The sequence below is a fragment of the Euprymna scolopes genome, chromosome 17 (assembly GCF_053919585.1).
Source record: "Euprymna scolopes isolate OS-2025 chromosome 17, ASM5391958v1, whole genome shotgun sequence".
Lineage (NCBI taxonomy): Eukaryota > Metazoa > Mollusca > Cephalopoda > Sepiida > Sepiolidae > Euprymna > Euprymna scolopes.
This window is the reverse complement of record NC_136498.1, coordinates 8,987,300-9,131,478: the sequence shown is the minus strand read 5'-3', so window position 1 is coordinate 9,131,478 and position 144,179 is coordinate 8,987,300.

Here is a 144,179-nt window from a genome sequence, read left to right as displayed (position 1 = left end):
GTAATATTCCATTGCAGATTAGGAGAAAATGTCAAGCCCAGAAACCTGTCAAAACAGTGAGCCTCCTCAAGACGAGGTCAATTCATTTTAATTGATGCCAGATGGGGATCAGAACGTTGATGATATAAAGATAGAAGGTTGGTTTTAAATGCATTAAAAGTAATCAACGACATAATTCCCAATTATACTTCCTGCCAAAGATTAGAGCAGAGAATCAGAGAGTACTTGGCCATTTACGACCTTTGATGTGTAGCCATAGATGGTATTGTCGTCAGCATAAAGGCCTACGAATGATCTTTGGGTGTGATTTTAGAGATCATTTATTTAGAGTTTCGCCCAGGATGGATCCCGGGGGGGACTCCAGCATTACTACTGTGGGATTTTAATTTCGGCCCATCAACCACTACTCTTCTGAACCTATCAGAGAGAAATTATTTAATAATTCTGAAGACATTTCCAGATATACAATGGCTGGAGATCTTGTGAAGTAGTCCTTTATGCCATACCTTATCAAAGGCCTTTGATATGTCAAGAGCAATTGCCATAAAAAAGGAAGCAATCATCGAGACATTCGCAAATCCCATGAGATATTACTGTTATTACATCTGCTGTAGATCTAGCAGAACAGAAACCAAATTGCATGTCACTGAGGAAATTATATTTGCTATCTAACACAGATTCCAGCAACTTACTCATGATGAAGAGGACACTTATTGGTCTGTACTGAGAGGGAAAATCTCGTGAAAATAAATAGCATGCGGGTTTCCAGGGTGTTGACAAGCAATTCTTCTTAAGACAACGCTTTAACAGCTTTGTAAGTATGGGAGCTAGTTCTGGTTTAAACTTTTGGAGCACTATGATAGGGATGCCGTCAGCACCTGTTTCTTTACTGGAATCAAGGTTTTTGGTTAGCCTGCCAAGATATTTTATGTTGCATAGCGTGTTTTCCTATACAAAAAGAAATACGGGGGGGGGTCGTGACGGCCTTGGTCGTATAATGAAGGGGTAGCTGCAAAGTTCTTAGCAAATACTTTAGCTTTGTCTGATGCTGACAAGATTACCTCAGGTCCATTGATGATGGTGTGGCTAGAGCACACGTTTCTGTTCAGGACCCTGTTTAATATTTCTCAAAGCTGGCGAAAACCAAGGCACTGATCAGCTACGTTGGGCCTTACGGACTGAGCATAAAATTCTCTCTCGTCTTTTATTACTATTTTACAGTGGTGTTCAGCAGTTTCGAAAGCGACTGTAGTCTCAGTGAATCTATTACGTTGAAAGCAAGGAAGAAAGTGATTTCTGTACGCAATAGCAGCAGCTCATTCTAAGAAAAACAAGTCGGCTGTTAGGTTTTTGATAGAATTTTTTGGAGGGTATGAAGCGGTTTGTATCTACAATTAACCATTCCGTCAGGTCTGATACCATAGAGGGCACATTCTTTTTAAACATGGTGCAGAGGTAGATCTGATATAAATGTACGGAAGCTATCCCAGTCAGCCGTAGAGCATCGATATACTGTACGATAGAGAGGTACATCTGAGGACTTATTACATTTCGTTTTTTATCTTATCTGATATAACAGAGTGGTCGGAAGATCCTAGCGGAGACAGCTCAGGAAAAGTTGTGAGAAAAAGGTCTAGGAGACTTGCATACTGACCGTCAGTGTCGGTAACATAGGTAGGTTCATGAACAATCTAAGCAATGGAGAAATCGTGAGAGAATCTCCCTTAATCATCTATCTTGTTTGAGTGAGTTACGCATTCCACATGGTGAACATATGGTTCTCTACAGAGATGAATGTTAACCGAAGGATAGTCAGGCACGACGTGGGCAATTTTCTCAGATATGTTCTTAAAGATAGTAACTAGGGTAAATTAGGGTCTTCTCTGGAGATGTCCCTACCACATAGAAAGCCACCTTTAATGGAAACACATATTCCATGCCCATTGCGATATTGAGGGTCAAAACTTAGTTTTGTATACTTCTTTTCTTAAATTTATCTGTTAAATCGTGGATTAAAAATTAATTTTATTAATTTTAATAAATACTTAATGAAACGTATTGTACATATCCTTTTTTAAAATTAATTTTTAACCTTATTCTTCTATTATCGTATTAAAGTTTTATGCTAAATCTCTAGTTTTCCACCTTCTTTTATAGTAAATAAAGCTTCGTTATTTTCATTTATCCTACAAAAAACAAAAAAAAACAACAACAAATGATTCAATTTCTACAGTCAAAGATTAATTACTCGTTATAAACTACATGATTCAATTTTCATTTTTTGTCATATTTTCTTCTTATAATTAGTTTAATAACTTTATCTTAATGATTTGTTGTATTTGTTAGTATGTAATTTCCATATTCACTTTAACGTCTTTAGATCTTGCTAGGTAATTTCTCAGTTAAATTATTACATATAAATTATATACATTTTAATTTATTATAATTAGTAAGCATATTTCTTGATTTCTTTTCTTGCAATATCCATAAACGGGATTCCATGTTTTAAAAAAAATATTTCAGCAATCATTATTTTTATAATTTCTACGTGTTTGATATATTTACTTCCGATTTATTTGTTTATATTCTTTTCTATTTTCTAATTTTTATTTCAATTATTATTAATTAAATCGCTACCAAATCAAGTAGACATAATAAGTGAACCTTACATTGTCCACTTTATATTAGTTTCACTTTCAATTTTACAATAATATTTTAAATTTATAAATACTTATCAATTTCCAATTTCTTCAATACTTATCTCAATATTCCATCTAGTGTTAGTATTCGAAAATTTTTATTTTAGTTTGTTACTGGTTTATTACTTCTAATTTTTTCTTACTGATTTGTTTCTTTGTAAAGATTGCATATTATACATACATTCATATATTCACCTGCTTGTTGTTCATCTACACACAACCCCCTCCCCCACACACGTATATATATACCTATATAGGTATATTTTTTCTAATTTTCCAATTTATTGAAATGTCTGGAGTATTCGTAAATATCCAACATCCTGTACTGAATTTATGTTTAATTTTACTTTTTTAGTTCAGTTTTCATTTACAAGATTAACATTCTATTAATTTATATTAATATTCCATCTAGTGTTAGTATTGGAAAATTTTAATTTTATTTTGTTAATGTTTTATTACTTCTGATTTTTTTTCTTACTGATTTGTTTCGTTGTAAAGATTGCATCTCATACATGCATTCATATATTCACCTGCTTGCTCATCTACGCACACACACACACACACACACACACACACACACACACACACACACACACACACATATATATATAGGTATATGTTTTTCTAATTTTTCCAATTTATTGAAATGTCCAGAGTATTCGTAAATATCCAACATCCTTTACTGTATTTATATTTAATTTTACTTATTTTTAGTTCAGTTTTCACTTTCTAGATTAACATTCTATTAATTTGTTGAATATATTTCCTTATATTATCGCTACTACACATACCCGTCCTCTGTTATATAGTATTTATAAATAATCCAAAGCTTATTTAAAAATTATTTTAGAATTTTTATCAATACGTGTGTGATATCAATGTAGCAGCTTATTTGAATTTGGAAATAACAGTTTTGTAATAAACACCATTCAATATGTGACAATATAAACATTCAAACAGCAATATTGAAGAACCTGATAATTGTCAATTGCATATTAATTATTTTTTGTAATGTGCCGAATCATGCTGGTATAGATGATATACATCGTTTAAGCATTTTAATTGTTAGCAGGTATGTTACATCTCAAGCTGGAGCGTGTTTAACTCGCGACGTCAATTTTTTAAATGTGTAAGGATACTACAGTATTCGACCTATATCTGTAAAAATTCATACTAGATCTATCTACACGGGCATTTGGTATTAGGGTTGGGCATTGATTGATTGATTTAGAATTTCTCAGTGATAAACATCTGAGGATTAAACATTTTCTAATAACCTTACTGAAACTACTGTAATCGTCTAAAAAGTAATCAGACCGGCTTGCCGTATTTACGTGTGTTGCCGACGATGTTTGAGAACACAAAATAGTTAACCATGCTAATACGAACCATGTCTAGGTGTGTATCTGCGTGATAATGCAGTCGTGAATAATAGTTTCAAACACTCTATGTATAATTTTCTTCGGTCTTTGTCCGAAACTCTTTGATTCTTTTAGCGATCTACTCGAAATGAACTCTTCTCAATATTTAGTTCTCCAAAACCTATTTACCCTTTATTGGAAATCCTAAATGTCCGACCTTCATCTAAGTCGCTCAGAGACGATCAGCATTGCTGAGTACATCCTTGTTTTTCTCATAGATTTTCGCATTACGGACATACAAAACTAACAACGAATTATTAAGTGGCCATAATTTTTGGCGAGTTCAATATATTCGTTGAACCTTCTTAACGTAAGCCACGCCCTCATAATATTTATGTTGTGTCGGTTGCGTCTGCGTGTGTGTGATAGTTTATAGTATAGTAGAACATAAACATTTTTACAAAAGGAGTCACCATTTATCAAGGCCCGAATGCTACTCTAGGATAAGGATTAGCGTGTGTCATTTGATCGGTAAGACACTATTGTTAGGATTGGTAATAGTGAAAATTACAGAAATTTTGATTATTTAAGAGAACAAATGTTTACATTGGAGTTGTAAGCTAGCATATTGTAGTTAATAGGTAATTAGTTCTACGGTATTATGTTCCACAAATAGCAGGTCTAAGAAAAAAATGTACTTATGGAATTTTCGTTTAGTTCCAGGTAGAGATAGAGCGTTATGAACATTGTTGGAAGTATTTATATATCGACAAGTATTGATGGACCCGTAACGTAAGTGAAGCACTTTTAAATATAATGATTCTGGCTTCAGAAAAAAAAAACAGAAACAATCTGTATTATTACCAGGTATATTATTCTATATTGTAAGTATTAGTATGTATTCAATATATAACATTAGAATTTGATAAATGAATATGATAAGGCATGTCCAAAAAAGTGTAATAAACAGCTAAATAAATTATCGAATCAGGAAATATGGTTGTAGAAGAATTCATAACTGAAAATCAAAGCTGATTACGTAACCGATTTTTCGAACTCTAATATTTGCCTGTTTAATTACACTAATTACGTAATGATGAAGTGATAAAATATATAAAAAAAACGTTTAAGACAAATAAAAATCAAGATATCTTTCGCAAATCAATAAAGACGCCATTAACTATCAAACACTGCGCAATTATTGCCGTAAAGACACAGAAAAATGCCTATATTGCGAAAAAGGTCAAATTCAAAGCTTACCGCTCTACGATACGCATCAGACTCAGCAAACGCGCACGAGGTTGAAAGTGTGATTATACGGTATATGCATACTTACACAGAACACAGTGCATGTACGACACACTGTTTTTTTTAGCGTGACGCACATGCGCATAGAAAAGCTGCTGGCGGTAGCAAAAAAAAAATCAGCAACACAGATGATCGTCACCAGAAAGTCGATCAATAAGCGCAATTGATTTTTTTAAAAAATCGATTGCTAAGTGTTAGTGATATTTTTATTTTATTTTCTCTTATAAAAGAGAGAAATATTCATTCACGCACAGGAGTTGAACAAAAATTTTCGGTTATTTTTTTTTTTTTTTTTTTGGTAGCGATTTATTGATATAATAAATAACATTACATATCCTGAAGTTATAAAATGTGTTTAGTAGCTGAGTGCCTCTTAGATACGTTCGCTTATTACTAAGCGAATAAGCATTTCCTGAAGATATGATTGCTTCAAACAAAATCAAGATAATAGCTCGATAATGTGGATTTTACTGAATCGAAATGAAATACTAGAAAAGTTGTCAGTCGCCATGAAACTGTAATTATCCACACTGTCAACGGATAGATTTATATCGTGAATTATACGAGGGGTATGCAATAAGTAATGCCCCTGACCCACTTCCAGTTGTCTGATCTAGCTGAAATGTTGCAGGTGCAATGATTTATATCTCTACGGGTTATGTGGCAAATTACAGCTCTGAACTAATTGTGGATTCTGTTTTACAGTTGTTTAAACTGAGTCAGGTGTGAAATGGAGCCTGTTGAATGTTAAGCAGTGATCCGGTTTTTGTATTTGAAAGGATGCAAACCACAGGAGACTTTTGATGAAATGAAAGAAACTTATAGTGATAATGGCCCATCACATGACCTTGTAAAACGCTTGCACTGTGAATGCAAACATGGCCGGAAGTCTGTGGAAACAGCTCCCAGACATGGTCGCCCCGCTTCTGCCATTGATGAGGCATGTGCCCCTCAAGTTGAGGCTGCGATTTTGGAAGACCAGCGCATTACTATTCGCCAAATAGCCCAAGATGTCAAGATTAGTACAGGGTCTCTGGAAACTATAATTCATGAACTTTTGTATATGCATAAAGTGTCTGCCAGATGGATTCCCAGGTTGCTCACACCATGCCAGAAGCGAGAACGCGTCGAGTGCTCGAAGATGAATTTGGACATGTGCCAAGAAGATGAGTCAAAGTTTTTCAAAAGACTGATTACACAGGATGAAACCTGGGTCCCTCACTATGATCCAGATACCAAAGCCCAGTCAATGCAGCGGTAGCACTTGGACCCAACCACCTCCAAAGAAGGCAAGGGTGCAGCCATCAGCTGGCAAGGTCATGCTCACAGTCTTCTGGGACCAGGACGGAGTAGTGATGACAGATTTCCTGGCAAAGGGTACCAAAATTACAGGAGCCTATTATGTTTAACTTTTCAGGAAATTTAGGGAAGCTATCAAAATCAAGAGGCAGGGCAAGATCAGCAAAGGTACCCTCCTCCTGCAGGAGAACGCCCCGGGCCACAACTCGCATGTCGCCAGATCAGAAGCACGGGCGTGTAGTTATGAAATCCTCCCCCATCCTCCCTACTCTCCTGACCATGCATCCTCTGACTTTCACCTCTTCCCAGCCATGAAGTTGTTTATGAAAGGAAAGCGTATCCCAGATGATGCAGACTTGATTTCTGAAGTCACGTCGTGGCTAGAGAACCAACCTGGGGTGTTCTACAAAAACGGTCTCCAGAGCTGCATCAAACGAAATGCATAACTCTGGGTGGTTCCTATGTAGAGAAAGACTAATAATTGTGCCACGTTTCGTTGCTATACTGCTATGGGAAGTGGGTCAGAGGCATTATTTATTACACGCCAATCGTAATCAGATTTTTCTTAAATACAATCACCAGTAGCAAATTATATCATGTCTGTATACTCTGTCTATAAAGTTGAATTTTTTCCCGCTTTGACATTGATAATAAAATCATATCTTTTTTATTTTAAATCATAAAAACAAATGTCATACTATACTCATTCATGGATATGCAAGCGAGGTCATGAAGGTTAACTAATTTGCGCATTCCTTTGAAACCCAGCGTTCATTAGTTTACTATTCATTTTTCATGGTTTATTATTAGATTATGAGTTTAATTTAACTATTATGCTTATTTTTTATGCATAGTTTTTACATTGTGCATAATTGCGTAGAATTTAGGATGAAAACGTTCTAGCACACCGATATATATATATATATGTATATATATATATACATATATATATATATATATATATATATATATATATATATATATATATATATATATACATATATATATACTAGCGAGAGGGTGCCCGACTTTTCCCGGCCGTAAAATACGCTTAAATGTCATATTTTAATATATTTTAATTTCATATATTTTATTACTAACAGACCGCCCGGCATTGTTCGGTCGTCAAATATGATTAAATATGATATTTTCAGTCACACATATTTCGTATTTATATTTATATTATATTGGACCCAATATATCGTAATGACTTAAAAAGTTTTTAAAAAATGACTTGTGTCACCACCGAGAATCAAAACCAAAACTTTTACCTTGCGATTTACTTTTTTCTTTCACGTTAATGCCTGACCTATGAAGACATGTTTGCTACAAGGGTAAGCATTTAAACATAAACTAATAGCTATTATGTTACGCATGCATATTTGTGATGCCGTCTTTCGACCTTCATCTGGAAAATTCAATTTTGCACCCATTTTGCACCCATTTTTCACGGCAAAAAGCGAAATATTAAGTTTTACATATACTATAAATATTAAGTTTTATATTTGCAGACAAAAACTCTGGTAGGAGTTTGGTAGGAGAACATTTTAAACAAATATGTATAGCATATATATATAGATGTAGAAAGAGGCTTCATTAATGTTATGGAGTTAAATGGTAATAAACGAAGGTACACAGGATTTTGAGTAGCCAAACATGTACTCACGTAAATTACAGGAAAATTGAGTTGATTATATCCATTCCTCAACGGTAGGACATTTGCACACGCCCAGCTTGGTCGCAGTACTCGATACCGAAAGTGACGTCACTTGAGGAAGTGACGTCATGAGATAGTCCATTAATCCCATGGAGGGGCGTCTCCAACAATTAACTGAGCTTTTTACGCAAATATTATGCAAGTATAAATCATGTAGAATATATGTATGAATATAATTACACGTAGTAGTTAACTAAAGATGAGCATCCTATAAGAAAACTGAAAAAAATAATAAGGAATTATTAAAAAAATTAGATCTTTTGCCGATAAATGCAATTCCACGACCCATAGATAACAAAGTTGTATTTTCTTTTTAAATAAATTAAAATATATCAATGCACAAAACAAATTTATATATATATATATATATATATATATATATATATATATATATATATATATATATATATATATATTACAATAGAAACATGCGAGCATAAAAAGTAATATGCTTAAGCTTAAACATGGAAAAGTACAGGACCAGTTGTTAAAACTAAAAAAGAAAAGGACAATATATTCTAATAAAAATATAAATTATGGCTTAAAATATGGCAGTATTAAGAATTGATTAGATAATGTTACAAATTTAATTTAAAAAAAATCTTAATGCTGCAATATTTTAAGTTGTAAATTTATCAAATTCTTTCTAGAACATCTTGTCCTTTTCTTTTTCAGTTTTAACAACTAGTCCTTTACTCTTCAATGTTTAAGCGTAAGCATATTACTTTTTATGTTCGCATTTTTTTTTTATTGTAGTCCAAAATTTTTCCAAATTTCTAATAAATTCACTTGTTCTTTGTTTAATTTCAGTCTTATTTTTGGCCACCATAAACGATATGTAATAGCAATGTACCGCACTCGTCTGCTTTAAAAAAGTTCCCCAATTATCCCTATCTCATGCTTTCATCGCCTCTGTTTCACTTACTTCTCTTTTTGCGACAGCAGTGACTTAGTAGCAACACTAGTCACTAAAGCAACGTGATTGCTATGGAAACTAGTCATAAAAAGCGTCGCTCACCTCCTTACGTTTCTTTACGATTTGGAACACTAGACAATTCATCATAACATTTGTTTTACTGAACGAAGATTGAAAGAAAAACACCAATATAGCTGTGAAGGCGATCTATAAACTTTAATAATTGTTTGAAATTTGGTCCAAACATGAGTGAGCGGTGAATCTTTAAAGCAGTTCTAAATGACTAAAATTGCCACTGAACCATATATTCAAACACAACCGTGTTTGAATGATATATATATATATATATATATATATATATATATATATATATATATATATATATATATAAGTGACATTTTCTCCGTGTTGGCAGAGCGTTTCTATCAAACACGTCTCTGAATATTTGTCCGACATATTTGAAACTTGAGATATAGGGTATTTCGACATTTTCGATTTGCCTTTGCCTGCAAAAATCGCTGCTAAAAGAGCAAAATTTGAAAAATATCCATGTACCTTGGCATGAGTAAATAGTTTATATTCTGTGTATGCTTACGATTATATATTTTTAGCTTGGAGTCGCTTAATTCTTAGGTTTTTTTATCCGCTTGGCAATCGCTCAGACGGTAAAGATAAATACTGAAGCGCTAAATAATGACTGTGGTCGGAGCGGTGACTGTTTTGGTTTCAGTTTCATCTGACGGCACCTTTTTAAGCGTATCTTCAGACTGGGCAACACCAGGCGACATGCTAGATTATATATAAAGTTATGCATAAAAGTTATGTTTATATAAATTTAAGTATAAAATTAAATAATATATACATTTAAGTATAAACGTTATGTGTATGAAAAAGTAGTGATAAAACTATATATATATATATATATATATATTGCCCAAAATGGTGCAGGATCCAATCCCATTGGGATACCTATTGTTTGGAGTAATATTTTACTTCCTATTTGAAAATAATATTCTTTAATAAGATGAATTATAAGTATTTTTAAAATACCTTTAGAAACACTAGTTTTGCTATTTTTATTTTTACACCAGAAAAGTTTAAAGTTTGAAAAGTCTATATATTTACCTTTGCCACGTTCAAAAGCTATATCCACAGTATCATTTAATTCTTTTATAAGTTTTTCGTGTAGAATTTTAGTATATAGCGTACTAAAATCATAAGTAGCTATAGATTTTGCTTTTCTTCTGGAATTTGTTTTATCTAATTTTCCTTTCACTGGCTGTGAATTATTTACTACACAAAATAGATTTATATTATAGAATTTTCTTTTCTGGTGGAAATTATTTATTCGATTTATAAGTAATTTAAATATTTTAGATATAGCTTTACTTAAAGGTTTAGTCAGACACGTCTTTGAACCTACAATAAACCTAGCGCTAACTGGATTTTTGTGCATTTTAGATATCCAATATTCACTAATAATACTATTATTCAGAATAAGCTATCTAAATTAATATTACTTACTTTATAGGTATCTGCAACGTTACCTGTAATTCCTACTTCTATCAATAAACGTTGTATATAATTATTTTAAGTTTCTCCAGTATTTTAATTTTCTCCAGTATTTCTGAAGTTTTTAGAAGAGGATTAGTTTTTTTAGGGTGTTTAAATTTTTTTATACGTTTAACCTTTTCATTTACGCATTCAAGTATATTATATTTCCATGCATCAAACGTAGACTGTGCTAATTTATATTTATTTACCATAGCCATAATTAAACCTTTTAGTGCTTTAGTTACTTCCTTAACGCATTTAGTGAAATTAAGGTATTTAGTTTCTCTATAATTCGAACTAAGGAGTTTTCTTAATTTAGATTTATTTTACTATCTTTAGATTTCTTGCAATTACATGTTTTATCTCATTATTACAGAAAGGAGAGGAATTATATTCACATTCTGGAATATTTATAACATTATCATTTATATTTATATGTGCTACCGTTTTTTATAATTGAGAAAAAAAACTATTGGGTTTTGAACTTTTGTCTGGAGCTCATTAGGTAGTAATTGTAGTTTTTTTTAGTCTACATATATATATATATATATATGTATATATATATATATATATATATATATATATATATATATATATATATATATATACTGATTCGAAGATTCATAAAAGCTGGGATATTGTTTGGCTATCTTCATGATTCAAGTTTCCATTATACTTCCGGTTGCCCTCCCCCGATCTTAAGAATTGCTTTTGTATATAATAACGCTGTAACTTTGAGAAAAAAAAAACATTATGGAAAAAAGATGTTTGCTTACTAATGCTCCCCAAAATGATTTCCTTTAACAAGAATCAAAGCGGATATATTGTATTTATTGACACACTAATACCCTAAAGAAAACTATGAACCCACAATGTATTCTCAGTTATTGGATGACATAGCAAATTTTATTCAATTCGTCATTTACGAGAGGCATTGTATTTCAGCATTTAAATATGCAATACAAACCATATGCAAATATATTAGTTCTGCTATGTTATTCTGTCACTGTTTTAGAGGACATGGTAACATAAATTTATTTGCAAATAATTTATAGCAGAACCCTGGGATGCAGTGGCCCTAGGATACGTTTTATTTTTCAGGTTACGATGTGAAATACGATGTTTTCCGACCCTTGGTTACGGTATTTGCTTCACCTTAATGTTTTATTTTTTACGTTATTTGATTATATACGTATGTATTATATGCTGTACTGTATTTTATTACTAATTTTTATACCGTATCCCGGGATTCTACTGTAGGTCAAAATGGATGAACTTGGATTTTGCGTGACAAACATAATTTCATATCAAATCCTTTTCTTTGCAAAATTTATGTGAAAGCTAATTACGTATTATTACATAGATTTTTTAGAAATTAAAAGAAATCCCTTTGCTTCTATATATAAAATATACTATGAATTATTCGGATTATTTGAACTACTGAGCTTATCTTGGACCCGTGACGTAATTGATAAAGTATTTCGAAAAATTCAGTTGTAAATAAAACTTTTTGGGAGCCTCAGGATGGGCGACAAAATGCAATTGCGAATCATTTAAGACTTCTACCAGTAATAGCTGATGAAACGAAAGCATGCTACCTACATGTTGATTAAAAAGAGTCCCATTCAAATTACGGTGTAGATTACCAAGTTGACCATATAGATACTCGAGTTTGACAGGAAAGTTTCCAAGTTCAACAAGATGCACATAAAAGTTGGAGATTACATCTACCGAAATATGAAAATAACATTCATAACGAGAATAATAGTCAGAAGAATGCAATTAATGCGTATTATAAATCCTAATCTAAAAATCATAAATCCTAATCTAAAAAATTCAGGCACAGAAAAATAAAGATTCACTATGATATTTTATACATCGCTGAGATAGTACAAACGTAAATCACACAAGGGACATAATCCTAATCCTAGAATGAGTGAAATAAATAATGTAAAACATGAATAAAACCATCTAAATTTATAAGCAAGTACATAAGAATGAACTCTCTTTTATTAAACTCACTATGTCTGTCTGTCTTTACTTTTTCAAACTGTATCTACTCCAAAACGGAAAGTCGCAGAGCGGCGTAGGGCAACTCACATAGTTGCATTTTTGCGTGCTATGTTCTAGGGGTAATTATCTGGTTAAAATAGTTGCTAAGTGATCTAAATTTAAAGAAATTACAACTTGGCGCCTTTGCGCATGCGTTAATTAACTTGGCAGCTTTAACCATAGAAATATATTTAGTTAAAGTACAGTTTGTTTCCCCTGTTGAAGCTATGGCTAGCTTGGACGGCTATTAATAGTGAGTTTGCGATTGCGATCTCAAGCTGTTCTTTTTCTTATTACATTCCTGGATTTTTCATGTGATAATGTAATAATTTAAAAAGAAAACAATGTATGTATGTATTAATTTAGAAAAACGTTGCCATTTCTCAGAAATGAAAGTATTTCGGTTTAAATTATAGGGAGGGAAGGACACACGGAAATGTTGGATTTAGAAGTGCTCTGGAACCTCTCTAAATTTGATGTGGGTGGTTTCAGTACTTTGGGGAGGGACGGAGGTAGAGTAGTGTACGTTTTGTTGCACAAGATAATCCTGCCGGACATTATCGTTTTTTTTTGCCACAAGATTACTCTTCTTTTGTCTTTTGTTATGTTTGAAAAGAACATCTACTCAGCGTTACCTGGGTTTCATAATAGTAATGCTAAAATATCATATTTGGAAAGTGGTACATATTAATAAAAGTGTGCTCAATATCATAGATAGAGGAAGTGTGGGAAAATATTTTTTTGTTATGTGTTCTACTATACGAAGCACACAATGTTACTCAGGAAAAAAACAGTAATAACAGAGTAACATATTGGGTCATTAGATTAGTCAACCCAAAGGGATCGATATCTTCGATAGAGAATGCATGTTTAATATCCGCGTTGCTCGTTATAGTGTTGCATACAAGAAAAACTACACGCTTATGCCCAAGATTTATGATAGTAATAAGACAGTATTACATGTTATAATTGATACACAGTGATTAAAGAATCTTGAATATCCTAGATAGAGCAAGTTGGCTTAAATACAACGTTGCTCAAGTGAAAAACTTTCTTTGCCATTTTTATATTGTTTATTAGACAAAATGCATAGTGTTGAAGAATAAATACTTCCCAACACCTTAGAAAATCTCATCAGTATGCCCTGTATTTAAGAATTCAGGTGATAACTCATTTCTATCTCAGTACAGACCTATAAGTCTCCTGTGCGTCATGAGTTAGCTACTGAAATCTGTGCTAAATAGAGAAGTAGTCAACTATCTCAGCAAAAAGATCTACAGCAGACGGGCTTACAGTTATATCTCATAGGATTAATGAACCTCTCGACGGAGGCTTTCTCTCTAAGACAATTTCTCTTGATATATCAAAGGCCTTTGATAGGGTATGGCATAAAGTTCTACTTCACAAGATCTCCAACTATGGTATAGCTGGAAATATCTTCTCAATTATTAAATCATTTCTCTCTGATAGGTTCCGAAGAGTAGTAGTTGATGAGCAGAAATCAGAAGCTCTCAATATTAATGTTGGAATCACTTACGGGTTCATCCTAGGCACAACTCTTTTCCTGATCTACATTAATGATCTTCCAAACAACATCCTTACATCATTCGTAGACCTTTATGCTGACGACACTACATCTATGGTTGCACATCAAAGACCGTAAACGACCAAGTTCTCTCTGACTCTCTCTCTCTCTCTCTCTCTCTCCTCTGTTCTTGAGCATGTGGTAACATGGGGAAAAAGTGGCTGGTTATTTTTAATGCATCTAAAACCAAGCTTCTGTCTTTATATTATCTACGTTCTGACACCCATCTGTCATCAATTGAAATGAATGGCTCTTGTCTTGGGGAGGCTTACTGTTTTGACAAGCTTCTGGGCTTGACCTTTACTCCCGATCTTGAATGGAACACGTATATCAAATCCATTGCCAAGGTCGCTTGAAAAATGGTGGGATTCTTCTACTGCTCCAGTAGATATCTCACTCCTGATGCAATTCTCTATCTATATAAAAGGCCGATGGAGTAGTGTTGCCACATCTGGGCAGGAACTGCTAGAAGCAGTTTATCCTGCTTTGTACAGAGTTCAGAATAGACTTCGTAGCTTAGTGGGGGATGCCCTTTTCTCTTCCCTGCAACCTCTTTTCTACAGAAGACACGTTGCGAGCCTGTCTCTGCTTTATCGATATTTTCATGGCAAGTGCTCATTTGAAATTCAATCTATGGTCCCTCCTCGCCAAACTTTCAAGAAAAATACTTGTCTAGCCAAAACCACTACCAACACGTTCCCACACTGTTTGACTGTGCCTAAACTTAAATGCAGATTCCATGAACAAAGCTTCTTTCTTAGAACTGCGCGCCTGTGGAACACGATTCCGATTGCCTGCTTTCTAGTTGAATACAATCTGATTGTCTTCAAATTAAACGTAAACAAGTTCTTTATGAACCATTCCCCTAAGTAATCCAACTGACAAAATTCACACTACTGATGTCTACTAAGCTATAATCGCAATGACTAATGTGCACCCATTAGGCCTTGTCCTCGAGTGACCTCCAGGCCTTGATAAGTGGTGATTCTTTTGTAAAAAAGTCAAAATCAAAATTATGCAATATCATATATGATACAGAGTAGAAATTAATCAATCTAAAGTGCTCAATATCCTGCATAAAAAATTATGTAAAAACGCCGCGTTGCTCGGGAAAAACAGCGTCACGGTGTTTTGCTATATCATTTTGTACAAAAAATATACTCAGCGTCGACTGGGACTCATAATAGTTATATTACAGTATTACACGTGTTAAGTGTAAATCTTTGTGTGTATGTGTTTGCGTGATGATCAGAAACTACACAAGATAAAGTCTAAGAAACTCCATAAAAAATTATTATAATTTATTTAGTTAGTTTTTTCGATTTTTATTTGCTTTTCTTATTCTCATTCAAATGTTTCAATAAAAATTTTCTAATATTCATTCATTTCTTGCAATTTTTTTCATTCATATTTTACATCTGTTTTTGTTTAATTTTCTTTCATCTAATTTTTTACATTCATATTTTACTCCTTTGTCTTTCAATCATTTCCCCTCGTTTGAGGAGGTCATGAGATCATTAACATCACTTTCATTGGAAGGGAGAGGAGCAGTGTACTGTTTTGTATTGAGATCACCCTCTCATCTATTTTCTCCTTCTTATTGTTAGTAAAGATAATACCCTATCTGTGCCCAAGAGACCATAATCCCAGGAAATACAACCAATTTTTTAGGAGAGGCGTAAAGGCGTTTAGAGTAGTTTTCGTTTTATTTTATATGAAACCAGCATCATGGGAATTATCTCCTTTTAATTTTTGTAGTAGTTAAATGTAATATCTTTTGGTCCCGGGGTTACCCTTCCTGGTCACAAATAAATTGTCATTATCAATATCATTTCTCTTTATACTTTCATCAGAACTGTACCTTTAGCAATGTTGTGACTCTTTTTACTAACATTACTAAATAATATTTAGTTTTGTTCTACTCGGTGTTATCAGGCAGCAATAAAACTTAAGACATCTTTATTAATGTCACTGTATTATATTTTGTAAGCAAGTGGGAATAACATGATTCCGTTGTACGCAATCAATAAATATGTATTATTATATACTCTTTTATCTATTTGGACTATTTTCATTATTAACATAATTTCTCCCCATGTTATTTTTACAGCGGACTGAGAGAACACAATTACCTTCATTCAAGAATGCCATTGTTTTGTTCTATTCGTAAGGTTCCAGAGAAAAAATAATATAGAGAAGAGGTAAAGATACAGAAACGTTCGAAAGATAGACATTTTAATATAAAGATGTTATACATAATTTTACTTCTATTTAATTTTATATGACCCTGAGCAAGGCCGGACCCACCTGTTGGTTCCGAATAAGAACATGTCCACTACTTGCAATAAAATAATTAATAAGTGTAATTAAGTACGATAGGTATAGAACTATCCAATAAACTTAAAACCAAATGAATTCAGGTAATTGTGGGGATTATTAATGTTAGTAAAAAGAGTCGTAACATCGCTAAAAAACAAAAATTCAAACCTACACTGACATGAGAGAGATCTGCAAAATACAGTTGTAAATGTGTTAACCTTTAACTGATTCTGTCATGCCCGAACATTTCGTTGGCTCTCCTTGATAGTCTTCTGTGTCTCCCCATTTCGCTCTCCCCACCCCCTCTTTCTTCACACCTTCTCTCTCTGTGAGTCATGTGATTCCATATCAATATGGAATAGATTTCCACCGCGTAAAGAATTCTTAACTCAGAAACATCAGGTTAACTTCAATGCATATCTCAGCGATATATGATGTTAGTTTGATCATGCTATTTCTTGTTATTCCAAACAAGCTAAACTTCATGCAATCGAACATTATCGATTAGATACTGATCTTCAGATTATGTAAAAATGTAGTTCTAAACTTATTCAAATATTCTACACGATCAAACTAATATCATATATGCACTTTTATATTTGTTGTAGCGTTGTTGTTTTTATAAGTAAAAATGGTTTCGTTCACCGATACTACCCCTATTTAAAATAGGATTTTTGTAACGAGAATTAATGTTATTGGGGGAGAGGAAGAAAAACAGGAGCATATCATTAGCAAGTGCTTAGCATCTGACTATAAAGATTGACTCGCACATTCGCTCGGATTAAGATCACAGAGATTTCAGCAGTAATGTCTCGCAGATTAAGAAGTACGAATAAATGGAATTAAGACAAGAAAATGCAGAAAAAGACGTAAAAGAAAAACAAAAGAAAAATGTTTAAAGAAAACGAAGGAAGTGTGAAAGTGTTGGCATAACCGCTGAAAAAAAGCCTCTTGCTGGAAAAAAAAGAGAGAACGGACAAGACTGTTCTTTTAAAGTGAACGCTATGAGCAAACGCACCTGCACGAAGAAAGAGACGCGATCGATATGTGTGTTGCATTCAGTTCGCTTTCCGATCGATCGCCTATCGTCCTCAAACGGTGCGGGATGTGTGCACACTTCAACGTTGCTGCTAGTACCACTTCTACATCTGCTGGGAAGGTGATGGCAGAGTCCGGGCGGATTCAACGTCTTCGTGTTGAAAGAAAACGAAAGTAAGTAGCCCTATCCCCGCTACGTTCGAATACTCTTTTTGTTCAAGGAAGTCCCACCAAACAAAACATGAAGGTATTTGATGTAAAGAGATAAAAATTACTACTTCAAGATCAAAAACTTGCCAACGATAAATGTTAGATGTAATAGATTCTCACCCAGAAAATTGTAATTGTTTTCATTTTTTTTGTCAGAAACATCGTATCAAATAATTTAGTGATAAGCGTTTGCCTACTATATACTTCTAGTAACCTATTGAAGAGTTTATGTCAGATTTAATACAAATTCGATTTATTGCACCCATTTCTACACTAATAATGTACAGAAATGTATGAAACAGAAATTTCATCTAGTCTATGTCGCAAAAAAGCAACGTTTACTATAGCTAATCTGATTAGAAATTACATAGGCAAAACTGATTCATTTGGGGGAAAGCAGATAAATGGATATAAATATCCATGAGTGAGAAACAACCATTTTGTCTCCAAAAAGATGCCTGCGTAGTGACTATTCGTCTATCGGAACGACGAACGGCATCTGATCATTCTAGGTATAATAAATGACACCAGCTGTGATTTTGGTTAAAGTCAAGTTGGTTTGCGCAGCACCAGCATTACTCTCTTATCTCAACCAGTCTGATCCACCAACTGGACAGGGTTAATACAGCTAGATATTTAGTAAGATGTAGAAAGTGTTGGAAATGTAGATGTCTTCTTACATGCAGCGCATGGTGTTCCTAACTGATTGTCATCTGGTACTGGCCAAACTAAACATTGCTGCGGTGATCTAACGAGAACCGGTGTGTCAACGTGATTATTCCGTATATTTCTTGCTGATAATAAGGATTTTGGGTGTCATGACTCAGCATTTCTGGAGATCTAGACAAATGAGAAACGCGCTGAGGTGTTTCTTTAACAAAGAATGCAACAAAAATCTGTGGTCGATGTTATGTCTGGAGTTCTGTTCACTTGATACGTTACAAATTGCTATCGACATTTTCCTCTTTTCTCTTATTTTCTTTTTCTCCTGGTGGCTTTATTAACCGAAAAAAATAAAACAAACCAGCAAACTAATCCATAATTTATTTATGGGATTGCAGTTAAGTAATCGAAAGTAGCTACCCCTCCCTTTCTCTACAAATAATCGAGTGATGAGTGTTTGGCTCAATCTATATTGCAGTATCTTATACAACCGCTAATTTACACACTAATACTTGAAAAGTTATAAACTAGCAATTTTATCATAACTATTCGGGAAAACAGCAGCTTGTATTCAATGAATAGCTTACAATGCATAGTAATTTTAGGAATTAAAATGGATTTATTTGGCGACAAGCAGATAAATCATCGCTAATACATACCAGTCAAGGTTCCTATCTTAATAATCACTCTAGCATCCCGGATGTCACATACCTCGAGTACAGAGGTATTTAACATCCCGTACCTAATTAGACTATGGTTACTATCTAGATTTAATATTGCCACAAGTAACTTTGGCAGTTATCACTCAAAAATTGGGCAGGTTTTGTAATCTACATTGTCCCTTGTAATTAAGACCTAATGCAAGTATCTGCCTAGAGCGTTGGTCACACTAGATGTCCACGGGGCTATCAGGTCGAACAAACTGCTTTCATACCCATCTTATCTATCTTAAGATCGAGAACGGCATTCCAGCCGCCCCAAACCTCGAGACACACATCAAACTGCCGAGCAAAGGAAATTCTCTCCCGAGAGGTATTGGAGCATAAATTGAGACGATGCGAAATACTCTATTGCTCAGGGAACATCGGCCACAATCTTACATCCTTAGCGTGTGTGTGAACAAGGTTTTTCGTTGTGGGTTGGGTGATCTAACTAACAAGGAAACTCTTTTAGCAACTGCTCCCAAACATTACAAAGATATCGAAATGCCTCGACAGCACCTGATGGTCGCTAATTGAATCATAGTGAAATTTCTGTAAGCCGCATCTGTGTTTTAAGTCTTGAGGTCCCTCAGCAGGCGAGCAGCTTTGTTTCAGCTCCTAGTGCCCATTGCTTTAGTCAGTGTCGATTACAGCCTTGAAGTCTTGAGAAGTAAGGATGTCGCAGAATTGGCTGATACTACGGGTAAACAGTTCGGACGTAAATCCTCTCGGGCAAAATCGTCCAACATCTATGGGGAATATTAACTTCAGTGCCCTATAGAAACAAGGGTGGACGTAAGTAAGGGCCCTCTTTTCGTATTTCACGTCCCACTATTTTGATGAAGTATGTTTTCAACCTACGAGACGTAGGTCCAGTATTGGTTTCGTTGCGGAATCTACGGTCTTTCACAAGAATTTCGTCTTCTCACATCTGTTTCATCGCAGTAAAAGTTGTAGCAAAGTAAGCGAAGAAGAACTAGGGGTATCGAAAAAAGTGAGTGAGGATTTTTATTTGGGGATCTAAGGGCTGAGCAATGATGTTGTACCCTGCTATTTCAAGTGTTTTCTGGTGAGAATTACGGACCGAATCTCTAATTTTTTTCGTGTTTCTTTCAGTAGTTTTCACTATCTTTCTCTCTCTCTCTCTCATACTACTCTGCTATTACTATCACTATCACTATCAGTATCACATTGAATAGTCCGTCGTCGTCGCTGCTTTTACCCTCACTGCTTGGTTTGATAAAGGGATCATTTGTTCTTTTTTAACTGCCACATTAGGCTGCGACTTCTTTGTTGGCATTTCAATAATGAACGGCGATGTTAGGTCTACTTTTAAGCCATCCCAGGTTCGCTTATCTTGAGGGGAAGATTTTCGGAACGAGGTTGAATAGTTTGCTTGGGTTTTTCGGTTTTTGATACCGTACTTCAGCCCTCTTTATTGGTTGTGCCTCCGCCCTTGGAGTTCTCAGCAAGTGGAGCTTTTGATACCGCTGCATCCGCCGAAGCAGCAGGAATATTTTCTGGTTGGTGATTAGGGTAATCTTTTGTTATATGCCCCTGCTACTGACAGTGTCAACAGTGAGGCTTCCTAACCTAGAGGATCAATAACAAAGTCCAGTTTCGCAGCAGTACAAAATGTTGTGTAATCCAACTCAGTCCAGACTCATTTTCAATTAATATTCTCTCATTATAAGATCCATGGAGCCACCGACCTGGACAATCACTTTGACGTCATAGTATTGCGCCATCACGGCTTCTAATTGTTTGGAATCGATAGAGCAGGGGACGCTGTGCATGGCAACGTTTGTCTTTCGCCTGCTTATATATTTTATTTTTAACTTAAGGTTCTTTCATTGTAAGTCGGACCTTGCCAATTTTACTGCATTTTCTTTATTCTGGAACCGCACGTCCCACATTTCGAAACTCGTCGTCCTGCAGATGAATAAGACAAGGATTTAAATTCCCCTAGGAGTTTCAACACAATTACTTTCGGGACCCCAGTTACTACCCTTTCATTTAAGTATATTGTCACCAGACACACAACTCTTGTCTGAGTCTCATTCATTGCTGCAATGACAGTTTTAAGCATGTTAATGCAGTATAAATGAATACAATGTATGCAATAATGTTAAACGCTGAATAATAACGAAAACAAATGCATATTTCGATTGTTAATAATTCTGAGGAAAATCCATTACATTTAAGTTAATGTGTGCGTATGCTTTTACCGTAGGCTGTAAATGACAAAGTTCTCTCTGATTCTCTCTCCTCTGATCTCGAGTGTGTAGTTCAGTGGGGGAAGACGTGGCTGGTTACCTTTAATGAATCCAAAACCAAGCTCCTATCTTTACACCATCAACGCTCTGATCCCCATCTGGCATAAATTGGGATGGATAGCTCTCGCCTAGGAGAAGGCCAATGTTTTGACAAGCTTCTGGGCTTGACCTTTACTCCTGATATGAAATGGAACACGTACATCAAGTCTGTTGCCAGGGTCGCTGGAAAGATGGTGGGTTCCTTCTACCGTTCCAGAAGATATCTCACTACTGATGCAATTCTCTATCTATATAAAAGCCAAGTACGTCCAAGGATTGAATACTGCTGCCATATCTGGGCAGGAGCTGCTAAAAACAGCCTATCCTGCCTTGACAGAGTACAAAATTGACTTCGTGGCTTAGTGGGGGATGCCCTTTTCTCTTCCCTGCAACCTCTCTCCCACAGAAGAGTCGTTGCGAGCCTGCCTTTGTTTTACCGTTATTTCCATGGCAAGTGCTCGTCTGAGCACCAATCTCTGGTCCCCCCTCGCCAATCTTTTACGAAAAACACCCGTCTAGCTGGAGCCACTCTAAAAAATTTTCCCCACTCTCTATCTGTGCCCAAATCAAAACGTAGATTCCATGAACACAGCTTCTTTCTTAGAACAGCACGCCAGTGGAACTCTGTTCCGTCTGCCTGTTTCCCACTTGACTACAACTTGGATGTCTTCAAATCACACGTAAACAAATTCCTGATGAACCACCCCCTTAAGTAGACACTTTATTGAATCTCAACACTAACGTACAACGTACTGTACATGCAATAACCCTTATCCCTGAGTGGCTTCCGGGTGACCTCCTTGTAAAAAAAAAGTTTGTATTTTTGCATGCATCTGTATGTTTTTTATTCATATGCGTATGTTATGTTTATTATGTATGTGTATGAGTATCTGTATGGCTTTTTATCGATGCATGCGGGCTAGAATGCGCATTCTTCCAAGATGGGTTGTGTAAATGTGGAGACATTTCATCGTTTTCATTTGTAATGTAATATCATCTCCTTTCATGTTTTTCAGGCTTTGATTCTTTTTGTAAACATTAGAAGACGAGATAGAATTCAAAGAATTTTGTGAACCTTAACTTTTTTTTATATCAATAATCGATCAACACAGAATTCCAAACTTTTGATTGAGATTTGAAATTTAATCGGTGAAACAACATAGAAAGGAACCGTTCCCTTTTTTCGGAATCAATTCATCACACGCAACTCGAAATATCCCCGCCATTAATAAAATCTTTCAAGTAATTAATTGTCTTTATTATTTGGTTGCATTGAAAGCAGATTTTAACGTGTATAGATAAAAATAATTAACACCTTTCAGCTAGACATCTTAATGCAGCAACTCAATCTAGCATACCTTATATTTATGAAGTAAAATATAAGATAAACTTAATGATCATATGTGTCTGATACTGTTTCATATAGGCACCATGTCCTGGATATGACCTTAAACTATATTCGATGGTCAGGCCAAAGCTGGCGGGCTTAGGTGAGTGTCGAGCCACTCTTAAATTGCCATTCTGACCCGGAGTAGTAGTATCTTTAAGGGTCCCAACTATGGGTTGAATAGAAACTGATATGAAATAAATAAATATATTCTATTAACAAATTTTTCTTCAAAATCACTGGATTTGGCATTAAATAACCTGAAAAGGGTTTATATGCCGTAAAACAAACCAACCAACCAACCACGCAACACACCAACATAGGCAATCACGGAAAGGACCACGTGGAAGTTGCCAGTAAAGTTGCGTATGATTAATCAGTACGAGTATTCACAATATGACTATATTCTTTTTTGTATATATATATATATATATATATATATATATATATATATATATATATATATATATATACTTGAAAAAGTGACCGTCGTTGACTGGGTTAAAAAACAGCATACAGAAAATGGACTCTGATTTATGAAAGTATGATAGGTTATGAAAAGGAAGGGTTGTAAAGAGATAGATTCGAATTTGGGAGTATTAAAACCAAAGCAAAATATGATGAAAGTAAAAATAAAATAGATAAACACCATAATTTATTATGCCATATCTGTTCACCCTGAAACACTTATTACAATATTCTGTGGATCCATATTAAAAAGGCTTGTTAAACTTTGTGAAATATTTCCATTCTATGGAGGTCAGGTGCGAACGAACACCCCATAACTTTATTATACCATATTTCTTCAAACTGAAACATAATTATCAAAGTATACTTACGCAGATAGATATGAAACGTCTTTGTTAAATCTGTGCCTATTTCCATTCTATGGACGCAGACCCCACAATTTTATTATACCATCCCTATTTAAGTTAAAACATACTTATCAAAGTATTCTTATGTACATCTATATCAAAATACTTGTAAACGTTTTTTTTTTTAATTTTTGATTTTTTTATTTCCATACTCTGTGGACCAGGTGCGATCGCAGACCCCAAAATTTTAATGAACCACCGTTCTGCCAGATCAAACATATCCATTCCTGTGTCTCGATAAATCTTCTATCATTATATGTAATCAGTTTTTTAAAATAGTCAACCATATAGGAGCCTATTCGTGACCAAGCACACACACACACACACACACAGACATTCAACATATATATATATATATATATATATATATATATATATATATGGAGAGCGAGAGAGAAAGAGAGAGAGATAGAGAGATGGTCATAAATAGAGAAAAGGATAGATCGATACATAGATAGCGGAAAAAACGAATGTATACATATCCAAGACAATGGCAGAAACCTTAGTAAATGACCTGAAATGACGTGAAATAGAGTTATAAATGGATGCTACTAAGAATAATCTGTTTTACTTTAATAATTACAAAACTCCTTTTGATCATTGATTGTAATGACTAATAAGACCTACCAGAAATTCATCCATAAATCTCCTTCTAACTTCTAAGCTTCGGAACATAGATTAACACAACTACATTTGGACATCCCTCCCCACTAAAATATGTACACCCTAAACTTTGCTATTCGCACAAAAGGGTATTCTATATCTATACAACAACTTAGCCAACATAGAGAACTGTTGCCACGTCTGGGCTGGAGCATCTACTAATAGTATCCCAGTATAATACAGTGTCAAAAGTAAGTCCCTAGTAGGTCCAGCACTACTAGTCAAAGTTCAGCCTCTGCCCTATCACCGCAATGTTGCATCACTGTGCCTGTTTTATTAGTTTTTTTAATGGAATGTTCTCTGGGGAACTTATGTCACGTGTCTGTCTTTGACGTACCTACTCCCGGCTAAGTTGACAAGCAGCAATTCCTATACTTACACCGTTGAAGTCCCAAGATACCAGAAAGGCATTTCCAGTAATAAATTCTAGACTTCGGACCTTTGTTCTTATTTAGTGTTTCCCTGACTGTACGGAGTGGAACGATAAAATTGCCGCCTTAGACATGATTTCATTTTCGTTGAATGAAAGCCGGTATTCTTGTTTTTATCATCTATTCGTTGGCCAGTTATGTACAACTCCTAAAAGCGATAGAAGTCTCCTATCATGTCTAAAAGTGACACAATATTCGACGAACGAGATCGGAGTTACACGGTTTTACAACTCATGCTCTCTACAGATCATAGTTATATAAAAAATAGCATTACTAGAACCCTCAAAATGCATCGCTGGATTGCCACGAATTACAGGAACGTGCTCAGCGTAATGAAAACGAAGTTTCTGGCCACGGTTATGGTCTGTGGTGTAGTATCAAGTGAGGGCAACATGAAGCCACCTCACATCTTCGAAGTTGCCTTGAAAGTCAACACTAAAGTGTACCTCGATAAGCTGAAGAGTGTAGTGATACCATGGTGCAATCCAGTGGCAGAACTCGGCTTCGGTCCACAAGTCACAAGGCTTAGTTTCAGAAGTGCTACCCTTCTATCACTGGCCTCCTCCTCACCCGAACCCGCTGGACTACTTCATTTGATCATACGTCAAGAACATCACACACATGACCTCTTACAACACCAATGCAAGCCTGATCACCGCCATCGCCTAGTATTCGCCGAGGCCCCGCCAGCTCTTATGGAAAAAGGATGCTCTCAATTCCAGACCCGTATGTAGGCGCTGACCGAGGCTGAAAGCGGCTAAGTTGAATAGATATCAACTCTACTGCATAATCAAGTTACCTGAATTGATTTTTAAAATAAAAGTTTTAAAGTAAAGCTGTAAAAATTTTTTCTTCAGGGCGACAACTTTATCGTTCCATTTTGTATTAATATGAAGCCGTTTAAATTCACAATGAAAAGACAATTGCTTAAATTTACAGGCATTTGTTAGACGCGATCCTAAAGAGTTCCCCTTTACTTCAAAATGGCAATATACATCAAATGCAGTTCGTAATATAGAAAATATCCAATAAATTTTGAATATCTTAAATTATTGGAACAAAATTACAAAAACAATGATTTCAACGGATTTTTTACCGTTTCCTATGGGTTTTAATAGAGAGAACAAATGGATATATAAAACATCTCGAATGATAACGACAGTATGTAATGAACTGTACTTGAAAACAATCGCTGATTGACCAATTCCGGTTGATATGCACCGTAGGTTTCCAATTTGTCTGTTTTCATAAATAGTGAGTACATATATATATATATATATATATATATATATATATATATGTATGTATATATATATATATATATATATATATACACACTAGCAGTTGGGCACGGCTTTGCTCGGCACTATGTACTGTTAATAACTTTATATGCATATGTATACATATATTATAAAGTTTGACTTATATCCAGGTAACCTACATCTAAAACTTCAAGTGTTTAGATCCAAAATTGGCGTAGGAGTTGATTAAAAAGCTTGCCCTGTGTATATATACACTTTGTATAAGATTTCAAATGTATACACAAAAAATTAGATGAGTTATTTGGTAGAGGACGAAGAGATATATTTTTTTTAATTTTGACCCCTTAACATTTATTCATTTTGGGATCAAATCGAATCAAAAAGCTTGATTCATGTTCAAATAACCTACATCTAAAATTTCAAGTGTTTATACCCAAAATTACCAAAGGAATTTAGTAGATTTTTAAAAAGTAAAATCATTAAACTTTGACCCCTTGTCAGCCAAATTTATGGCCGAAAACCGATTAAATTTTTTTTTCCACAATCTCAATACTCCTTATGTCAAACCCCGGTCTGTAGACTGAAAATTGACAGAGTACTTTGGTAGGGAAATGTACACAATCGGATACACACGCACAGGCAGACAATTTTATATATATATATATATATATATATATATATATATATATATATATATATATATATATATATGTCCCAGCATAAAATATTCTAAGGAGATCTAACATTTCATAGCATCAACTTTAGTATTTACAGTGTCCAATATGTTAGTAGACATAGTTAGTAGGTTAGGAAATTATTAATAATAATTTTACACTGAAATTTCTGTGTAGCTTAATTGCCGTGTATATTTTTATTACTTGTAATATATATATATATATATATATATATATATATATATACATATATGCGTGTGTGTGTGTGTGCGTGTGTGCGTGTATATATATATATTCGATCATAAAATATATATTAATGATATATATATACTTTTGTTCAAATTGACACGATTACTTAAGCTCAATGTAAACGCTGTAACACATTCAGAGCATATATCGGTAGATTATATTTCAACTCACGCCACTAAAATATATTTATATTTTTCCTGTCATAATATTATTTTTCTGACACGTGTTTAGTTTAATGGCGTACAAACACCAAACAACTCATCAGAGACAGTTAATATTATCCTTGGAAAACACAAACAGTTTCAATTTTTTTTTTTCCTTTCAATATATTTTTCTAATCAAAGTTTCAAATGTTTTTTGGTTATAGAGAATGCAATATGTTGACAATGGACAGAACTTGTTAGAAGTCATATGATTAAAAAAAACTTACTAATTCAATATAATATTGGGATGTCACAGGGAAGAAGACTTACGAAGATGCATCATTGTTCAAAGTACAATGTTTAATCTTCAATAATTAGAGCCGTATTTTTGGATTTTAGTTTCAAAACTGTTTTAAATTTTGGGGACATTTTTATTAAGTATTACATAAGAGAGACTTATATTAAATTAGACTAATTTTGTCCGTCAAATCTCATCCTAATTGAGAGAATACGAAACTAACGAGAATATAACAAAGTGTCATGTTTTATTTTGTATACTACCAACCGTGCTTACGATTGTTTTTTAGTTTCAAAATTTAAGGGAGATAATTATTCAAAATGTGGGGGATAATATGCATAAAGTATTATTAATAAACTGTGGGGAAACTAGAGAAGGCTTGCCGCAAAACGTGCTCGGGCCTGTCTGTTGTGCGGGCTGAGAAGGAAAAACGAAAAGATTCAAGATGGCGACCGCGGTCTTTTAATGTTCACGGTCTCGAACAGTTCTCGAAAACTCACGTCTAACACGTGATTTTTCGGTGTGCCGGGGCACCATAAAAGCAGGTTCCTTGGGGAAGTGGGCAGAAGCGTTCAACCTGTGTATAGTTAACTTTGTTATGCGGCTCCTAAGACTTTTCCGATTATATTCATTCAGATAAATTTTCTAACCAAAAAGCTTCCAAAATTAGGGAATGCGAAACTAAACTTTGAACATGTATTACAGCCAATTTTGTAGCATCAATAGTATTATATAAATAATAGGGAGACCGCGGCCACTAACGTAATAAATAAAAATAATTTCTAAAAGAGAAAATTGGTCCATGAATTCCTATTGTTCAAATATTATTAGTAAGTTAATTAGTTAATTAGGTCTAAGACACAAATTAGTTCAACCTGTTATCATTAGCCTCCAGGAAACTGAAATTTACATTTCAAAAATTAAGTTATGACAGCTAATCAAATCTGCCAAGAAGTGCATCCACTAGGCCCAATATTTTAAATCCAAGTTATCATTTAATATTCTATTAATAATTATTGATAAGAATATGCATTGCCTATTTACCTAATAAGAGAAAAAATAATTTACATTCATATCATGTAATTATTTTAAGTGCATTCTATGATATGTGTGTATGTATTTATAATTGTATTACATAATACATACACATTTTTAACGCATTACATTATATAAATGTATATGTATTTTCCTTATCTTAAGTATCTAACTGCTGATATAAAAGGAGAAAACCGAACCCATACCTATATATATATATATATATATATATATATATATATATATATATATATATATATATATATGTGTGTGTGTGGGGGGGTGTATGTGTGTGCGTGTGTGTGCGTATGTGTGCATATATGTGTGTGTGTAAATACATATATATATACTCGATTATGTGGTGCACGCAATCTCATCCAAACACACACACACACACACACACACACACACACATATATATGCATATATATATAAATATATATATATATATAATACGATTAGTTCCTTTCTGTCCTTGGTAATTTTCTCTTTCTCTCTCTCTATACATATATATGCAATAGTATGTATATATATATATTCACACACACACACACACACACACACACACACACACATATATATATATATATATATATATATATATATATATAACTTTTCAGAATGTGAGGGATTATATAATTATTTCCACAGACAAACAATGTCGCAACTTACAAAAGAAATGAGAGCTTTGGAGATACACACATTCCTCGCAACGTTAGCTTGTTGGATGGCGTTGTCTTAGCGAGTATAAAATTACTACTGTTGAGACATCGGCTTGGGCTATAGCTTGGTTGGATGACCACATCCCTTTTTCAAGTCGAAGTAAGTTCGTTCCATAGTCGGACTTCGCCGCGGTTTGCTTGATCTGTGTTAGTTAATAGACATTCTTTGTGTTTGTGGCAAGTTTACTCAAGTGGCAGAGCGCTCGCCTTGCATGCAAGTGGCTCGTGGTTTCGAATCCTGAGTTCGGATATGTCTAACTAATGAGCCTAAATAAGGGCAAAACTCGAGTTTGGGGACTTCTGGTTTGTTGTCTGCCATCACCCTTGTGAGCTGCGACGTTGTTTAGCTGTGGAAATAATATATATATATATATATATATATATATATATACATATATATATATAAATTCTAAGCCCATTAAGTTTCACTTAACAGACATGTATACCCCAGTGCTTTACAGCTGATAAAAAATGTTGGCCACATAGTAAGTCTTTACTTCTATGACAACTTTATTTAAACTAACCACTAGCTGTCTTTTTAAAGAGTAATGTAAACAAGTCAGTTGTTTAGCCATCTTCTTAATGAACAAACACTATTCCAGTTCTAGCATTAAGTATGATCACATTGTTATATAACCGGCCACCTTACATAATCATTTATACTCGAGTGGCTTTCAAGCCTTGACAAGCTTATTAAAAAGCAGATTTATTATAGATCAGAGAAAATGTTACACATATAATAACATCTTTATTAAAACACACCGCCACTTCTTTCTTTGACTATACTTGACCCCTGTTCTTGTCTGTTAACTCTGCTTCAAATGGTTGAACTTAAAGTCGTACTAATCGAATTATATATAGTCATTTAATTACTTGCATCTGGCACAAGGGACGAGGTATTTTTATTATCCAGTCGACTAGTTGTTCGACACCACGTTGTGATCGAATGCTGAATGAAGATTAATGAGTCGCGTCTTATTGAAATCCGCACGAGAATCTCGTTTATCAAAACGCAGATGATCTCAATCTGATTATTAACGAGAATTTACCGTGTGCCCTTTTGTTTTCCACCAATGAAACGACGCACAGCAACATTCAGAAAATAAATGATCGACTTAACGTTGTATTAAACTTGTTGTTCTATTCGAAAATTTAACATTTGAATTTTAATTGTAGACATATCTATTTGCTAATTAATCTTACTATCTGGCTTCCTTCAACTACTTTTCGCATATTCAGTGTCATTTAAAAAAAAATTTCTTATTCAATTTTTTCACCCCAAACTTTGAAGTAGGAGTTACTATCAGTGACATAATTTGCAGGAGTATTATGGAAGGAGATGAGTAGCAATATGTCAGTTCTGCACTTTTGTACAAAGTTTCGGTTAATGTAACATCTGACTTCCTTCTAATGTATCGTATGAGTATCAGAAATCTTTTTGTCGACTTCGGGAATCTGCATGTTATTTCGAATCCAAACCCTTTATTACATTCACGAGGAACAATTATAACGTTCCGTCACCCATGACTGGATAGACGTTCTAACTAACTGACAATTGTATTTTGAGTGTCGCCCGCACTAAGGATTTGACCTTAAACCGCCAGAAGAGTGTAACTTACAACTGTGATTTTATGCAACTTATTTTATTCGCAAATTTGATGTGTGCATATTAATTAAAGAAGTATCTATATGCTATTTAAATATTATAAATTTATTGATGCGTTTTAACTCGCCATTTTTGTTTTCATTTTCGAAGAGTAATACAAGCGAAATTGGAATACAATCCCAAAATTAGTGATGATTCTTAAGCGAACCTTTTCCGTAGTTCAAATAATTGAATAAATTAACGAAGTATCATATCGAAGAAAAATACATAGATTGGAAACATTTATTAAATTTTATTTCGATGGTACACAATGTAACAAAAATATTTTTTAATTAATTATATTTAAACTTTACAAATAAGATTTAACATTGAATGTTTTTTAATTAATTATATTTAAACTTTACAAATAAGATTTAACATTGAATGTTTTTTAATTAATTATATTTAAACTTTACAAATAAGATTTAACATTGAATGTTTTTTAATTAATTATATTTAAACTTTACAAATAAGATTTAACATTGAATGTTTTTTAATTAATTATATTTAAACTTTACAAATAAGATTTAACATTGAATGTTTTTTAATTAATTATATTTAAACTTTACAAATAAGATTTAACATTGAATGTTTTTTAATTAATTATATTTAAACTTTACAAATAAGATTTAACATTGAATGTTTTTTAATTAATTATATTTAAACTTTACAAATAAGATTTAACATTGAATGTTTTTTAATGTATTATATTTAAACTTTACAAATAAGATTTAACATTGAATATTTAAAAATAATTATTTTCAAAATAAAAATGTTTTTTCATAATGTGCAAATCAAATATAACATTTAGTTTAGAATATTGATTTTGGGTTGACCCCTCTTTTTTTTTCGGGTAACTTTTCCGCCTCACTTCAAAAATAATATACTCCCGGCGCGATAAAGTGCAATTCTGCTATTTTATTTTCGTTACAGCATCTACAATATAAATAAGTGTGTTTGTTTTGTTTAATTTAAGCAACGCTATCTGAAACTCCTCATATTCGTAGGCATATATTTTTATTCGGATACATCAGTTACATCGGGCGAAACTATGAAAACAATAGTCGTAATGATATACATTGCCAATCTTTAATTAAAAAAATTAGAACATAATAATGTTATATACTTTATTTTATCTGCAGAATAACTCGTTCCTCTTTCATCAGCCATAATGATGTAGAAGGCTTAAGTAATTCGCATTTGTATTATTTTCACATAATGTGAAATCTTATAAGACTAGCATTCAAGATGAGAAAAATATCATAAATCATCCAAATAACACCAATTATCAAAACTTAGCTAAAAGATTTCGAATTATCTTAAGCTATTTCCGGTTAGACCAGATTGCGCACTGATATGAAAATCTCATGATAGTTTTCTAAAGATTATTATTTCCGTGCTGGCTGATAATAAATTGTAAGCGAGTGCTTGTATGACCTTCACTAGAAGATTTCTTAATCACATTAATTGACATTTTCTTTCCGTGTTTTCTTTCGTTTTTAATTAGAGTTTCCTTCCCTTAAGTGATTTGCCCTCTCCACCGCCGAGAAGCTTCATCTGTCCACTGCATTTTAACCCTCTAAAATATCAGATGGAAGCTAACAGGTGCTACACCTTGCTGAAGAGTAACTTGCAACAACTGTGCAACACAAGATCATTTAACAATCCAAGATATTGAACATACTTGCATATCTAAACGTCCAATCGGGCGAATCTATTCATAGTTTTGCTATAATCGACAACCAATGGCATTGTTGATTACACCATAGCTACAGGATGTACAGTTTTCAATAACTCTTTCTTTACGCACTGTATTATCCTCAGCCGCAATAACAACACTCCCGCATCATCTAGATTTAGCAGCAATAAAGAAGATACAAACGCCAGATCGGAGATTTAAGTGCAAGCTGTTAGTTTCTTTATGCCGCCAAATATAAACGACTGAGTGGAATGTTGATTCACAGAATATTTGTCGGGGATCATGTTACAAAAAGTCTATGCAGACTTAATGTTGGATAATTAGGACTAATGTTCAATCTTGGTGGTTTTATCACAACCTTTCAACCGATCAAACCGCCGCCCATATTCATGTGTTTCTGGTCAAACTATCAAGCTCTGGAATCCGCAAGACATTTCAAATGGAACCCTTTACTAAGCTGGGTAGCATGCTCGCGTTCCGTCAGCCATGACTGGGTAGAACATACATAATTGGCCATTGTATTTTTAATGTCGCTCACACCGGGAATTAAATCTTCAACGTTCAGAAGAATGTAACTGACAACTAAATGTCACCAAGTACATTATCCACTACAGGTTTTTGCGAACTTCCAAGATTCTCGAAATATTCCACAATTCGACAAGACATATCTGAGGACGAGCAGACGTTACATCGCTCGTGATCTTATATAACAGTTTAGATTGGCACAATAATTCGAATACTCAAAATAATTCAAATTTCAAACGCTCAACTCATAAAACAGAAAGTTTGATACTCAGAAAAATCTAATCTAATTAATTCAAATTTTCCATAACTTTGTCTTTTAATTAAAGCAGAAAATACGAAATGATTAACAAAGAAATATATTAAAATTATTAAATAGTAAATAAATAGAGATTTATAAGCAAACGTGTTAAATAGTTAACAGCGGTTAAATCGGAAGTAAGAAAAATATACAACAAACTAGAATTACAAAAAGTTTGATAAAAACAAAGAAATGTTGACTTAGAACGAGTACTTTATGCCAGATTGATTGTTGAATATTATTTTATTGGAATTCTTTGAAATGATTAAGTTTTGTATTTATTTATTTAGTTGTGGACTCTTATCCTCATCTTTATAGTTGTTATTGTTTGGTCCCGTTTCGGTCAAGTCATCCTTTGGGCTTCTTCAGGTGATTACGGAATGATGAATTTGGAACTGTATCCTCAGTAATATAGTGCATAGACGGGTTGAATGTTTACGGTTCCAGGTGAGCATTGCCTGAAGATAGCGGTTTCAATCCAACCTAAACCAGGCCAGAGAACTAATTAGCCAAAATGTCGTGAGGTTACAACAACTATGGAAGGCAGTAATTACTCAGGATACAGTTAAGAGACATATCATTCCTATTCCATCACAGTAATCACCTGAGGAAGGCCAGAGGATGAGTTGGCCGGAACGTGGTGAAACAAAAACCAATATGAAGATGAGGATAACGGTACGCAAATAAATAAATGCTTAAATGTGTTTTCATTTTTGTATTAGAGTTATTATTATTATTATTATTATTATTATTATTATTATTTTATTATAATTTGTATTATAATTGTTTATTAATGCATAGCAGTGCATCAAACGCTGCATATAATCATAACAAAAGCCGATACACAGTTATTGCCAGATCGGCTAGTAGTTTCCGAAAAAAAAAAACTCCTAAAGAAAATATAGTATTGTAGTGATTAATTTCTATTAATACTTATTTATCTGATTTTTACTCTTCATCAAAATTATACCATAATACTTAGTTTGCTGCACTTCATCATAAAGATCCAAGCACATTTTCAGTTGGATTAACCGAGTATTTTCGAGAATGTCTCTTGAGTAAATGTTATATTGTAGTTTATATTGTTTGTTAATCACTATTAATCCGTAACTGAGCATCGAAATTATATTATAATACTTAGTTCGCTACATTTAACCAGAACAAAGACCCAAACAAAATTTCAGTTAGATCCGCTAAGTAGAAAACATTTAGAGTAAATGTGATATTTTAGTGACTAATTTAGTATTGAGTGAGTACCATTATACTTTGTTCGCTGCACCTCATCATAATCAATGCCCATAGAAAATTTAAGACTACGTGGCTCAATAGTTTCATGGGAAACTTGGAAAGGACAGACAGCCAGACCAAGAGAAATTTATATAAATTACCTTTATTAGCTAATGGGATATTTGATTTTCTATTCAACGTTTTAACAGTTTGGTACAGACAAGAATTGTAAAAACTAACACAAAAAGAATAAACAGTTAATTTCTGTATTGGATCATACCAGATTATTTGGGTGCAAGGATCGTTCCAAGGGTAAAGACTCACATATTTTTAACTCGAACAGTTATATGGCACCATTAAAACAAGCAGACCATTGTGCTCCAGAATCTATTGTTCTACAAAGTTCCCAATATTCTCAATACACTTTGGTTATTGATAAACGATGACTTCTGTTAGTTCTACCTCTAGTTTTCTCTCGGTTATAACATAAAGTTAAACGACTCCAGAAGGATCTAGGAATTTACAGTACCAGTAGAATTATCAAGATATTTTCTTGTGCTTTTTCAGATGTGATATAAACTTCTCATGATTGTTAGACGGTAAAGATACCATTAAAACGAGTGGCCTATTGTTCTCCAGAATCTATTTTCTACATAGTCACCATCATTTTTAATGCACTTTTGCTAGTAAGGAACGATGGCTGTGTATTTGTATGCTTTGTCATCAAGTTGTTCTAAAAGTAAAACGACCTAGTTTATTTACTAAAATAGTTGAAGAGCTGCAAAGACGAAAGTTGTACTTATAAAACGAGCGATCTTTTGGGAATTACGATTTATTTTCTACATAGTCACCACTATTCTTAATATATTTTTGCCATGGATTAAATGGTTTATTTGTGTTTCTTACACTCGTCCATGACAGGGGTCGATTTATTAGCGTCTCACACTGTCAATATCTACAACAGAGAGATGGAATTTTCAGGCCGTTAATGCATAAATATGACACCTTTTTAATCCCTTCTTATCTATTCATGTGAAACAAAACATAGGAGGCATTACATTTGGAACAGTAATCGTACATAATTGCTGATAGTCTCAATTTTTCAACTAAGTTTCAACCCCTGTCCAATCGTCGCAATGTTGCATTTCTATTCCTGTTTTACATGTATTTTAATGGAATATGCTCTGATGTACCCGTAACAATTGTACCCCTTTCGATGTACATATCTCCAACAAACTCGTTTAGCAACAAAATCACACCCCTTCACTGTCGAGGTCAGTAAATGCCAGAAAGCTTTCTAACTAACAGTTTCTTCCCTAAAACAGCTAGACTTTGGAATTTCCTTCCTGCTATTTGCTTCCCTAACTGTATTAATATGCAGAAGGTTTAAATGTGACGTGAACTAACATTTTGTTATTTCTTCCTAGCCATGATACCAAATAGTATCCTCTTACGCCGAAGCGGCGATCTGCCTTGTTAAGAGTGACCGTGAATAAAACAAATCGCACACATGAAAACTCTACCTGCCTCTGCAGGGTCGGGTTGCTATAGTTCCATACAGACGTTTTTTTCTCGTTGGAGTTTGACTTGTGAAACCATACCCACTTAACACTTATTGTTCAGTATGACATTGCCTTACTTAAATATACGACATCATTTTGACAGAAGCACCGTTATGAGAGCAAATTACTGAACGTAATACAAAGATACTTGTATTTTAAATAAAAATAACGTATTTAAATTCATGAAAACAAATTGGAATATAAATACATTGTCTATAGGATTCCTATATGAATTAAGTTACTCGTTATTATATATTTTTACACAATTTATAAATATTTGCAATTTTTTATGATTTAATACTAGTAATTAGACATGAATTTATAAATATTTGCATTTTTTGTGATAGTTTAATACTAGTAATTAGACATCCATTTATACATATTTGCGATTTTTTATGATAACTTAATACTAGTAATAAGACTTCCATTTATAAATATTTGCATTTTTTATGATAATTTAACACTAATAATTAGACATGAATTTATAAATATTTGCACTTTTTTATGATGATTTAATACTAGTAATTAGACATAAATTAGAAATATTTGCACTTTTTTATGATGATTTAATACTAGTAATTAGACATAAATTAGAAATATTTGCAATTTTTTATGATGATTTAATACTAGTAATTAGACATAAATTAGAAATATTTGCACTTTTTTATGATGATTTAATACTAGTAATTAGACATAAATTAGAAATATTTGCACTTTTTTATGATGATTTAATACTAGTAATTAGACATAAATTAGAAATATTTGCACTTTTTTATGATGATTTAATACTAGTAATTAGACATAAATTAGAAATATTTGCACTTTTTTATGATGATTTAATACTAGTAATTAGACATAAATTAGAAATATTTGCAATTTTTTATGATGATTTAATACTAGTAATTAGACATAAATTAGAAATATTTGCAATTTTTTATGATGATTTAATACTAGTAATTAGACATAAATTAGAAATATTTGCACTTTTTTATGATGATTTAATACTAGTAATTAGACATAAATTAGAAATATTTGCAATTTTTTATGATGATTTAATACTAGTAATTAGACATAAATTAGAAATATTTGCACTTTTTTATGATGATTTAATACTAGTAATTAGACATAAATTAGAAATATTTGCACTTTTTTATGATGATTTAATACTAGTAATTAGACATAAATTAGAAATATTTGCAATTTTTTATGATGATTTAATACTAGTAATTAGACATAAATTAGAAATATTTGCAATTTTTTATGATAACTTAATACTAGTAATTAGACATAAATTAGAAATATTTGCAATTTTTATGATAATTTAATACTAGTAATAAGACATTAATTTATAAATATTTGTAATTTTTTATGATAATTTAATGCTAGTAATTAGACATAAATTTATAAATATTTGCAATATTTTCAATTTCTTTAGGGTATTGTAAAGTGTTTTTATAAACAATATAAACGTAAGTTTCCATTTGAAAAGTCAAATATTTCAATCCCATCTAACGGGATTTTCAGGAATAGCGAAACATTATAAAACATTCACACAACAGACAATGAAAATAAAATGAGAAATATTGAAGGTTTTTAAGAAAAAATAATAAAGTTTAACTTTTTACTTTGTTTTACATTACGAAACATTAAAAAAGTTTTTGTCTTGTGCTCGGAAAGACAAACATGAACAAATCACGACGGTTAAGTATTTATATCATTTTCTTTATAAATGAGCTTTAGTTGTTTTCCTATTTTTATAGCGGACAGTAAAAAGATTCCGACTTGTGCTCGCAACAATAAATAAATAAATGACGACGGTTGAATCTTTTTGAAATTGCCTTTTTATACATAAATAAACTTTAGTTCGTGTTGTTTCTTCCTGTTTTTATAGATAGCGAAACATTCCAAAGATTCCGAATTGTGCTCGCAACGGCCAATAGGTACACACACATACACACAAACGCACACACATATATATATATATATAAAGAGAGAGAGAGAGAGAGAGAGAGAGAGAGAAAGATACAGATAGAGAGGAGGAAAAGATAGTGTGAGAGAAAAAGAGAGAAAGATAGAGAGTTGACTTTGGTTATAAAAAGTTTGAATTGTTCCGCAAATATATGTGTTACATTTAACTAAGGATTGCGTACATTAATTTTTTCTTAGGGTTAACGTTACAAAACGACCCTGTCTTAATGTTTGTCGTTATCAGTGGCGTCTTATAAAGGAGTTTAATACTGTTCTTTTGTACACGGCTAATTGATTAACAACACGGACCCACAACCTAGATGTCCAAGTTAAAATCGAGCTTATTTTACAGAAACACTTCAATTTAGGATGTTGGCAACCTTCATGTGAACTATCCTGTAGTACCTGATGTAACTATATAAAATATTCTAACTAACAAAATACCAGCGAAACCAATGCAAACAATAGATTTATCAGATTCATACGGACTGAATTAATTAAAGCCAGTAAAGTAAAATGTGTTCAGTTGTAAACTGAGTGTCTGAATAAATTAAAAAAAAAAAACCCAAAACTGACTCCTAATGCAATGTTCTACGAGTATAAGAACCGGATTCATCCTGAGAGTGAGTGTTGCTCTCATATTAAGCCAAAGTACACATCGAAACACTTTTTCTTCTCTCGACAGTGAACAGAATCTTATCTGGTGGGAGATGATGCTGGCCTCGCATGCAAGACCTTCCCTGTAAAAAAATCGTATTGACGCAACCACAACAAATAACTCTTTCCTCCTCCTCTCTAACATTCTCTAAAATAAAGGAAATTCCACGAGAAAAGTTTGATTCCAAGAGCATCGCATATGTTAAGATACTACGCGTCTACTTCTTAACCGACAACTAAATGGTTGTTTTATAGTCTTATGTAAACAAATACTTGTCGATCCGCCTCCTTAGAAAATCAACTATTTTTTTCAACCGATTTTTCCGTTCGTCTCGTGACAGCGAACACTGTCAAACCAGTCAAACCACAAATCAGTTTAACCCACACTCTAACATCGCCCAAGGTTATGATACATGATTACTCACTAGTAAAAACAAAAATGAATATACGAAACATATTTTTAAAAAAACTGGCCATTTGACCGGGCTAGAATAATAGATATCGATAAACGTATCCTAGAAACCATGATTATTGGTTGTTTTTCAAATTTCGTGTTGTTTGGGTTAAGTCAGCTTTGCTGGCCTGTGTGTTCGGTACAAACGACCCCAGAAGACCTCGGGTGTAATGTGAGATTACTGCATTGCAGGGGTAAAAAAAAATCTACAAATCGCAAAGTTATGAATAAATCTATGAGTTTTGGCAAAGCGCTATTATTTCGCACTAAATTTGGCCGACACTTGTAAATTGTTGACGAGATTCCTTATTGGAGAAAATGCCATATCGAGTTTAAGAAAAAATAAAACGAGTTCTGCCTCAGTTGAAATGAATTATCCTCTCGTCGTGTTAACCGTTCGCTATAACAAGCTCCTAAGAACATTTTTCGACCGAGACCTAAAACGGAATGCTAATATCACATCCATTGTTTAAATCACAGAAACAATGATTGGATAATTCTACTGATACAGTGAGTTCCTAATACTCTTGGATTCCTTTAATTATATGTCATAATTAAGAGAAATACAGAAATAGAATTAGCAACATTTTTATCCTTTTTCTAGGGAGGAGTTATCGCTTATCAAGACCCAAATACCAATTGGGGATAAGGATTAATAAAAATTAGCTAACTGACAAGACCATATCCTAGTAATAGGTAATTGTGGGAGTTGGGTAATATTTATTTAAAAAGACGGCTCAACAGGTACTTGTTTACATTATACTTTAAACGGCCTTATTATAGTCAGCTGGGAAGTAGCCCCGCGGTGCTGTGCTATGCAGACGTTTTGTTATAGGAAAGGAATCTTGTTCATTGAATTTACGTTTAGTTTCAAGCAGATAGATAATTAGAAAACTAGTTGCAGTTGTTATAGCTAGATGATATCTGCTGCGGATGTTCTACAGGAGACAATTCCATTTGTATTAAGAAAAGTTATTACAGAAGTACATGCCATGATGATGAAGCCATAACTGACACTTTTCGCTGCCACGACATTTAAATATATCTATATTTATTCTCTCTCTATTCTCGAAATTTGTAGATTCAACTCAAGATAGAGTATTGCTGTCACATTTGTCGTTCAGGACCTCCTTTCCTGCCTTGGCATTATACAAATTCGACGTCGCAATCAAGTGCGAGCTAAATTTTTCTATTTTTCTTTCATCCCCATATTCCTACAAAAAAAAAAGAAAAGAAAATATTTTTTATCGATGTTTCTATGTTAGGTGTTCGACTGATCTTCGATTTCTGGTCCCCCTTCGAAAAGCGTTCTCCGAAAGAATTCTTTTTAATTGAAATCGTCGCGGACTGGGCATACAACCACTTGATGTAAGTTGAAAAAATATTTCAAGGTAAAAACGATAAGTGTAAGATGGATTTATGTCGACCAAGAAAACAGCAATTATTTTCCCTTTGTCAGAACAATTGCTCATGATATGTGATGACTAAATGCCAAACAGGGGAAACCAAAATAAGGAGGCGACCGAAAGTGAACTCAACATGTAAATTCGCTTCCTCTTGTAATCTGTCGTGCTGGCAACACTGCAAAAACCTTCTTTCTTTTTTGTTTACTAAAAATAAATCTGAATTTTCATGAAGGGTTTTTTTTTACCAAGAACTTATAACCTGTAGCACACGAAACCGCAGAACTGTTTCATCACATTATGACAGATTCAAAGTTGTGATCGCAACAGTGAATGAAAAAAATGAGAAGCGCTGAAGCTTTTTAATAAAAAATAATAAAGTTAAGTAACTGTTTTACATTGTTATAGATACGAGAGCCGTGCAATAAGTAATGCCCCTGACCCACTTCCCATAGCAGTAGAGCAACGAAACTTGACACAGTTATTAGTCTATCTCTACATAGTAACGACTCAGAGTTATGCATTTCTCCCATCGTTTGATGCAGCTCTGGAGATCGTTTTTGTAGAACACCACAGGTTGGTCCTCCAACCACGACGTTATTTTAGAAATCAAGACTGCATCATCTGGGAATAACTTTCCTTTCAAAAACAACTTCATGGCTGGGAAGAGGTAACATCTCCAAATTCATCCTCGAGCACTCGACGCGTTCTCGCTTCTGGAATGGTGTGAGCAACCTGGGAATCCATCTGGAAGACATATTATGCATATGCAAATGGTAATGAATGATAGTTTCCAGAGACCCTGTACTAATCTTGACATCTTGGGCTATTTGGCGATTAGTAATGCGCCGATCTTCCAAAATGGCAGCCTCAACTTGACGGACAGATGTCTCATCAATAGCAGAAGGGAGGTGGAGCGTCCAGGCCTGGGAGTTGTTTCTACAGACTTCCGGACATGTTTGAATTCACGATACCAGCGTTTTAAAAGGTCATATGATGGGACATTATCACCATAAGTTTCTTTCTTTTCATCAAAAGTCTCCTGTGGTGTGCGTTCTTTCAAATGCAAAAACCGGATCACTGCTCGACATTCAACAGGCTCCATTTCACACCTGACTCAGTTCAAACACCTGTAAAACAGAAACCGCAATTAGTTCAGAGCTGTAATTTGCCACGTAACCCAGAGATATATTAATGATTGCACCTGCAAAATATCAGCTAGATCAGACAACTGGAAGTGGGTCAGGGGCATTACTTATTGCACACCCCTCGTAGCGAAACATTTAAAAAAGTTTCTGTTTTGTGCTCGCAAAGACAAATATGAACAAATCACGACGGTTAAATATTTGATATATATTTTTTTATAAATGCTAGTTGTTATTGTTTTCCTGTTTTTATTAATAGCGGACAGTAAAAAGATTCCGACTTGTGCTCGCAACAATAAATAAAGAAATGGCGACGGCTGAATCTTTTTGAAATTGCCTTTTTATATATAAATAAACTCTAGATCATGTTGTTTCCTACTGTTTTCATATATAGCGAAACATTCAAACATTCTGATTTGTACTTGCAACAGAAAATAGACACACACACATACACACACAAAATCCGCAAACACATTCATATATATAAAGAAATAGAGAGAGAAATGCAGATAGAGAGAGAGGAAAAATAGTGCGAGATAAAAATCCAATGTAAACAAATATGTGGTTATGTTGTCCTATGGATTAATCATAGTTGTCAATGGGACAGGATTAGGACAATTAAAATACGTTTTGATCTTTATTATGTGATGTATATTCCACCACCAAATGACTGATTGTCAAACGAAATTACATGTATATATCTATATATCTGTAAAAGTGAAAGTGTCTGTCTGTGTGTGTCTGTGTGTGTACATCACGCAATAACCTGTCAATTTTAAGTCTACAGACTCCAAATTTGATATACAGGGTACTGAGATTTGGGAAAATCAATGTCATCGGTTTTCGGGCAGAAATTTTGCGATTAAGGGGTCAAAGTTCAACGATTTGACTTTTGCGAACTCTACCAAACTCCTTCGACGATTTTGGGTCTAAACACTTGAAATTTTAGATATAGATTCCTTGGATATGTATCTAACTTAATAACTCCATTTGAGCCCTAAGCAATAAATTTTAAGGAGTCAAAGTTACAAAAATTGACCTTTTTTTAACAACATACACCTCAAAACACCCGGGCAATGCCGGGCACTCATGCTAGTATATAAAGGTGCACGTGTCTGTGTGTCTGTGTGTGTACATTTCCCTACGCAATAACTATCAATTTTTAGTCTACAGAATTGAAATTTTATGTACAGAGTACTGAGATTTCGAAAAATCTTCGTAATTCATTTTCAGCCAGAAATTTGCCTGTTAAGGGGTCGAACTTCAACGATTTGACCTCTGAGAACTCTACACAACTCCTCCGACAATTTTGGGTATAAACACTTGAAATTTTAGATATGGGTTACTTGGACATGCATCTAACATAATAACTTGAATTGAGCCCAAAACAATAAATGTTAAGGGGTTGTAATAGGGGTCAAAGTGTAAAAAAATTGACCTTTGCGGTTTCTACCAAATTACTCAGACAATTTCTGGTCTAAACATTTAAAATTTTACATAAAGGGTATTCAGAGATAGGGCTAGCCTTTTAATCGGTTGGGGTTGAAAATTTTTAGTTACTATTATATAAATGTATGCATGTATGTATATTTGCATGTCTCCCTAAAACTTTTGACAGAGGCGACGGATTTTACCAAGATCAGTATCGTTTTGAAGTCCGACCTTTCAGACGATAAATACCCAAGAATTGGCTAAAAATATTAATATCTTCACCTTGAACTGGGCACTTTTCTACAGGGGGAGGTCGCTTTTTCGCATATATTTTTGAAAGTCATCCTCTCCTTTAGATTGTCCAGCCTTAATTTAAACATAAGTCACTTCCAATTTCACGGTGGTTGTAACAGCAAAGACGTTAGGTTTTTTTCCCCGTTCTTTTCCTCCTACGCGGTACGGGTTCAAGCTTCCTACTACCACTTTTCTTTTGCTCAATATACACCTCCAAACACTCGGGCAACGTCGGGCTGAAATGCTAGTATCTATATATCTATAAAAGTGACAGTGTATGTCTGTCTGTGTGTCTGTCTGTCTGTGTACATTTCCCTACGCAATAACTCTGTCAATTTTCAGTCTACAGACTCGAAATTTGATATAAAGGTATGGAGATTTGGGAAAAACTTTGTAATCCGTTTTCGGGCAGAAACGTGACTGTTAAGGGGTCGAACTTCAACGAATTGACCTTTGAGAACTCTACAAAACTCCTCCGACAATTTAGGGTATAAACACTTGAAATTTTAGAAATAGATTCCTTGGACATGGATCTAACTTAATAAATTGATTTGAGCTCAAAACAATAAATGTTAAGGGGTTAAAATAGCGGTCAAATTTAAAAAAAAATGACCTCTGCGATCTCTACCAAATTAATCCCAGATAAGGCAAGCTTTTTAAACGGTTTGGGTCGAAAATTTGAGTTACCAATATATAAATGTATGTATGTATGGTTGTATGTATGTATGTATGTTTGTCTGTCTGCCTAAAGCTTTCGACAGTGGCGATGGAATTTTACAAGATCAGTATCGTTTTGATGTTTGACCTTTCAGACGACAAATATCGAAGAATTGGCTAAAAACTTTAATATCTTCACCTTCAACTGGGCACTTTTCTACTGGGGGGGGGTCGCTCTTTTTGCCGATATTTTCGAAAGTCATCCCCTCTTTTTGATTGTCTAGCCTTAATTAAAACATACGTCACTTCCGGTTTGACGGTGGTCGTAACAGCAAAGACGTCACGTTTTCCCATTTTCTTCCTCCTTACGGGTTCGAGCCTGCCTTCCTGCTACCACTTGTTTTTTTGCTCAACATACACCTCCAAACACCCGTGCAACGCCGAGCTGAAATGCTAGTATATATATATATATATATATATATATATATATATATATATATATATATATATATATATATATATATATATATATACATAAAAAAATGTGTTTGGTCTATAACAATCATGCATTTGAGGGTAGAATATGCATCTTATGATAAAAATTAAAACGCATTTAAATTGTCTTTATCATGTGACATATCAAGCATATCAAACATATCTAGCATATCTAACGAACAAAAGATGCATTGAATAATCAAAACATTGTATATTGCGTACGGTTTTCAATGTTTAGGTCACAGCAGAGGAGAAAATAACGCAGGTACATTTCTTTTATAATTATATATAATTTGTTAAAGAAAACGGACACATAAATGTAGTGTGGTTTAGTATAATGAGCTGCCAATCTGATTGTAGACTGTGATAAATGCGTTAGAATTACTATTTCCTATTCAAGCTAAGCAAACTGAGATACCATCATAATTTCAGCGAATATTGTCAGTAACAGTGCGTATATATAAGAAGTAATGAAATTTAAATTTCAATCATCGGTTTGCTTTCTTTGTTACGTTTCTGGCATGATACTTTGCTAGATTTTATCCTCGATGAATATAATTCGATTTGTTTGAACATAAACTTTGATTGGTATTTTGTAGAGACGAACAACAAATCTATATTAAATATATGCATACGCATATATATATACACACACGCAGACACACACATATGTATATATTATTATTTTACGCACACACGCACTAGATCTGCATAGTAGGTGATCGTATATATGTGTATATACGTTGCTTTTCTAAGACATACTGCTCTCCACCGTTCCTGACTATACTTTTTACCTCGTTCCATGGAACGAGAGCATGCTACCCACATAGGTTGAATAAAATGTCCCGTTTTAAATTCCGTGCAGATTCCTAATTCAACAGTAAGATTCCCTAGTTCGATAGAAAGATTTCCGAGTTTGTCACACTACAGCTGTAGAAAATCGAAGCTTACATTGGCCGAAACGTTGTTCGAATAAGTCTTAAGAGTAGAACAGTAGAATAAAAATAATTTTTATTTTCAATCTGCATGTAAACAATTCACAAATATATTTAACAATGATCGAAATGAAACCACATAAAATAATGTATAAACGCATTTTTAATATTGGTTGTGTCTTTCTTCCCACTTGCATTTCTGAGGAGTTATTTGTCAATGTTTTTATTTATTAAACACTTTATTTAATTTCTCCTGTCATGCTAGAAAATGACTCGCACCTGAGAATATCCTGTACCTCTACAAGGCTAGCATTCACCGTATTGCATGAAGTATTGTCGCCAAATCTTGGCAGGTGCATCTACCATTAGTCTCTCCCTCCTGGATAGGGTCCCCAAAAAGTCCTCAATTTAATAAGCCCACTGTATCAATTAAGCTTCAACCCCTGTCACATCACTGCAATGTTGCATCTCTTCGTCTGTTTTACAAGTATTTTTATAGAATGTGCTCTGATGAACACGTTGCACTTGTCCTCCTCCGACTAACAGATCCCCGACAAACTAATTTAGCAACATAATATTGAGTCCCTAAAATTCCAAAAATCTTTCTACTCTAACATTTTATCTCCATGAAGATCTGGACTTTGCAATACCCTTCCTGTCCCCTGCTCCACTGGCTGGACTTATATATAGAAGTTTTAATGTAACGTAAACCAACATCTTGTTAATATTTCTTAGACATGGTTCTAAATAGGATTAAATGGGGATATGCCTTTTTAGGGGCGAACGTAAGTAAAAAGAAAAAAAAATCAACCTATGCACGTTCTATCATTCATTTGCTGTTTTTCTTTATCATATCTTTATTGTAGTTCCATTGAATATTTGCTGCTTTCAACAATCAAAGCGAAACATATAGATTATAAATTGTTTTTGTTGTTTTTTTTTTGTTTTTTTGGCAAACGACCAAAGAAATGAGAACATGTCCAAACTTTACAAAAAAAAAAAAAAAAATGAAATAAAAAAAATAAATAAATAACGAGCAAAATAACCCCAGCCTCCCCCCATCTTTGAAACAAGCAAGTGCCAAAATCAATGTGTATAAAAATACACGAATTCACGAAAGATGTATCCGAATTGCGAAAAAGCATGACACGCTTGACTACAAAAGTAAAACTATAAATCACTTGATGAAATACTATGTAGCTGAAGAAATAAAGCAGAGAACGAATGGTTAGCTCGTGCATTCGTGTTAATATGTAAATTTTAATTGAAATAAAATATCAAATGACAAAACTGGATGCCTATTAATAACGATCTATACTAGCAAAACACCCTGGAAATTCTACGTTCTTTTAATGATAATATCTCTTTATAAATTGTGAATGTGTTTCAAGGGTAATACTATCTATATTATATTTTGCTAAGTATATCTGTATGTCTATTCGAAAGTTATTGAGTCGTTCAAGCTTAAATTTTGCATAGATCTTAATAATAATAAGGTGTTGCGAACTAAGTATTGTGGTATCCATTCGATATACAATTAGGGTTAACAGGGATTAGTATTTAATGCAGAAATAAACATAAATTTAACTATACTCAGCAATCATTTTGGCATGCTGACAACAGGTTATTAATTGTAATACACAACTAAAACGTGTAATTACGATTACGTGATAATACTTTGTTAATGTCAACTAAATATTTTTAAATAGGCGAAAACAAAAATATTACTAATTCATTTATTGAAAGTTTTTGTCATTCTACCTTTTATATTATAATTATCCTATGAATTAAAAACTCTAGAAATTATATTTTTATCATAAATGTCCTCTACATTTTTATTGTAAAAATAATTGTTAGCTAATAGGAAACAGATGTGACTTTTCAAAATGTGTTTATTCAAAACTTAAAGATGCATATAAACGTATATATTTTTTGTGTGTTATTTTTCGCGTAGCTTTTTTTCTCATCCCTTTAGGTAAATCCTTCAGTTTCTATCAACATCCTATTAGTCATACCATTTATATCTCTCCTTGATCATTGATAGATTTTTACCTTGACTGCCCAAATAATTTTCTTTTGATTAAAACTTTTTTGAAATCCTTTACTAAACTAGTTATCATAGCATTGCTCCTAGTCCTATAACTCATTTATTTGTGAATGGCTCAGTAACTTTAAATGAGATTGTTCAAGAGAACACTTTTTTTTTACAAAGGAGTCATCACTTCTCACCAGCTAAAAGCCACCCGAGGATGAGGGATTTATGAGTGTACAGTAGTCAATGGGAGACTATCCTAGTAATCGTTTGTAGTGGAAATTTGCTAAGTCAGATAACTTAAGGGAATGGCTCGTTAAGAACTTGAAGACGACCCTATTATAATCAGTTGGACAGCATGAAAACGGGACAGGCGTGTAGTTCTAAGAAAGAAGCTTTGTTTATTGAATCTACGTTTAGGTTTAGGCGCAGATAAAGGGGCAAATTATTAATAGTGGTTTCATCTAGACGAGTGTTTTTTGTGAAAGTCAGGCAAGGGGGGACCATAGATTGGATCTCAGCCGAGCACTTGCCCTAAAAATAACGATAAGGAAAATATAGGCTCGCAACGTCTCTTCTGTGGGAAAGAGATTGCAGGGAAGAGAAAAGGGCATCCACTAGGCTACAAAGTCAATTTGCTAAGGCGGGTAAGGTTTTTCTAGCAGCTCCTGCTAAGATGTGGAAACAGTAATTCATCATTTAAGGTACTTGGCTCTTATACAGGTAGAAAACTGCATCAGCAGTGAAATATTTACTCTAGCGGTAGTCCGATCCCACCATTTTTTCAGCAGCCTTGGTAAGATTTTGATGCACGTGTTCCATCTCAAATCAGCAGTGAAGGTAAGGCCTAGAAACTTGTGAGAACATTGAGCCTCTCACAGACGAGAGCCATATTTTAATTGATGCCAAACTGGTATCAAAGCGTTTATGATGTAACGATAGAAGCTTAGTTTTAGATGCATCAAAATAAAACAGCTACCCCTTTCCTTATTGCACCACGTGCTTTAGATCAGAAGGGAGAGAATCAAGAGGAGTTTGGTCATTTACGGCTATAGATGGTAGTGCCGTCAACATAAAGTTCTAAAAATGATCTTAGTATATGATTTGCGGGATCATTGATGTATATCAGGAAGAGAGTTGGGCCTAGCTGGACCCGTAATGAACTCTAGCACTAATACTGTGAGCTTCTTATTTTTGCCTATGAACGAATACTCTAATAAACTTATCAGAGAGGAATGATTTAATAATTGAAAAGACGTCCGTTTTAATCAACATTATACAACACTTATTGCATTTTCTCTTTTTCGTGTCACAGTAAAGTTTAACGTTATCATGAAGCACCTAATTCGAACACTGTATACTCATTCACTACTATTTATTCCCTTATTCTCTTAGCTGCTTTGTTTGTGAACCGATCAACAAAAGTGTAATGACTCACTTCCGATGATAAGTTCACGTACATACTCTGGAAATTTGATACGCTATCCGAATTCTACAGGAAAAAATTGTCGCTGTTTACATCTTCTATTTCTATAATCGAGGACTGCGCGCATCCCAAATATATAGTAGGCATTTATATTTCTACAATAACGACAATGCAAGCTGTAGCCCCTTATCGTCATAAAGAGTTTAAGTTAAAAAATAATTTCCTTCATGTCAAGTGTCCTATCTGACGTCATGCAGTCTTGCTTTATTTCAAAATTAAAACTACTTAGGTTTTAATATTCCAGTCTTATGTATTTATCTAAATCGACAAACAGTAAAATAACGACAAACAAAAGCACAAGACCCGGTGAAAAGTTCGCAAATAAAATAAAAGTATTTGTAAGTTGCTCAGCTAAAAAGAACGTGCATTTTTTCAGGTTCTTTGTAAAAAAATAAATAAATAAAAATAAATGAATAAAAATAAATACATGTTGATATTTAATCATTTTTCACAATGCCAGGATTAACAGTAAATTATAAACAACCCATAAGCTTAAAATATAATTACTACTCTTTATAGAAATAAAGTTACACTTATTGTAACTTCTTAGGACTTACTTTAGTACTTATATTTGCTTTTCACACGTTATAATTGTTTAAACATTTATTCCAATTTTGCAAAATATCCACCATTTTTCTTTTAATTTTAAACTTTAGTAATTCATAACAATAAAACAGGAGTTTAAAAAACAAGTCCAAAAACAAACTTCAAAAATTTGTTCCAGTCAAAATGAGTTGTAAATTCGTCTCTAAAACAATACAAGCTATTTGTTATGTTAAAATGAGTATGAAACAATATTCCTTATGCATAACCAACGTCTCCCCAAAACAAGTAAATATTACTGAAAAGACAAAGAAAAATTCGAAAATTAGCAGAAAAAAGCAAACAAGTGACTCACCAACTTGTGCAATATCCTATTCTTTTTATTTCAAAGTTTTGCACTCTCGGGCGAATTTCTTTTGCAGTTGCATTTTTCCGTAAAAACGTTTGTTTTTCTTTCTTCTTTCTTTATATTGTCCCTTTTATGAGTAAATGCCTGGTCACGTCTACCAAAATAAGTATTATGTAACATTACATGAAGTTACACTTGTCTTTAGTAATAAATAAAAATAAAAAAGTGAAGAAATAAATGAAAATCCGAGTCCACATTTTTTCTGTTTTAACAAAGTATTTATCACACTTTCCCGTCTTGACATCACTTTAAAAGTATCTTGCTTCTTTCGTCCATCTAGCTCACCGAACACGTTTCTTCTCCGACCACATATCCATTTTCTTCTTCGACGTAGATTTTGGTCTCCCTCCGAGCACGTGGTGTTTTTTTTTTTCCTGATTTCCTTTTTACTCGCGTGCAAGCGACTCTATAAGTCACTCCGTCGGTCCGTTGGTCGGTCGGTCTGTCTATAACACTTTTGTGCTTGGCCTTTTTGGTTAAGATCAAAGGTCTGTTGTTAATAGATGCTGTTCTTAGCTTTGTAAGCTTGTCTTGGCCTTTTGGCCAAGATCAAATTGAGTATCTGTCTTACTACATGCTGTATTTATGTTTGTAAAGTTTCCTTGGCCACATAGCTAAGATCAAAGTTTAGTATCTGCCGGGGCAGATACTGCAAGCAAAGACCCTATGTGGGGGCGACCCCACAGATAAGACCTTGGCCAATGTAGGGGCAACCCTTATTACTAATTGTCACTAGCCCCCTTCCCTACTCCCCGAGGAGTTGGTCCCCATTTCCCCTTCACTCCTCACTTTAAAAATCGGCGTTGTGCCTAATTTGCTCAGTGGGGGAGCAAATAAATACCAAAGTGTAGTATCTGTTCTTAATAGATGCTGTACTTACGTTTGTAACTGTTCCTTGGCAATGGAAGGGAAAACCCTTCCATGCTAAGGCATTTTTAGTCGCATGCAAAGCACTCCATCTCAAAAGCGATAAAAAATGGCCCAAAATGACACTTTTTGCCCCGTGACATTTGATCCATCCATTAGATTTTTCTGAAACTAGCCCAAAATGTGGAGGGCATTGTACTTAATATAAATTCAGTATGAGTGATCCTGGTAAACGTCTGGTTTGCATCCCACTGGGATGTTTTGTACTGAAAACGCCCTTTCTTCTGGCGCGTTTCTCATATTTCTCAACAAAAACTTGATATGTCTATATAGTGGTTCCGCATGTTGCTGAATGTAAAAATACATGTGTTAAGGTGTGAAACTGCACCGTTTGTACTTGTACTTGCAATAACCCTTATTCCTGAGTGGCTTCCGGGCCTTGATAAGTGGTGATCACTGTGTAAAAAAAAATGTATATCTATATAGTTCTCTCCCATGGTGCTGAAGTCAAATATACATGTGTTACGGTGTAAAACTGCATAGTTTGTCCATTGTAACTGATATTCAGCATTCCAAGAGGCTCATAAGGGGGTAAAAATGTACCAAAATTGCAAATAATCACACTGTTTCCTCCATAAATGTTTTACCTATCAATTAGACTTTTCTGAAACTTGTCCAAAATGTAACTTTTCGTTGGCCACATGGCTAAGATCAAAGTGTAGTATCTGTTCCGGCAGATACTGCAAGCTATGACTAGCTATGACTAGCAAAGACCAGATGTGGGGGCAACCCCACATGCCTGAATTTTAACCAGCTCCCATTTCCCACCTCTCGGGAGCTGGTCCCCTTTTTCCCTTCCCCCTCCCTTCACTCCTCACATTAAAAATCGGCCTTGTGCCTAATTTGCTTGGTGGGGGAGCAAATAAATACTATCTGTTCCGGCAGATACTGCACTTAAGATAATTTGTACCAGTCAATGGAGGGGAAACCCTCTATACTGGGACAATTATTATTTTTGGTAACCAGAGTGACCCCTTTTAGGGGAGCTGGTTTTTACCTCACATTAAAAACGGCCTTGTGCCTAATTTGCTCAGTGGGGGAGCAAATAAATACCATCTCTTCCGGCAGATACTGCAGCTATGACTAGCAAAGACCAGATGTGGGGGCAACCCCACATGCCTGACCATTAACCAGCTCCCATTTCCCACCTCTCGGGAGCTGGTCCCCTTTTTCCCTTCCCCCTCCCTTCACTCCTCACATTAAAAATCGGCCTTGTGCCTAATTTGCTCGGTGGGGGAGCAAATAAATACCATCTGTTCCGGCAGATACTACACTTAAGATAATTTGTACCGGTCAGTATAGGGGAAGCCCTCTATACTGGGACAATTATTATTTTTGGTAACCAGAGTGCCCCCTTTTTGCCTACTTTTAGGGGAGCTGGTTTTAACCTCACATTAAAAACGGCCTTGTGCCTAATTTGCTCAGTGGGGGAGCAAATAAATACCATCTGTTCCGGCAGATGCTGCACTTAAGATAATTTGTACCAGTCAATGGAGGGGAAACCCTCTATACTGGGACAATTATTATTTTTGGTAACCAGAGTGCCCCCTTTTTGCCTACTTTTAGGGGAGCTGGTTTTTACCTCACATTAAAAATGGCCTTGTGCCTAATTTGCTCAGTGGGGGAGCAAATAAATACCATCTGTTCCGGCAGATACTGCACTTAAGATAATTTGTACCAGTCAATGGAGGGGAAACCCTCTATACTGGGACAATTATTATTTTTGGTAACCAGAGTGACCCTTTTAGGGGAGCTGGTTTTTACCTCACATTAAAAACGGCCTTGTGCCTAATTTGCTCAGTGGGGGAGCAAATAAACACCATCTGTTCCGGCAGATACTGCACTTAAGATAATTTGTACCAGTCAATGGAGGGGAAACCCTCTATACTGGGACAATTATTATTTTTGGAAACCAGAGTGCCCCCTTTTTGCCTACTTTTAGGGGAACTGGTTTTTACCTCACATTAAAAATGGCCTTGTGCCTAATTTGCTCAGTGGGGGAGCAAATAAATACCATCTGTTCCGGCAGATACTGCACTTAAGATAATTTGTACCAGTCAATGGAGGGGAAACCCTCTATACTGGGACAATTATTATTTTTGGTAACCAGAGTGACCCATTTTAGGGGAGCTGGTTTTTACCTCACATTAAAAACGGCCTTGTGCCTAATTTGCTCAGTGGGGGAGCAAATAAACACCATCTGTTCCGGCAGATACTGCACTTAAGATAATTTGTACCAGTCAATGGAGGGGAAACCCTCTATACTGGGACAATTATTATTTTTGGTAACCAGAGTGCCCCCTTTTTGCCTACTTTTAGGGGAGCTGGTTTTTACCTCACATTAAAAACGGCCTTGTGCCTAATTTGCTAAGTGGGGGAGCAAATAAATACCATCTGTTCAGGCAGATGCTGCAAGCTATGACTAGCTATGACTAGCAAAGACCAGATGTGGGGGCAACCCCACATGCCTGACCATTAACCAGCTCCCATTTCCCACCTCTCGGGAGCTGGTCCCTTTTTCCCTTCCCCCTCCCTTCACTCCTCACATTAAAAATTGGCTTTGTGCCTAATTTGCTCGGTGGGGGAGCAAATAAATACCATCTGTTCAGGCAGATGCTGCACTTAAGATAATTTGTACCAGTCAATGGAGGGGAAACCCTCTATACTGGGAAAATTATTATTTTTGGTAACCAGAGTACCCTTTTTTGCCTACTTTTAGGGGAGCTGGTTTTTACCTCACATTAAAATCGGCCTTGTGCCTAATTTGCTCAGTGGGGGAGCAAATAAATACCATCTGCTCAGGCAGATACTGCAAGCTATGACTAGCTATGACTAGCAAAGACCAGATGTGGGGGCAACCCCACATGCCTGACCATTAACCAGCTCCCATTTCCCACCTCTCGGGAGCTGGTCCCCTTTTTCCCTTCCCCCTCCCTTCACTCCTCACATTAAAAATCGGCCTTGTGCCTAATTTGCTCGGTGGGGGAGCAAATAAATACCATCAAAGTGTAGTATCTGTCCCGGCAGATACTGCAAGCTAGGACTAGCTATTACTAGCAAAGACCAGATGTGGGGGCAACCCCACATGCCTGACCATTAACCAGCTCCCATTTCCCACCTCTCGGGAGCTGGTCCCCTTTTTCCCTTCCCCCTCCCTTCACTCCTCACATTAAAAATCGGCCTTGTGCCTAATTTGCTCGGTGGGGGAGCAAATAAATACCATCAAAGTGTAGTATCTGTCCCGGCAGATACTGCAAGCTAGGACTAGCTATTACTAGCAAAGACCAGATGTGGGGGCAACCCCACATGCCTTACCATTAACCAGCTCCCATTTCCCACCTCTCGGGAGCTGGTCCCCTTTTTCCCTTCCCCCCTCCCTTCACTCCTCACATTAAAAATCGGCCTTGTGCCTAATTTGCTCGGTGGGGGAGCAAATAAATACCATCTGTTCAGGCAGATACTGCAAGCTATGACTAGCTATGACTAGCAAAGACCAGATGTGGGGGCAACCCCACATGCCTGACCATTAACCAGCTCCCATTTCCCACCTCTCGGGAGCTGGTCCCCTTTTTCCCTTCCCCCTCCCTTCACTCCTCACATTAAAAATCGGCCTTGTGCCTAATTTGCTCGGTGGGGGAGCAAATAAATACCATCAAAGTGTAGTATCTGTTCCGGCAGATACTGCAAGCTATGACTAGCAAAAACCAGATGTGGGGGCAACCCCACATACCTAACCTTAAACCAGCTCCCATTTCCCACCTCTCGGGAGCTGGTCCCCTTTTTCCCTCCCCCTCCCTTTACTCCTCACATTAAAAATGTGCCTTGTGCCTAATTTGCTCGGTGGGGGAGCAAATAAATACCATCTGTTCCGGCAGATACTGCAAGCTATGACTAGCTATGACTAGCAAAGACCAGATGTGGGGGCAACCCCACATGCCTGACCTTTAACCAGCTCCCATTTCCCACCCCTCGGGAGCTGGTCCCTTTTCCCCTTCCCCCTCCCTTCACTCCTCACATTAAAAATCGGCCTTGTGCCTAATTTGCTCGGTGGGGGAGCAAATAAATACCATCTGTTCCGGCAGATGCTGCAAGCTATGACTAGCAAAGACCAGATGTGGGGGCAACCCCACATGCCTGACCATTAACCAGCGCCGATTTCCCACCTCTCGGGAGCTGGTCCCCTTTTTCCCTCCCCCCCCCCTTATCCTCACATTAAAAATCGGCCTTGTGCCTAATTTGCTCGGTGGGGGAGCAAATAAATACCATCTGTTCCGGCAGATACTGCAAGCAAAGACCATATGTGGGGACGACCCCACATATAAGACCTTGGTCAATGTACGGGCCACCCTTCATACCAATTGTCACTATCAAGCTCCCCTACTCCCCGGGGAGTTGGTCCCCATTTCCCCTTCACTCCTCACATTAAAAATCGGCCTTGTGCCCAATTTGCTCGGTGGGGGAGCAAATAAATACCATCTGTTCCGGAAGATACTGCAAGCTTTGACTAGAAAAGACCAGATGTGGGGGCAACCCCACATGCCTGACCTTTAACCAGCTCCCATTTCCCACCTCTCGGGAGCTGGTCCCCTTTTTCCCTTCCCCCTCCCTTCACTCCTCACATTAAAAATTGGCCTTGTGCCTAATTTGCTCGGTGGGGGAGCAAATAAATACCATCTGTTCCGGCAGATACTGCAAGCAAAGACCAGATGTGGGGGCAACCCCACACACCTGATCTTTAACCAACTCCCATTTCCCACCTCTCGAGAGCTGGTCCCCTTTTTTCCTTCCCCCTCCCTTCACTCCTCACATTAAAAATTGGCCTTGTGCCTAATTTGCTCGGTGGGGGAGCAAACAAATACCATCTGTTCCGGCAGATACTGCAAGCTATGACTAGCTATGACTAGCAAAGACCAGATGTGGGGGCAACCCCACATGCCTGACCTTTAACCAGCTCCTATTTCCCACCTCTCGGGAGCTGGTCCCCTTTTCCCTTCCCCCTCCCTTCACTCCTTACATTAAAAATCGGCCTTGTGCCTAATTTGCTCGGTGGGGGAGCAAATAAATACCATCTGTTCCGGCAGATACTGCAAGCTATGACTAGCTATGACTAGCAAAGACCAGATGTGGGGGCAACCCCACATGCCTGATCTTTAACCAGCTCCCATTTCCCACCCCTCGGGAGCTGGTCCCTTTTCCCCTTCCCCCTCCCTTCACTCCTCACATTAAAAATCGGCCTTGTGCCTAATTTGCTCGGTGGGGGAGCAAATAAATACCATCTGTTCCGGCAGATGCTGCAAGATATGACTAGCAAAGACCAGATGTGGGGGCAACCCCACATGCCTGACCATTAACCAGCGCCCATTTCCCACCTCTCGGGAGCTGGTCCCCTTTTCCCCCCCCCTTCACTCCTCACATTAAAAATCGGCCTTGTGCCTAATTTGCTCGGTGGGGGAGCAAATAAATACCATCTGTTCCGGCAGATACTGCAAGCAAAGACCATATGTGGGGACGACCCCACATATAAGACCTTGGTCAATGTACGGGCCACCCTTCATACCAATTGTCACTATCCAGCTCCCCTACTCCCCGGGGAGTTGGTCCCCATTTCCCCTTCACTCCAAACATTAAAAATCGGCCTTGTGCCCAATTTGCTCGGTGGGGGAGCAAATAAATACCATCTGTTCCGGCAGATACTGCAAGCTTTGACTAGCAAAGACCAGATGTGGGGGCAACCCCACATGCCTGACCTTTAACCAGCTCCCATTTCCCACCTCTCGGGAGCTGGTCCCCTTTTTCCCTTCCCCCTCCCTTCACTCCTCACATTAAAAATTGGCCTTGTGCCTAATTTGCTCGGTGGGGGAGCAAATAAATACCATCTGTTCCGGCAGATACTGCAAGCAAAGACCAGATGTGGGGGCAACCCCACACACCTGATCTTTAACCAACTCCCATTTCCCACCTCTCGAGAGCTGGTCCCCTTTTTTCCTTCCCCCTCCCTTCACTCCTCACATTAAAAATTGGCCTTGTGCCTAATTTGCTCGGTGGGGGAGCAAATAAATACCATCTGTTCCGGCAGATACTGCAAGCTATGACTAGCAAAGACCAGATGTGGGGGCAACCCCACATGCCTGACCATTAACCAGCGCCCATTTCCCACCTCTCGGGAGCTGGTCCCCTTTTTCCCTCCCCCCCTTCACTCCTCACATTAAAAATCGGCCTTGTGCCTAATTTGCTCGGTGGGGGAGCAAATAAATACCATCTGTTCCGGCAGATACTGCAAGCAAAGACCATATGTGGGGACGACCCCACATATAAGACCTTGGTCAATGTACGGGCCACCCTTCATACCAATTGTCACTATCCAGCTCCCCTACTCCCCGGGGAGTTGGTCCCCATTTCCCCTTCACTCCTCACATTAAAAATCGGCCTTGTGCCCAATTTGCTCGGTGGGGGAGCAAATAAATACCATCTGTTCCGGCAGATACTGCAAGCTTTGACTAGCAAAGACCAGATGTGGGGGCAACCCCACATGCCTGACCTTTAACCAGCTCCCATTTCCCACCTCTCGGGAGCTGGTCCCCTTTTTCCCTTCCCCCTCCCTTCAGTCCTCACATTAAAAATTGGCCTTGTGCCTAATTTGCTCGGTGGGGGAGCAAATAAATACCATCTGTTCCGGCAGATACTGCAAGCAAAGACCAGATGTGGGGGCAACCCCACACACCTGATCTTTAACCAACTCCCATTTCCCACCTCTCGAGAGCTGGTCCCCTTTTTTCCTTCCCCCTCCCTTCACTCCTCACATTAAAAATTGGCCTTGTGCCTAATTTGCTCGGTGGGGGAGCAAATAAATACCATCTGTTCCGGCAGATACTGCAAGCTATGACTAGCTATGACTAGCTATGACTAGCAAAGACCAGATGTGGGGGCAACCCCACATGCCTGACCTTTAACCAGCTCCTATTTCCCACCTCTCGGGAGCTGGGCCCCTTTTCCCTTCCCCCTCCCTTCACTCCTCACATTAAAAATCGGCCTTGTGCCTAATTTGCTCGGTGGGGGAGCAAATAAATACCATCTGTTCCGGCAGATACTGCAAGCTATGACTAGCTATGACTAGCAAAGACCAGATGTGGGGGCAACCCCACATGCCTGACCTTTAACCAGCTCCCATTTCCCACCCCTCGGGAGCTGGTCCCTTTTCCCCTTCCCCCTCCCTTCACTCCTCACATTAAAAATCGGCCTTGTGCCTAATTTGCTCGGTGGGGGAGCAAATAAATACCATCTGTTCCGGCAGATGCTGCAAGCTATGACTAGCAAAGACCAGATGTGGGGGCAACCCCACATGCCTGACCATTAACCAGCGCCCATTTCCCACCTCTCGGGAGCTGGTCCCCTTTTTCCCTCCCCCCCCTTCACTCCTCACATTAAAAATCGGCCTTGTGCCTAATTTGCTCGGTGGGGGAGCAAATAAATACCATCTGTTCCGGCAGATACTGCAAGCAAAGACCATATGTGGGGACGACCCCACATATAAGACCTTGGTCAATGTACGGGCCACCCTTCATACCAATTGTCACTATCCAGCTCCCCTACTCCCCGGGGAGTTGGTCCCCATTTCCCCTTCACTCCTCACATTAAAAATCGGCCTTGTGCCCAATTTGCTCGGTGGGGGAGCAAATAAATACCATCTGTTCCGGCAGATACTGCAAGCTTTGACTAGCAAAGACCAGATGTGGGGGCAACCCCACATGCCTGACCTTTAACCAGCTCCCATTTCCCACCTCTCGGGAGCTGGTCCCCTTTTTCCCTTCCCCCTCCCTTCACTCCTCACATTAAAAATTGGCCTTGTGCCTAATTTGCTCGGTGGGGGAGCAAATAAATACCATCTGTTCCGGCAGATACTGCAAGCAAAGACCAGATGTGGGGGCAACCCCACACACCTGATCTTTAACCAACTCCCATTTCCCACCTCTCGAGAGCTGGTCCCCTTTTTTCCTTCCCCCTCCCTTCACTCCTCACATTAAAAATTGGCCTTGTGCCTTATTTGCTCGGTGGGGGAGCAAATAAATACCATCTGTTCCGGCAGATACTGCAAGCTATGACTAGCTATGACTAGCAAAGACCAGATGTGGGGGCAACCCCACATGCCTGACCTTTAACCAGCTCCTATTTCCCACCTCTCGGGAGCTGGTCCCCTTTTCCCTTCCCCCTCCCTTCACTCCTCACATTAAAAATTGGCCTTGTGCCTAATTTGCTCGGTGGGGGAGCAAATAAATACCATCTGTTCTTAACCGATGCTGCATTGTTTGTAACTAATAAGTAAATGTGTTACGGACCGGCCGACCGACTGACATTTTTTTAAATGCATACCACAGAATAGTGTTTTAATCGTGTGCAAGTAACTCTATAAGTCGGTCGGTCGGTCGGTCGGTCGGTCCTTAACACACGTAATTTTTATTTCGTTTTATGTTTATTATAACACTATTTATTGGTTTTCGGGGTTCCTGAATACGAAAATAACGTTTCAAATTCCCTAAATCAAATAATTTTTGTGATATACAGTGGGGGATCACTTTTTTGTATGAATTTAATGTAAAATGATCACCCACTTTACAACCAGTCAGTCTCAAAGCCATTCAAGTCATTCTCCAGATCATTCAAGTTGTTTTTGAAGGATTTCAGTTATTTTTTAAGCATTCAAGTCATTCTTAAGGTCATCAATTCATCCTTAAGTTCATTAAAGTCATTATAAGTCATTTACTTTTTATTTATTTAAGTCATTTCAGCCTATTTTTCGGTCATTTTAGTTTATCTTTAAGAATTTCATGGCATTCATTCATTACACGAGAGCACGCGACTAATGGCTATCGGCCTTGTTTTTGTTCGCACTTCCTTGTTCGTAATTGTCCTATGCACTTTTATCGGTGACTATTGCTGCTGCTAATCTCTTAACAAGCCAGCTATCTTTCGATGCTGCTAAAATTTTCCCACGCGCTCATATAAACTATGTTGAATAACAAACAAAATATGAAATAATTATCTTAAGAGCAAGTAAAAACTTTAATTTTAAATGATTTTTTATTAAAAATTATATAATTGATTTTAAGCGAATTTAAAATAAAGATTCTATCCTGGAATGTGTACACGGATTTGTCCAAATAACCTGGCATGAAGATACTTTTTCTGTACAAGTAAACCCTGCCTAAATATTCCAAATTACATAAAATTCGTCACACAAATAAGATCTCGTCGGTATTGTGCACTTTCTCTAAGTGATGTTTGATAAGTGACGAATGGTGCACTTTCACTAAGTAATGTTTGCTCAAGTAACTGCACTAAACACTTCCTGGGATACAAAAAGAGTTACTTGCTTTGTCGTGGTTACGTTTCTTGAAATGGTGATGGCTCATTGCACGGTGAATAAACAATATGCACATAGATAATTCGAACGTTTCATGTCTCAAAGGATACATAGGATGGATTTGACGTCGGATATCTCTGCTCATGAGATTGTCTACGTTTCTTCAATCGGTATCATCTCATGCAGGGCTTAATCAGCATTGTTGATATGAACTGTTTGCTCAATGCTTTCACAAAACAACAAACATGTTCTCATAAAAATCAGGATTCTAATTATTTCGACAATTAAGAAGCATTTTAACCCCGGTGATTCTGTGTTCCAAGACACTCGCAACGAAACTGTTTAATACAATAACAATTCTTCCCTCATTAAAAGAGAAAGAAAAAGAGATATAAGTAAGAGTTGGTTGGTTGGTTGTTTTTGTTTTACGGCATATCAACCCTTTCCGGGTTATTTAATGCCGAATCCAAAGATTTTGAAGAAATCTTTTTTTTTAATAGAATATATTTGTTGTTTTCACGTCGGTTTCTATTTAACCCATAGTTGCGACCCTAACAGGTACTACCACTCCGGGTCACAGTGGACCTGGGAGCAATGGTAATTAAAGGGTGGCTCCACACTCCTCAAAGCCCACAAGCTGGGGCCTCACCACTGGATATAGTTTAAGGTCATATCCAGGATCCCCATTGAGGGCCTTTTACCCTCTGCAGGGAGGGCAGTCGGCGTATTCTAATGCCCCACCGACAGGGCCAGATAAGTAAGAGAGAAGTACGAAAGAGAGAGAAAGCGCGCGAGGGAAAGAGAGACATGCATACAAGCTAAAAACAAAACCACTGAAATGTTTTTATTGTTTAACAACCTAGTGTCATCATTAAGCTTTAACCTTTGATTTTTTTGCACCCGTTACATAAACAATTTCGCATTGCAACCGCAGCACCTTGGCAGGGTTACTGATATTTAGATATCTGCCCCTACTTGATTTTACTTGTCTCCCCACAAGTACAGGGCACGCCATATTTTGATTCGCATGGGCCCAGAGTTCTGATTGCAAGTGTGTCATTAACGGATAAATTATTTACAATGATAACCTATGAAAATAAAACATCAGTACTTGTTGTAACTGGGGTTGTGAATTAGTTTGGAGACAATTTTGTCCAACAAGTAATATAGATCATATGATTTACACTGCGACCGATGTCGAGATCAAATTCAGCTGAAGAACAAGTGGACGATTACGGCCTGTGAATGCACACAGGCAGTTCTTCAAAATCTTCCAAGTTTTAAATGAACACGACGATGTAGTAGCGGGAATCAATATTTCAACTTGACACAAGGGCGTGCACTCTGCAGAATTGTAATCATCAGTTGTTAACTCATTTGCATCAGTGCGCATGTTCGAAACTGATACCTGTAAACACGTTTGGCCGTCAGATGAGAATTCGATTCATGTAATTGCAAATAACTTTTGGTTGATTTTCGTAATGTCTTGCCTGAGATTCTTTCAAGTGTTGCGAAGGAAATTTCCCACGGCTCCGACATTGATGAATTGTTCGTTCATTTGCTGACGGCCGATGTATTAATAATTCATGTCACGAACTCACATATTACTTTTTATTAAAGGAATGTTGCATCTCTCAGTGGAACAGTAGTTGTCTTATATGCTCGATAATAGTTATCGTTTAGTATTATCCACCATAAACCTGTAACATATATGTACAGGGTGGAATAATAAAAGTTTCGCCCTAAAGAAAACAAAAATAAAACTACATTTTATTTTGAAAAATCGATTGAAGTAACTTGATTATGTAGTAAAAATGATATCTATTCAATGTAGCCGTTTTTAATCTCAATCACCGCCTCGATACGGGTTCGGAACTGAGAGCATGCCTTTTTCACAAGCGCTGGCGTAGGCTTGGCGAATACTCAGCGGATGGCGGCTATCAGACTGACTTTGGTTAAATGGGAGGTAATGTTAGTGATTTCTCGGCGTATGACAAAAAGTATTCCAGCGGGTTCAGGTCGAGGGAAGGGTACAGAGTCGTAGCACTTCTTCTGAAGTCAGGCCTGGGTTTCTTTGGGCTTGTGGGCCGGCGTGCAGTGGCTACCTGATTGCACCAGGAGAACATCATACTCTTCAGCACATCCAGATACACTTTGGCGTTGACTTTTAAGCCGACTTCGAAGAACTGAGATAGCATGATATAGCCTTCACTTGAAACCACACCAAACTCATAACTGTGTCTGGAAACTTTGTTTATATCACCCTGGGCATGTCCCTGTAATTCGTGGCAATTCAGCGTTGCATTTTTAGGGTGCTGGCAATGGTCCCGTTTTCATCACTTGGATTAGTAGAGAGCATGAATGGTACAGCGGCACATCTCTGATCTCGCTCGTTGTGTCACTTTCAGACATGATAGAAGGCTTCTATCGCTCTACGGATTTGTACACAATTAGCCAACTAGTAGATGTTCCACAACAACACAAAAAGAAAACAGGTGTTAATGAAACAGAAATGGAATCATGCCATATTTTCCAGTGAACAATTTGATCGTTACACCCTGTATTCATAATCTGAAAAATTACAAAACCGAATTATATTATATAATTTCTATTAATTTCACTTCTATTCCAAATTGTGTCGTGAATGTATTCAACGATTAATCGAATAACGGAATGCTAGAATTTTATGTCATGTCGTTGCTATTACTACAAATTTTTATTCATTCTCAGAATAATTTACGAACAGCTCAGATAATGTTCAAAATGACGTGCATAACTTACTCCCTTATAGTACGTATGCTTTACAATCGTATTAGTTACTTAATGTGTTTTAATTAATAGAAGACATTAATAGAAGACACCCCTCTGTTCCCGTTAAAATTGATTAATCTTTATAAAAGTCTATCGGTATTTTACATAAAAGTCTCACACGTTTATGAAAAAAGAAGAAACAATTTCATACTAAATAAATAATTTATTTTTGTTTAAAATAAAACAATAAAATATCACAACGAAACAAAATGTATCGATTATCACGTTTTAATGAAAAAAAAAATCTTTAACTAAAAAGCAAACAATTCCTTTTATTACAAAAAACAGAAAGTACATTTTTATAAGAAAATCTATTAATACTTTCCGACCATTTCTATCGCTTCTGTTTTGTCATCAGAGGCAATTGGTTACGTCTGTAGTTTAAGCTGCACATGCAATTTTGAAGCAAGGGTTGTGCAATCGACAAAGATTGACAACAACGCCTCTCCTAAATCAACACTGTCTTATTCTAGCTGTAAAGCATATCTGGGCAGGAGCTGCTAAAACAGCCTATCCTGCCTTGGCAGTACAAAATAGACTTCATAGCCTAGTGGGGGATGCCCTTTTCTCTTCCCTGCAACCTCTCTCCTACAGAAGGGACTTTGCGAGCCTGTCGTTGTTTTATCGTTATTTTCATGGGAAATGCTTGTCTGAGCTCCAATCTTTAACGTGATGGAATAATAGCGATATTATTTCGAAAAAAACAATTTTATCATATTCACCATACTACACTTTCACTTCACAACTAAATATAAAAGAACATACGTGAAACATCACATTTAACATGATTTTAATGGCATGATCGCTAAATTGTCGAATTAAAATAACGTGAAAGAAATGCTACCCGCAATTTTACTGTAAATGTTCATCTCCCAAAACACATACTTAAATCATTCGTTGACATCTATGCTGATGACACGACCATCTATGGTAACACATCAAAGACCGTAAATGACAAAGTTCTCTCTAATTCTTTCTCCTCTGATCTTGAGCGCGGGGAGGAGTTGACTGGTTACTTTTAATCCATCTAAACCCAAGCTCCTATCTTTACTTCATCAACGCTCTGATCCCCATCTGGCATCAATTGATATGGGCGGCTCTCGTCTAGGGGAAGTTCCATGGATTGATAAGCTTTACTCCTGACCTGAAATTGAACACGTACATCAAGTCAGTTGCCAAGCTCGCTGGAAACATGATGGGATCCTTCTACCGTTCCAGAAGATATCTCACCCCTGATGCAATTTTCTATCTGTATAAAAGCAAAGTACGTCCAAGCATGGAGTACTGCTGCCACATCTGGGCAGGAGCTGCTAAAAACAGGCTATCTTGCTTTGACAGAGTACAAAATAGGCTTCGTGGCCTAGTGGGTGATGCCCTTTTCTCTTCCCTGCAACCTTTTTCTCACAGAAGAGAAGTAGCGAGTTTGTATTTGTTCTATCATTACTACCATGGCAGGTGCTCGTCTGAACTCAAATCTCTGACCCCCCTCGCCAATCTCTCACAATAAACACCCGCCTAGCTGAAACCAGTGTCAAAAATTTTCCCCACTCCTTATCGTTGCCAAAATCAAGACGTGGATTCCATGAACAGAGCTTCTTTCTTAGAAGTGCACGCCTGTGGAACTCTGTTCCGGTTGCCTGTTTCCCACCTGTACTACAACCTGGATGTCTTCAAGTCCAATGTAAACAGGTTCCTGATGAACCGCCCCCTTTAGTAAGACACTTTATCAAATTTCCAACACTAACGTACTGTACATACAATAACCCTTATCTCCGAGTGGCTTCTGGGCCTTGATAAGTGGTGACTACCTTGGTACTTATGCAGTTCACAGATCGTGGTAGACTTTGGATACGATATCTATCTATCTATCTATCTATCTATCTATCTATCTATCTATAAGGAACCTTGTGTGTGTGTGTGTGTGAAAAAGAGAGAGAGAGGGAGAGAGAGAAAGAGAAAGTTCAGTATGGACTCCAGAACGGCCGGGAAGATTTATTTTTAAATTTAACACAAACTCGTTCATGTACCTGGCAAGGTTCTTAGATAGGTTTTGTATCGGAATACCTTAAATAAGTATCGATAATCAATAATCGAAAAATTGTCGATGAAAAAAATGAACATGCGATTTTGACTACAGTTATTGCCTTCTAAAGCCTAACCTCACAAGTGCATTTAAGAAATTTTATCACCGCATTAGTACAAAGCCCGGTATATAAAATCGACAGTAGGATCTTTTATAGGACAGGGGTGCGTTCGAAATTAATATTTCTGTTTAGAGCACAATTGAAGCATGATATTTGACTTTTGCATTTTAAACTTTAATTTAAGACATTATATAAACATTTTATATTACTACCATGAGATTCTTTACAGTGCAATATAAACTACTATTATTGTAAACTGTCAATACGGGAAGGCATGTTAATTTTCCTCCTGGTGCACCACGGTGGGTCCCATCTAGAGCAGGAAATGAATCGATTTGATTAAAAATAGACAGAGGGAAGCAGTCTGATATGGGATCGATGGAATCAGATTCCCGGCGTACCCTGTGTTTTAACTCAAGGAAATGTATTTTCATTTTGTCTGAATTTGGTTCGACACTTCCCAGTGGCTGTGGCTTAGGGTATCTATAGCGCTTATTAAAAGGAGAGTAGTGGATGTGACAAAAGGGTTGGATGGTAAACTGGGGGTCTTTCAAAGAAAATAATTTTATATATTGCTTCAAAAGTGCACCAAGAAGACCCCGTGCGAAAATAAAAATGACGCGGGGATGGTTCTGATTATGCGGCTTGATATAAGCTTAGTAACTGGAGTATCGTTGGAACACGATGGAGACACCGTGGAGGATGCAAACTGGAAACTAAAGGAAGAAGATATGCAGCATATAAATCCGGCGAATTTCATCGTTGCGATAAAAGAAATGAACATTGCATTGATGTGGGAAGCAGCTATGCTGTATCTTTACACTGACTCTGCCTGCGTGCACATATAAATCACGGACACAGAATACTAAGGTGCGCACCTAAACGGCAAGTGAAATACTAATCAAGTGGCGATTGTTGCACTTTTAAGTCTGTTAAATAAATATCAACTGTCCTAGTGAGCTCAGAACGTAATCGAGCGGACGCTTTAACGAGATTACCACAACGATAGCTTGATTCTGTTAGAAAAAAGAAGTTGAATCTCTGAACTGTGCGGGTGCTGTGTCTTTAAGAAAGTACGACCTTGACAGGATGAGGTCTGTCCATCACCAAAGTAGCCACTCCAACGCAAGGCAGACGTTCTACTTTGTTAAATACGTGGATCCCACGATAGCTAAGGCGTTGGTTGTGGTTGTAGTAAGAAATTGCGAAAAATTCCGATCGATTCTCACGTTGTCTGAAAGGAGATCGGACGTTAGCGAAACTGGTTTCAAGTGGTGATGGATGTCACTCATTACCAAGGCAAACTCTATCTGTCACTCATTGATTGCGGACTCACGCTTTCTGAATCTGGCGTTATTTGAGACGAAAGAATGCGGGAAGCATCATCAGCCACTTAAAAGTCCTGTTTTGCCAGCGTGGAACGCCGACAGAAATACTGATTTACAATGATGCAGCATTCCGCAGTAGGATATTTGAGAACTTTCTGGGTGAATAGGGAGTCCGATTGCACTTTCCTTGTGCGTACGTCCCCTCCGGCTATGACCTTGTGGGCCGTCTTCATCGGAGTGTGAAGCGGATTGCGGCAAAGACATACTGTTCCATAGCAGATGCAGTCTCTTTGTACAATGTTATCCTTAAGAACGATGTGTCGCCACTGAATGCCCCAGGGTATTAACGCACTATCTCTAGACAAGCCTAAACAGCAGCAGCAGAATAGACACAAGGTGAGCGATCATATGTGAATGAAGACATGTATTGAGCGGTGCTATACCACTTATACGCTCGGACGCGTCACAGGACAAAAAGCACAAATAACGGTTTTGTCGACGGGATGCCCGACATGTAGGGAACATTCCTCCCGTCATGTGCTTGGATACTATGTGCGGCGAAAGTGATAATGAGTCCTCAACTTAGAGTGTGAAGTTGATAACAATCAATGAGGCACTTGTTGATTCCTCTAAAGTAGATTACGCATCTGTGCCAATTGATACTGCTCCAGACGAGTCATCCGAGGAGAAAGCACCTTTACTTCGGAGGAGTGCTAGACGAAGGAGACCAGCTCCTAGCTGTCATCTATGTCATCATCAGATCACGGTAGAATGTAACGGAAGTGAACAACAGAATTAAAAAAAAATTGATGAAAAAAAGAAGCAAAGGATTCTGAACTGGCCAGAAGTCAAGGCTAGAAGCGCGAGCATGTTTTTAGACAGTGCGAATTATGGACTCTGTCACAAGTTCTTAATGCAAATTTACCAGCTGTGTCATGTGTATATATGAAGTGATATTAGCAGTTGGACAGTTTTATTTCTTTCTTACATTTGTAGTCGGATAGTTCTGGGGCGTGGAGGAAGAGATTACCGATTTGCAACCAATATTTAAGCAAATTTTAGCGTTTCTAAACTGTTCGATGTTCATAAATTAATAGTTGTAAAAATAGAAATTAAATGTAATAAACAATAACTTTATACTCATTTGACAAATGTAAAACTAGTTCTAAAAATGACTAAAATATCAATCATCCAAAACTGACAGGCATACGACTTGGCACTAAATATCTTCAGGGGTTATTCGCCATTCTTTATTAATGTCTCCTCATCTCAGGACGTGATCAACGCTTGTAAACGTTTAATTAATTAAAGCAACTACATTTTTATTGCAGTTCAGTTTGCCGTTCTTAATAGCATGTCAATATGATTGATGTGTTTTATTTGCAATTACTATTTTAATTCACACAGTTAATCCATTAAATGCATCAGTGTGAACGTATTAGTAAAGTATGCCATAACTGTTTGTATTTCAACTTCTTTATGGAAAATCGAGAAATTACAACTCATAATTTAATATGAAATTGAAAGGAAGACCAATACGACAATCGCTACAACGTGAGACTATTAGATTGGTGCAAAACCAATGTTGTTGTTTGACGTTCAACTTCACATCAAAAACCGTCATTATTTTTGCACCAACTTAATATCTATAATATATACAGAAATGTAATTCAAACATGAATACAATTGTCATAACTGAGATTGTATGCATATTATATATATGAATAGTCAACATCACATAAAATCAAAGAAATCTATGTTATATTTTTCTTAGTCTGTCTGACTATGTCCGTTACACATTTTTTACGAAAACTATTTGTTTGATCTTGCTGATATGTGGTATAAACTTTGTTATAATAAGTTGCAGCAAACTAACATCTATTGTATCCATTCGATGCGTAGTAATGATAAAGGATGAAAAGGAATTAGCAAGTATTATACCAATTTTACTCTGGAGAATTTATCGAAAACTACTGGTGCGATCTCGCTGAAATTTTCTATGCATCTTTATTTTTATTAAGTGGAACGAATTAAGTGATATTGCATCCGTTCGATGCACGGTTATGGATAAGTACGGATCAAAAGTGATTACTTTCAATGAAAAATTAATATAAATTGAACATATTCTAATACTAATTTGGCATATAGCACTCGGTCCGTTTTTAATATGCAAACACTGTAATTTATCAAATCATGCTTGAATGCACGTGAAATATTTGACGTATAAAGAGAAACGTCGAAACTTATATTTTGTTTGAACGAAAAATATGGAAGGGCGAGTGACACATTTTGAAAATAAAACATCTACATTTGTAAGCTATAGTTATTTAATTTCTTTCCAGTAGGTTTTCACTTTAATAGGTCATTCACACAATCTGCGAAACTTTTTTATTTCCCTGCCAGCTCTTTTGACTATTCTAAATTGCAGAAATTTAAATGTAACGCGAAGAAACATATGGTTGCTCAACTCCCTACTTATTTTAACCTTAGAAGTGGATGAGCTACAAAAACTGTGATGCATGTTTGCGTATCCAGGCCGTATCGTCTAACCACTTTGTGATGCACATGCGTGTCAGTTTGTATAGCTGCTGTTTATTTAACCGTATTCATGGAACTGTCTCTTTATATATATATATATATATATATATATATATATATATATATATATATATATATATATGTGTGTGTGTGTGTGTGTGTGTGTGTGTTTGTGTATAAAACTGAAAACTAGACAAAACTGCTGTTAATAGCCTAGACCATATACCTATAATTGGATCTGATAATGACGTCACGCTGTCATGCGCATCGGCCTTCTTTACTCTCGGTATCTACGATGAAACGCGAAACATTCTGTGTAGCTTAATTGCCATATATATTTTATAACTTAATATATATATATATATATATATATATATATATATATATACTCACACACACACGCACACATATATATATGTGTGTATGTGTAAATGTATATCTATATATATATATACATCCACACACATGCACACAGCCACACACACACACACACACACACACACACACACACATATATATATATATATATATATATATACCAACTCAAAGAGAAATACATATAATGTTACTTGAGGGAACGTGTACGGGTTTACACAAATATTAACACAGTTAATCAAACAGAACACATAACATTTTGTATACAGTTTTTTTTTTACAACAAGCCAAAAACATCTTTGTCTGCTTGGCACTAAACTAAGGGAAACATGCTCTCTTTAATGGTTCTCTTACGCGCTGTCCTGTAATTGAAAGTGTTTTCCCCTGAAGAAACTCATATGATTATATTCCATGTTTGTGACTTCCCTCGGAGTTGCACGCATTTTACTTTAATCCCTTCTTTTTCTCTTATTGGTTCTGTCAAGTGATTCACCGTCTCTGAGATTAAAATCTCTTCCGAGCCGACTGACTGACAAACTCTAACTGCAAACCTTCTCTACTAATCTATACTGTGAGTATATGATAATTCGTTTTCTTAGTAAGTTATCTGGTGTCACGCAACCAGTCAGTTTTTTTTTGTTTTTGGTTAACTGTATTTCTAAAATTCCTATTGTTCATTATGTTTACTTGCATTATTTTATTTTGTAACATTCTTCTTCATTGAAATAAAACATTAGATAACATTTGATTTGTAATAAACCGCAGCTCATTTTTGTTCGTTTCCCTGATCGCAATATGTAACACTAGACAGAAAAACATCTTTTATGTTAAAATAATCTATTAAATCAATTAAATATAAACTAGACTTATGGTCAGTTGATACGGACAATGGTTAGATACTGTTTAATGGAGCTGTGTTGTTTAACCCAAATTGCTGGTTGCATATTGTTAAATTTTTACCCACTTATTACGATAAATAATTAGCCTGATAATCCATATCAATCCCTAACTCTGTATCGAGCGGATAACATTATATCTAACTTGCTGTACCTTGTTATAGCAAAGGTTCATACAGCACTTCAGCCAGATCCCCTAGCAGTTTCCGTTAAACACTTGAGCGGACAAACCAACAAACACGCCAACTAAGAGAAATTTAATACATATTAGTTAATTTTATCAATCAAAATATTTATATTGAAGCAATCTTTCAAACTGAAGGATCATTTAAATGTTTCTTTTTGAAATGAAAAACAAAATATGTTTATAATGAATAAAACCTTTTTATTTGATGAAAATCATTTTGCCTCCCCATTATATTTACGCCTGACTCATCTTACCACAGAAAACCCGTACTTTAGTAATATTTTTCAATCATACTAGTCAAGTGCATTATATTTTTATTCAGCTAATGAACACGTGTGACTTTTTTTAGTAAGATTTCGTCAACAATTAGCAACCGGAGATATAAGATGCCTTCAATTATTTGCCAGACTTTTGGTACATGCATTTAAAATTGTTGTAGACTCTTGAAAATTCAGTATGTTATTGTTATACATCTTATGGGATGATTAACCAATTTTTATTATTTCAAGCTATTAAGAATAGCTACAGCAGGACTTAGAATACAAGCCATTAAAGCCTGATAGTCATAGCTGGTGAATTTCATAGATGCAATCTGAACGGGAGGACACTTTAGAAGAACGATATGTAATAATATTCTATTTTAAATTTGGGAAAATGCCAAAGCAACGTATGGAATGTAACAGACTGCTTTCGGACCATCTTGCAAAAATCAATCATTATTTTTCGAATAGCATAAGGAATTCCAGAAAGACAGGGAGTCTGTGAGAGATGATGAGAGGTGTGAGAGAGGTAAGGAAGTCAGGACAACAAATTGATTGGCCAAATAAAGAACCGATATGAGTAAGTTTCTTTAAACTAAATATTACTACTATTATTGTTAAGGATTCAGGTTGGGTAGACTATGTCGCAAGGTGTTTTTGTACACAATTATATTGATGATATTTTAGTGAGGTAATTATAATTTTGAGATAGTAGTAAGGTTATTGTATTAAGGTAATTGTTATGTGGTGTGAGATAGTTATAATGAGCTAATTGTATTAAGGTAATTGGTATGTGGTGTGAGATAGTTATAATGAGCTAATTGTTGTGAAATATGTATAACATGATAATGTGGTGAGGTGGATCCAGTGAAGTAATTTTAATGTGAAAATTGTGGTAGGATAATTTAATGTGGACTTTAAATGAAATAGCTATAATGTGAAAAGTGTAATGTGGTAATTGAGGGTAAGTAATTGTTGTACGGTAATTAAATATAGGAGTATGTGATGAAGCAATTGTAGCGACAAAAGTTGTAATGTTAAAATTGTATTTACGAAATTGTGATGCAGTAATTCTAGTGAAGTCATTGTAATGTGATAATTATTATTAGATAGTTATAATAAGGTTATTGCTATGAGACAATTTTCAAATGGTAAACGTGTTGTGCCAGTTGTAATATAATTGTAATTAGGTAATTATGATGTGGTAAAAGTAGTGATATAGTTGTTATATTATGTGTCTGTTGTGATTTCATTATTGTGACAGTTATAATATAATTGTAGTTAGGTAATTATGATGTGATAAAAGTAGTGATATAATTGTTATATTATGTGTCTGTTGTGATTTCATTATAGTGAGGTAATTGCACTTAGAAAATTGTTTTGCGGTAATTGTACTGACGTAACTTTAATGTGTGGAATTGTCGAAAAGTAATTGCAATGAAGTAAGTTATGTAGACAAATGAAATGTTGTAATGCTATTGAGGTAATTGTTATATGATATAATGAAGTAATTATAAGGAGATAATTGGCAATTATAATTGAATAATTATAATTATTGCTTCATCAAGCATGGTATGTATTATGTTGTAGTAATTCAGCTTAGTAATGCAGGCATCATTTATTTCGCATGTTTCAGGTAAGTTGTAATTGTTGTGGAATATTCTCAAGTCAAATAAAACAACTACATGGAAACATCATTTAATGGTCTGAAGTGTGATAGTATTAGAATTATATGTGGCGCTTTTGTTCATTGTTCTATAGTCAACTGATTGACTTCATTTTATTAATTACGTTTTACGTATTCAGTTGTGTAAAAGAAGGTCCACACGATTCTTTATCTTTTCTTTACACAAACAACGTATAAGGTCATGTCCATCATGTTTATTTTGCCAGACGGTTACCTTTAAGCCTCTTCTATTTTCGTTTGCGCATCTCACAAAGCAATCAGACATTTCGACGCGGGATGTAAAACTATTAATGTTTTTGGCTAGCATTCTCTATCGCGTGCAAACAAAATACTTCGAATGAAGCAATCGAATCTAAAAATATACATAAAGAACTTGTCGGGGACACAAATTTTATAGCCATAAAAGCTATCGTAAAAAACATATGTTTAGTAGACATCAATATTGGTCATTTGTAAGGTCGGTCAATAAGTAAAACTTCGTATTTTTAACTCAAGAAATCGATGAGCTACGAAAACGGTTGTTATACTATTAAAAAAAGCGAACGTTTATGGCACGGATTTTTTCTTGCATAGTTACCACCATTTTCACTGCACTCTTAAGCAGGAATAAATGGCGTATCTCTGCTTCTGACGCACGTCAATTACATAGATTTCTTTTGTAGTGTCTTACACTGTTTGTAAATGCAACATAAATAAGACCATTTCAGTTCATTAATGCATAAGTTCAGTCATCATAACAATGCAATATTTCATCATTCGATTCATTTGGGCGGATTAAGAAATTACTTTCTGAACGCTCCTCGTATACAGTTGGTATACAAATGACAAATGTATATCGTGTATTTCAATATTGAAAACATTTATAAACTACAGTCAATCATTCATTATAAAAATCGAAAATGACTCACTTGCTAATAAATAATAAACCGACATCCGATGACTATTTACTAAAACTAGTAATGTCGCATATATTATACATTGATATAGCAACAACGCTCTTAAAGACATGATTTGAACATATTAATTGGTGAAAATTAATATTAAATACATTTGATTTTATCTTTTTATTTACAATAGTTATAAATATCTCAAAATGAAGGATGAAACAAATTGGGGAATTGCTAGTGCCAAATGACCAATCGATATTTTTAAAACTTAAACGGGTTTTTAATACATTTAAAAAGTATTTATAGATACAGCTATCAAGTATATAAATGGAGATCTTCTGCGTGTTTTATGTCTGCGTGTCATCCGCATCCGACCGGGATCTGAGAGAGCAAAGCCTTGAATGCATAATATGTAAAAATTGGAAAAAATGTCAATTTATTTTATATAGAAATTAAGTTTAAATGAATCGGAGGTCAGTTAGAAACGTCTCTTCTAAATGATTTCAACAACGGTGCATGCGTCAAACACGGTTCTTGGAATTTGTGTAAATAAAAGAATTTACAACATGATTTCGGAATCAGCTTCATGGTCGACTGGATAAGGAGGTTGTCTCCTAAGAATTACATTAGAGGTTCGATTACACCTACCGGAGGTCATTTTCTTTCCACTTAACCAGGTTGTTTTATAATCTCAGAGGCTAATTATATTAAAACACACAAAAAAGTCCTTATTTCGATTTTTTATAAGAGGTTTAACTCAACTAAGGGTTAAATTTTATATAAAAGAAGCAAAAATTGCAATCTAATTACTATTATTTAATTAAAACAAACAAATCAAAAACTTTCATTTAAATTTATTAAGTTTCGTCTTTTGCATTTAAACAGGATTTAAAGAATTTGAAAATAGGTTTGGTTTTGTATTTTGTATTATTCATTTTGTATTATTTATTTTGTATTATTTATTTTGTATTATTTATTTTGTATTATTATTTTGTATTATTATTTTGTATTATTTATTTTGTATTATTTATTTTGTATTTTTTATTTTGTATTATTTATTTTGCATTTTTATCGGCAGTTAAATTAAAAAAAAAACGTTTTTCTTCTTTTGCATTTATTTTTACATCGTAAGTGCTTAAGTTTTTTCTTTTAGTACCACAATAAGTCATAAGTAATTATTTTTAAAACATAAAAACACTTATTACAGTTTAAAATGTTCTGCTTTTTTCCAGTACGGACTGTAAAATAACACAGTCACTGCTACCGAGCGGGAAGTCACGCATGCGTAATAAACTAAAACTATATATAAAATGCGTAACTTGCAACGCTATGACGTCATATGAACGACTGTCTGTGTGAAAAGTTTGGCTGTAAGTTCTTGCCTTTTTCCCCTTTTCCGCGTTTCACATTCGAGCCTAGCACTCGCGGTTTATTTTGATTAGAAAGAAAAGTTGTTTTCATTTATTTGGGGGGAGAGTTTTGAATTTAGAAAACGGGAAACGCCGGGCACCCATACGCTAGTTTTTTTTTTTTATATGGCATCCGCCATTTATAAAGATCCGGAGGCCAATCGAGAATAAAGGTTAATGAGGGTAAAGTAGTATATTGTCACTTCGACTTAAGTGATTACAATTTAGGATCATGTTTATGAGATGAGCGCGATGTCAGTTTACATTATATTTAAAATTCTGCATGTCAGTGCAACCAGGAAGCAAGAAATCGGGAGTTATTTTTTTAAGGCTAGAAGCATCTAGGGTTATCTACAGTGAAGGTGACTGATATTTTTACTAAACGGGTGTCGCGAGATTATATACGCCATAGCGTGCACATTCATTGAAATACGGCAATGGGATGTTTAGTTTACAGTGCCCTTTTTTGGACCTGTTCAGTAGGAGGAGACTACTGATAGATGCCACAACTCAGATGTGACAACACGACTGATGCATGATCAATTGGTAGTTTTATAGATGTATATGATTCTCTTTGATGTGAGTATGGTTTAGCACGGCAGAGGAAGCCCACCTTCTTTTCAGTAGCCTTGGCAATGTCGTCAATGCATTTGGTCTAATTCATGTTGCTTGTGAATGATAAGCCGATGAGTTTTAAAAAAGTGATCTCAAGTATTGTGTTATTGGTCACGGCAATTAGTGGTTTAAAAGGCTTCTTTTGTTTGTAAAAAAGAAAGAAGCTTATTCGTAGTAGCATAAAATGCCACCATCCATTTACGTCGCAATTGCACTACAGACTGCAAGTTGTCTCCCAAATATTCTACTTTTGCCTCAGTTATGTGTACATCTATTTTTCTCTCCTGCTTATTTTAGAGCGTTGTATCATCAGTAAATGTACCCATCTCAGATACAATCTTATCAGAGAGGTCATTTATGAATATCAAGGACGAAGAGTTCGAGAATCGATTACGGTGTTAATATTATGCTGTTTCGAAATATATCCATCAAATCTAACCTGAGTTTTCCTCTTGTCTAGGAATGGTCTAATTATATTCGCTGATACCGTATGAGTGAATATTCATTACCAGCCATTCATTACAGGCGTTGTAAAATGCCTTCGTAAATCTATACTATCGGTCAGAGAGATTGTTGGCTTTTTAGAGTCGTAAGCATGTTCTTTTTCCGAACATCATTCTCGATTTCTACATAGAATCTATTATCAGATGTATTTTTTATGTTAGGGTGGTTAATCTCTCTCCCATTATACAGAAACGTATCTGTAATTAAATTGACATCTCTCAAACACGATGCTGTTAATCTCAGTCTTGTTAAAAAATACGTTTATAGCATGTACTCTTCAGAATTGTTTGATTGATTCCTTGCTTCCACTGTATCTTTCGATTCATTGGTCTACTTGTTCACAATACATTCGCTGTTCACGATCCAGTAATTTCAGTAACTTCTTTCAAAAACTACAAGTTTAAGGACACCTCTTCCTGCTGACAGTTTTCCTCCTACTTATAGCGTTCCTCTTTGAAATACGAACGCTAATAGACATCTGCTGACATTGCGATAATCACCTATTAGTTTTGTTCACTTCCTACATACAGAGCGGCTTCACACCTGTAGAGTTGAATGTAATAATCAAAGAAGAACTCGCCCGTGTGTGTGTATTGTGCGGTTATACACTTACCTTCGGATGGGATATGAGAGAAAAAGAAATTATAGATGGCAGTCATGGATTTATAAGGTGTAGTCTCGTTGAATCTCACGAGATCTCATCTTCCACTGCATACGTATGCAAATGGTATGGGGTCAGTTTTCTAATAAAATGCCTGTTGGCAGAGGCTTTTGGGAGAACACGTGCTGGAAGTTGAGAGAGAAAGTTGACAGAGATGAATTCTCCTTTAACTTTTTCTTATTGTATTTGGTTTATTTTGTTTTTTCTGTTTACCAGCCCATTTGATTGCAACACTTGTCTAGAAAGATTTCCATATAAAGATTAGAGCAATAATATAATTTGTTGGTAATTATAGCAACCTTATATTGATGCAGGAATCAATCAAGCAAATACTGATATGCACATTTAGGACGAAGCAAGTCTATTTTACATATGCTTCAAAATATGAAGAATCTCACTTTAAAATATTTAGTTTCTATATATGTTAGTCCTAGGCGTTGTGTCTATGACTTTTATTTTACGTGACTTCCTACGGAGACAAAGTTAGGCACAAGGTGCATGTGTGAATTTGTGATTCAATCACCAGAAATGGCATGTCCAGGAAGAAAATAACCTACCTTGTTTATCATGGCTCTTTAATTAAGCAACTAACATACGATAAGTAAAATCATCTTGGTGCTTAAAAAGTAATGCATGAGAGAATGGTCTTTAATAATCGAATTTATATAATTTTTTATAAATCGGTAAAACGAAAAAATACTTTGTTGGTTTCGCTTCTATTTAGCTATTTGTAATCTATGTTATACTTCTCTTTGTCAGTCTGTCTGTTCCACTATTTCTCAGAAAGTAATGGCCGGCCTGGCTGAGATTATATATATATATACATATATATATATATATATATATATATATATATATATATATATATATATATATCTGTGTGTGTGTATTTATACTAGATGTTTTCAGCGTTGCCGGTATTAAATGAAACGTTAGATTTCTGTTAAAAAATGAAGTAAAAATCATGTGCATGCGAGTATAATGTTTTTTCGAAACAATTTACGTCTTGTTTATTTACAAGCAAAACCTTAAGATAGTAAGTCAAGTTTGATAACCATCACACCAGCTTGCCACAATTTTAAAAAAGTATTTTCAAATCTCGCGAAAGAATTGACAAACAGATAAAAATTCGATGATCCCTCAAGTACTCATTTTTTTAAATTTTGAACTCTTATGTGAAAATGGATTTAAAAGTTCTCCACATCGCTGAATATCCAATATACCAAATTTCTAGTCTGTAGATACATGATTCCTTGGGTATATAGGTTGAGAAATGTCCGCACAAGAATATTCTTTCTCTCTCTCTCTCTCTCTCTATCTCTCTCTCTCTCTCTCTCTCTCTCTCTATATATATATATATATATGTGTGTGTGTGTGTATGTGTGTGTGTGTGTGTGTGTTATTTTACGATTGTTTCTGCGGGCAGAAAATTAACTATCTGCTTCAAAATCGGTAGAATTATTAAAACATCCTCGAAAGAATAAACCTACAAATGAAATATGCCTACTACTTAAACTAACGGGGTCACACTAATGAAATGGTTCAATAGCATCCCTAATAAAAAGAAAGCTGCTTTTATCCAGTTCGATATTGAGAGATACTATCCCTTCATAGCAAAACACTTTTTCTGTAACTTTAGAACTTGCATCCCTCTTTTTTATATCCACACAGATGAGATTGAAATTATTAAAAAGTGTACAAAACTGTCTTTCTTAAAACCAACAATGGACTAAAAAAGACGAGCAAGATATTTTGACCTCTCAATAGGCCTTTAGACACAGCAGAAGCAATTGGCCTGGTTCGTATTTTTATTCTCGAACCTAATAAATATAATAGATAGCAAAAATATAGGACTCTGTAGAAATGATGGATTGCAAATTGTTGAAAACTCCGACGGTACAAAATATAAGAGAACTAAGAAGGAATTACTAGTCAGGGGCCCGAACCTTGGATTAACAACTAAGGAGGCTGTCCTATCCGCAGGTGCAAAGTACTGGGGCTGCTGTATTGCCATTTGGTGAATTGATTCTGAACCATGCCGTAGTTTCTGGTGGGGCCTCTCGATGTCATACAGTGGGTAATTGTTACTGCTTTACCTTATCATGTGCTACAAAAAAATCCTATCCTTTTCTCTCCTGCTTTCTCTCTCTGTCCTGGTCTAACCAAGTCTTTTGACCTGTTCCACAAATCCCAAATACTCAACATCAAATATCTCCAGAAAAAAAATCACGAATAAAACTATAACTTCATCCTCCAACGTAGACCCCTACTACCATGTCTCCTTCTCCAACATCAAGGGTCTACGTTCCAACCTTCCAGTTGAATCCCAATTACAGTAAGTCGAAACTGGGCATATTCTTTCTAAGTAAAACTGGAATAGGGCAGACCACTTCCCTAGACGAATTCATAATTAAAGGATACTCAAACTTAACATCTAAATCTGATCCCCAAGATCGCTATGGGCATGGAATATGTGCCTACATGAAAGATGGCTTCCCATGTGGTAGGGATATCTCCAGTGAAGACCCTAATTTACCTTATATGAGCTACCGGGTTGCACTTGTTTACACCACTGCATTTATATTTGCCCTCTATCGTCCCCACAACAGCGGAGTTACTATCTATCTATCTGAGAAAATTGACCACATCTTGTCTGCTCATTCCTCGGGTAACATCAACATTTGTGTTGACTTTAATTTCCACAATATGGAATGACTGACCCATTCGAAAGAGACAGATGATAAGGGGAGGTTCTGTCATGATTTCGCCATTTCCTATGGCCTCACTCAGATTGTTCACGAACCCACCCGTGTGCCCGATAGTTCCGGTCATTACGCTAGGCTTCTAGACCTTTTCTCACAACTTCCCCTGAGCTATATATCAGATCTTACCGAATGGTTAATTGTAGGCATAGACCGATTCATACCATCTAAAACATTCCAACAAAACCCTAACAGCTAGCCATGGTTCTCCCCAGAATGTGGTGCTGCCATCGCGCACAGAAATCACTTTTTCCATAGCTACCAACGTAATAGATGCACTGTGAGTAGAGCTGCTTTCAGGACTGTCATCAACCGCTGTAAAAGAGTAATAAAAAAGGCAAGAGAGCTATATGCTCCATCCGTTAAATCCAAAGTAGCTTAGCAGCAGCTTGGTTCCCACCAGCTTTGGCAAATAGCAAACAGGATGCTGAACAGAAACGTGCATTCTATCCCAAACATCATCTATGGACCTGGGGTCATCTCCTCAGCATCAGACAAGGCCAAACTATTTGCCAAGAACTTTGCAGCTAATTCTACTCTATGCGACGAAGACCATCAACTCCCCGTATTTCCTCTTATAACAGACACCACGCTATGTAAAATACAAATATCTGTGCGTGAAGTCGCTAAGCTAATTAAGAGCCTTGCTTTCAGTAAAACAACTGGTACTGACGGCATTCCAATTATAGTGCTGAGTAAGTTGCTAGAATCCATATATATAGATTAGTCAACCACCTCAGCAGAAATAACCTTCTTAGTGATATACAATATGGTTTCCGTTCTACTAGATCTACAGCAGATGTGCTAACGGTTATATCTCATAAGATTGGTGACTCTCTAAGCAAAAGCTTCCTCTCTAGGGCAATTGCTCTTGACATATCAAAAGCCTTCGATTAAGTGTGGCATTAGGGTCTACTTCACAAGATGTCCAGCTACTGTATAACTGGAAATGTTTTCTCGATCATTAAATCATTTCTGTCTGATAGGCTCATAAGAGTAGTAGTTGATGGTCAGAAATCAGAGGCCCTCAGTATTTATGCTGGAGTCCCTCAGGGGTCAATCCTGGGCCCAACTCTCTTCCTGATCTACATCAATGATCTCCCAAAGCACATCTTAAATCATTCGTTGACATCTATGCTGATGACACAACCATCTATGCCAACACATCAAAGGCCATAAATGACAAAGTTCTCTCTGATTCTCTCTCCTCTGACCTTGAGCGCGTAGTGCAGTGCGGGGAAGAGGTGGCTGGCTACTTTTAATGCATCTAATACCAAGCTCCTATCTTTACATCATCGACGCTCTGATTTCTATCTGGCACCAATTAAAATGGATGGCTCTCGTCTAGGGGAAGCTCCACGCTTTGATAAGCTTCTCGGCTTCACCTTTACTCCTGACCTGAAATGGAAGCCATCGAGTCTGTTGCCAAGGTCGCTGGAAAAATGATGGGATCCTTCTACCGCTACAGAAGATATCTCATTGCTGATGCAATTCTCTATTTATATAAAAGCCAAGTACGTCCAAGGATGAAGTACTTTTGCCACATCTGGGCAGGAGCTGCTAAAAACACTCTATCCTACCTTGACAGAGTACAAAATAGGCTTCGTAGTTTAGTGGGGGATGCCCTTTTCTCTTCCTTGCAACCTCTTTCCCACAGAAGAGACGTTGCGAGCATGTCTTTGTTTTATCGTTACTTTCATGGCATGTGCTCATCTGAGCTCCAATCCCTAATCCCCACTCGCCAATCTTGCACGAGAAACATCCGTCTAGCTGTAACCACTGTCAAAATATTTCCCTACTCTTTATCTGTGCTAAAACCAAAACGTAGATTCCATGAACAAAGCTTCTTTCTTAGAAGTGCACGCCTTTGGAACTCTGTTACGCTTGCCTGTTTCCCACCTGACTAAAACGTGGGTGTCTTGACGTCCTACATAAACAAATTTCTAATGAACCGCCCCCTTAAGTAAGACACTTTATCAAATCTCCACATTAACGTACTGTAACCGCAATAACTCTTATCCCCGGACCTTGATAAGTTTTGACCACCTTTTAAAAAAAAAGGAAAATGAATAAAATTAGCTTAATAATTGAAATCAACTCTAATATTAAAAATGTAAACTTTCCGATGTCACCTCTAACCTTTAACCTTTAACCTCGCCAATCATATATTTGAACCTTATGTTAAAGATGTATAAATTCCTTACATATACTCATATCTAATCGTATCAAAACGTATGATTAATATCCTCCAATCCATGGGAAAAAAATTAGCATGAACTCATCAAAACTAGAAATCTTTAATAAACGAAAACCCATTTATGAGGCAGCTCTAAAAGATAGTGTATACACTAATGTTACCATTAACTATATTGTAAGCTAACCACCTAATAAGGCCAGAAAAGAACACAAATCTAAAAATAATTATTTGGTTTAACTCTTTTTTAATATAATGATTATAAATTAATAGGGAAAAAGTTTTCAAATTAATTAACACCCGCTTCCCTCCAAAGAACATCGACCACCAAATATTTACCAAAAAATACCATAAAACTCAGTTATAGTCACAGTGACAACCTGGAAAGCATAGTAAAAACATAATAATAAAATACTTTACAACAACAATAATAATCACAATAATAAAAATAATACAAAATACTGTAACTGCATGATTAAATCAGGATGTGGACTTAAACGATAATACTTACGGACTGAAATAGTTTACAAAGCTACAATCGCCACTATAGAAAACCCTTATAATAAAACTACTATATTTGACTAGCTGAACTTTATTCAGAGACCGAGATACATAAATGCTCAGTTAAGAAACCAAACCACACCAACCACACCTGGGAACTATCTAAACTTGATTTAAGATACTACCTAAACCTGATCCACACCTACAATTAACAGTGAAATTCTTAAAAACATCCAATACTTGTTAACATTCAAACCGCCTCCGTTTCCCCTGTTTATATGAACAACTTTTTTAGTATTAATTTTAACGACAGGGATGAATTATTAAACATTAAAAGTGAAACGTAAATGATTTGTAAACACTACAAGCCCTACCTCTTTAGCAACTTCACACCCTACAAAAGTTCGACTAAAATCTACTAATTGCACACTTTCACATTATCACTCACCCCATGTTAGCTTCGAAAAAAATTACAACCATCATAAATTGCTCCTACCCTTCTTATCTTTTATATAGGTCGATTAAAATTCAAGTATTAAAATAAGCAAGTTCGTGGACACCGTTAACGAAGTCCGTCCATTAGACGAACGGTGTCGATGTTTTTAATCGAAATGTAGTATATGCACTAAAATGCACAACATGCAACAAATCCTACATAGGCGCCACCAAAAATTTCAGCAATAGAGTGGCCTTACATAAGAGCAACATCAAAATTGCAGATAACAGACACCTCTATGTTTCAAAACACGTACGCACATGCAGTGGAAACAGATTCAAAATAATGCAAATCTTCCAAACAGGCAATTATTTTTATTTACTTACACAGGAAAAAAACTTCATCACCAAATTCACTCCTGAACTGAACAGAACCTAATACCATCACACAAACACATGAAATGCAAGGTACACTCGCATGCACACCCATACACATACACATACACACACCTACACATAAATCAGTACCGACACATTAAAACACACACACGTGCGCGCATACAACCACACACAGACATAACACCCCTATCTCTAATACAACACACTGAACAATACGAACCCTACTTAACCTCGAAACCAACAACATTAGCAGACACCTAGAACCATAGTATAATATCTGTTCCAACACCTCGCTCCCTCCTCAGTCAGGGGAGGAGAACCCCCTCATGACTGAAACGACTATCTTCCCTTCTATCATCCTCCTCCCATACCTACACCCCCCAATGCCCCCCTCTGGGGAACAAAATCTTCCCCACACTAGGAACCGGTCCTGGGTCTGGCCATACCCACATGGGGAGACAAATAAATAGAAACATTAAAAAATCCCCTATTTTAAATACACCCCTCTTTCTAAACAAACATAATATAAGACTAAAACGAAAAATCACAATACTAAAATCCAAGAATCCAAAAAATAAATATCAAAATAGAATGAAAGCACCCTTACCCTTACTTCAGAAGACCAGTTTCCCCTCCCCACACATACACATTAGTAACGACCTCGGACCACAGCCGCCTTCCTAAGAAAGCAAATAACCCCAAAATACTATAAAACAATATACACATTCCCAAACCAATAAAAGCAAACACACACACGCACACACACGCGCACACACACATACACGCACCCTACCCCACCCTAAAGGAAAAGAAAAACACATTAGCAGAAAGAGATAGCGACTGACTACAGCGAGGTCAAAATCTCCCTGGACAAACCAAATAAAAAAGCAATAAAAAAAAGCAATACAAATTCAGCATAGCAATGTATAATAAACACTTACAAGCCTCCATCCCTTGAAAAAACTTCAAACTAACTACGAAAATCGCCATTTTTACACATTTGAAAATAATTTCTGACGAGGACGCATCAGACCGTCTGAAACGTACGTAAACGATTTCAATGATTAAAAACATTATTACAATGATCCAAACATAATTCTCAATGAAAAACCAAGACACGGAATAATAAAATAATGTTAAAAAATACACATTGTTGGTGACTACTCCCTTATTTAAATATATATATATATATATATATATATATATTATATATACATACAGAGGTCATATATATGCAAAGGTCATATATATATATATATATATACACACATACATACATATATATATTTAATAAAATAAAATATGCATCAAGTGCACTTCAACAACCAAATCACACCGTAATAGTAGAAAAATAAACAAATATTTTACTTGTTTGAAATTTATGGCATTGTTTACGCACAGTTCCAACATTTCAAAATACAACCGCTGAGATACAACGCGCAGCTCTTTACAAACAGACTTTTCATTCTCCAACTTTACAACATGGCAAGAAAGAAGTAAAGGGGAAAAAAGAAAGAAAACAACACATTGAGGATGGAGTATACCTCGGATATATTTATGTTATAAATTTCAAACAAGTAAAATATTTCTTTATTTTCCTACTATTACGTTGTGATTTGGCTTTCAAGCGCAGTTGATGCATATTTTATTTTATTCAAATTAAATCAACATTTCTATATGGAACTCACACTCTTGACAATACACGCACACACACACACACACACACATATATATATATATATATATATATATATATATATATATATATAAAAGAAGAAGATCTTATTATTGAAAATATATCAAAATTTTCAAAAACACATCATATACCTGTAAAGAAGGTATACAAGATTTCAATTATCCGAAAAGGAGTACAAATAAGCTTAAAGAACTTCTTCTGCGGAGTTTCAAAAAATGCAATTTTTCTAATCAGAGGGAAGAGTTTTGCAAAATATACAATAAATTTTAATGCATGGAGAGAAACTTCAAAGATGAAATTAATAATATTTTCATTAAAAAATAAAAAAAAAACAGTTAGTGAAAGTTTATAAGGATTTAAAAGGATATCGTAAAAATCGATTGAATAAGAATATATATATATGTGTGTGTGTGTGTGTGTGTGTGTGTGTGTGTGTGTGTGAATGTATAAATATATATATGTGTGTGTGGATGTGTTTGTGTTCGCGTGTGTGTTTGTTTCATGAATGTATATACAGTGTTATATAGGCATATAATTTTCTGTTTACGTTTTCAGTATTTACTTCAAGAGTGCTCAAAACCTGAGTATGGTTAGGCTTTAAAATCTTTCAAGTTTATGATAATTAAATTACAGAGAATTTTCTGCTTTTCATCCCCATATGGAATCGTCTTGTTATGCATATGGAAATAAAAGGGAGATGATTAGTAAGTTAATTGCCATAAATTTTCATAAATGGCTATAGTACACACACACATACACAGACACACACATTATGTAAAAAAAAGTTTTTTAATTTTTTTCATAATATTATTTTGTATTCCTGCACGTCACCAATTGAAAACGAAGAAAGAAAAGTTATAAGCTTTTATACTTTTCGTATTCTTTTTTATACATTTCCATTCATATATATATATATATATATATATATATATATATATATATATATATATATATATATATATATATATAAACACACACACAGAGAATATTCCGCTAGGATTAAACATGATAAATCCTAGCGTGGATGAAACGCGGAATATTTTGTGTAACTTAATCGCCAGATATATTTTATAACTTACTATATATATATATATATATATATATATATATATATAAATATATATATATATATATTTATAGTGTTATCATCCCAGAAGCCATAATATTGTATCAACTTACACTCATGTATGCGCGTGCAAGTATGTGTACGTATGTGTATATGTTACATCCTTCTTTTGGGAAGCTCTTTTTAAGTATTCAATGAAATCCGAAATAATTCGTGGGCAACAGAATCATTGACAAGTGCTTGAGCTAGACAACATTTCAATCTCCCTCGCCGACCAAATTTTAATATCATATAAGCTATATATATATATATATATATATATATATATATATATATATATATATATATATATATATATATATATACATACATAACTTTCCTATAAGCTTCAAAGGGGTTACGTCAATTATAGGTGCATTTAAGTGTTCGTATGGCAATGTCTAACTAGAGGAGGTAAAGGATACATTTCGTTAAAAAATAAAAAGTTAACATAATTCCGTTTTTTTCGAAAACTCATAATATTTACGAGTCGATGTCAATTTAAATTCCAAAACTAAGCAATAGAAAAAAATGAAGCAAGTGACAGCTTCTTTCAAGATGGTCTATGGTATGTAGATGTATGAGCACACTAAAGCCGATTCATTCGAACGAATTTCGTAATTTTTCTTCTTTTTTATACACCACCACTTACTGGTTGATACCAGTCTCGAAACCAGTCGTCAGGTGTAGACTGGATGGGATCTTAACAGCAACTGGCTGACTGAATCATGTCCAAAATAATGGTTGCTTTTATCCTTGGCGCTAGAGTTGTCTTCTGTCATTAGAATATTCTGCTGTTACTTATTTTGAGTCATAACAACCTTGTATCGTATGCATACACGCACGCGCGCACACACACACACTGACACACACAGACACACACACACACACATATATATATATATGTATGTATGTATGTATATATGTATGTATGTATGTGGGTGTCTGTGTATGATAAGGCGTGGATTTACACGGTGATTTATATGTTTTTCGTACAATTTCTATTTATTACGTCAGATATTTAGTATTTTTGTAAATATTTATTTACTAATTATAGATTACTTAATTCAATTTGGCTGAGCTGAATATTTATGAAGCCAAATTTTAGTTTTAAACACTCTTTCAAATTATCGTTCATAAAACCTAATTAATGTAGCATTTTCTATCACCTTTAAATTTACTAATAAGCACAAGTTAATAAAATTATGAATTTTTGCTTGATTAATTTGAGTACGCATCCAGCTTTGTTTAAAATAATGAAAAATTTAATTAAATTTAAATTAATGTTTTTTTTTTTGTATTGTAGTTTACTAAATGCGGGTTCAGTTGTGCATCACTGGTCCACATGATTAAATGAACAGTGTGTGTCAATAGTGTGGGTAGGGCTCCGAGGCGAACAAATAAGCTAAAAAGTAACACGTGTACGAAACCAGTTCTATTTATGACGTCACACCTTACATTATCCTTGACGATTTGGAGATCACTCGTTAACGATTTAATTCTCTGATGTAATTGCTGATGTTCTCTTCAATTCCTATATGTAAACTTTTTTTTTTAAGTAACAGATTCGAAACGAAAGCACTTTATAGAGATGTTCTTTTCTATTTTCAATTATATGTATACTCATCCAGAGGAAGTCTCGAAATAAAGAGGAAACGTTGATGAACAAATAACTCGGTTTGTTCCTTTTTATTTATCTCTCTCTCTCCCTCTCTCTCTCTCTCTATATATATATATATATATATCGTGTATATATAGGCAGCAAGTTTTCATTTAAACAGTTATTGTTGAATAGCATGGAGACTTCTATTTAAGGGCTTTCTGCTTTATTTTTCCAATCTACGTATTTATCTTTTTGTAATGTTATCGAATTTTTGTATAAGATCTATATTTTACGTGTTCTTGCATTGTTTCCGCTAGCCCTTTCTGTATAAACCTCAGTCGTCGTCAAGCAGTTATTTATCCACTGGATTTAAAACCTTGTCGGGTTTTATAGAAAAGTACGTTTGAGAAGTGTGGTGACGTGTTTAAGCGTATCCAATTAGATATACGTACAATATCTAAACAGGTGTATTAAAATTGCAAAATAATAAATTTACAATGTGTTTCCTCTTTCCCGCTTACATATCGTTAATTACGTACTTAGACATTTTAATATATTACGACTGGATTCTTAGTTAATATCACCTATCGTTGGATGTTTCGTTTTTATATACAAAGCAACAAGAATGTTGAATAGCTTTACATTGGGAGCATGATGTAAGAATGCTATGTTTTCAATTATAATTTTGCTTAGTTCTGAGTGTGGGCAGCCATATTTTTAGGTGTTGATTTTTGGAACTGGAGTCTGAAAGGTGGAATCTAGTCGTCGGGACAATATATATATATATATATATATATATATATATATATATATATATATATATAGTCCATCATAAACGAGCAAAAGTTAAAACTCGTTGATTCGAACGAGTTATTTATGTCAGGTAAATAGCTGGATATAATTATATATATATATATATATATATATATATATATATATATATGTATGTGTGTGTGTGTGTGTGTGTGCATGTAAAAATGTGTGTATGCATGTAAAATGTATATATGCATAGAGAAAGGAAAACTGAAAGCGAAACAAAAAGATGCAAACATAGAAAGAAGGGAAACGGGATTGAATTGAGCAAATCAAGAGGAGATAGAAATAAAGAAAACAAGAGCCAAAAAGATTAAAATAGACCTAAGAGAGCGGGGGAAGGAAGAGAAACCTACATAGAGATTGAGACGGAGAAGGATAGAGGTGAAAGGAAAGATATAGAAATAAAGATGAGTAAAGAAAGAGAGAGATGTAGACATATACAGGACATAGAGAGAAATAAAGAGATAAAGAGAGAAAGGCGGACGAACTTAACACTTTCAAGGTCAACCGCAATGTCTGGAAAAAAACGGGCCCTGTACGTTCCTACATTTTCAATCGCCAAATGCTATTTAAAGTCACACAGCTAAACTGTTTCACTCAACCAAAATGTTGGACGAAGATCCGTGCTTCTAATTCGAAATAACAACTCAAGTGGTTAGTTGGCCACAAACTCAGCAATTTATCAAGAATTTCTGACACCTCAAACTCGTCGAACTCAAGAGAAGAACGACTGGAAAGGAGGTTCGCTATTTTAAGTTGAATCATTTTGTAATCATGCGAGTTATAAATTTCTTCTTTATTTCAATCTTACCGAAACGGCTGCTGTCTATTTAATCACGACGATCTATTCCAAGCAATTATTTACTGTTTATTTATTTCTAACACATTTACACACGTATATTTAATCGACATTTATTTAAATTCAGTGTTTGTATTCTCTATTAACTATAATATTAGTCAAAAGATACATAACAAGGAGTAAAATACAAAGATATATACAATTCAAAACATAAGTTTTACCTGAATAACCGAGCCTGGACGCGAAATGGGTTGATATGTCGTAAAACAAAACAACGGAATCAAATATCATGAATACATATTTAAAAATATAAAGAACTCAAAGTATAACAAACTTTTTCCAAAATCAATGTGTATCGCATTTGATGACCCAAAAAGAGTTGATACATTGTAGAACGAAACCACACACACACACACACACACGCGCGCGCACACACACATATATATATATATATATATATATATATATATATATATATATATATATATACATATATATAGCAATTAACTTACTACCTAGCTCTACCTCGTATTGAGAACTGTTGAAGTAAATATTTAAAGTTTACGCATAAATTTATACTTTCGTATATAAATTTATGTGATTAAATTAAGTAGTCATATATATATATATATATATATATATATATATATATATATATATATATATATATATATATCAGTAGAATTCCTGGCACTCGCTGGGCTTGTTTTAAGGTATTTTTTGTTTGTTTTGATATTTTAAAATACTATTTGAGTGATGACTGAAAGTAAATTTCTTATGTGATTTTTTTTTTATTTAAGTAAAAAAAAAAAAAAAATAGGCATAGATAGTTTAGATATGATGATCCTTGGAGAGAATATGTGAAGCAATTGCCATCAACATCCCAAATCTGAAAAAAAAAGTCTCATTCTCTCTCCTTTGCCATTTGATAAACAATTCTTGTAAAAACTGAGTCAATATCTTGTGTGGCCAATCCAATGGTTCCAATTTTGTAAAGTTGGATTTCTCCCTCAGCAAGAACCAATATAGTATGTAATTCTGTCTTCAATGTCAAGCTTAAAATGCGTACGTAATTGTATACATGATAACTAACAGTATTTTTCTCATAAATATTATTTATATCGAAACGTGAAGGAAATTTGCATTATTTGCATAATTTCTTTTATATGTGAAAGGAATATGTTTTTAAAATCTCCACAATCAAATGAATAAAGACTTTTCAGATAGTGATGGTGACCTCAGAAATCTTTCTATCGAACTCGGGACTCTTTCTGTCAAACTATTCTAAATTGCCACAAATAATTAAGCTCAATAAAAGTGTTTTACACTCTCAGAGCACATATCTCGATAGTAGATGTTCCAAAGCAACAGAATTGTTGATTTAATTCACACTGCTTTTTGTTTTTATTTTGCTTACATGTTACGTTTTAGACGTGTTTCATTGAACAGTAGAAATTTACCAAAAATAAAAACATTCAGAGACACAACGAAGTTCCACTGAAAAAATACACACATTTTTCGTTTCTGAAATGGAACAACGTCATACATTTCATTATCTCAAACATATATTTTCAAATATTTTTACTGGCGTTTTGTTTTTTAAATTTCATTCATCCAGAGGCAGTCTCGTAATAAAGATTAAACGTTGATGAACACATAACTTGATTTTTTTCTCTTTTATCTCTCTCTATATGTAGGTGTATATATATATATATATATATATATATATATATATATACATATATATATATATATACATATTTAAATGCGGGTGTGGCAGAGCCGTCGATCCTTGCACGTTTATAATTCCTGATATTCATAAATAGCGTCGCTGATAAATTTGTCTTTGATATATGGTTATTTGCTTCTAGGCTTAATATTTGCTGGCAACATGAATTGGAACAAATACATTGAGATAATGGCCAAGACTGATTCATAAGGGGGTTGGCGCACTCTATCGAGCTGAAAGGTTACTTATACGATATGAATATTCTGTATCTCTACAAGGCCACTATTCGTATATAATGGGGTATTGTTTCCACATCTGACAGGGTTACAAAAGGACTGCCAACCTAGTAGATTCAGCACGAGTAAGCAATCCCCAACCTCGCTCATATCGCCGAAATGTGGCATCTCTGTGCTTGTTTTCCAATAATTATAATGGAAAGTGCTCTGATGAAGCCAAAGCACTTGCACCTCTTCGACGTAAATATCGTCGACGAACACAACAAGCAGCAAAATCCCACCTATACACTGTACATATCCCTAGATTCTGTAAAACCTTCTTTCCTCATACAGGAAAAAATAAAAATTTCTTCCCGGGCCCATGCTTCCCTTACCAAAGACACCTCGCTGCTGAACCCCTTACATAAGTTTCCTGTGATCTCACATAGTTGCCCCTAACGATAAAATGGCAATGTATATATGTATATATATGCATGCATATATGCACATATATTTATGTATATATGCATATATATATATATATATATATATATATATATATATATATATATATATATGTTTATATGTATATACAAATGTATATATGTATACATATATAGTTAGGCAGCATATTTCCATTGAGACAAGTGTTATTAAAAAGCGCGGCATTTTTCTGTTTCACTATTTTCCTTTTTACCATCTCCAATCTCCGATTAATTTGTTGTACGTTTTTCTCAAAATTGTTTAGGTTGGATCCATAACGATCACTTCCGATAGCAATACTTCCATCATCCTCAGGCATATTTTGTTATAAAAATTACGTTTTACATTATATATATATATATATATATATATATATATATATATATACACTATGTATCGTAAATATGTTTCCAGACTTTTTTTTACATTATATATATATATATATATATATATATATATATATATATATATATATATATATATATATATATATTTGTCACGGTCACATGCTGGCTAATGACGAGTTTGGTGGGAGAAAAAAATTTTTTATATGCATATTTAAAATTTGAAATTTACTACCCTAGGCATTTTAGAATATTTCAACTGCACTCATACTTAACAATATTTATACAACGCTGCAAGTATTTTAAATCTATTAATATTATTTTCGCTTTGTAAATATCAAGGTCTTATATATGTATATATGTATATATATATATATATATATATATATATATATATATATACATATATATATGCTTGTATTCGAATTTATTATATTCCTCATGTTAATTTAGGGATTGTCAGTTGTTTACCATGAACTACTGTTTTGGTGATTGAAAAACAAAACAGTAAATAAAATCATGGCTCCCCAGCTGTGTCGATCAATCACAAGAACAAAAAATGTTCCAGATATTGGATCTAGTTACCTACTCATGATTCATTTGGCTTACCTATTCAGGTTACAAAAAATGTCTTCCTACTCGTTGAGATTCGTTCCTGTCTCTAAAGGAAGAATGGATATACTTTTTAATTTACCAATGTTGAATTTATAAAATTCGGATTACTACTTATCACCCGCTACTATAATTAGTACTTTCCATATTTACATTCTTATTTATTTATCAATGGTTAATTTTATACGAGTTAAAAGCATCAAATGCTTTATTCAATCGTTTAAATATTTTAGTTTTATCACCTACGTGTTTATTCATCCTTATTACTAAGCTAGAAACTGGGGGTATAAAATCTATTCATTTTACGGTAACGCGATCTATTTTCTAACACTCTGACATAATGGTTCCATGAAACATAAATACAGGGCAGATACTATATTTGTGCGGCATACGAACTATTTGAAAGCGGAAAGAGTATTTTTACTAAATATTTTATGAACAAAATTTCATCCCCAATTACCACTTTCAAAAGCTAGATCTACAATATTGTTTAATTCTTTTATAAGTTATTCCTGTAGCATTTTAGTGTATTACGTACGAAAATTATAAGTTGCTATAGCTTTTACTTTTATTCTAGAGTTTATATTATTAAATTTTTCTTTCACTTAGTGTTAATTATTTACCACCCAAAATAAATTTATATTACTGTAGAATCTTTTCTGGTGAAAATTATTTATTTGAATTATAGTAAACTAGCAGCGCATCCCGGCTTTTCTCGGATCCTATATACTGTTCATAATTTTGTGTGAATATATATATATATATATATATATATTTATATATATAGTGCAAAATCTTTTTGAAAATTCAAATACTCACGTTTTCCTTTTTATAACCTTCGTTTATTTCCTGGATTTTTCCATTACAGCTGTTTCATTAATGAGTTGGCAATTATACGATTTATGTTTCCGTAAAAATATCCTGTCCCCACCAACTTCTTCAGATATTTATCCATTTGATTTTTACAACAAATGGTATATTTTTAACGTGCTGCACATCATATTCGGGTAAAAAGATTTCCAACGCCATGCTTCCTCAATCTTTATATATATATATATATATATATATATATATATATATATATATATATATATATATATATATATATATATTAAAAAGTTTACATTTCCAGGTAACCTACACCTAAGATTTAAAATTTTGAGACCCAAAATTGGCGGAGGAGTTATGTTGTGTCTGCAAAGGTAAACTCTTTCAACTTTGACCTATTGGCAGCCAAATTTTTGCCCAAAAACTTATTAAAAAGCTAGCAACATGTCTAAATACCCTTTATGTAAAATGTCAAATGTTCCAAAATTGGTTTAATAATTGGCTAGAGATCGTAACGGTCAAATTTTTGGAACTTTAGAAGCCAAATTTTCGGCCAAGAACCGATTAAAAAGCTTGCTCTATGTCTCTATGCACTTTATGTAAAATTTCAAATATTTAGACTAAAAATTGGCTAAATAATTTGATAAAGACCGCAGAGGTCATTTTTTCTTAAACTTTGACTCATATTTTGACCCTTTTAACATTTATTGTTTTTGACTCAAATCAAATTAAACAGTTTGGTCCATGTCCAAGTAACCTACATAAAATTCTTAGTGTTTAGACCAAAAATTGGCGGAAAGGTTAGGTAGAATTTTCCAAGGTCAAACCGTTGAACTTTGGCTACTTGGCAGCCAAATTTTTTGCCGAAAGCCGATTAAAACGATTTCCTCAAATCTCAATACCCTTTACATCAAATCTCGAGTTTGTAGACTGAAAATTGACTCAGTAGTTTGTTAGGGAAATGCATACACACAGGCACACATGCAGGCAATTTCACTTGAATATAGATATTGCTTTACTTAAAGGTTTGATAATGCAAGTCTTTGAGGCTACAATAAACCTAGCTTCTAACTTTAGTCCCTACTTTTTTCACTAATAATGCTATTATTCAGAATAATGCTATTCAAATTATTAATGCTTAATTTATAGGTATCTGAACCTCTACCTATATTTCCTGCTTTTAACAATAAACGTTGTATATAATATTTTTCACATAAAAGCTTTACCGCTTTATCAATGGAAACTATTACAAACTTATTTTAAAGTATTATAAGTTCTTAAAGATTTCTGAAATTTGAAGGACAGCATTAGTTTTGTTCGCGTTGATTCAATTTTTTATGCGTTCAACCTTTTATTGACGAATTATTATTATTCCATGCATCAAACAGTAATAATCTACATTTATTTGCTATAGACATAATAAAACTATCTAGTGTTTTGGTTACATCTTGAACGCATTTAGTATAATCAAGACATTCAGGTTCTCTATAATTTGGACCTTTACTTAGAATTTGTCTTAATTTAGAATTGTTTACTATCTGTGATGACATGTTTTATCTCATTATTGCAGAAAGGGGTGGAATTACATTCATATTCTGAAATATTTATTATTAATATGTTCTACCGTTTTCTTTTTTTATAATTAAACGTAGGATTAGCCCAAACTTATATGTAACTATTCGTTATTGCTCTTTTGTCTGTAGTAATTGTATGGTTTTTATATCATCAAAACTACACATATATTTTTATTGTATAATTTAGTGTCGATTATATCCAGAATATATTCATTCCATTGAAGGAAATAGCCTTTCCTATATATCGCACATATATAATCTTTAATATATATATATATATATATATATATATATATATATGCCTTGAAAGTTTTAACCTTAAAAATATATAAATAATCTATATATATATACACCTACTTCATTTACTCACATAAAATTAATATACGAAAGTATAGATTTATGAATAAACTTTAAGTATTTCCTTCAAAATTGTTCAATACGTAGGTAGAGCTAGTAAGTAATTTATAAAATATATATGGCGATTAAGCTAAATATTCCGCGTTTCATCCAGTCTAGGACTCTTCAGGCTTATGCGCGAATTCCGTGGTTGTTTGTCGTTTTGTTATATGCGCATCTTCTATTGAGATTTTAGTTAGCCAATCAGCTTTCTAGAATCCACCGCGCCCTTCCTATCAGCCAATGAGCATGCATTTAGGTCAAATAGGCCTTTGTCCGATAAATGCATGCTCATTGGCTGATAGGAAGGGCGCGGTGGATTCTAGAAAGCTGATTGGCTAACTAAATTGATTGGCTAACTAAAATCTCAATAGAAGCCTGAAGAGTCCTAGAGTGAATGAAACACGGAATATTCAGTGTAGCTTAATCGTCATATATATTATATATATATATATATATATATATATATATATATATATATATATATATATATATATATATAGGTTTTAGGTGTTCAAAAGTTAGAACTAATGAAGACAACGAGGTTGTTAAATAGTGCTCAATAAAAAGAGCAAAATATTTTTTATTATTTGGGGTAAACAGTTACATAGGGTCGCTACAAATAGCCATCTGTTTCAGTCAAAGAGACTTCATCATGCGACCTGGAACCTCTCGACGCCAAAAAGAAAAATGAAAAATGTTAAAAATGGGATAGATTAGAGAGAAATTAAAAAAGAAAAATGGAGCTCTTCAAAAAGAGTATTACATTTCATAAGGAGTTTATAAAAATATCTCGGGCTCTCTCTAAACAAAGGGGGAAAGATCGCATTAGGAACTATTGGAAGAGTATCCAAAACTTTTCATAACAGAATGTAAATTTGAAATAAAAATAAAAATGGGTCATAATTTTATTGGGGCTGTGAGTTGTACAGGATGGTGGTGTGTGTGTGTGTGTGGGGTTCTACTTATATTGAACGTGTCACGGGTGTGATTTAACTACGAGAGTTACGTGTCGTTATGCGTTAAGTAAGGGGTGGGGGATTGACTAATGCAGACATATTCATGCTTAGGCAAATATCTGTATACATACATACGTACCAAATATAGAAATACCTACATACATGTGCGAAAGCGAGACAAACATACACACGCAAATATATACATAAAAGAACATACGCACACGCAAGAATACAGCTATATGTATAAATACACAGATAATCACTGGTATACAAATATACAAATACGTACAAATATACAGATATACACACACGTATACAAATATGCACACATATATATCCATATATTTATACATATATATACATAAATACACACATACACACATATATATAGACATATACAAATACAGATATAGATACACAGACACACAAAAGACATGCACACAAACACACGCACAAAAACACATATATGTATACATATATATATATGTATATACACACACACACACACATATATATATATATATATATACATATGCATGAACACCCACACACATATAAATACATATATATATACACATCAGCAAATACATCGATATGGACATCTACATATATACGTATGTACACAATAAATATACATACACGGGCGTCTAGCGAAATAAACCTACATACAGAGGTACTGTTATACAGACATAAGTATATATTTAGTTAAATAGTGTATGGATATTAAAAATTAAAATGGATTATATTTAAGATAAAATTTTCGATTAAAAACTATTATTGAATTATAAAGAAATTATTAAGACAATTAAATATGAAAATATATGCATATTGTTAATAATAAGCAGTTATTAGTATAATCATTATAATGAGTTATAAAAGGTGTTAAATTCCACCATATTATTATGTGTTATGTAAAGAAATAATTTTACTAGTTATTAATTAAAGTTTCTAATATTTGTTTTATTTTATATTTATCTTATATATATATTTTTTGTATGAGCAGATTAGAGTTAGGTGGTGCATGTGTTAGACCATGGAATTGGAAATCCTATGAGAATAATAAGAAGGATAAAAAAGGATGTATAAATATAGAGATGCAAATACAAATAGGTACGGCATAAAGTACGCATTCAAAAGAATATACATTGCACTGAAGTCATAATTATTCATACAACTTTGGAAATCATTACATATGTATTCTGCATGAATTAATATACTTTACGATGGAGCAATGTCGTGCAAGTACGTATATATATATATATATATATATATATATATATATATATATATATATATATATATATATATCTCGTACGGACGGTCGGTTTTCGATCCTGGCCTTATGTAGTTACCTGTCTAGCCGGACTGATGAGCTGTGATACAGCGAAAAGTAGTGTATGTGGATGACTATATATATATATATATATATATATATATATATATATATATATATAGTTTTTATATTTAAATTTCATTCAGAGAAAAAAATTGCAAAACAAATAATACAATATTCAAATTAATTTCCTATATCCATGGGATTTCGATGTAGGCTTATCTCTATAATGAAAGCACATACATAGAAAATATATTAAAGATTAAACATTTATAGAGAAAGAAAATAAGGGTTAAATGTAAAAAAATCGTATCCAAATAGAATAGTAATTTTTAAATAAAATGCGACCATGTAATTAGGTTCCAGATTGGTTTAAGATTGCCCCATTGAAAGTAAAATCATACTGTTTTCGACGAAGCATCCAGAGTAACAAATAATACTTGTTTTATCGAATGGAGAATTATAGATTTATTCTATCTCATTTTTTGGTGCTGCAAGATCAGTAGAAAAAACGTTTTCTTTTATGAAGTTTAATCCAACTGTTCAAAATGATATTTCAATTAGCTAAAGTATCCGCGATAAAATTATATTTCGAACTTAACACAGATTTAATCTATTATTTTAAGAGTAGATTTAAAAGATAAAAAAGAGAGTTTAAAAATGAACATTAAGTTGGTTATTAATCGCTTAGGCAAATATCCGAGTCTTTCATTAAATAAAGAAACAAAGTAAAGATATCTTATTTATATTCTGAGTAAATGGTTAAGTAAAAAGGGAGTGAGAAAGATAGAAAGTCAAAATGGAAGTTATTTTTTAACGAGCCTGCGGGTAAGAGTGATAAAGAATTCAGCGTGACAGACAGCTTGCAGCAGAAGATAAATCGGTGCTGATTACACGACCATCTACGGCAACACATCAAAGGCCGTAAATGACAAAGTTCTCTTTTATTCTCTCTCCTCTGATCTTGAGCGCGTGGTACAGTGGGGAAAGAGGTGGCTGGTTACCTTTAATGCATCTAAGACCAAGCTCCTATCTCTACATCATGAACGCTCTGATCCCCATCTGGCATCAATTGAAATGGTTGGGTCTAGTTTAGAGGAGGCCCCATGTTTTGATAAGCTTCTGGGTTTGACCTTTACTCCTGATCTTAAATGGAACACATATATCAAGTCTGTGGCAAAGGTCGCTGGGAAAATGGTGGGATCCTTCTACCGCTCCAGAAGATATCTCACTACTGATGCAATTCTCTATCTATATAAAAGCCAAGTACGTCCAAAGATGGAGTACTGCTGCCACATCTGGGCAGGAGCTGCTAAAAACAGCCTTTCCTGCCTTGACAGAGTACAAAATAGACTTCGTGGCTTGATGGGGGGACCCTTTTCTCTTCCCTGCAACCTCTTTCCCACAGAAGAGATGTTGCGAGCCTGTCTTTGTTCTATCGTTATTTCCATGGCAAGTGCTCGTCTGAGCTCCATTCTCTGGTCCCCCCTCGCCAATCTTTTTCAAAAACACCCGACTAGCTGAAACCACCGTCAATAATTTTCCCCACTCTATATCTGTGCCTAAATCAAAACGTAGATTCCATGAACAAAGCTTTCTTCTTAGAACTGCATATCCTGTGGAACTCTGTTCCGCTTGCCTGTTTCCCTCCCGACTTCAACCTGGATGTCTTCAAGTCCAACACAAACAAATTCCTGATGAACCGCCCCTCCCTAAGTAATGACATCTTATCAATTCTCCAATACTATTGCTACACTATCCCATTGATTACTGTACACACAATAACCCTTATCCTCGAGTGGCCATTGGGCCTTGATAAGTGGTGAACTCCATGTAAAAAAAGGAAGTTTACATGAGAGGGGACAATAAAAAGTATAAGAGGGAAGGGGATTTTCAATAAACGATTGAGGTGACGTTTAAATTGATAAAATTAGAGTTGTTAAACTCTCTCTGTTGTCTTTATTTCACTCTAAAAATATTAGATTAACCTGTTTTATATTCCAATTATGTTTCTCTATATCGCTTTAAAACGATGTAATCTATCATATATTTTCTATATATATGCATAATAGCAAAATTATATCAAACCACATTTAATATTTTGCTAATGACATTCTTCATAGGAGATAAGCCTACATCGAAAATCCATGAGTTTAGTAAATGACTTTGAATATCAGATTCTTTGTTCAAATAATAAACTTTTTGTTTCGAAAAATTGTATTTTTCTGAATGAAATTTTAAATTGCTCTATCTAGTATACTGAGTAATTTTATCTGACTGGGATTGTCTTATATAAAATTATTACCTCTCAAAAATATTTGGTAAGACTTGATACCATAATATTCATTAATCTGTGATCCAATTGATCTCATTATTCTGATATATATATATATAATTATTTTTTTACTATAATAATTAAATACCTACAGACACTAGTTTTTCATTCTTTCGGGATTCTTCAGTGCAGGGTGTCACGATTACTACCAGTCGAACGATTCGAACCCCGCGACACGAGACATTTCTGGCTCGATTAGCGGAGGCCGTATCCATTCGGCTACCATTAACCGTGTGAAATAGCGTTGAATTTTAAACATTTTAATTTAAATGTTCATTACGTCAGACAGACAGTGATCAAATCGTTATACGATGATCTACGCATAAGAGCTAAATTGACCGACTTTTAATTCAACTGAAAGTGCTCAACGATAAGAAACGAATTTCTTAAAGGGGCTGTCATAATTATTTTTTACTATAATAATTAAATACCTACAGACACTAGTGTTTCATCCTTTCGGGATTCTTCAGTGCAGGGTGCAGGGTGTCACGATTACTACCAGTCGAACGATTCGAACCCCGCGACACGAGACATCTCTGGCTCGATTAGCGGAGGCCGCTACCATTAACCGTGTGAAATAGCGTTGAATTTTAAACATTTTAATTTAAATGTTCATTACGTCAGACAGACAGTGATCAAATCGTTATACGATGATCTACGCATAAGAGCTAAATTGACCGACTTTTAATTCAACTGAAAGTGCTCAACGATAAGAAACGAATTTCTTAAAGGGGCTGTCATAATTATTTGTTTACTATAATAATTAAATACCTACAGACACTATATATATATATATATATATATAGAGAGAGAGAGAGAGAGAGAGAGAGGGAGGGAGGGAGAGAGAGAAAGAAAGAGAGTTGGCGAATATACATACGAGTGAATAATAATTGTATTTTCCTGAATGAAATTTTAAATTGCTCTATCTAGTATATTGAGTAATTTTATTTGGCTGGGATTGTCTTATATAAAATTAGTACCTCCCAAAAATATTTGGTAAGAGTTGATACCATAATATTCATTAATCTGTGATCCAATTGATCTCATTATTCTGGTATATATATATATATATATATATATATATATATATATATATATATATATAGAGAGAGAGAGAGAGAGAGAGAGAGAGAGAGAGAGAGAGAAAGAAAGAGAACTGGCGAGTATACACTGCAAACAACAGAGCGATAGAGGCAAGTGGCAAGTGTCGTACATTTATAGAAGATGTATCTGTTAGCATCATTGGTGTATTAATGGGAAGAGAATTTCTTCATATCAACATATATAACCTCATGGGACGTATTCGGAAGGGAAGCATTATTAACGAGCGAATTACGCCCAAGAGAGATTCCTCCGAGCATTTTGCAAATGCCTTGCCAACTAATACTTTCTGATAGACAGTACATTTGTTGAAAACCAGATGCCAACATGGAAACTACTGATAAAACATCCGAATGTGAAACCAAATGCTGCCAAGATAAATCAATAAAAAATGTGGGAATAGCACTTATCGAGTACGATATGAACCAAAACGGGATCAAAAGTTGGTTTACGTGAAAACAGAATTCTTCATGTGAATGAATTCTCATCGAGTAAAAGATAAACAATTCAGTCGTGACAGCATATTTTGTTTCTAGAGTTTTCTGAATTATTGGAATCATTGTTTTAATTTTGAATGTTTTGGTCGTTGAAACCCCCAACCTTCTTCGGCTGTATATTGTTAAAACGGGAAGAATTCCATCAGACTGGATAGTTTTTGGTCGAACTGGGCAGTCTGAACGGAAACCTTTATTTAATACACGGAGTAGCATGGACTCGTTTTGTTACACATAGCATGTAGAATTTTTAAATAATTTGCAATTTATTGTCATCCGAGCTAAGGACTGAACCTACAACCTCTAGTAGAGTGATATATCCACTAAACCACAGGTCGTTACAATCCTCAACTGAAATATTCTTAAACATAAAAAAAAATCTAAAGTACTTGTGAAATACACACGAGGTGCCTTCAATAAATAAAATAAAATGAAATGACAGCTCAAGCAAAAGTTACGTTTAAACCAGGACCAAACTCAAAGAAAACCAACCTGCCTCCTCCCTTGAGGCTTGCATTTACTAATATCCGCGGGCTTAGAACTAACTTAGATGATGTTGAGTAATTTCTCCTTGTAAACACCCCGTATATCTTAGCATTAAGTGAAACTAACCTTCACTCCTCCATACCCTCTAACCACTTTAACATGCCTGGTTATCTCCCACTCTACCGTAAGGACTCGGACAGACATATGCATGGACTTGGAGTATATATTCGAAACACCCTCCCCCTAACTAGAGAAATAAAACTAGAATCAGAGGGCCAGGCCTTTATGTGCTTCAGACTAAATATGCAACACAATATTAGCTACTTATATTTTCTCTACCGCTCTCCCTCAAACCAAGACTGTACCCTAATAAACAAAGTCTCAGACAGCATAGATATAGCACTCTCCCTCGATACTAGCGCACAAATACATGTATTTGGTGACTTCAATGTCCACCACAGTAACTGGCTAGGATTCTCAAATCACACAGACGTAGCTGGTAGCGCCACATATAGCTTCTCTATATCTCATTCCCTATCTCAGATGGTTACATTTCCGACACGTTTCCCAGACCAGCACGATCAACATGCCTCACTTCTAGATCTCTTTCTGACAACAGTTCCCAATGACTGTACAACAAATGCCCATAGCCCACTCGGGAATGCTGATCACGCTGTGATAATGGTAGAAATCAGCCTAAATTCTCGCCCTAAAACTGAAGACCCACTACTCAAAACAACGAGGTATTACAAAAAGGCTGATTGGGAAGCCATCAGGGAGCTCATCAGAGATGCCCCATGGCAAAATATCTTTACTCTTCCAGCGGAACAGTGTGCAAATGAGACAACTGAATGGTTCAAAACTGCTATTGAAGCACATGTTCCCGCACGGAAATACTATAGCAAGCCCCACTCCCCCCAATGGTTTACTTCTGCTTGTGCAGCTGCCATTTGTCAAAGGCAGCATGCGTTCCGCAGATTCAACCGACATAAGTCCAGCTCAAATAAACAGAAGTTTATAGAAGCTAGAAATAATTGTAAGAGAGTGATAGACACAGCTAAGTCAGATTACTCTGAAACCACCAGAAAGCGCATCGAAGCACAGAAATTAGGAACCCGGGATTTTTGGAAAATCTACAACAGCGTAGTAAATAATGGACAGTCAATTATTCCCCCACTAACAAACAATCATGAGGTTGCTTGCACGGCAACTGACAAGGCTAATCTGCTTGCCAGTCGGTTTGCCTCAAACTCCACACTGAACTCGGTACACCACTCACTCCCTGATTTTCCTCTGCGAACAGACGCCACACTTGACGACTTGAAAATCACCCCTTCTCAGGTACATGCTATTATAAAAAACCTAGACACCTCTAAAGCATGTGGACCAGATCTCATCCCAGCTGTGCTATTAAAAAAATGCTCTGCCGAGGTTGCTCCAGTTCTGTCCAAACTTTACAATAAATGCCTTAACGAATCTTGTTTTCCCGACTGCTGGAAAACCGCCTCTGTGGTACCAGTCTTCAATAATTCTGGTGAAAGAACTGACCCACTAAATTATCGCCTCATTAGCCTCCTCCCGCTTTTCGCCAAAATATTTGAGTCCTTAGTTAATAAAGCCCTAGTCCAGCACCTAACAGCTGCTAAACTCTTGACTGACAAACAATATGGATTCAGGCAAGCCCGTTCAACAGCAGATATCTTAACTGTAGTTTCTGAACGTATATACCGTTCATTGGATAAAACAGGGGAGGGTAGAGCGGTGGCCCTTGATATATCTAAGGCTTTTGACAGGGTATGGCACGATGGTCTTCTAAGGAAAATTAGATCATATGGAATCACTGGAAGAATTCATAACGTAATTAAATCCTTCTTAAGTAATAGAAAAATCAAAGTTGTCCTCGACGGACGTACATCCAAACAATATGACATAAATGCGGGAGTGCCTCAGGGGTCTATCCTTGGACCTCTATTGTTCCTGATATTCATAAACGACCTCCCTGATAATATTGTTTCGGAGATGGGTATATTTGCCGATGACACCACTCTCTATAACAGATATGAGGGGAAAACAAATGAACACATATCCAAGAAAATGGCAGAAACACTAGAGGATGACCTCCAATCCGTAGTGGAATGGGGACAAAAATGGTTGGTCTCATTCAATGCTGCTAAGACTAAGCTTGCTTCCTTCAATAACTACAAGAAACCTTCTCTACCACCAATAGCAATGGCCAAGAACACATTGCCTGAAAGTACTTCTTTTAAACTCCTCGGCCTAACGTTTACAGGGAATATGAACTGGAATAGATACATTGAGAGCATTGCCAAGGCTGCTGCAAGGAAGGTTGGCTCCCTCTACCGTGCTAGAAAACTACTTACGCCTGCCAGTATCCTATACCTCTATAAGGCAACCATTCGCCCATGTATGGAGTACTGTTGTCACATCTGGGCTGGTGCATCTGCTGCTTGTCTCTCGCTCCTGGACAGGGTTCAAAAAAGAGTCGCAAACCTTATAGGTCCTGAACTGTCATCTGGGCTTCAACCTCTGTCCCATCGACGAGATGTTGCATCCCTCTGCCTGTTCTACAAATACTTTAATGGTGAATGCTCTGACGAACTGCAAACACTTGTACCTCCCCGACGTAACTACCCCCGACAAACCCGACAAGCTACTAAGTCTCATCCCTTTACAGTGGAGATCCCTAGGTGCAAGAAAGCCTTTTACTCCAATAGTTTCTTCCCCGGAACTGCGGGTCTTTGGAACTCCCTTCCGGGATTCTGCTTTCCCAACTGCAATGATATGCAGAAGTTCAAGTGTAATGTTAACAAACATCTTTCTACTCTTCTCCCTTCATAATGACCCCGCTAATTAATTCCCTAATAGTAGCCCCCTGCTTCAAAGTGGCACTGTGCCTTGTTTGGGGTGAAAATTGAATTAAAAAAAAAAAAAAAAAAAAAAGTTTCCAGACCTGCTTTGTACCACCGTTTAAAATCGTTATAGACTCTAATATAGCGAGTCTGTGAGGGATGATGACAGGTTTGGGAGGAGTAACAAAGTCAGAACACTAGTGTTGATTGGCCAAATAAAGAATTTCATAGATAAGAACCGTTATGTGTCGATAGAGACAATAAGTGCACAGTTTGATATCTATGTGGGAACTGTACAAAATTATTCGCAAGGAACTGAGGATGCGAAAGATTTGTGTGAAGTTTGTCCCAAGAATGCTCTATACTTCTTGCCGACTATTTCATGAAGATGAGCCTCAAGGCATTTTATCTCCCTTCTTATAGTGCAGACTTTTGCTTATTCCCGTAGCGCAAGGAAAACCTTAGAGGCTGTCGTTATGAGACAATTGAGGAGATGAAAGGCTGTGACGAGAGTCATTGACACGCTCATACTAGAGGACATCCACAGGGCCTTCCAGAGGTTGTTGAAAAGGTACAAGTGCATTGTAGCCGGAGGAGATTACTTCACAGGGGATAGAGGCTCATGTGTACACTATCAAAAACGTACCCACGCAAAAAAAGTTTGGAAACTTATTTAAGGCACCTCGTATAAGGTATGCATGATGCATATGAAAAATCTGTGCTTATTTGTCTTTGTCATGTTTTTTTTACATGGAGGTCACCACTTATCAAGGCCCGGAAGCTATTCAGGGTTAAGGGTTATTGCGTGTTCAGTAATCAATGAGATAGTAGTAATCATTGAGATCGTAGTAATCATTAGTATTGGGTATTTTATAGGGTGTCTTTTCTAAGAAAGCTGTTTGTCAGGAATTTGTTTATGTTGGACTTGAAGACATCCAAGTTGTTGTCAGGTGGGAAACAGGTAAATGGAAGAGAGTTCCACAGTCGTGCACTTCTAAGAAAGAAGCTCTGCTCATGGAGTCTACGTTTGGATTTAGGCACAGATAAAGAGTGGGGAAAATCAATGATACTAGTTTCAGCTAGACGGGTGTTTTTCATGAAAGATTGGCGAAGGGGGCCAGAGATTGGAGCTCAGACGAGCACTTGTCATGAAAATAACGATAAAACAAAGACAGGCTCGCAACATCTCTTCTGTGGGAGAGAGGCTGCAGGGAAGAGAAAAGGGCATTCCCCACTAAGCTACGAAGTCTATTTTGTACTATGCCAAGGCAGGATATGCTGCTTTTAGCAGCACCCGCCCAGATGTGGCAGCAGTACTCCATCTTTGGACGTACTTGGCTTTTATACAGATAGAGAATTGCATCAGGGGTTAGATATTTCCTGGAGCGGTAGAAGTATCCCACCATTTTCCCATTGTCCTTGCCAACAGACCTGATGTACGTGTTCCATTTCAGATCAGGAGTAAAGGTCAAACCCAGAAGCTTGTCAGAACATGGAGCCTCCCCAAGACGAGTGCCACCCATATCAATTGATGCCAGATGGGTATCAGAGCGTTGATTATGTAAAGATAGACGCTTGATTTTGGATGCATTAAAAGTAACCAGCCACCTCTTTCCCCACTGTACCACGCGCTCAAGATCAGAGGAGAGAGAATCAGAGAAAACTTTGTCATTTACGGCCTTTGATGTGTTGCCATAGATGGTCGTGCCATCAGCATAGATGTCAACGAATTATTTAAGTATACGTTTTAGGAGGTCAAAGCTGGAATAAGGAAAAAATAAAACAAAAAGTTTGCAATACACAGATGTTAGTAAATTTTAGTGTAGTGGACTTCAAAAGTTACGGATAGAAACATTTCTTAGCTTTGGGTCCGCGGAGTTTTACTTTGCCTTGGTTATTTTTCCAAAGAAAAAAAACAATTGAAGCAATGAACTTTAAATGTGTTTCGTAAAAAGGAAATTAGAAAAGAAGTTTGCAGTTCAGTGACAGACAACAAATCATGTACGAAATAATATCGCACTGGAAAAACACAACATAAAAAAGGGTTGTCCGAATAATACAAATAATTCGAAGTGAAAACATACGTTTTGACAAAATGGGTTAAACAAATCTTAAAAATCACTCCCCGAAGTTATGCCATGAAAAAGTTCATATTTTATAAGAAAGTGAATTGTTGTACAATGAAGAACATAACTCTATTGAATCCATGTGTCACATTAAGTCTGTCCCTTAATAGCAATGTTTAACCAACAAGTTAATTTTGGCGTCGAGCAAGCAGTGCAAACCACGATGACATTAAATCTGCAAAACTTAGAAGGATGAAACGCTAAGCAAAACATCAAAAGATACAGAAAAAAAAGATTAGTCGAGATTACGAATGACATGCCTTTTGTCGAGCTGAAAAAGACACGAGGGTTTTAAATGAATCCGTTCATTGAAGCCGTGCGGGAGAGATTGTCAATAACGCAACTCTGTCTATGGAAGCCGCACGAGATATATCGCTCCTAATTCTGCGAGGAAACTTTAAAATTTCCAATAACTAAATGATCTTTTGCAAATATTAAATTAGTTCAGAATCAAATTTTAAATTAAATTTTTAAAAGTTTTAATTACATTTTTGAAAAATGTTATTGGTAAAAATTTGGTTAGTATTTTTTCATTGAGAAAATCACAAGGTGTCCCCTCCCACGTGCTGGTTTTTCTTAAACGCTGGGGTGGAACGTAAAGAAAAAGTCAGATGATTTAATTAAATGCAAAGATTAGATAATATGAAAATTGTTTTTGAGCGCCTATTAAAATTGAGCAGAAGTAAACAAAAATATTTGTTGTTTTTTAGCTTGTAGTTTTAAAGTTTGGATTTCGGCATCGGGAACATGGATAGGTCACCATTGTTCGGCGGCCCTGCGGAGTGGTGTTTGTGAGTGGTGGTGTGTGTCTCTCAATCTATATCTCTCTCACTACTCCTCTTCTTTTACCCTTCAAAATTTTTTAAGAGCAAGAGAGAATTACTTTTAAAATTATCGAAGATATTCTTTTATTGTTGCGTAATGTTTTGTGAAGTTGTGGCGGGAGGCTATAATGAAGGCCTCGCTTCACCCTCACGCTCTCCGCCTCTTGTTTCTTGTGCTTGTGTTGATCGATCCCAATTGCGGCCATATGGCCAAGTTTAAAGCAGAGTAAATATGCATAAATTAACTTGGACTTTTGAATTTTTACCAAAGAACAAAATTACTTATAGAATGATGTGTAAATGGTGTCTTAAATTGTTTGTAAAACAATATTCAAACATAGCGCTTCAGGTGTTTTCCTGAATTCTTTAAATAGTTATTCAAAAGAAAAATTATTCGATAACATGGATTCTCGATTCGTACTTAATACTTAAAATTCTCGCTGAATTTTAAGTAGTTTTTAAAGAAAAGTTATGCGTTTAAACTTTGAATAATACGTTAATTGCTAATAATTTTGGAAAAATAGTTATGCGAGAGAACTTAAACTGTTCTCTTAATTCTTAATGATTTTTAAAGAAAAAATATGTGATTGAACTTTGAATGTGACGTGAATTTTAATGGTTTTTAAGATAATCAATTGTGAACGTAATGCGTGAAGTGTATTCTGGATTTTTGATAATTTCGTAAAAGGAGAAATTATTTTATCGTAGTGCTTAAAATGTTATGCAAGTTTTTAATAATTTTCAACGAAAGAAAATATGCGATTAAAATGCTCTAGATGTTACTCAAAGTTTTAAATAAATTTTTAGACAAAATTATTTGCCTAACTGTAAAATTTTCACGAATTTTAAAGAAATTTTTAAGAATGAATTATTTGAGAAAAGTCCTTAATTAAAGGTTTATTTGAAATTAAACCGTGTTATAAATGTTTCTGGAGTGCTGATTGAAGAGTGTTTTCGAAAAATTAAATTGATTCAAGTCAAAAAGTTCCTCGGTGTAGACGGATTCTCCTTTATTTATAGGAGAAATTATCTTAAATAATAAATTAAATTATTTTAAATGTACTCTGAATTTTACGTAAACTAATTCTAATTGTGACCGGGGTGCTGCGAAACGATTTTTTAAATGTGTTTTATTTAAGAAAATAAAATAAATTAAACCCAATTTCATTTATTTGCTGTATAACAAGGTTCCTGAATTATTTTGTGAAAAAAATCCCTACTTGTGTATTCCAACTCATGAAGACTGAATGCTCTTCTTAGTTAATCCTTAAATCACTATTATTATATATAAACTAAAACTTTATAAAAAATATTCTGTGGTTGATGGGTTCTGCTAGTCGTTCTGCGGCGGACTCCTTGCTCTAACAAAATTAAATCGGATTAATATCTCTGAAGACTGAAATGCTGGTAATTTAGAAATGTTAACCCAGCGAAGAACACCCCCACCTAAGGAGGAAGGTGGTGGGGGTGATCTGGACTGAGGTCTAACTAAATTCATTTTTATCGACGTGAACATCTCACCCGAGATGAAGTCACGTAATACCGGCTGAAGAGAGCAATACACCCAGTGTTACTAGATGTTTATATTGTTGTTTGTTTGTTTATTACAGGAGTAAATTGAATTATGTAGTGGTCGCCGTGATCATCCAAATCGAAATGAAGTCACGTAACTCCTGCTTGGTTAAAATACATTATACTGGTAGCAACGAGGCATAAATCCAGTGACGGAAATCATAACAGGACCTGTGGTTTTAAGGTATGTTATGCTAGGAGGTGGTTTAAATTTCTCCGTCATTTTCTTTCTCTGCCTCAATGGAGGGCGAAGATACCCTCTCTGTATTTGAAGCAGTATACCAAACGACAAGGGATCTGGCGGAAAAGGAAAATTGCTTCACCAAGTTTCTGGGGAATGAAGTGCATGGGGACTTTGATCGCAGACGACTGATTGACGTGCCGTTCAAAGAGAATGAGGAGATCTAAAGTGTATAAATACTAATACATTTAAGAGTGCGTAGGAAGAAATGTGGTACTATTTGTTGCTAGTACCACTGGTAATCTTTGTCCCCCACCATGAATGGGAGGTGATTTGGTCGAGCGCGGAGCGATATAAAAGAAAGAGGGAACCACAATGCACTTTCACTTCTGTCGTCCTCTTTTGTTTTGAACAGCCATGGGTGATCACGTATTTTTTTGCCCCTCTGCAAACGGGAGGGGGCACCCCCTCGTCATCAGCGTTAGTTAGGACTATCTAGCTAGATACGTCTAATCATTTCAAAAGTTTAAAAGTTAAATTGCTTTGGATCCTTTTTTGTAAAAAATTGTAAAATATTTAAACATGTATGGAAATAAAATAGTTAAGATTTCTCATATATATTACAAATTAGCTGTGCGTTGATTTGTTTGCCTTAAATGTCGAAACGGTCTCTGAAGAAGATTCCAGTCAAAGAAACCCATACCTGAAGAATATGCCAGCTAGAATATCACCAGAATGAAAACGTCATCCTGAGAGAGTGAAGGAGCCATCCACACCCAACATTCCAGGTATGCTTTTATTCTTCACCCTGACAAAACGATCTCTCACCCGCAGATCCTATTAACTGGCCCATTATCATAGTATGGTACCGTTCCCATGTCATTTAATATAACACGTAGGTCGGTCACACTATTGGCTGACCCATAGTGTTATAAAAATAACGATTTATCGATGTCATAATGTATTTATATTAGTGTATTCAATTATATATATGTATGTGTGTGTGTGTGTGTATGTGAGGGGGATTAAATTATGCAAATTTACGAAATTCATAGTTCGAAAACAAAGAAGTAAAAGATACAAATTATTATACCCTTATTCTATGTGAAGATTATAAAAAAGAAAGTTTTTTTTGCAGAGGAAAATAACAAGCAAACAATATTTATAGACTGAATATAACATAAATAACATACATATACGACTGTAATGTTTGTACAGCATAATGTTTGGTAAATATAAAAATTGTAAAATAACAAATTAAGTGTTAAATATCCATGAATGAAAATGTAGTCACAAAATGATTAATTTTAATTAGTAAACCTGGTTGAAAATTGGTAAGATCCCTAAATCAGTAGTGCTAATATCAATATATACGTATACAGATATTCAGACGAGGTAAATATCTAATCTCTGGATAATTAAGATAAACATTCAACCTCACAATTAAGACACTTAATATATATTTGTGAACTATTGTAAAAGTTTGTGAGTAAAAAGCTCGATATAGCATTTATGTCGCGAAGGATGCAGTTTATCACCCATTAGCTCTTCCATGGAAATAAATACACTAATATTTATATTATCATTCTGAATTTAAAAGTATATATATATATATATATATATATATATATATATATATATATATATATATATATATATATAGAGAGAGAGAGAGAGAGATGTGTGGCTGTATATATATATATATATATATATATATATATATATATATATATGATATTTTTTATATAGACAAATATTACATAGTCGCTAATGTTAATGTTTCGGACAATTTGTTGGCAAAAACCAAAAGTCCTCATCAGGCGACGTAATGAGCCTTATGTGTCAGCGAAGATGACTCTTTCTTAAATAAAAGAAGAAAAGCTGTACTTTTTTAAATAAAAATAAATGCTCCCCTCGATGAAAACATCCAGGTATGTAAATACCATTTTTGTAATTTGAAGTCCCACCCTGAAGTGAGTGAATTGTTACTGAAATGAAATAATCTCTATCCATCACTACAATTTTTTATGGAGAAAGAATATAATGGCTCTTTACCCTTTTTAGATTTCATGGGGAAAGGGCAGAGAATAGTATTACTACCATAATATACAGGAAACCGACTTTTACGAGCCTGTATATTAGTTGGGATTTTTTTGGCCCCTATGAATGGTAAAATTAGTTAAATTAAAACCTTAATTCACCGTGCCCACATAATTTACATGACCAGCAAATTAGCAGTGGAACTGGATGAGATAACCGATATCCTTATTTAGAATAAATTCCCTGAGGAAACTATTATCAGGATTATTCACACAAAAAAAAACTTGCTAACTTAAACAGTGACATTTTCTTTATTCCATGCAAGTATCTCGTGCACTTGAAACTCTCCTAAATAATTTTCTGGTAGAACCAGGCCCGCTGTGTCCAGCTGTTATTATGCGTGTATTTGTGTACTAAGAATGTCTTTCCAGCTTTTCAGACAGATGTCCTTCTGATGCTACATAATAGTTTAGTTGGTGCATTTAAATGTCAGTGTGAAGCTGACTCTGCCATTTCCAGGAAGTCGAACTCTTCAGCGTTTTGCTGTCACACAACATGTCTCTTCACATTTTCGAAAGCCCCAAGGGCCTAAAGCGAGTATATTGACGAGCACATCCGGGTGTTTAAGGAATACGTCCGGGCGTTTACAGATCAAATCCGGGCACTTACATCTCTATGAGTCATCGGTTGGACAGCATTTGCCGGACAATAAATGTTGTGGCGATACGTAATAGGATAGTTGTTTCTGTGTCTGTATAAAACACACTGCTCGTTTCAAGCACCAACTTTATATTTTGGTGGTCTTGTGTGTAACAATACGGAGACGGTCGCTCTGTCGAAAAAAACGACCTCTCTCATAAATTAGTATTATTTAAACAGTTCTAAAAATGCCTATATCTCGTCAATAGAATTAGTTTTGTTTCTGCAATTAGATGCAGGTATGAACTCCCCTATCGGTTTCTCTGGTAATATTGGCGACCGTGTTATATTTCTTTCGTCAAGATTTTCCTCCTTTTCCTTATTCTACTTTATTTAAAGGTCATTTGCCGATATTTTATTTAAAACGTTATTCGCTTTGGTTTTGGTAAATGAGCTGGTTGAAAGTTCCCTAGAATGTTATCGTTTTATTTAAATAGTTTGTTCAGTATTTTGTAACGTCTTTCTTTACCTTACTCTTTTTATGTAATAATTATCGATTTTATATGACTCCAGGTATTATTTGTGAATGCACTGATAAATGTTGTCTCACAAGAGATGATTATTGACAGGAATTGTTTCGTTGCGCAAAATCATTCATTAAATTATTATGTCAATTAATGAATCTACTTTGCCCTAAACTCCTCAGAGAAATTAGCAACTATCAAAGCACACAAAGATAATAAAATAAATTTGGGCATGATTACAAAATCCGAAAATTTGAAAGAGAAGTTGCAAAGATTTTGTTAAAATGTTATCTTTTACCACTAGAATAGTAATTTCAAGATTATGAAGGGGTTTTTAAGCAGAAAAACTATACTGTTTGTTATATTTTATTTTTATATTTAAAGTAGTCCTTTATCACAAAAGTAGCGAAATAAAAATCAAAGCCGTTGCAAAAAACTGCACATTTGTATTTTCGACTGCGTTCTATTCCTTGCAACATTGTCTGCAAGTATTCACGTAGATTAACTTTAATGTTTAAGGAAGTAGCATGTTACATTTAATTTTTCAAATTTGCGTTTATCTCAACCGGCAATATATATATATATATATATATATATATATATATATATATATATATATATATATATATATATATATATATATACCTGTTCACATACACCTTTTTACGATAAAGCTAGACCCCAGAATTAGATAGAATCGAGCAATTGCATCGACAACGGACAACGCCAGACCCAAAGCGGGTTTCGATGTACTGCATCTCATCAGTGACGTGCTCCGACATAGGCGCGAATTGTGGGTTCTAGCTTTATCGTAAAAAGGTGTATGTGAACGGGTATTTATATATCTATAATCTCCTCTTAATGTCTAATATATATATATATATATATATATATATATATATATATATATATGAACAAGTAGTCATTAAAACATGTAAAAAAAAGAGTTAGAAAAAGAGCTAAAAACATATTTAATTTTATAAAAAGGAAGCACAAGATAAGTGGATAGTCGTTAATCCGCGGAGTTTCGAAGAAATACTTTCCTTCTCATCAGAGGGTAGGATTTAGCAAAATGCGGGATCGGATTTTGCTTGCAAAAGTACGAGGGGCGTGCAGTAAGTAATGCCCCTGACCCACTTCCAGTTGTCTGATCTAGCTGAAATTTTGCATGTGCAATGATTTCTATCTCTTCGGTTCATGTGGCAAATTAGCTCTGAACTAATTGCGGTCTCTGTTTTACAGGTGTTTGAACTGAGTCAGGTGTGAAATGGAGCCTGTTGAATGTCGAGCAGTGGTCCGGTTTTTGTATTTGAAAGGACGCACACCACAGGAGACTTTTGATGAAATGAAAGAAACTTATGGTGATAATACCCCATCATATGATCTTGTAAAACACTGGCATTGTGAATTCAAATATGGCCGGAAGTCTGTGGAAACAGCTCCCAGACCTGGTCGCCCCGCTTCTGCCATTGATGAGGTATCTGTCCGTCAAGTTGAGGCTGCCATTTTGGAAGATCGGCACATTACTATTCGCCAAATAGCCCAAGATGTCAAGTTTAGTACAGGGTCTGTGGAAACTATCATTCATGACCATTTGTATATGCATAAGGTGTCTGCCAGATGGATTGCCAGGTTGCTCACACCATTCCAGAAGCGAGAGCGCGTCAAGTGCTCGAGGATGAATTTGGAGATATGCCAAGAAGATGAGTCAAAGTTTTTCAAAAGACTGATTATACAGGATGAAACCGGGGTCAATCACTATGATCCAGAGACCAAAGCCCAGCCAATGCAGTGGAAGCACTTGGACTCACCACATCCAAAGAAGGCAAGGGTGCAGCCTTCCGCTGGCAAGGTCATGCTCACAGTCTTCTGGGACCAGGATGGAGTAGTGGTGACAGGTTTTCTGGCAAAGGGAACCACAATTATAGGATCCTATTATGCTTCACTTTTGAGGAAATTAAGGGAAGCTATCAAAATCAAGAGGCAGGGCAAGATCAGCAAAGGTACTTTCCTACTGCACAACTTGCATGTCGCCAGATTAGAAGCACGGACGTGTGGTTATTAAATCCTTCCTCATCCTCCCTACTCTCCTGACCTTACACCTTCTGACCTTCACCTCTTCCCAGCCATGAAGTTTGTTTTGAAAGGAAAGCGTTTATCAGATGATGCAGCCCTAATTTCTGACGTCACGTTGTGGTTGGAGGACCAACCTTGGGTGTTCTACAAAAACGATCTCCAGAGCTGCATCAAACGATGGGAGAAATGCATAACTCTGGGTGGTTCCTATGCAGGGAAAGACTAATAACTGTGCAAAGTTTCGTTGCTCTACTGCTATTGAAAGTGGGTCAGGGCTATTAATTATTGCACACCCGACGCATTTGATGAAACTACAAGTAAATCACAGATCTTACTTGGTAACAAATAGCTGAGGAGAGGGAATATGGTGGCGAAAAGCTTGTTTCACGTGAATGGATAGTCTGGTGAAATATATAATAACAGAAAAATCAAAAAAAAAAAATTCAAAAAATGGTGGTTAAGTAAAATCCAATGAAATTGCGTAATTGGAAGATGGTCCAAAGTAATCCAACAAGCAGAAATCCGTGGAATAATTCACAAAGTGTATCAAGGAAAAGATGTGCATAGAGAACGAATTTAAATTGACTGTCAACGCTGGGCTAATATTGGGAGAATGAGTAGAAGAAGAAGAGAAAAAGTGAATGGAGATTTAGTTAATATTAGAATAAAAAGACCAATTAAAACATGATCCAGACAAGATGACGTTTAAAAGGTGCCAAAATTTCAAGTAGGAAAGGGGTCAACTGAAATATACAATACTTAAGAATTGAATTATCAGCAGGAGTTATTAAAGGAAACAAATGAATTAATCATAAGTGAGATACATACACATGTACATACATACATATATATGAATACATACACTTACACATATACATACATATATGCATACACAACAAACACACCCACATACACACACATATATATGCATACATATAAGTAAATAGATGAGTCAATACATAAATAAAGAGTTAAAAAAATTAATTAAAAAAAATTAAGGGGGGAGGATGGCCGGTATCTGCAAATTCCGGAATAAGGCAACTAAGCATGCAAGTAAATGCACATAGTAAAATATAAGTAAACATACATGCGAAAAATAAATGTGTAAGTAGATGGATATATTAAAATTGTTAGGAATATTTAAACATTTACGTAGATTATATTTCGAAATAAAGACGAAACATTGATGAACACATAACTTGGTGTGTTCCTTTTTATTTCTCTATTATGTCGGAATACCATTTCCATTATTCTCATCACACGCATATATATATATATATATATATATATATATATATATATAAATGTGTGTGTGTGTGTGTGTGTGTGAGAGAGAGAGAGAGAGAGAGAGAGAGAGAGGAACAATATCGACAATACAAAAATGTATTCTGGTGCATATAAGTTTATTTATCAATTCAATAAAAAGGATGCATCTATGGCAGGAGAAATTATAAAAGCTCTCTAGACTTGGGCTTTTTAAAGCTTAATGCTTTTCATCAGGAAAGAAGAGAAGGAGCTATGTAGCATATAACAATGCGACATCTACCAGTATATATATATATATATATATATATATATATATATATATATATATATATATATATATACGAAAAATACGCTTAAATACGATATTCTCATTCATGCAGATTTCGTATTTATTATGATGAAGTCATTTTCAACCAAATCTTTAATGTATACATGTATATTTATCCATACGAACAGGAGGACTTAAAGTCGAATTACGCCTGTCGAGTTCAGTCAATTTATTTTGACCTGTTATTAGCTAGTTTATGAGGTAAAAAGCAGATAAAATGTGTTCCACATGTCTAAATTTCCATATATAAAATTACACGTGTATAGACAGAAAAATATCTACAGAGTAGTTTTGTAGAGGCTGTTCCTCAACACATACAAACATACATACTCATGCACACACATCTACATATATATATATATGTATATATTTGTATAAATGTGTGTCACTATAATTTATTTTCTTTTGTTTGTCTGTTTGTTCCTTTCATTTTTTCTCAAAAGCTACAAGATCAATATGGCCTTTCGCTCTGAGAAGGTACAGCGAACTAAGTATTATTTCATCGCTTCGATGCACAATTATGGATTAATAATTTAATATATAAATTTCGTCTGTCTGTTTAAATGTATGTATGTCTGTATGTATTTTCGTATGTCTGCGTAAAACTTTCGGACTTTCACGAAATCGATATCGTTTTGAAGCTCGACCCTTCAGACGACGAATATCGAAAAAATGACCAAAAACATAAATTCTGTCATCCTTAACTGGGCACTTGTCTACAGAGAGGGACCACTTTTGTTCATCGATATTTGCAATAGTCATCCCCTCTTTTTCCGATTGATTAGCCTTAATTTAATCATTCATCACTTCCCGTTTGGCGATGGGCGTAACAGCATAGACCTCGCAATTTTTTTCACGTTCTTTTCCTCCTTCGCGGTACGTGTTCGAGGCTGCCTGCCTACTACCGCCTTTTTTTTTTTTTTTGCTAAACACACACTTCTAAACACCCGAGCAACGCCTGACACTCAGGCTAGTTATGAATAAAGAACAGACTCTAAGTCAAAAGACGTGTTTGCATGTCTAAGATATATATATATATATATATATATATATATATATATATATATATATATATATATATATATATATATAAGTTACCTTCTTTGAGCAGTGATAGCATATAACTACATAACAAAGTTCTCATATAGATAACTTAATAGAGCAATACCAGAGCTATAACCATTTTTTCGTTAATCGTGAAAAATCTACAAGAATTTACTCATGTTCGGAAATTCGTTCTTTTACTGGTCACATCGTTGCGTAAAATTGTTTCAGCCACAAAGATAGGCATATAAGAATATAACTATTCATGAGATTATTATTAACACAATATTGGGCTTTTTTTAAATTTTTTTACACGGTGGTCACCACTTATCAAGGCCCTGAAGCCACTCAGGGATAAGGGTTATTGCAAGTACAGTACGTTAGTGTGGAGATTTGATGAAGTGTTTACTTAAGGGGGCGGTTCATTAGGAATTTGTTAACGTTGGACTTGCAGACATCCAAGTTGTAGTCCGGTGGGAAGCAGGCAGACGGAACAGAGTTCCACATGCGGGCAGTTCTAAGAAAGAAGCTTTGTTCATGGAATCCACGTTTTGATTTAGGCACACATAAAGAGTGGGGGAAATTTTTCACAGTGGATTCAGTTAGACGGGTGTTTTTCGTGAAAGATTGGCGAGGGGTGACCAGAGATTGGAGTTCAGACGAGCTTCATTTTCATATAGCAACGTGAGGGTTTAAAACATTTTGTACGCAATGTTTCAACCAATAAAAGAAAACGTTTCTGAAAATAAGTAAATTCTTGTGTATCTATCCCTATGAACATGGTATCTATAAAGAATATATATATATGTGTGTGTGTGTGTGTGTGTGCTTGTTTTTGTATACTAATTTGATATTTACAGATTGTAGGGTGTGACTATTTAATGCGTATATAAGATATATTTATCATCAAACGAATCTTGAAAGTGACCAATAACGCTGGTGTTCTTCAGAACGGATCTACGTTGTCCGTTTATTTCAAAATGTGTGAATCAATAAACCGTTGTAGGAATGTAGTCAACGAGGCGAGCAATATAAATAGGACCAGGGATGGAAAAAAAGACTTCTTAATAAACCAGCGGTTCTTTGATAAATTTTTAAGAAAAAAAGATATACACTTCTAAAGCAACTGCGTATTAATGTGCATTAACCCTTTGTCGGTTATGACCCGGCACATCCGGCGTTGTCTGGGTACAAGGGTAAGATATTTCTATAAAAAATTATATCTCTCCACCTTTTCAAGTTCATCTCTATTTCCTCTTGCTCTGTTCTCCCCACCATAAGCAACACTTCTCCTTCGCCAAATGCATTCCCCTCCAGCTGCACATATGTACACACATACAAACAGACAAATTAGTCTAATTTTTAAAAATTCGTATATATCAACACTGAAATAATATCCTCCACTGAAATAATCTAAAACAATATACTATAATGAAATGCATATTTTTCGTAAATTTTACATATTATTCATATAATATATATATCAATACTAGAATAATATCCTCCACTGAAATAATCTAAAACAATATACTTTAATGAAATGCATATTTTTTCGTAAACTTTACATATTATTCATATAATATATATATCAATACTAGAATAATATCCTCCACTGAAATAATCTAAAACAATATACTTTAATGAAATGCATATTTTTTCGTAAACTTTACATATTATTCATATAATATATATATATCAACATTGAAATAATATCCTCCACTGAAATAATCTAAAACAATATACTTAATGAAATGCATATTTTTCGTAAACTTTACATATTATTCATATATATATATATATATATATATATATATATATATATATATATATATATCAACACTGATATAATATCCTCCACTGAAATAATCTGAAATAATATACTTTAATGAAATGCATATTTTTCGTAAACTTTACATATTATTCATATAATATATATATATATCAACACTGAAATAATATCCGCCACTGAAATAATCTGAAACAATATACTTTAATGAAATGCATATTTTTCGTAAACTTTACATATTATTCATATAATATATATATATATCAACACTGAAATAATATCCGCCACTGAAATAATCTGAAACAATATACTTTAATGAAATGCATATTTTTCGTAAACTTTACATATTATTCATATAATATATATATATATCAACACTGAAATAATATCCGCCACTGAAATAATCTGAAACAATATACTTTAATGAAATGCATATTTTTCGTAAACTTTACATATTATTCATATAATATATATATATATCAACACTGAAATAATATCCGCCACTGAAATAATCTGAAACAATATACTTTAATGAAATGCATATTTTTCGTAAACTTTACATATTATTCATATAATATATATATATATCAACACTGAAATAATATCCGCCACTGAAATAATCTGAAACAATATACTTTAATGAAATGCATATTTTTCGTAAACTTTACATGCTTCTCATGGTTTTTCACAACTCCTAACCATATGTATAACATTATTACTTTTGTTGGTAAGATGAAATTTGAAAGAAGTTGATGTTAATTTTAATTAACGCATTGTCTTTCGTGTCCCTTATTAAATAAAAATAAAATTGTTCACATCGCTCCATTTATCTCCATATATATTAAACATACTGCAGGCGTTTCCTTTTGAACAAAATATCGTAGGTTTGCAACAACGGATGCCACATAAAAATTCAATCCATCTAGGCCAATAGCCACTATCGCATGTAGCTTCCATATACTACTATACACACATTCAGTTGTGATATTAAAATGCTACATTGCATCATACAAGCAACGCCATCACAATCGCAACATCTTTCGAGGAAGATTCCCCTATTTTTCTCTCTAATTACTTAATCCTACAACTAATACCAGTTGTCACCAATATGAATTCTACACGTTCCACAGAATCTGTGATTACACCGAACGTATTTTGCTCAATACATACATGTACCTGAAATAATCTGTCCATTTTCGGATGTATAAATAAGAAAGGCTCCCTCGCCAAAGTCCTTCGATTCTGATTGGCTGAGCTCTGAAAATTCTCACGGAATCCACTTCTTCGATTTATAAACGAACGCTTATTACCATCAAAGTAGGATGCAGCTTAGAGACATCAATGCGCCCGGCGTCAAATTCACAAAATCCATAGTGATGTAAAAATACTAGATAGAGAAAATCATTAAACCAACTTCTAATATCCAGACTACTTTCTTTTTTTTACAAAGTTTAAAATACGCTATCCATTATAAGAGTCTGCTTCGGCATCTTCGACATCGTCGTTCTCGATTACGTTTTCGTCAACACAACGAATCACTACATAACTATATAAAATAAACTTCTGATCTTTATATCATTAAACACACAATGTGTACATTGGTGATCTTTCAAACAGCCGTATTACATATACATTTATATATTGAAGAGTTTAGCTCCCACAAATCTTCCTCTTTTATATCAAAATTTCACCTAACAAAATAAATAAACAAAAAATAAAAACAATTTACAAAAAATGAAATTTAATTTAAAAATGTACAGAAGTTTATTTGCTAATAAATTTATCTTTTCCATGCGATTTGATGACACTTATAGGGTTTCCGATATCATGATAATGAATTTCGCAAGTGTAATTGTCGCCGACAAATAGTTTATACATATTAACCTTATGCTTTCTGACGGCCAGTAAAACAACGCTCGTGCGCACGTTGTTTAGCTTATGATAAACTATGTAGGGAAAATTGTAGTTTGCATGATTAGCGCAGCTGTCATTCGCTTAAGAAAAGAAAAAGATAGGGGTTAAACTTGAAACCTGACCGACACGAGACAAAGTGTGCCTTATGCAAATTGAAACGCGGTCGGGTTTGACAATATAAAAAGCCAGCATTTGTTAAGTTGGGAACGATTCTTTTTTTTCGACTCTACGTCGGTACGGTGTACTTTGTAATCTGGTGTTACTTGAAGAAAGCATGCGTGTGATAACGTCGAAAAGGGAACAGGACAGATTTGTATTACCTGTGCTTGAACGCGGCGAACTTGGCGGTCTGAAAATTATTTTTTTTTCTGTAATTTGAATGATTAGAGACTATTTGTCAGAGACATCTTCTAATGTGTTATACGTTTACAGATTACCCGAAAATCTTTAAATGTCATCAGATTAAGGGGAATGTGAAAGACAGTGAAAAACAACCAATTTAACTTTATTATTTTACCTTGATCATAACATTTGGTAATGCTATATAGACATAACGGCTATATTGAAGATGTTACTATGAACTAACTTGAATAAGTGAGTTCCCAAATTATTGCGTTTTTTTATTATTATGCCGAAAAAATTACGGAAGTTTATTGAATGAAAATAAAGAAGAATGTAAAAGGCAGTGGGAAACAGCCAAATTTCTTCTGTTTTTGCAACTTGAACATTAGCTTTATTGATGCACAATAGAGAAACCGGTTAACTCTTGAATAATTTAAAGAACTTTACTCTCAAATATATGCGTTTTTTTATTATGGAATTTTATTTCACTGATTAAATCTTATTTTTTGCTTACAATTTCATTTCCGCGACATATTTTTTTTAAATGGTTGAGTTTGAATAAAATAAAATACGAAGCCAAAAACAACGCATTATTACAAAATAAACAGATATTTATTTTGTTTGAAATTCATATTGAAATTCATAAATGTGATAAGGCAAAAAAATAGAAGGAAAGTCATATCTTCGAAATATATATATTTATGAATTTAAATTTAAAGTTCAAACAGAATAAATGTCTAGTTTGTAATAATGCGTCGTTTTGGCTTCAATAATACGTCTTTTATTTTATTCAAACTCAACCAGCGCCTCTAAGGAACAAAAATAATTACGTGAATTCCGCGTTACCAACGCAACCTTCCAACATTTAAAAAACTAGCGTAAAAACAACAAACGGACTTCTACTTGCTGATTTTCTGCTCCAAAAGCAACATGGTAAAAAATAGAAGGAACGTCATACTGATGGTGAAGTATATCTTCGAAATATATTTATGAATTTCAATATAACGTTCAAACAAATAAATGTCTGTTTACTAACATATTTTTTTTATAAAAATTGCTTAATATTTTTTTCTGAAGAAATCGTAATCAAAAAGACACGATTATTTGAAAGCTAAACTCTTTAATATATAAATATATATGAAATGCGTCGGTTCGAAACATTTTAATCTATTCTTTTATTTTCGTACATAAGTTAACAGACAGACGGTAACGACTGCTACCTGATAGGCCACACTATCTTTTTTTTATTTGGCACGTTAGGTGAAAGCAAGGATTAACCAAAGAATATAATCAACTCCCTATGTTAAGAATGGGTTTATAGATAGGAACGTTGTTACCTCACACGTTACATTCATTTTGGCCACGCGCGCCAGTGCCAGCTATTTTACTGGGTCGATCGTAGCTCCTATTTACAACAGTAGTTTGTAGTTTAAATGTTTTTTGTTTTACGGGTAGAGTGAGCGGCATAGTTTCGCTGGGCAACGCCGCTACACGGGTCCTGCTAATTTTATATAAATTGTAGTTTTCATTCAATGAAAAGGTGTTTAACAACAACAACAACAACAACAATAATAATAACAATAATAATAACAACAACAATAATAATAACAATAATAATAATAACAACAACAACAATAATAATAACAATAATAACAATAATAATGGGAATAGGGCTTTCAGTTAAAATATCCGTTGGAAGATGTTTCGTCGAGGACGCTAAATCAGCTATCACCATGTAGAAAACAGCGAAAGTAATGTGACAATGATATACACCGAGAAATATGCCAGAATACCCCATATTGACAATTCTTAAAAAGAATTGGACTGTGTTAAAAGTCAAATAAACAGCGTTATATTATTTAATTGAACCATGCTTTAAATTACATTAAGTTTAGAGGTAATCAAATTTAGTCCAGTATCTGATACCCTCAGTTGACTGATTTCTGCACAGAAAGATACTTATCGTTCCCCTAGGGAGCATGTACATATGTAGGTGAATACTCCTGCAAAATGAAAAGTTCCTATCAGTTACAGATCAAAATTAGGCAACAGAAAAACACCCAGGAATATCGACTCAGCCGCATACACACGCGGCCGTCTCGCATTCGTAACGATTTTTATGTTTGTGTAGTACTTATCAGTTGATTCAATTACTTGATTTGCATGGTTGGAAAGTTCACAAACCGATGCGGCTTTTCGATTCAATGGAAGAAAATATAGAAAAACTCTAAAAGTTCTTATCCCCAATTCGAATTATCCCTGACGTTTTTGCAAAATATTAATCTTGTTGAACTGAAGCCAAACCGATAACAGTAATCATTTTGAAATTGGTAATTTGTATTAGGCCACGTGGTCTTTAAGTCCACGTCACATGAAGTTAGGACTATTATGGTTATGTTTTAAACTTACATTTCTGTATGACGTTCACGGCAATATGTTACTTTTGCTTTGAATCTCAAATAATTATTAATGTTATTTTTATGTTTGCATATTTTAGTTTCAAATTACAACTGAAATAGAATCAAATAAACTATTGTTATTGCTTTTTATGAGTGTCTGGTTCGCATGCAAATACTGACGATGTTAAAGAAACTTTGCTTATAGAATTACCGTTTCGTTTAACGTACAGGTAGGGAATAAGGGAAATTGTTGAAAATTGTTGTAGCTTGTATTTATTGCGGATATTTTAATAGATAATAACTCAGTCGAATAACTACCATGGAAATAAAGCATAACAGAAGGGATAGACACATGACGTCTCTTCTTTGATAAAACGTAGTAGGGAGGTGAGAACATCATCAGCCACTAGATTTCGAAAGTAGTTTTACATCATCTCAATACAGTAGAGGTACCCATAGCAGCTTCTCCCACGATGGGACTTCAGTTCTTCATCTTAGGACGAGTTTGGCTCTTGAACTTTTACAAGTAGTGAGTGATGACATTTTCGCCTGCTTACTTTTTCTTTCCTACAGAAGTTTCGAGTCTATGTCTGCAATACCGTTACTTTTAATGGTAGGCACTTGACTGAACTTAAATGCAAAAAATCCTCCTATAAAACGTTTGCAACAAATACTTATCTTGCTGGACCTCGTCAAACTTTCTCAAAGAAACATTCGACTATGTATGATCTTCCTCACTCTCTATCTGTGCCTAAATGTAATCGCAGATTCCATGTACAAAGCTTCTTTCCTCGAACTGCCCGCCTTTGAAACACTGTTCCGCTGGCATGCTTTCTGGTTGAACACAACATGGTAGACGTCAAATCTATGTAAACAAGTCCCTGTTAAGCCGGCATCATAAATGACCAAATTCTACCCAAATTTACGCCATAGGTGATTAATACATCATAACCTTACATTCATTCTTATACACGATGGCCTCCGGGCCTTGATAGGTGGTGACTCCCAAGTAAAAAAAAAAAACAGTCGTCAAGAATTTTCCTCACTCTCTATCTGTGCTATAACAAAAAAATCTGAGCCGAGTTTCATTTGAAGAAGTGCCAGACTGTTGAATACAATACAATGGAGCTTCTTCCCAACTGAATACAACATGACCGTTTTCAAATCTTCTATGAATAAGTTTGTATTTAGCCGTCCTCTTCAATAATTAAGCTCTACCCCAGTTCCGCCATTACTGATCATTATGTCGCCGTCTCACCATCTACCTTACACTTATATACCCTTATCTTTGAGTGACCTTGATTAGTGGCGAACGCTAAGTAAAACAAAGGATTACAACAATTTAAGAATAAAGTGGTGAACTTTAACACTGAAACAGTTCAAATCATTCATGTACAAACCATTCACAGAAAAAAAACACATTGCAGGACATCAAGAACGTGACGCACAACAAATGCTTTCAAAATGACTGAACTGCAAATAAATTTACTCGAATGGGTTGATATGCCATAAAACAAAATACTCAAATAAACAATTAGAAACACGCACGTTGTTGTTATAAAAACAACAAATAACCATCAACTGATTGTTTTTCCCTTGTCATCAAAGCCAAGAGAATTAGACAATTATTGTAATGTCTTGTTCCTGTTGCCTGACGTATATATCTCTCTCTGGTCTTGTGCAGTTCTCTCGCCGGAAGAACCCTTGTCGGAGAATGCCGAGCGATTGGACCAGGCATGTTTTGCAGGTCGGACTGCTCTTCCTATAATGCACTGGCATTTCAAACCTCACTTTCCAACCGTTGTGTAAGATCATCCCACTGTGGGAGAGAAATAAATAAAACACACAGAAAGTTTTCCTGAATAATCATAAATAATCATGTTGACTTGAGCAAGTCTATTTGTATTTGTGAGAGTTGCCGGACTCTGATAATACGTATTGTTTCCATTATCAGTTGCTACGAGTCTTTTCCCACGTGAGCTTTAGTGGAAGGTACATGGTCCAAGAACAAGATTAGTTAAGTAGGTTAAGTACTTGCAAAACAAGCAGAGGGGTGCAACATTTCGTCGATGAGACAGAGATTGAAGCCGATCTGACAGTTCGTAACCCATAAGATTGGCGATTCTCTTTTTAACCCTGTCCAGAAGCGAGATACTTGTAGCAGATGTATTAGTCCAAATATGACAACAATATTCATACATGGGCGAATGGTGACCTTGTAAAGGTACAGGATACCTTCAGGCGTAAGTAACTTTCTAGCACGGTAGAGGGAGCCTGCTCTCCTAGCAGCAACCTTGCCAATGCTTTCGATGTATCTGTTCCAATTCATGTTTCCTGTGAACGTTAAGCCGAAGACTTTGTATGAAGTACTTTCATGCTAGCCCTAGCTATTGGTGTTTGAGAAACTTTCTTGTAATTATTAAAGTAAAAAAGCTTAGTTTTGGCAGACTTGAATGGTACCGTCCAGTCTTGTCTACATTCCATTACAAACTGGAAGTCTTTCTTCAGGGTTTCTGCAATTGCTTTGGATCTGCGTTCATTCCTTTTCCACTCGTACCTGTAATAGAACGTGGTGTTTTTAGCAAATATACCCATCTCCGAGACAATTTTATTAGGGAGGTTATTTAAGAATATCTAAAATAATAAGGATCGACCCCTGGGGTACACTCGCATTTATATCATATGGTTTTGATGTACGACCATCAAAGAAAACCGTTAAGAAAGATTTAATTATGTAAATTATTCGTTCAGTAATACCGTATTATCTGATTTTCTTAAGACAACCGTGCCATACCATTCCAAAAGTCTTAGATATATCTAGGGCTGCTGCCTTACTTTCCCTGCTTAATCCAATGCATGGTATATACGTTCATAGATTACAATTAGGATATCTGCAGCAGAAAATGCTTGCTTAAATCTATATTGTTAGTTTGACAGAAGTTTAGCAAGTGTAAGGTGATGGACTATAGATGGATTTATTATGGACTCAAATATTTTGGCGGAGAAAGGGAGGAGGCTAGTGGGGTGCTAATTAAATAGGTCAGTTCTTTCGCTAGAATACTTGTAAACTGGTACCACAGAATAAGTTTTCCAACAGTCAGGAAAGCAAGATTTGTTAAAGCATTTGTTGAAAAGTTTGGAGAGAAATAGAGCCATCTCAGTGGAGCAATTCTTTTAATAGTACAACTGGGATAAGAACAGGTATACATGCTTTTGATGTGCCTATGTTTTTTTATGACATGACCTTGAGAAGGAGTGATTTTCAGATCATCTGGTGTGGTTTCTCTCAGCAAAGGAAAACAAGGACGGGAGTAGTTTGATAGGTCCAATGTAGATTTTTAGGCAAACCGAGTGGCAGGCATGTTTTACTCTTTTAGCTGTCAATATTTCTTTATTACATTACTTGTAGCTTCTTTAAACGTTTCGCTGTTTATGCTGGACTTATGTCGGATAAATCTGGGGTATGAATGAGGTCTTTAAGCAATGGCAGCTGCGCAAGTACATGTAAACCATTAATAATTATCGTTAATGAGAGAATTTTTGTTAGGCTTCATTATTTAGGAGGACGGCTGAACAGAAATTCGTTCAAGTTAGATTTGAAAAAGGCGTTGTGATATTCATATCCCAGAATATTGTCTTCTATGGAGGGGCGGTTTTAGGAGCGAAATTTGATAATGGAAATTACGTTTAGTTTTAAGCGTAAATAATAAATGGAATTATCAGTAGTTGTTGTAGCTAAACATGTGTATGCTACAAATGTTCTATAGGGTGAATAAAAGCTCATTTGGACACTTACAATGAAAATAATGATAGAGCAGGAATAGTCTCACTAGGTTTCTGTTGTGAGAAAGAAGAAGAAATGTGTAGAAGAGGGCATTACCCACGAGATTTCGAAGCTGGATTTTAAACCTTGTGAAGGCAGAAAACGGTACTCTTAGCAGCTCCTCTTCAGATGTGGCACAATTCTCCATTTTAGGAGGTATTTAGATTTTATACGGATAGAGAATTACGTCAGGCGTTATATACATACATAAGTGGTAGAATGATGCAACTATTTTACCAGCAACTTTTGCAGCGGGTCTGATATAAATATTTTATTTGAGGCCAGATTCAAGCAACTGACTCAGACGCTTGTCTATGCAAGATCAATAAGGCTAGAACCGTCTATTTTTATTGTGACTAAGTGTGCGTTAGAGAGCTTGTGATGAAAATATAGAAGCTTGGTTTTGAATGAATTAAAAGTGAAAATCTTTTCCACATTGTACCACGCGCTCAAGGAAGGAAGAGAGAGAGAGAGAGAGAGAGAGAGAAAAAGAGAGATAGAGAGAGAAAGAGAAAGAGAGAGAACCAGAAAGACACATAAATTAAAGTTGATGAATCGGATTATGCCAAGAATTAGGAAATTTGGAAGTAAAGTGAAAATAATTGTTGGATTTTCTGGGGTGCGAGTCTTATCAGCAAGCAATAAAACCAAATCTTGTTTTTACGTGAAACGTAAACACGGATCAAAGATGTGCAACGATGAAATGTAGACATATACAACTGCGTTATTATTGGCGTTTGATAATCCGTGCAGACTGAATGGCTCGGCATCTTGCTAAATACAATGAAACCTTTTTTTCTGCTGACTAATTCTGTCTGGCATATTCATTAGATTTGCGTTAACGTTATCTGCATTTGTCATCATATATCTGCTATCGAACCTAATTCCATAATGTTGGCAACCAGTTTTTAAATCAATGATTACAAAATGAGAGACAGGTCAGAATTACTAAGTACTTTAAATAATACCGATACTAGTACTCTTTCTGAATGATAATAATAATACCCCCTAAAATAAAAGGAAATGGAATAAAATAAAAGTCTAGCATCAGCATATACCGACAAAACACCAAATCGAGAAACGTCAAAGAATATGGAAAGACCGAGGAGAAAATGCACTAACTATATCTCCAATAGAAGAGTGACATGACGATTGGTATCTAAATGTGATTTATGGTCAACCAAATTTTAGTGAAAACTAATTATAACTGCTAACGAGAAATCAATTACAAGCGACTGTTGCGATAACGCAAATTAATTTGCAAAAGTTGTCAAAAGAGGCAAAGAGTACTGGGAATTAGAGAAAACTTGTTGTCACTTAAAATCTAGGGAACAACGCCGGTTCATGTAAGTAATTGATCACGGATGACTACTTTTAGTGTGTAAAATACTACTACTACTACTACTACTACTAATAATAATAATAATAATGATAATAATAATAATTACGGTCGTTGCCAGCGATAAATCAATGAGAAACGCCTGTTGCAACAACATATAATGATTTGCATTGGATATTGAACGCTAGAAATATGCAGGAACGTGTTGTCACTTAAACTCCCACTTGTTATTTGGTATAATTACGTATACTGTCTTCTTGTGTAAACGTACAAAGAAACTTATATGAGTAATAATATTGTATCGAGTTCGACAGATACGACATAATCACGTTGACAACACGGTTTTCGTTCGATCACTAAAGTTAAGCAACCTTGAGTCTGGTCAGTACTTAAATGGGTGACCATTTGGGTATTTATGTGCTCTCCGCTTATTTCAACATTGTTTCCAGTCATAATAGACTCCTTTTTACTGCTGGCCCAAGCAGTGCGATTCAGAGTAGGTGAGGTTGTGATTGCGTAACCTCTACCTCATAATTACACGCTCAGCCACCCTCACAGAGTTTATATACTGCCGCTTGTAGAATAGTTAAAAACAACGAAATTTTGAACTAAAACAAATGTTCAAAACGGGAAATAAAAACGTTACAAATTGTGTATCTATTTATTTCTGATTGCATAAAAAAGATATATAAGAATTGTATCAGCAAATTCTGCTAATTTATACGAAAACAGTTTGAAATGTCATACACTATCCACTATGTAATTCTTACATGTACGTATATAGAAAACAGAGCAATAAAACCTGGCATAGTGATATGCGGCAAGAAATTGAAGGAAATAAAATCTGGTGTCCCAACTTGTGCTAAGTTAAACAGAGCTGAGAAAGAAAAGCTAACGAAAAACCAAGGTCTGATATACGACAGAAAAATGGATTCTTAAGAAGATCTCCATTATTTCAGTAATTAGGAAAGGGACCAAACTCATAAAAAAATAAAAACTCTATTTTGCAATATATGAGACAACGGGAAATATCTAGCAGTTGGTACGATGTCACATCCACAACTAGAACGTAATATTAAGAAGCATAAAAAATAAAATTAAATTAAATTAAAAAAAAAAAGAAATTTAATATATAACAGCACATGGCATAAAATAAAAAATAGTATGTACCAGATAAGTGCAAAATTGATTTCAATAAACATATCTAGTTATTAAAATAAAATTGAATTTTTTTTTTAATTTTCGAATAAATTTTCAACAGTTGATTTTCTGTTGTTATTGCCCCATGCGTCCGACCGGACGTAAACACTGTTAACCTTTGAGAACGTTCCGGGTGTTACTTTCACCATAACGCGTAAGAAGAAGAAAATAACTGTTTGTATTTCCCGAAAAAGAATATTTTATTAATCAAAAATCTGAAAAAAAAATTTAATAAATAGAAACGTTTATCCAAATCAATTTTGCACTTGTCTCGCCTTTACACTATTTAATCTTAAATTCTTAATATCGAGCGCTTTTCAAACGGTTGATTTCCTATTACTGAATTAGATAAATTCCAATTAACTCTGATTCGACTATTCAACTACATGTTTATACTATTTTGCAGTTGTTTTCTGTCTTTATGTTAAACGTCTCATTGGGCTTCGTTTGTTTCAACTGATATTTCTTTTTTTATATGTGTGTGATAGCTCTCATCGCGGGAATCCTCGGCGCAATTTTATAGCAATCATTTATAACATTGATATCATGTTAGAAGAAACAACTGAAATCGGAAATCTCAAAGAAACTATGAAAGAGATAAAAACGAATAATATCAAAAATAAAATTAGAAACAGAAAAAGTGAATATATATCAAAAGGTAATCTTACTGGCTAAAACGAAACATGCAACTGGAGGAAAGGTTAAAGTAATATTTTCGAGACACGCCATAGGGATAAAATCCCTTCAAAGAACAAACAAATAAGACCGAATGGGAAATTAGATTGGAAATCCTAAAAACAAAGTACTGATAATCGTGATCGTCAGCAGGGTAAACAAAACAACTTAGAAACATAAAGAACTAAAATAAAAGATTCGAACAAACAAAATAAATTTAAGAATATATAAAAATATGAACACAAAAACAAAAATAGGACACCCGAAAATACGTTGCGCAACGGATAAACGTGGTGAATATATTCAATAGTAAGATACGCGTTTCTACATGTTGAGGGTTAAACCGTCAGTACAGCAGGCACTAATTATAAATAAAAATTTCCAATCTGTGACATTTTTATATATCGACGACTGAAATAATGCCAACAATTTATCCCTGTGGATTAAATCAAAGGTTTACTTCTAATTCTCATATATATATCGCTGAGTTAGATATAAAGATAACCTAGTTGTTAAACTATGTACATTATTTTTTAATTAAAAAAAAATTTTTTTATTACATTTTCACCCCAAACAAGGCACATTGCCATTGTGGAGTAGGGGGCTACTATCAGCGGCAGCAACTACTGGGGAACTATGTTGGGATTTGGGCAGAAAGATGTCGGTTCACGTTACACTTGAACTTCTGCATGTCAGTACAGTTGGGGAAGCAGGGACCTGAAATGAAATTCCAGAGTCTAGCGGTTCTGGGGAAGAAACTACTGGAGTAGAAAGATCTTCTACATCTAGAGATCTCTACTGTGTGGGGATGGGATTTAGCTGCCTGTCGGGTTTGTCGAGGGTGTCTACGTCGTGGGGGTACAAGTGTCTGCAGTTCGTCAGAGCATTCACCATTAAAATACTTGTAAAATACATGAAGAAGGCCAGACTCGCAGTTACATTTGCCGAAACATTGTCAGAATACTAAACGGGACAGTAATCTCAACAGTAAAAGTAATACAAATGATGGATTACCATATATTTTGGAATAAAATACCTAGTTTTTTGCTAAACTGTGAATCGGATAGAAGGCAATATTTTGTCCATAGCTAGGATAAGGTTTGGTCCCATAACGTTCCATATGGGATTAATTTACACATGCTAAATCCGCTTGAATTTAAAGCCAATATAGCAAATCTTGTTCACACCAAAATATGTCTTGGAAAGATGATCACATACCAACAAAGCACAGAAGATAAAAACACAATGAAAAAAGTAAAAGGATTAGAAAAAATGAACTCGAAAATAAAACAGCCATTTAATATATAATATATCAAATGGATTACCATATATTTTGGAATAAAATACCTAGTTTTTTGCTAAACTGTGAATCGGATAGAAACCAATATTTTGTCCATAGCTAGGATAAGTTTTGGTCCCATAACGTTCCATATGGGATTAATTTACACATACTTAAAGCCAATATAGCAAATCTTGTTACACACCAAAAATATGTCTTGGAAAGATGATCACATACCAACAAAGCACAGGATTAAAACACAATGAAAAAAGTAAAAGGATTAGAAAATATGAACTCGAAAATAAAACAGTCATTTAATATATAATATACCCGCTTGGTCTTACATCTATACAGTGTTTAAAATACTTACGAAGTTACAGCGTGTAAACCTTGAGAACTTAGTTAAGATTTCGGTATCCAATGAAAATCATTATGTGTTATCGCAATAGCCGTTTCTCTTAGATTTCTCGCTGGCAACGACCGTACTAACTATGATTAGCATATAAATATCTTAAGTCGTGGTAGGCACCTCATTTAGTGATGGCGTCACGATAAAAAATACCCTTGATAGCCCTGGCGAAGCATGAAGTATTCAGCTACGGACAAAAGTCGAAAATAATAAACTCGTGTAGTGAGTTCAATCTCAGCTGCCGCCGCGCTGGGCTGGATATATATATATATATATATATATATATATAAATAGTTTTATATATATATATATAAATATTTATATATATATATAAATATTTATATAGATATATAAAACTATTTATATATATATATATATATATATATAATTTAAAAAGTATTAAATTTGAAATTCTGTGAAAATTACCGAAATTTACAAAATGGAGGTCAGATGTTAAGGTTCATTTAGTATAAAATACAAGTCTTCGATTACTACAATATTGATCAATAGCAAGATTCCTTAATCAATAAAAACGCATATATATTAGCAAAATGTCTGTGACATTGATAATCGACTAGATAATCAAAGAATACAAACCAGTTCTAGATTAGCCTATTATCGATAATTTGAGAAAGTTTGGTAACTATTAGTCATGGAATGCGAAAATTTTGCTGTATGTCGATGGGCTTGACCGAAAACGTTATCTCTTTACTGTGGATAATTGATTAAAATCTAACAAATAATATTAAATCGAATGAATACAAAAAATAAATAAAATATGTTTTTCTATTTACAAATTTCTGTCTCGAAACCATGCTTAAAATATTTTTTTAAGAAAATACAATATAAACACCAGTGTTTATTATATCATATAATAATCCGTGTCATGATCATTATCATCCCGATTAATTTTGTCAACTTCTTCATTTTCATTTTCATGACGTTTCTAAAATATAAATCGCTATCGTATCGCGGTTATAATTTAATTGCTCTCTGTTTTCCATTCGTTGATTCGAACGAAAAATTTGATGAATATGATCTGTAGGAGTAAAAATAATTTGAAATTACATAAAAGGTAAAAAAAATAAAAATAAAAATAAACAATACTTTATAAAATATCAGATCGATATCCGGCAACGGTTATTGCCGAACATGCGATCGCGAATCTGTTTATTTTTCTAACAAAGAATGCCTAACCATAACCGACTTATTTTCCTTTCTTATTTTTTCTGCAGTCTGCTTTTTCTGACTGTTTTGAATAAGGTCGGAAAATGATAACGATTGGTATTTATTGATTATTGCATATCGGCTCATCATTTGTATGGGGTAAACGTACAAACGGTTGCATATTTGATACTCATAAAACACGCAAAGAAATCTTTGCACGTGGACGTTCATACATGCATATAAAATATGTCCCTTGGATACTCATGACTGTAACCTACTGAACGACTGATTTATAGAGTGGCGCTTATTGGTCTCAAATATCATTGTATTACATAAAAATCGTGAATTTTATTAGTTACTAGAAGGGTTACCAGACGTTGCCTGGGGTTTAATAGTAAAATATTTTATTTTTGTCAAAACATTTATCTAGCTCTGTTCCCTCTCTCGTTTTCAATTCTATCTATATAGGCGAATCATTTACTCCTCTCCCACTCTACTCATTCCTCTCTCTCTCTCTCTCTCTCTCTCTCTCTCTCTCTGGACATGCACTTATACACAGTGGAAACTCTCATTTTATATGATAGATTAATCATGAAATGTATCGGCATTTTATTGCCAAACGAGTACATAACAATATTGAAGAATAGACTCATTATGATGGCTGGCACGGTTTACCTTCAGAGATTAAATATTGTTTTTGTTAAATACTATATATTATTCGTTCGAGACAAGGCTGACTAAGGGAATATCAATATTATGGGGGTTTGTCCTGCAGTTTAGGACTTTTAGCTGGACATACACACATACAAACATACACACAAATATATATTGTATATTTTAAAATTGACAAGCTAACCGCCCGCCATTAGCAATTTACAATACGCTTAAACATGATATTTTAATTTATGCAGAGTGTGTATGTATTATTATAGAATCAATACTCTATTGATTATTATATATTACGAGGAATAATGCCCGGTGGACTAATTCGAAAAAATAAATTACTAAACTAAAAAATAATGATAATGTCAATCATCAAATTCCGTCTGTGTTTGTTTACAATATCACGTCAGCTGATATTTGAGCTTGACGACGATAGATGCTCTCGAAAAGTCACTTTTGATTAATGTTTACTTTTAAAATATGCAAACGAAGAAATGATTTTCGGGGATTTTAAATGATGCATTTTCTTTTATCGTAAATTGACCTCGTTAATGAAATGAAAAATTAAAATTATATGGTGATTTACACACGGGCTTGAACAGGGGGAATATATTCGATTTGTAGTCGAATGCTGTACCACTGACCTATATCTCCAGATGACAATAAATCTGTATTTTTTTAAAGAAAGAAATAATTTGCTGAAATCTTATTATTTCTCGACCGGTGCAACGTAAAATATTCCCTCTTTATACTTGAATTAGTTTTGTGCGAAATTTGCAAAAGATAAGAACTGCCGTTTCAGAACTTATGCGGAAGGAATTCGCACTCATACACACACACACCCAAAAAGTGACTTTTAAATAATAGTAGAGATGAATGTTATTTTCCATTTAGTTTATCCTTCTGTAATAGGACAGAAGGATAAACTCAAGGTCAGGCGTCGATTTTTAAAAAGTCAATGTACTCCATTATGCACAATTTGGCATACAAAAAGGCCTGATCGGTGCAGTCGACATTTATTTGGTAGGGTATTCAAGGTGATTATGAATAAGCTAACCGGTTCCTATAGATAAAGATAAGTCTGATCGGGTGGACACCCTACTACAAAATAGAGCTGTACATCAGCAACAAAGTCACTGTTGGGTTGATCTACAGCCGATGAATTTTAGGAGTAACATTTATCGCACATAAACAACTATATGATATTAATTGCTACACACTACAATATACTCAAACACATGTCAGATGTGACTGACGTCGGAAAACAGGTAAATAACTAATTAATATATCTCAGAGTCTGCTCTCTTTATCATGCTAAAACTACTCACACTTTCTAATATAATGTATTTCTACTAAGCCACCATTCACCCAAACAGGTGTTGTTGACATATTTAGGCAAGTTCATCTAACACTAACTTCCCACTCATTTGACAAGGTTTAAACATGAGTATTTAATCTGATAGGGTTCGCACCATGAACAACGCTCCTGCTCCATTCCCATCGCTGCTATCTTATAAACCTGTTTCACTAATACTTTAATTAAACTCGTAACACGTTGGTCTGTTCGAAGTAAATCTCTCTTAGCAACACCTCAGTAGCAAGGATAGTTGTCATTTTTTGTGTTGTAGTGTGTGCGGAGGTGACCGACAAGGCCGATCCTGACCTTAAACTGTCTTTCACAGTGAGGGCAGATAGCTCCATTTACATCTGGAGGGTTGGCTTGAGAGCCTTCTTATTTCTCTTCTCCTCGAGGTCCGCACGTCAGTAGGCTTCGAAGATGGCTGTGATTTTGTCGATGGTCTGCCTCCACGTTTTCCTGTCCTTGGCCTGGGTTTCATATGTGTCTGTGTTGATGCCACACTACTTCGGGTTAGTTTTATGAAGATTCTTATATCATTTTTTCTGACCTCCTCGAGTGTGCTTTCTTTCTTTTAGCTGCCCATAGAAGAGTTGTTTCGGAAGCCTGGGATCCGACATAACGACATCGTGGTCCGACTACTACAGCTGAATCATAATGATAGCGACTCAATGATGTTGGCTTCCTGGAGGACACAGAGGTTGGTGCCATAATACTCCTGGGAGATGTTCAGAATGCTTCGCAGGCAGCGTTAGTGAAACTTTTTTAACGCCTCTAGAAGCGTCTGGAGCACGACAGCTTTGTATGCAGAAATTTTCGTGTCCGTCCGGATGTCCCTGTCATATAAGCATATAAGTTCGAAGACGGCCATAGGGGGTATTGGATATCGTCTTGGATGTAAGTGTTGGATGACAAGTGGCTTTTAAGATACGGGGAATGATCCACATTCTCCAGAATTTTGTCGCCGATGGTGAAGCAGGGAGCTGCAGCGTCGGCCCTGTCACCGGGTTTTGGCTGTGTGTTTATTGGGTTAATAGTAAGGCCACGTATTGATGTGGCTGAATGTATTAAGAATCTGCTGCTGGTGTTTTTCTGAAATGGTCGCCACGCAGTTGTTTTCCGTGAACTAGAATCCCACTAAGGTTGTAAAGGATGTTTTGATTTTAAGAGAGATTGTTTGTCCTGTAAACGATGTCGAGTTCTAGAAGAATGGTTGTTCTTGACTGTGTGTGTGATGGCTGTCATAAACATGATGAAGAGTATCGAGGATATGACGTAGACTTGTTTGACGCCAGTTGTAACTTCGAAGGACTTGTCTGTGCTGTAACGAAAGAGAACTGTGGCGTTTGTGTCTTCTATGAGAAGTCTAATGATCTCAATAAACTTATGAGGTCATCCAAAAGTGGCAAGGGTTTTCTAAAGCAGCTTTCTTAGAACCGAGTCGTAGGTCTTGGTCAAGTCGATAAATCCCATGTAGAGGGGCTGATGTTGTTCTCTACACATTTGTTGGAGTTCACATATTAAGAATAAAATATCTGTAGTTCCACGTACTAGGCGATAACCAGATTGGATTCCTGGAATAACTGTTTCAGCGAGTAAAGGAAGGTGCCTGATGTACCAACCGTTGCTAGGAGAGATAATCCCTTTAATTCCCGTATTCTAACCAAACATCCTTCCTTTATAAATCTTGACGATGGCAGCATCTCTGAAGTCTATTGAAACTCTGTGGTTTTCCCAGATTTTGATGATGAGTTGATGCAGTTGGCCCAGCAAGAGGTTTCCACCAGTATTGTAGACGTTACCTGGAATATAATCATGTCCAGGAACCCTGTTATTATGACTTTCACCTTCACCGAGGTGCACGACTTATATGACCTTCACCTTCACCGAGGTGCACGACTTGACACAAAAAAACAACTTCTTAATCAACTGCTAACGCACGCGTCACTGTAACGTCCAATGACAACAACAACCTTCTCACACGACCTGCCTTTTATACCACTCTCTCAATCCCTCATCTTGCGCATGCGCCCGGAGATTCCTGACAACCTCGAGTTGCGCATGCCTACAAAAGGCACAAACACGTGGGCGTTTGTTTTGTTGGTAAGTACTACAGAGTTGACCGGCTTATTAACTTTCAGAGGCTCGGGCTTCTGCGAAAAGATTCGGCGACGGGTGCTTGAGGAATGGCGTAAAAGACACCGTTGTCGTTTGATTTTGCTTGGTTCAGTAGCCCTTCGAAGTATTCTCTCAATTTAAAGTTGATGGCTGAGGAAGTCTTGAGCCGTGTTTACCCGTCCCTGCTTTTGAAGAGGCTTTAACCTTGCACTAAGTGTCCATATATGGTTTTGTAGCACTGAAGAAACAGCGAATGTCGTATTGATCTGCGAGTTCCTCTACTAATCGCTCTTACGAGTGCGTGGAGCTTTTTTTTTTTGACAACTACCTTGCATTCCCGGTACTTTTGTTTCTTTGCAATTGATCGAGGGTCGGTAAGATGGGTGTGAAAGCTTTTTTTATCGCCTACAAATCGACTAAGCGTTTCATTAAACTAGGTGGTGTAGGTTGCATGTAGTGGTAGTACTTTTTGTGTTGCAGATTTGTACGAATGATATGATTGTAGAATAGTTTAATATCAGGTACACCATACGTGTTCCGAGGGTAGGCACTTAGTTGCCAGCCTACATCTCGAAAGACTCAAGTGAAATCCCAACCTCGCCTTGGCACACTGCCTCGACTGGTAGACTAAACATGAAGCAAATGCCCCACGAATAATCCCTACAAAGAGCAGAGCACTTTACTGTAGAAGTCAATGAATCTTCCCTCTAACCGCAAAACATTAGAAAAACAGCCCTGTTTCTGCTATCCTGAATGTACTAACATACAGAAATTTAAATGTAATGTCAATAAAGGTCTTGCTTCTAAACTACCAAGGCTATGTCTTAAATTGCAGCCGTTTATACAAAAAGCGGTACTATGCCAGGTTCAGAACAAGAATAAGTCTCTCTCCCCCTCTCAGTCTCTCTTCTTTGTCTATACAAAAATATAAATTTAAATTTGTCTATACACAAATATGAATTTAAATATGTCTATACACAAATATTAATTAAAATTTGTCTATACACAAATATGAATTTAAATATGTCTATACACAAATATGAATTTAAATTTGTCTATACACAAATATGAATTTAAATATGTCTATACACAAATATAAATTTTAATTTGCCTATACACAAATATGAATTTAAATTTGTCAAGACACAAATATGAATTTAAATTTGTCTATACACAAATATGAATTTAAATTTGTCTATACACAAATATGAATTTTAATCTGTCTATATACAAATATAAATTAAAATTTGTCTATACACAAATATAAATTTAAATTTGTCTAGACACAAAAATAAATTTATATCTGTCTATATACAAATATTAAATTAAATTTGTCTACACAAAATATATAAATTTAAATTTGGCTATACACAAATATGCATTTAAATTTGTCTATACATAAATATAAATTTAAATTTGTCCATACACAAATATGAATTTAAATTTGTCTATACACAAATATGAATTTTAATCTGTCTTTACACAAATATGAATTTAAATCTGTCTACACACAAATATAAATTTATATTTGTCTAGACACAAATATGAACTATAATTTGTCCATACACACATATAAATTTAAATTTGCCTATACACTAATATAAATTTAAATTTGTCTAGACACAAATATAAATTAAATTTGTCTATACACAAATATAAATTTAATATGTCTATACACAAATATGAATTAAATTTGTCTATACACTAATATAAATTTAAATTTGTCTATACACAAATATGAATTTAAATTCGTCGATACACAAATATAAATTTAAATTTGTCCATACACAAATATGAATTAAATTTTTCTATACACAAATGTAAATTTTAATTTGTCTATACACAAATATCAATTTAAATTTTTCTATACACATATATGAAATAAAATTTGTCTATACACAAATATGAATTTAATTTTGTCTATACACACTAATATATATATTTAAATTTGTCTAGACACAAATATGGATTAAAATTTCTATATACACAAATATAAATTAAATTTGTCTATACACAAATATAAATTTAAATTTGTCTATACACAAATATAAATTTAAATTTGTCTATACACAAATATAAATTTAAATTTGTCTATACACAAATATAAATTAAATTTGTCTATACACAAATATGAATTTAAATTTGTCTATACACAAATATAAATTTAAATTTGTCTACACACAAATATGAATTTAAATTTGTCTATACACCAATATGAATCTAAATTTGTCTATACACAAATATGAACTTAAATTTGTCCATACACAAATATAAATTTTAATTTGTCTATACACAAATATAAATTTAAATTTTTCTAAACACAAATATGAATTGTAATTTGTCTATACACAAATATAAATTGAAATGTGTCTATACACAAATATAAATTTAAATTTGTCAATACACAAATATGGAGTTAAATTTGTCTTGACACAAATATAAATTTGAATTTGTTTAAACACAAATATAAATTAAATTTGTCTATACACAAATATAAATTTGAATTTGTCTATACACAAATATAAATTAAATTTGTCTATACACAAATATAAATTAAATTTGTCTATACACAAATATACATTTTAATTTGTCTATACACAAATATAAATTAAATTTGTCTATACACAAATATAAATTTGTCTATACACAAATATAAATTTAAATTTGTCTATACACAAATATAAATTTAAATTTTTCTGGACACAAATATGAATTTAAATTTGTCTATATACAAATATAAATTTAAATGTGTCTATACACAAATATAAATTTAAATTTGTCTATACACAAATATAAATTTAAATTTGTCTAGACACAAATATAAATTAAATAGTTCTAGACACCAATATAAATTAAATTTGTCCCTACACAGATATGAATTTTAATTTGTCTATACGCAAATATAAATTTAAATTTGTCTATACACAAATATGAATTATAATTTGTCGATACAGAAATATTAATTCAAATTTGTTTACACACAAATATGGATTTAAATTTGTCTATACACAAATATAAATTTAAATTTGTCTATACACTAATATAAATTGAATTTGTCTATACGCAAGTATTAATTTAAATTTCTCTAGACACAAATATGTGTTTTAATTTGTTTATATACAAATATGAATTTAAATTTGTCTAGACACAAATATTAATTTAAAATTACTATACACAAATATGGAATTAAATTTTTCTATACACAAATATTAATTTAAATTTGTTCTTACACAAATATGGATTTAAATTTGTCTATACACAAATATAAATTCAAATTAAATATGTCTACATGCTTTTGCGCGTATTTGTTTTGCAGCATCCAACTTAAATCATTTAATTGATAGTCAGCAGATTTTGAGACACTAATTTCGATCCGATGCATTACCAATTTCAGTAGTAATTGAACGAGGTTTACAAAAACTCATTTAAAGTCCAATTTACATTAAGGAACAGTTACAAACAAATGTTCTGTTATTTTTGTGGTCATTTACAAGTTTGATCCATCAAACTGATAAAAATTAAACAACCGAAAACATAATATTTTAGAAGATATAATTAAATAAAATAAAAATCATAAAATATTAACGTATTTGCATTTTAGGAACGCGTTCAACGTGTAATAAAATGTTGACATTTTATCGTGTATACGTAATATATATATATATATATATATATATATATATATATATATATATATATGTATACATATATATGTATGTATGCATATATATATATTCATACAAATATAAATCTAAATATTTTAAATTTAATTGGAACCAATTTAGATGACAAAAAGCTCAATATAATACAAATACATATTTAAAAAATAATTTAAAAATACATATTAAATATTGATTATATAAAATTATCATATTTATTCATTCATGGAATTCAAGCAATGTAATAATACGGTGAGCAATCCCATTTTAATCTTCATTATATATATATATATATATATATATATATATATATATATATATATATATCTGTGTGTGTGTGTGTGTGTGTGTGTGTGTGTGTGTGTGTGTGGAGAATTACATCATGCAAATTTACAAAAATTGTTTTTCACAAACTAGACACAAATAATAATTTTACTATTTTATTGAGATTTAAGATTACGGTTTTTTTTTCAGTGGCAAATGATTAGAAACATGTATCTTGTAGACTTGTGTTCGATTATAGACAATAATATGTGGATGTGCGAGAGGGAATGACACTGGTTTATGATTTGAACACAAAAGTCGATTCGTAGACATATTGCTAGGATGCATGGAAAGCATTAAAAAAATGAAACAACTAATGTCCGAAAGAGCGTAATGACGGAAACATGTAAGAAGTTGAATATTATACCAAGCTGTGTCCAGAGCGGAATATTATGCGAATGTACATATGTAGTAAGATAGTATATGGAATCGCGTATAAAGTGGAATATTATACGAAATTGTATAAAAAAGTACAATACTATATGAAACTATACTTTTGTCTTATTTTATTTGTGTTTGATTTGGTAGGGTTAACAAGTTTTCTGGGCCACTTTAGTTCATCCATACAAATCTATTGTAAAGTGTCACCCTTTTCAAGAGAGGTTTATCGATTTATACATTTCCTGTTCTGTGCAATGGCCTTGAAAGTACTATAAGGGAATGTCTGGTGTATAGTTCTTTACTGTGATCAAAGCATAACCGTCTCTTAGTGATTCGACGAAGTGGATATACACACAGAAAAACACATACGAGAGAAAAAAAACGCAATTTCCCGTATAGATAAACTAAACAAAAGCGCAGACAAACGCTTTATATTTCGCGTCTACCAAACCATTGATTTGCGCCAATAGAAAACGTGGATAAAGTACTGGTTTCACTTATATTAGCCATTTCAACTGTCTTTTCTGGTTGCAGGCTTTGTCTATACGCATAGAACGGTTTTATTTATTACACAATTCGGGTGGGTATAAATTAATTATTGGTGACTTGCTGTATCCCATGGTAAACAACAAATAATAAAACATATGCCTGTTCCCCTGCAAATTAAAACAACTGTAAAGATCTCTCGGGAAATAGATTGAGTACGATCAAACAGATGTTCCTATAAATAAGCTTATATTTGGCAATTGTTCACACAATTTGCTTTGCTGATGTTATTAAATTCACTAGTTCAATTTTAACTTAAGTCATATTAATAGTTTAAAATTAAACGTGATAACATTTTGCTAAACACTCGTCATTATGCATTTAAGATCAAGGTAAGTACAGTCTGTGTTTATGTAAACGTTTAATATTGATAGACTGTGGATACGTAATATATATATATATATATATATATATATATATATATATATATATATATATGTGTGTGTAAGGGTGTCTACGCGTGTAATTGCGAATCAAGGGTAGTATAATCTTAATCATTTCTTTTCTTGATTCGTCATCAACGATGGAGAGTTTATATTTTGCGCATCATATATGAGGACATGCGTTGGGATGCACGTTCAGTTGTGTATACGAATGAAATATATTGCAGCAAATAGATGCTTGGCCAATTAAGATAATGAGGTTCTACAAAAAAATAAAAATTATCTGCAGATTAGTCACTTATCACCAGAGGATCTCTCGTGTGGTGGATTTCTGGGTGGACGAATAATGATCACTGACAAAAACCAGCATCTAAGAGTTTCGGGTAATAGTTAGAGTCGGGTATTTGATATTACAGTTGGTTATTTACCGAGGACTACCGACCACATACACGGAGATGTCTTTCCAGACAAAGGTTCTTTACTGAAGGATATATATTTTGCCGAAGAACACATATTTTGCTTGGGCCAGGTAAAAATCTTATATTGTCTGCCATTCAACTTAGGAACAGGATCACCAATTGTCATAAAAATACATTTGTTAGTTGTTATTAACCAGGAGTTGTTTTATTTGTTTGGATGAATACTTCGTTTGATTCAGCACTGACTATATCGAACAACAGCCAGGGCCAGGCACGAAGAGTTGAACGATCACGGTCTATTCAATGGCCGTGCACATATATGTTTGTATAATACTCGTAACTCCTGTCAGTATTATAAAAGACAACAAATATAGGGGAA